This window comes from Thalassophryne amazonica, chromosome 22 (genome assembly GCF_902500255.1).
Source record: "Thalassophryne amazonica chromosome 22, fThaAma1.1, whole genome shotgun sequence".
Taxonomy (NCBI): Eukaryota; Metazoa; Chordata; class Actinopteri; order Batrachoidiformes; family Batrachoididae; genus Thalassophryne; species Thalassophryne amazonica.
In genome coordinates, this window is record NC_047124.1 from 17,984,181 (window position 1) to 18,128,359 (window position 144,179).

A 144,179-nucleotide genomic window follows, 5' to 3' on the forward strand; every position below is an offset into this window, starting at 1 on the left:
GGACGGCGTCTCCACCTCAGTGCCGAGATATCGCCTTAAGTTAAAGGTAACGTTCTCTGCTGTACTTCGTACATTATTATATTGTCTTTCTTGTTGAGCATTGCAGGACAGCTGTTTACAAGAAGCCGTAGCTTCAGATAAGTACTCACCTTCCTGCAGCATTGTGACGTGAGGTGGAGGCGACTTCTCCCCTCCTCTGTGTTACTGGGTGCAGCCGCACCCACACCTGTGTGTCTACTGTTTTCTTGCCAGCAGTACCGGATCCGACGAGCGGAGGCAGTGGCCACCTGGGAATTCGGGACTTGGCGGTTCCAGTACTTCCAGGGTTCGGTGGCAGAGGAAACCCGGGTGGTTCCGGTTCGACTTGGACGGACGTCTCCTACCTTCGAGCCTGCCCACACGACACCAGTGGAATTCGGCTTACCTCCACATTGTCAATTGTTGTATTAGTTGTGTACGTTTCACAACAGTAAAACCTTGTTAGTCACCTTCTCCATTGTCCGTTCATTTGCGCCCCCTGTTGTGGGTCCGTGTTCCTACACTTTCACAACAGGATATCTCGGCCAGCGTCATGGATCCCGAGGGGCGTCAACCGGCTGTTGAACGGCCAATGGAAGAACAGGGCGCGTCGGCGTCTTCGGGAGGGGTAATCGGTGAGTTGCAGCGGATCCTCACCGCTTTCACCACTCGGATCGATTTAATGACCGAGCAGCACGTTCTCCTAAACCGCAGGGTGGAGGCTCTCGCCGCACAAGTGGAAGCGCGCCCTCCGGGCGCCGCTGCGGCTCTCCCTCCCGAGGACCCTGCGCGTGATAGTGACGTTCCACTGGTCGTTCAACGGTCCCTTCCTCCGTCCCCAGAAGCTTACATAAGCCCTCCAGAACCGTACGGAGGCTGTGTGGAGACGTGCGCGGATTTTCTGATGCAGTGTTCGCTCGTCTTCGCACAGCGTCCCGTGATGTACGCGACTGACGCTAGCAAAGTAGCTTATGTAATAAACCTGCTTCGCGGGGAGGCACGCGCTTGGGCTACAGCGCTCTGGGAGAACTCACGGCTCCTTCATACATACGATGGGTTTGTGCGGGAGCTCAGAACAGTGTTCGACCACCCCAATAGAGGAGAGACCGCTTCAACCGCGCTACTGTCAATGAGACAGGGGCGTCGGAGCGCAGCTGCCTATGCAGTCGCCTTCCGCATCGCGGCGGCGAGATCCGGCTGGAGTAGCACTGCCCTCCGCGCCGCCTTTGTAAACGGACTGTCACTGGTCCTAAAAGAGCATCTGGTGGCGAAGGACGAACCGCGGGACTTAGATGGGCTCATCGATCTGGTCATACGACTTGACAACTGGTTAGAAGAACGCCGTCGGGAACGAGGCGAAGGGCGTGGCCAGGCACGCGTCGTCCCTCTCTCTTCCGGTTCCGACCGAGCTCCGCCCTCCCCACGCTCCTCTGTTCCTGCGCTCCGTGCGCCTACGGCTCCCCCTGCTGACGAAGCTATGGACACGAGCAGGGCAACATTTAGGGCACCTGGAGCACAAAGGAGGCAGGCCTATGGAGCTTGTTTTGTTTGTGGCTCGAGTGAGCATCTTGCAAACGACTGCCCCGAGCGGTTAAACTCCAACGACCCGCCCCTAGAGACTGGGCCAGGGGTGGGCCAAAACATTCACGTGGGACACACCCACATTGCCACACGACTCCCAGTCACAATCCTGTATGAGGATTCAACCCTGAAGGCCCCAGCACTGGTGGACACGGGCTCTGAAGGGAATCTGCTAGACAGCAGATGGGCCAGGGAGATAGGGCTCCCTCTGGTGGCTCTTACCTCGCCTGTACAGGTTCGGGCACTAGATGGCTCCCTACTCCCACCGATCACACATAAGACACCTCCAGTAACTCTGGTGGTGTCAGGTAACCACCGGGAGGTGATCGAGTTCTTTGTGACTCAGGCCACCTCCCGTGTGGTTCTGGGTTTTCCCTGGATGCTAAAGCACAATCCCCGGATCGATTGGCCGTCCGGGGTAGTGGTACAGTGGAGCGAGACCTGCCATCGGGAGTGTCTAGGTTCCTCGGTTCCTCCCGGCTCCCACGCTAAGGAGGAGGTCCGAGTCCCGCCCAATCTGAAGGCGGTGCCGGCGGAGTACCATGACCTCGCTGACGTGTTCAGCAAGGATCTGGCTCTCACGCTTCCTCCCCACCGCCCGTATGATTGTGCCATTGATTTGGTTCCAGGCAGTGAGTTCCCGTCCAGTAGGCTGTACAACCTCTCACGGCCGGAACGCAAATCAATGGAGACCTACATCCGGGACTCATTAGCTGCCGGGTTGATCCGGAATTCCACCTCCCCGATGGGTGCTGGTTTCTTTTTTGTGGGTAAAAAAGATGACGGGCTTCGTCCATGCATTGATTACAGGGGGTTGAACGAAATCACGGTTCGCAACCGATACCCGTTGCCCTTGTTGGATTCAGTGTTCACCCCCTTGCATGGAGCCAAAATCTTCACCAAGCTTGATCTTAGGAATGCGTATCATTTGGTTCGGATCCGGAAGGGAGACGAATGGAAGACGGCATTTAACACCCCGTTAGGTCATTTCGAGTACCTGGTCATGCCGTTCGGTCTCACTAATGCTCCCGCGACTTTCCAAGCATTGGTAAACGATGTCTTGCGGGACTTCCTGCACCGGTTCGTCTTCGTGTATCTAGACGATATACTCATCTTTTCCCCGGATCCTGAGACGCATGTCTGTCAGGTCCTACAGCGGTTGTTGGAGAACCGCCTGTTTGTGAAGGGCGAGAAGTGTGAGTTCCACCGCACTTCTTTGTCCTTCTTGGGGTTTATCATCTCCTCTAACTCCGTCGCCCCTGATCCGGCCAAGGTTACGGCGGTGAGAGATTGGCCCCAACCCACATGCCGTAGGAAGCTGCAACAGTTCCTCGGCTTTGCTAATTTCTACAGGAGGTTCATTAAGGGCTACAGTCAGGTAGTTAGCCCCCTGACAGCCCTGACCTCACCAAAAGTCCCCTTCACCTGGTCGGATCGGTGCGAAGCCGCGTTCAAGGAGTTGAAACGGCGCTTTTCGTCTGCACCAGTTCTGGTGCAGCCCGATCCTAGCCGCCAGTTAGTGGTTGAAGTGGATGCCTCGGACTCAGGGATAGGAGCGGTGCTCTCCCAGAGCGGGAAGACCGATAAGGTCCTTCACCCGTGTGCCTATTTTTCTCGCAGGTTGACCCCCGCTGAACGGAACTATGACGTCGGCAATCGGGAACTCCTTGCTGTGAAAGAGGCCCTCGAAGAGTGGAGACATCTGTTGGAGGGAACAGCCGTGCCATTCACGGTTTTCACTGACCATCGGAACCTGGAGTACATCAGGACCGCCAAGCGGCTGAACCCCAGGCAAGCCCGCTGGTCACTGTTCTTTGGCCGTTTTGACTTCCGGATTACCTACCGTCCCGGGACCAAGAATCAAAGATCGGATGCATTGTCCCGGGTACACGAAGACGAAGTCAAAACGGAACCGTCGGATCCCCCGGATCCCATCATCCCGGAGTCTGCTATCGTGGCCGCCCTCACCTGGGACGTGGAGAAGACCGTCTGGGAGGCCCTGACCCGTGACCCGGACCCCGGAACCGGACCAAAGAACAGACTCTACGTCCCACCGGAAGCCAGAGCTGCAGTACTGGACTTCTGTCACGGTTCTAAGCTCTCCTGTCACCCTGGGGTGCAAAGGACCGTGGCAGTCGTTCGGCAGCGCTTCTGGTGGGCGTCCCTGGAGGCCGACGTCCGGGACTACGTCCAGGCCTGTACCACCTGCGCCAGGGGCAAGGCCAACCACCAAAAGACCTCAGGGTTGCTACAGCCGCTGCCCGTCCCACATCGCCCCTGGTCCCACATCGGCCTGGACTTTGTCACGGGCCTCCCGCCGTCCCAGGGAAACACCGTCGTCTTCACGGTAGTGGACCGTTTCTCCAAGGCGGCCCACTTCGTGGCCCTCCCGAAGCTACCAACGGCCCAGGAGACCGCGGACCTCTTGGTCCACCACGTCGTCCGTCTGCATGGGATACCATCAGACATCGTCTCCGATCGCGGTCCCCAGTTCACCTCGCACGTCTGGAGGAGCTTCTGCCGGGAACTGGGGGCCACGGTCAGCCTCTTGTCCGGGTACCACCCCCAGACCAACGGGCAGGCAGAGCGGGCAAATCAGGAACTGGAGCAGACACTACGCTGTGTGACAGCCGCGCACCCGACGGCCTGGAGTACCCACCTGGCCTGGATCGAGTACGCCCACAACAGTCAAGTGTCGTCAGCCACCGGCCTCTCCCCTTTTGAGGTGTGCTTGGGGTATCAGCCCCCCCTGTTTCCGGTGGTTGAGGGAGAGGTCGGCGTGCCCTCGGTCCAGGCCCACCTACGGAAGTGCCGTCGGGTGTGGCGTGCCGCCCGCTCTGCTTTATTGAAGGCCCGGACGAGGGCGAAGAAACATGCAGACCGGCGGCGGGCCCCGGCCCCCAAGTATCGTCCTGGGCAGGAGGTATGGTTGTCCACCAAGGACATTCCTCTGCAGGTGGACTCCCCCAAAACTCCAGGAACGATACATCGGACCTTTCAAAATCCTCAGTCATCAACCCCGCCGCAGTGAGGCTCCAGCTTCCGGCCTCGCTGCGGATCCATCCAGTATTTCATGTTTCCCGGATAAAACCCCATCACACCTCACCCCTCTGCACCCCGGGTCCGGCACCACCTCCTTCCCGGATCATCGACGGGGAACCGGCTTGGACTGTGCGCCGGCTCCTCGACGTCCGTCGGATGGGCCGGGGTTTTCAGTACCTGGTGGACTGGGAGGGGTACGGTCCCGAGGAGCGCTCCTGGGTGAAGAAGGGCTTCATCCTGGACCCGGCCCTCCTGGCCGACTTCTATCGTCGCCATCCGGACAAGCCCGGTCGTGCGCCAGGAGGCGCCCGTTGAGGGGGGGGTCCTGTTGTGTGGGCCGCTGAAGAGGAGGTACTGCTGGCCCACCACCACCAGAGGGCGCCCTGCCTGGAGTGCGGGCTCCAGGCACCAGAGGGCGCTGCCACCTTATGGGAGCAGCCTGGGTGACAGCTGTCACCCATCACTGGACACAGCTGTTCCACTCAGCACGGAGGTATATCAGTAGGACGGCGTCTCCACCTCAGTGCCGAGATATCGCCTTAAGTTAAAGGTAACGTTCTCTGCTGTACTTCGTACATTATTATATTGTCTTTCTTGTTGAGCATTGCAGGACAGCTGTTTACAAGAAGCCGTAGCTTCAGATAAGTACTCACCTTCCTGCAGCATTGTGACGTGAGGTGGAGGCGACTTCTCCCCTCCTCTGTGTTACTGGGTGCAGCCGCACCCACACCTGTGTGTCTACTGTTTTCTTGCCAGCAGTACCGGATCCGACGAGCGGAGGCAGTGGCCACCTGGGAATTCGGGACTTGGCGGTTCCAGTACTTCCAGGGTTCGGTGGCAGAGGAAACCCGGGTGGTTCCGGTTCGACTTGGACGGACGTCTCCTACCTTCGAGCCTGCCCACACGACACCAGTGGAATTCGGCTTACCTCCACATTGTCAACTGTTGTATTAGTTGTGCACGTTTCACAACAGTAAAACCTTGTTAGTCACCTTCTCCATTGTCCGTTCATTTGCGCCCCCTGTTGTGGGTCCGTGTTCCTATACTTTCACAACATCCTGATCACTTATCTGATCATTTATGTTGATTACTCATCTGTTATATTGATCTTGCAAACCTTTGATCCTGATTAATGAACATTAATGCTTACGCACCATTTTCATCCCATTCTTTGATCCTGATGAATAAACTCATCCTGGTCTTTGACCAAAGTGGCCCATCTTTGATTATAAACTTTGAACATGACCGCTGAACTTAGATCCTGATTGTTAATTGCTTTTTGACTGTACTCAAGATCAAGGGAATCAGGATCAAAAAGGTATATCCTGAATTTTGAATCTGAGTGTTGAATTTAAATCCTGACCATTTGCTGCTTAGGATCAAAGGAAGCAGTGTCAGAGAGCCAAGGTCAAAGGTGAGCTCAAGACCAAAGAATAGAAGATCAAAGATCAAAGTCAGGATTCAAAATATATACATTCCTAATATATACCATCTAAATTATATTATTATTATTTTATCCTGGCTAACATGTCATCAAAACCTGTTCACTGTTCTTATGAGAACCTGTTGACAAACAAACAAAAACACAACGACAAACTGCAATGAAAACATAAGCTCTTTGATGGAGGTAATATCATTAAACAAGCAAGGTGACAACATTGGTTTGAAGTTACTATGGAGCTTAGGAACTGTGGAATATTACATTCTGTGTGCAATGCATGCTGTGCAGAATGCACGCGTTTCTAAAAAAAAAAACGAGAGAGAAAAGCCTGAAAACATGCATGATGGCTCGATAAAATATATCAGCAACATGTCGAGACAGAGAACCCGCATGTAGAGACGGAAGTGGAAGAACTCTGGGTTAAAGCACATAAGAGTGCAGCAGCTAAAAAAAAAAATAAACCAAAATTTCTGCTTCATCACTCAAATCTGTGCTACACTGTAATTTAAAGGCACTTAAAAAATCATGTCGTATGGAGATGACAACTAGACATGAAAATATTTCCTTATTTAAACTTTCGGTGTGATGTGTGTGTGTGTGTGTGTGTGTGTGTGTGTGTGTGTGTTATTTCTATGATATCAGGTTGTGTCCATATCAGTACTATACTGACAGAATAATATGGGTCCTTATTGTATGTACAGAAAAAGTTAAATCTGGTGTTCATGCCAAACTACTACGAAACAAACAAGCAGATGCTCACAGCTAATATTACTTTAATATAGAATTTATATTATAAAAGGTCTACTTCAAAAGTTTTCCTTGCTAAATTCTGACACATTGTAGATTTTTTCTTAGCAAAACTGTTTCCACAAATTGTACAGATTGTACCCACAAATGCTGCATATTTTTTACACATATTTACAAGTCAAAGTCACCCTCTGCACAAAATAAAGTTTACAGTCCAACACTTGTTGATGTGTGTGTGTACATGTGTACGTTATTTGGCAATCAGTGGGTCTGAAGTTCATGGATCAGTTCAAGCAGAGCCTCTTTTTCCATTTCTAACGCGGAGATCTGATCATTCCTTTCACTCACCTCCTGTCAAAGAGAACATAAAGGGTTATGCAGACAAAAGTAAAATCTCGGAATGCATGGAGGGAATTTTTTTTTGGGGGGGATTATCAGTGTAATGTTTATTCACAGTATTTTTTGACTGTTACACTTTTTAATCTGACCTTAGTCAGTACTGTGTTGTGCCAACGGAGGTCGCTGTCTGTCACGGCTTCAGGCAGGGAGGGGTCGCTGCTGCTGGTGACATTGGGTTCAGTCATAACGCAGCCCAAAGAACCGTTCACCCTCTGGATCTGAGACCTCAGCAGACAGGACCATGTCTGGAAACCATCAGTGATGAGATCATCAATAAGTACTACAAAAAAAAAACAAAAAACCCCAACATAACTATTTTGGAATTTTAGCCGATGTGCACCTCCATCATGGAGGCTACGTTTGTTTACATTTATTTTTTGTCTGACAGCAGTATATCTCCTAATAACATGGATAGATTTCACTGAAATTTGGCAGAAACGTGGATCAATGGATCCTGTATTTGATCATTGATTCTGATTAATTTGATCCTCATCCTGCCTGACTGATGGAGATTCTTTTGGTCCTCATTATGGGATTAAATAAATCGGTAACCAGGATCAAAGATGAGTAATCGAGTCGGCAATAAAGATTAAAAGTCAAGATCAAACATTATGTTCAGAGATGAGAGATCAAAGATCGGGAACAATGGTGAGTGATCGTGATCCAGTCTCACCAATCAGCATCAAAGACGAGAAAGCAAGAAGAAGTAGAACATGTGGATCCAGATGATAGGACAACAAATGCAAACAAAAGTGAACCATGAGGGTGAAGAACACGATTACGAGCAAAGACACCTGAGGGTGTTTTTATGCTGCTTCAGATTCAGTTGCAGCCAAACGTTACAATAAAATAAGAATGTTCACTTCATTACATTACAATCAGTCATATCATTAAAACCATGAAGTTGACCTTGTCCAGTACCTTGACTGCACGTAACTGGCCCAGGGGTCCAGTTTTGGCTTCAATGTTGTCCTGCAGGGTTCTATTCTGCTCCAGCTGCTGGTGGTACCACAGACGAGCCTTCTCCAGAATCTGCAGACCCGACCACAGAGCGTCCTTCTCCCGCTCCAGATCCTTCAGACGCTTAATCTGAAACAGAAAGAGCTAAACTAGAAAAGTCTCTCTCTCTCTCTTTGTGAATCTTGGGAAAGCCATTGCATTGTTGACAATTCTTAGTTGTGTGCTGTGTATTAGATTTTTTGTTATTGCTAATATGGCCAAAACAGATGGTCACCCATGTGAGTCCAGTCTGCTTGAGATTTCTTCCTAAACGAGGGAGTTTTTCTGTCCCACTTTTGCCAATGTGGTTGCTCAGTGGATGGGTAAAGTTAAACCATATCTTTGTGAAGCGCCTTCAGGCAACTTATATTGTGATTTGGCTCTATATTAATAAAATGAATGGAAAGGGATCATTTATAAGTATAAGCAACAGGTTTGTCATTGAGTCTCACAGCAGCCTGTACTCAAGGTTCTTAAAATGGAGCAATATTTCTACCTGGTTGACATTTGCCATAAATTAAGGTACAATTAAATTTTGCCAAGAGCTCTAATATTATAAAACAAACTAATGCAGGTCACAAAGTGTGTTAAAAAGTTATTAAAGAGTGCAAAGCCAGCAAATTCCCATAAACACTATAGTAGCGTGTCCTTAAATAATAATAATCATGCTTACTCCCTTTCTGATAGGAGTGGGTGCATTTCACAGGTTAAGCAGGAATCCATAAGTGGACATATGTCACAAAAGTGCAAAACACGGTGTTTCATGGCTATATTTGGCTTAGAAGAGGATAATTTATGCAAGATAATACAAAGAGTTGTGGAACTTTGGAAATGTTTAAGATAAATAAATGTAACTAGTAGATTAAAAAAAGAAGATTTTGCGACCTGCAACCCCTTTAACATGACGACAACATGTCTACTATTGCACGACTGTAGGTGTCACGGTTGGATGTTGTACGTCTAAAGTGAACTCTAAGACTCGCTGTAGCCGATAGCAATCACCTGCTCAGGAAAAACAACTTAGAACTGATAAGAATCACGACTTCACACTCACTCCCCACCTTACACACAGATCCCATGACACCTCCTTCCCCCATATCCTCCTCACCCATAGGTAGAAACGCAGAGCATCCAGGCTGTTGAGGCTGGTCCTGAGCGGGATGATAACAACAGTGTAGGAGCCATATCCAGCAGGACAGTAGGCCATGGACAGCAAATAAACTACAGCTCGTCCCCAGTTTGTTCAGACTCACAGAGAGGGAATGAGAGCGGGGGAACGAGGCAACATGGTGCACAGGCACAGACAGAATGGTGCCCCCAGGGCGAGGTTACAAAAAAATTCCACATGTCACTGCCATAACTGGTTAGTCGACAAGGAGAGAATATAAAGGAGAGAGAGTGGAGAGAAAATGGCAGCACAGGAGAAAACAAAGGAGGAAAAAAACAGGAAACAGGAAGTGAGGATACAGGTGAGAAAATAACATGTTGTTTAATGCACCAAACAGGCTGTGATAAGCTCCCAGAAGGTCAAAGCCAGGGTACTTCACACGAACGTTCATGGTTTGACCGCCTGAATGAAATGAGTACGTGTGATCATTGTCTGCACACATTCAGATGAGGACGGGATGCTGTCCTGACACGTTCCCTGGAATGTGACGTGACTTGGAGAGGAGAGATCAATCAATTGGTGCAAGTGCACAGGTGCAAACTGTGTGTGCCAGCAGGCGTTTAAAAAACAAACAAACAAAAAAAAAAACGAGCATGGCCTCCGACATAAACAGCATTTGGTGTTTAATTTGGAAAAAGAGGAGCAGGGTGACACAGGGTGGCGCTCTCAGAGTAGCAACAGAACATCAACAGATGTCATCACAATATGACATTCTAATATAGTTTCTGATTTATATGCACTAAAGACGATCTTCTAGTGACAGAGTTACTGAGGGGAAAATAATGTGGTTTTTGGATTGCATACTGTCACATGACAGCATATACTGATGTTTGTTGACATCACATATACACATCAGCAGACATAGTCTGCTTTTTATAATGACATCATGTACAAGTGGGTGCAAGGCGACCCGTTTGCCAATTCCCACACACTTGAGATCAACCTTGTGGCTCCTCTTTTCTTTTCTTTTGATCATTTGTCACATATGATGTCATCTTGTGACATCATGATGATGTCACATATAGATCAGCATACAGTAGTGTTCAGAATAATAGTAGTCCCTTATGAAACAAAAATATATTGCAGTATATTAGAGAATATCATGCAATACATTTATCAATATATTTCCATATATGAGATTCTGCATTTATATTTTTGAATATATTGCAATATATGCATAGACCATATATGTGTATATATTGGTAAATATAAAAATATATATTGCAATCAAGACCAAAGAGGCCACTATATTTTTACATGTAATAGTCTGACTTTATTTGCATCAATATACGGCAATATATATTGTGCCATATATGGTTATGTGTGTATATACGAGGTCTATTAGAAAAGAAACCGACAGTTTTATTTTTTTTTTAAACTATATGGATTTGAATCACGTGTGATTACATCAGTCAAGCTTGAACCCTCGTGTGCATGCGTAAGTTTTTTCACGCCTGTCGGTGACGTCATTTGCCTGTGAGCACGCCTTGTGGAAGGAGTGGTCCAGCCCCCTCGTCGGATTTTCATTGTCTGAGAAGTTGCTGAGAGACTGGCGCTGTGCTTGATCAAAATTTTTTCAAGAACTGTGAGGCACATCCGACTGGACACCATTCGAGAAATTCAGCTGGTTTTCGGTGTCAATTTTAACGGCTGATGAGAGATTTCGGATTGTTTCTATCGCTGTAAGGACTTCCTGTTGTGAAGGTGTCATGACACGGACCCACAACAGGGGGCGTAAATGAACGGACAATGGATAAGCCAAAAAAGTAACAATTTAATGTTGTGAATCGCACAACGACGTACAGACAATAACAATATGGTGGAACGTCAATTATACACAAGGTGACGTGTGGGCAGGCTCGAAGATAGAAGACACCTGGCGAGAGAAAAGCCGGATCCCACACAGCTTCCACCACCAACGGATCTGAAGAACACCGGAGCCGCCAAGCCCTGCGCCCCAGGTGGCCACTGTCTTCAGCAGTCAGACCCGGTACTGCTGGCAGAGAACAGAAACAGTATTGATGAGTGTGAGTTCGCACACTCTAATCCCACAGTCAGTGTTCAGTGAGGAGGGAGCACCTCCACCTCCAATCACACACTCGTACAGCTCCTGTGAAACCACTTATCTGGTTTGGGGTGTGAGGCGAAGCCGTCGCAGTCCACACCAAACGCCAATACCGCAGATAAGGACACGTCACAGGAAAACGGCTGCAAACGAGATCAGACTATTAGTTATAGTTAAGCTTAGCAGAGAAATTACCTGAATGGTAGCTGATTTCTCGGCGGGGAGGTGGAGTTGCAGTCCGGCCTTTATGGTGGTGGTGATGTGGATGAGTGACAGCTGGTGCTGATGACGAGTGACAGCTGTCACTCCCGGTTGCTATGACGCCCTCTCATGCTTGAAGCCCGCACTTCAAGCAGGGCGCCATCTGGTGGTGGTGGGCCAGCAGTACCTCCTCTTCAGCGGCCCACACAACACTTCCCACGGAGCGGGACGTTGCGCAGCACTCCAAGGCGACGTTGTCATCTTGTTTCAAGCTGAAAACCTCCAAATTTAAGCCTCTGTTGACCCAGGATGTCGTGAGAGAACAGAGAACTTTCAGAAGAGGCCGGAATCAGCAGTTTATCCGGACATTCCACTGTTAAAGGAGATTTTTTTAATGAAAGACGTGCGGACGGATTGGCGCGTTTGCTCGCAGCCGGTGCGGCGCGCCCGCCACAGGAAAAACACCTCCGTGTTGATAACCATTTGTAAAATCCAGGCGGCTTTTGGTGGCTTTCAGTTGAGTGAGTATCTGAGAAATTGTTTAACAGCAGGGCATGTTCAAACTTGTCCTTAAGGCTTCCAACGGATATATATATATATATATATTTTTTTTTTTTCATTCATTCATTCATCTTCTACCGCTTAATCCAGTTATGGGTCACGGGGGGCTGGAGCCTATCCCAGCAGTCATAGGGCGTGAGGCGGGGTACACCCAGGACAGGACGCCAGTCTGTCGCAGTATATATATATATATATATACGCACTCAAAAAATATTGAGGAGAGCGTCAGGAATAACAACGCGAGACAGGCATGGCAGGGATTGAAAGGAATTACCAACTATGAGGGAAATACTGCCACCATCTCTGAGAGCAGTGCCTCTCTGGCGGAGAAGCTGAACTGCTTCTTCTCAAGGTTTGAGGCAACTTCTCTACCCTCACACATAAACATCCCTGCTACAGACCAGAGGGTTCTGAGTGTTCAGGAACATGAAGTGAGGAATGTGTTTAGAGCTGTGAACCCAAGGAAAGCCACAGACCCAGATGGTGTACCTGGGAAGGTCTTGAAAGCCTGTAGCTACGAACTAGCAAAGGTTTTTACAAACATTTTTAACTTGTCCCTTGCCAGTGCCACAGTCCCCTCCTGTCTTAAAACAGCTATAATCATTCCAGTACCCAAAAAACACAACATAAAGAACTTGAATGATTATAGACCTGTTGCTTTCACACCCGTGGTTACCAAATGCCTAGACAGACTGATAGCACAGCATATAAAAGCCAACCTTCCTCCATCATTTGATATCCATCAGTTTGCATATAGACGAAATAGATCCACTGAGGATGCCATAAATACAGCCCTTTACACAGTTTTACAGCACCTGGAACGAAGTCACACGTATGCCCGGATGCTGTTCATTGATTATAGTTCAGCATTCAATACTATCATTCCAGACATTCTTATCAGGAAACTTCTCCATCTTGGCTTCTCTTCACATCTCTGTTCCTGGATCCTGGACTTCCTTACACACCGTCCCCAGTCTGTTAAACTTGGTTCTCATTTTTCCTCTTCACTAACTCTCAGCACGGGCTCCCCTCAAGGCTGTGTGCTAAGCCCTCTGCTGTATTCCTTATATACATTTGACTGCACGTCTGCTTCCACAGCCAACACAATAATTAAGTTTGCAGATGATACAACTGTCATTGGCCTCATCTCAGGGGGGGATGAGACATCATATCGCAAGGAAGTCCAAGGTCTGACAATGTGGTGCTCTGCGAACAACCTCAACTTGAACATAAACAAAACAAAAGAATTGATAATAGACTTCAGGAAGAACAGGATCGATTACTCGCCCCTCTTTATAAAAGGTGACTCAGTGGAAATTGTTCAAAGCTATAAATTTTTGGGTATACACATCACAAACACACTCTCTTGAACAGTGCACACAACTGATTTAATCAAGAAGGCATCGCAACGCCTTCACTTTCTCAGAATCCTAAGGAAACATCATCTCAGCAGAGCAGTAATGAAGTCCTTCTACCACGCTGTCATCGAGAACATGTTGACCTACGGAGTCACAGTCTGGTATGCAGCTTGTACAGCAGCAGAAAGAAGGACTCTACAAAGGATGGTGGAAACAGCACAGAAGATTATTGGCTGTCCTCTTCCCTCCCTGGAAGAAGTCACAGGTACTCGATACCTTTCCAGAGCCAAAAACATTTTAAAAGACTCTTCACATCCTGGACAAAAAATATTCAACCTTATGCCCTCAGGCAGGCGGTACAGAGCCATAAAAACACATACGAATAGACTTTTGAATAGTTTTTACCCTAGAGCCAGACAACATTTAAATAAATTACAATTACACTGACAACATTGGGACAATACAGAGCAGGGACTGTGCAATAATGTATTTTTTTTTTAACCTATTAGTTTTACTATGTTTAATCATGTATTGATATTTAAGGCTGTATTATTTATTGCGACTGTTATTATTGTGTTGTGTGTATGTGGGTGTGTCTGCGATGGGTATGTGTGTGTTGCTATGCCACTGTGATGAGTCTCTGGTAATTTCGTTGTATTACTTGTACAATGACAATAAAGCCTATTACTATTACTATTACTATATATATATATATATATATATATATATATATATATATATATATATCTCGTATGCAAACTTTTTTTTCCAAATTTTATAAAACCGTTGCTGAAAGTTTTAAGTTGCTTTAATTATAATTTTGTATACCAGTATATTGCACTGTGAAAGGTTGTTTCAGTTGAGTGTCTGAACATGTGTTAAGTTTGCAAAAATCTACCTCTACATCCTACACTTTTTTCTAAGAATCTTTATGTATTTCTGACAATTAAAAAAATACTGGTACTCGCTCCAGTTGCTGGAACGAAACTGCACGATAATACTCAGACACCAGCCTATACATATATATATATATATATATATATATATATATATATATATATATATATATATATATATAGTTTGTTATTTGTATACCAGTATGTGTTGCACGGTGAAAGGTTGTATATATATATATATTCATAAAAGTGTTGCTGAACGTTTTAAGTTGCTTTAATTTAAATTTTGAATACCAGTATGTTGCACTGTGGAAGTTTGTTTCAGCTGAGTCTCTGAACATGTTCAAAGTTTGTACTGGTAAAATCTACCTCAACATCCTGAGGATTTGTGCCTCAAAAGAAAATAAAGGTGAATTTGATGGATACCCATGAGTTTGTGTTATCATATACATGTTTGTATTCATACAAGAAGTGCAGGGTGTTCTTCATATTATTTAACATATATTTAAAATGTATTGTACCATATATTAAACATTATAAAAGTTATAATGTTTAATATATAATAATAATATAATATAATTATATAATATTATATAATATAATAATATAATAATATAAATAATATAAATGTACATATATTTCATGTGTTTCCATATAATGTTACATATATTTACAATATATTACACCATATATTGTGTATATATATTAACATATATTTAATGTATGTTTCCATATAATTTTCCACACATGTATAATACATTTACCATATATTGAACATATATGTGACAATATATTTTTACATAAAATACCAATACATTTGCCCATATAAATTGCAATACATGATGGCTGATATTTATAAACATAAAATTACATATATTTTTGGATATATAAACACATATATTATATATTCATGCTAAATATATTGTAATATATGGAAAGTGGCAATCATTTGTATATTTTACAATATATTGCAATATATTTTGTGAATATATAATATGGTGTGTAATATATGTATCCACACATGTATAATACATTTACCATATATTGAACATATATGTGACAATATATTTTTACATAAAATACCAATACATTTGCCCATATAAATTGCAATACATGATGGCTGATATTTATAAACATAAAATTACATATATTTTGGGATATATAAACACATATATTATATATTCATGCTAAATATATTGTAATATATGGAAAGCGGCAATCATTTGTATAATTTACAATATATTGCAATATATTTTGTGAATATATAATATGGTGTGTAATATATGTATCAACAATATATTAATCCATGTATTTACAATATATAATGTATTGGAGGTAATAATGTATTGAAATATATTTCAATATATTAAAAAAATATATTTCAATATATTAAAAAAATATATTGGTAAATATATTTTCTTTTCGTAAGGGGTGCTATGTGACTAAAAAGATTAATCCAGGTTTTGAGTATATTTCTTATTGTTACATGGGAAACAAGGTACCAGTAGATTCAGTAGATTCTCACAAATCCAACAAGACCAAGCATTCATGATATGCACACTCTTAAGGCTATAAATGTGGGCTATTAGTAAAAAAAAAGTAGAAAAGGGGGTGTTCACAATAATAGTAGCATCTGCTGTTGACGCTACAAACTCAAAACTATTATGTTCAAACTGCATTTTTAGCAATCCTGTGAATCACTAAACTAGTATTTAGTTGTATAACCAGTTTTTCATGATTTCTTCACATCTGCGAGGCATTAATTTTGTTGGTGTGGAACCAAGATTTTGCTTGTTTACTAGTGTGCTTGGGGTCATTGTCTTTTTGAAACACCCATTTCAAGGGCATGTCCTCTTCAGCATAAGGCAACATGACCTCTTCAAGTATTTTGACATATCCAAACTGATCCATGATACCTGGTATGTGATATATAGGCCCAACACCATAGTAGGAGAAACATGCCCATATCATGATGCTTGCACCACCATGCTTCACTGTCTTCACTGTGAACTGTGGCTTGAATTCAGAGTTTGGGGGTCATCTCACAAACTGTCTGCAGCTCTTGGACCCAAAAAGAACAATTTTACTCTGATCAGTCCACAAAATATTCCTCCATTTCTCTTTAGGCCAGTTGATGTGTTCTTTGGCAAATTGTAACCTCTTCTGCACGTCTTTTATTTAACAGAGGGACTTTGCGGGGGATTCTTGCAAATAAATTAGCTTCACACAGGCGTCATCTAACTGTCACAGCACTTACAGGTAACTCCAGACTGTCTTTGATCATCCTGGAGCTGATCAATGGGTGAGTGAGCCTTTGCCATTCTGGTTATTCTTTGATCCATTTTGATGGTTGTTTTCCATTTTCTTCCATGAGTCTCTGGTTTTTTGTCCATTTTAAAGCATTGGAGATCATTGTAGATGAACAGCCTATAATTTTTTGCACCTGCGTGTAAGTTTTCCCCTCTCCAATCAACTTTTTAATCAAACTACGGTGTTCTTCTGAACAACGTCTTGAACGTCCCATTTTCCTCAGGCTTTCAAAGAGAAAAGCATGTTCAACAGGTGCTGGCTTCATCCTTAAATAGGGGACACCTGATTCACACCTGTTTGTTCCACAAAATTGACGAACTCACTGACTGAATTCCACACTACTATTATTGTGAACACCCCCTTTTCTACTTTGTTTTACTAATAGCCCAATTTCATAGCCTTAAGAGTGTGCATATCATAAATGCTTGGTCTTGTTGGATTTATGAGAATCTACTGAATCTACTGGTACCTTGTTTCCCATGTAACAATAAGAAATATACTCAAAACCTGGATTCATCTTTTTAGTCACATAGCACTACTATTATTCTGAACACTACTGTATGTATTCTGTTTTCGGAGTCATATGAACTTGAAATTACTCTTCCAGCTCTCTTATTACATCCACCAAGGATGTAATAAAATCACTGGCATTTATTTATTTGTCTGCCTGTCTTTTAGTAGGATTACGTCAAAACTACTGCACGGATTTTGACAAAATTTTCACAACAAGACAGAACTTAGGCCATGGAAGACTCCACTGAATTTTGAAGGTGATCCGGATCTGGATTCTAGATCACAATTTCACTTTATATAGTCTTTGAAGGATTACGTCAAAACTACTTCATAGAGTCTCACCAAATTTGCACCACAGACAGATATTAGGGCATGTAAGACTCCACTAAATTTTGGAGGTGATCCAGATTGGCAGACTTCAGAAATCTCAGATTGCTTGTTTTCAAAGTTATTGCAAAAATGTGATTATCAGATGAGTCAATGACCTTGACCTTTGTAATAATATGCTGAAATGATATCACTAGCAGTATGAATTGAATCAGCCAAGCGGTTCCTGAGATATTCATCTGGGTATACAAACCCCCCCACGCACACACACACACACACACACACACACACACACACACACACACACACACACACACACACACACACACACACACACACACACACACACACACACACACACACACACACACACACACAGATTACAACAGCCTTGAAAACCCCTCTCAGCTTGATGAATAAATGCCACCAACTTGTAAGTCTGCATATTCAAAAGGACATATAATGAGTTTAAACTGATTACGATTTGGTTAATACTAGATAAAAGGAATCAGGATTAAGGAGCGGATCAAAGTACTCACACTTTGTGTTCACAGGCAAGATCCATCCTTTGATGCAGCTGGACACTAAAATTTTAACAACTCTTCTTTCACCCAAAGCCAACCTCCCCATCAAATTTTTATTGGAATCCTTTCATAGTTTTTTTTTTTTGAGACATCAAAGTTTAACTTCAAAGATCCTGACAGGATCCATCCTTTGACCCAGATCCACACCAAAATTCAGCTTCTCCACCATTCTTATTACAATTTATGTCCTTTTGAGATATCCAGACATACATATAGCAAGAAAAACAGAACCTCCTAAAATCCCTAAATTAATCCAAAAATTATTTTATTTTCATTCAACATAAACCCTGGAAGCATTTGCCTGATACCTGTTGGGGAAATTCTGATTGAAAGCACTTTGCAGTACTTCTAAATCTCCAAATAAAGTTGACTTAAACCAGTGCACTAACAAACAAACAAAATAACCTCCACCCACTTTAATAGTTATACCACAGAACATTGATGTCTGTGTGGACCTTCCTTCTTTAGTGGTGAACCTGTTGTTTTCTTTGGTCACCAGCAGAGAGCAATGTGGTATTTCAAAAGTAGACTGCATGATCTTAGTCATACAAAACCCAAGATGGTGCAAAACAACAACTTTATATGATACTTTGAAGTAAAATGTCAGTGTTTGTCAACATCACAATATATTCACATAAAACAAAACTAAACCAAACCATATGTTGTCCAATGGTGCCAGTACTTGTCCCTGGATCCAAAGCAAGTGAAAGTCTATGACATTCCTTGGACAGGACACCAATCCATCTCAAGGTACTAAATGGGTTGTGAATCTTGGTTATGTAATATTTCTTTCTTGGCATCAACTGTGGAAACATTTTATCCTACTTGACACTTGCTGATTCCAACTTTCACAAGTTGTGTGTGCAAACAGCTTCCGGTCAAGTCAAGTCAAGGAGCATGCGCTGGTGTAGACTGTTGTGCCGCATCAGTTGCACCATGGAACCATTCTGGGGCTCAGACGGAAACCACCCAGGCAGACAGCTGGCCCCTGACTCTCAACAGAAACAATCTGTTTGGTGCAAACCAGGTGAAACGTGTCTACCTGGCCTTCTCCACCTTACTGGGTCCTTAACACTGACACACCAGTGTTGCTGAATCATGTACAGAAAAATGTGCCACATGGCCATAATTGCGTGGTGAGGTTCAGGGCTGGTGAGGCACTGATTTCATCACAATCATATTTACAAACATATGAACCCCACAGAGCAGCTTATCCACTGTTTGATTGGCAGCAGTTAACAGGTTATGTTTAAAATCGCATATCAGCATTCTTACACATACAAACTGTAGCACACATGAAATGCCCCGCGCGCAGTATTATTTTACATGCAAAGTGCAGTAATATGTACTTGTATGGGGTGGGTATTTGGTTGAACCTTATGTGTTTGATGTAAACTGGGATATACAATGAAAAAATCGGAGATTGGCATAATATTTATTTAGAGGAGGTGACAAACAGTGACCATAAAAATTTGGTCACGGTCGCCAGCCTTCAAAACAAATGCAACCACTGGTGACCTTGAAACAGAGGTCAAGGTCACCGGCCTTCGAACCCACGTGAAGTACTCCTCCAAGGCATGTACCCACCAAGTATGAAGTTTCTGCAAGCAATAGGTGCCGAGCTACGTTGTGGTGAAGGATTTGACAGTTGTGACCATTGGTGACCTTGAAAAGTAGGTCAAGGTCACTGGCCTTCGAACCCATGCGAGGTACTCCTCCAAGGCATGTACCCACCAAATATCAAGTTTCTGCAAGCAATAGGTGCCGAGCTACGTTGTGGTGAAGGATTTGACAGTTGTGACCATTGGTGACCTTGAAAAGCAGACCAAGGTCACTGGCCTTTGAACCCATTTGAAGTACTCCTCCAAGGCCCACCAAATACCAAGTACTCACCAAATATTAAGTTTCTGCGAGCAATAGGTGCTGAGCTACGTTGCGGCGAAGGATTTGACAGTTGTGACCATTGGTGACCTTGAAAAGCAGACCAAGGTCACTGGCCTTCGAACCCATGTGAAGTACTCCTCCAAGGCATGTACCCACCAAATATAAAGTTTCTGCGAGCAATAGGTGTGAAGCTACGTTGTGGCGAAGGATTTGACAGTTGTGACCACTGGTGACCTTGAAAAGTAAGTCAAGGTCACCGGCCTTTGAACCCATGTTAAGTACTCCTCCAAGGCATGTACCCACCAAATATGAAGTTTTTGTGAGCAATAGGTGCCGAGCTATGTTGCGGCAAACAAAGTGCGGGCGGACAGACGGGCGGGTGGACAGACGAACTGACGGAAAGACGGAAGGACAACCCGGATGCTATATGCCCCACACTTGTGCCGCAAGGCGGGGCATAAAAAGCACATTTAATAAAAAAAAAAAAACATTATTATGGACTTACCTTTACTTATAAATGAAGTCTACGCACCGCTCCTTCTGAACAAAAGCATCAATGACTTTTCTGTAGAAGTTTAACTTCTCTTCCTTCAGTTTTAAAAGTCTCTCTGTCTCAGTGGAGATCACTGCCAGGGAAGACAGTCGTCCTTCATCAGTCCTGTTCCAACTGTATGTTTTCAGCCTTTTCTGGCTTTGAATGAGAGTGGTCAACCGCTCGTGTTAGATGAGACTTCTCTGTAAATTCTTTATGCCACAATATCCCATCTGAATTGATTCAGTTTGGATATGTAATCCTCCATTCTGAAAGTAAAATAAATGGACCGCTGCTCTTAACTTACTAACTGGAAATTGAATCTTGCTGTCATTTATTCTGCAGCTGAGGAGTTGTTGCAAGAAGAATCCCTGGGATCACTAGTGCCCCCTAACATGAGGCAGGAGAACCACGTGCCTCACCTAGTGCCTTTTTGCAGCTGTTTTATGATCACTCAGCACACGAAACACGTTACAGACATATGCACTTGACAAAAAAAAGAAACACTGTACATTATGTACATCAGATAAACATCATTGTTAAATTCATATTCATATTCAACCAAAGTGTTTGACCATTTTAATGGCAACATACAGAGAGACCCCTGACTGCACGTCACTGCTTATAGATCCTCCAAGGAGGCCTAGCAGACACCCGGTCATTGCCTTAAGTCACTGGTTAGTGTCCAAGTCTCACAACCTTACAGTAAGACAGGGAGCACCAAGACCCAACAGTGAAGACTTGGACCTTCAGTCTTGTGGAAAAAATATTAGCATTATTAAACACCTCTGTCCAGTGACCTGTCCAGACACACCTTCCCAGGTGTGTCTTGATCTGAAAATCCGGAGACATAAATGTCACTGCCAAGGTAAGCGAAGTCATTAAAAGCCTTGATGCAAACAAAGTATCTCTTGATTCTACAAAAGATCACAAGATTGCCCACAAAGTCAAACTCAGCAAACTTTTCCTCATCAACAGAGTCACCTAAACTGGGGGTTTCCAACATCCAGTCCAGGCAAGCATTGAACAGTGCACTATAGTAGGTTCATTTATTTATTGAAGGCAAAGTGCTTTGGGGTGCGTCGGACTTACGACACTCGACCGCTGAAAGTTGGACTGGTGTGAACTGGTAACACTGGACATAAAAGAGAAGTACAACTTCCTCATGACTGCTCACATGCTCACAACGATCGAGTCTGTCCCATCTTTAGTAGGTGTGGAGGTCTAGCCCTGGCTGGTCCTTCTGCTTTACACTTCCTTCAACATTTTACCTGTGAAGTTTGTATAACATCTTGAACTTGGCCCGGCACACATAATTAATATGCCAAATAAAAGTTGTTAATTTACTGTTAAACATTACATGCCATCATCATAGCTAATGTTTATTTGTAACACACACACACACACACACACACACACACACACACACACACACACACACACACACACACACACACACACACACACACACACACACACACACACACACACACACACACACACACACACACAACCTCTCATTTCTCCCAAATGCTGACTCTATTTAGTCATTACTATGACTTTGTGGCTGAAAGTGGCCCCTAGTTGCTTCCTGTCTCACTCTCTCAATCAACTTTTGTCTCACACATATTTTCCTCCACTCAGAGTAAAAACAACACAAACATGGGTATATATGAGAGGCTGGAATGCACATACAACAACACACATAGATCTCTGCAAAATCCAGGACTTTCAAGGCTCTGGAGTCGTATCCGGGCTAAACTGAGACATTATTCCAGAATAAACAAGCCGGCTGCTCCCTGATCAACATGTGTCAATGCCAGCATCATTCCAGATCATCACACAGAGGAATTTCTAGATCTATATTCATGGTTTCATCAAGAGGAAAAGGAGAAGGTGTCAGAGGTCATCACTATAGATGATTCTCAGCCAAATCCAAACAGGTGAATTGTTCTCTGGAGATTATACCTAAGATGACCAACAAGCGCTTATCCATCTGCTGTAGAATACTGACCTTGACTTCATGGATAATCCTTTGATATTTGGGGAAATCAACAGATAACCAGGACTGCAGCACTTGCAGGCTGAGTGAGGTATTTGACTGTCTGTGTTGTTTGTGATGGTCCTGGATCAAGATTATCTTTCCATGATTTGATATCACGTCCCTTGGTCCTCAGCCTTTGAGACTGAGAGATGCCTGGTAAGAGTTTATGGAGTCAAGAGGTTGCTGGACAGAGGCGTCTGGTTTTGCCGATATCTTTGCTGGAGAATGAAGGTCCAAGTCTTTCGTGTTCAGGTGCTTTCCAGCTTACTTTATGGTTCTGAGACTTAGATGCTGATTAATGAAATACAGCTGCGACTACATGTCTGGTACTCGGCCTCTTCGAAGGATCCTTGGGTATAGCTGGGATGAATTTGGAAGGCTCGGATGAGAACATGGGCATGATCCAGCATATATGTGCCTCAAGCCATGGTCACATTAGCTTCAAACAACAGCAAGCAACAGAAGCAAAGTGACAATTTGGCATTAATTTCAATCAGAGTGGTCATTTTGCAGTGGCAAGAGACAACGGTCGCTCTGCCGCCAGCTAGGTGAGGCCAAAATAGACCTGAAGTCTATTTTATGCAAATACAGAGCGCCGCGACACAGCGACTGCTACTCAGAGTGAATAGGCAGCGTAACATCAGTAGGTTGTTGCTCGAACAAAATAATCCAAGATGGCGGAAAACACTCAGAAACAGCTGTATAAATCTGTTTCTCATAAATTTTGTAAAGGTTAAGGAGAAATAATGTCTAAATTTAAAAACGATGTTTTTGTAACCAGATATAACACCTCTGAAGTGATGCCGCGCACATGCCCCTTGACCGCCCATCAAGCGACAAAGCCAACTGTGTGTTGCCATGATTTGTAGTTTATGTAACAGTAGCATCAGTGTTGTAGACTCAAGCGGTTGGAGAAGGCTACAGAAGACACATTTCATTCTACTTTTGAGAGGTAGGGACAGACCAGTTGTCTGCCTGAGTGGTTGCCATCCAGGACCAGGGGCGGTTCCATGATGTCATGATGTGACATGGTTCCAGGACTTGTGATTTGACAAGAATGCACTATCTGACGGCCTGACCACAGTTTGTGAAGATTCAGAGCTGTGTGTCTGAGTGTCTCACCAGTAACATCGGGGTCCCTCAGGGAACTGTGCTAGCACCCTTCCTTTTCACCATCTACATGCAGACCTTAACCTCTTAAACACTAGAGTCCCCAAATTTGGGGACTTGCCCTGTTTTGGAACATTTGAACACTCATAACTAACCAATACTGACACCAACATACACTTATTATACATCAAAATGTCAAGTGAAGTCTCCTCTATAAAAGTATCCACTTCAATCACATATCAACTAACCACAGCGGAAACACCAAGCAAATAAAGACATTAATCAGAATTCATTTTTTTGGGAAAAAACCTCATTTACTCCTACCAAGTATTATTTACTTTCAATTTTTTTGCATCCACATCATCCCCTAGGACCTGTCTTTTAGCTGATCCAAACTTTTGCATTTTTGACCTTGTACAAGCTGAGAAATAAATCATAATGTATGAGTATGTGATTTTGGTGAAATAGGCTCTAGGCTTAAGGGGTACTGCACTGAGTTGTGTCATCTACAGAAATTTTCTGATGACACGGCCGTAGTTGGGTCTGTGTAAAATGGTCAGGAGGATGACTATTGGGACCTGGTTGACCAGTTTGTAAAGTTGTGTGGGGAGAATCACTTGTATCGGAATGTGGAAAAGACGAAGAAGATGGTAGTGGATTTCAGGAGTAACAAGTATCTTGCCTTCTCCGGTCTGCATCAGAGGGACTGATGTGGACAGTTCCATCATGTAAGTATCTGGGCATCTACCTGGACAATAAACTGGAGTGATCTACAAACACAGAGGCTGTCTACAAGAAGGGCCTGAACCAGCTTTACTTCCTGAGGAGGCTCAGATCCTTTAATGTATGTAATAGGATGGTCCAGATGTTCTCTCAGTCTGTTGTTGTGAGCATCATCTACTTTGCTGTGGTTCACTGGGGTGCAGGCATCAAAGTAAAAGACACCAAAACACGGAACAAACTGTTCAAAAAGGTGTTGGCTCCTAGCTTGCCACCCCGGAGGAGGAGGTTAAGGATAGACTGCTGGCAAAATTGCTGGCAATTAAGGACAATGCCTCCCTCCCCATTCATAAGACACTGACAATCTTCAGCTTCAGCAACAGACTCATACAACCACGCTGCCTAAGGGACCAGTACAGGAGATTGTTCCTGCCCGGTGCCATCAGACTCTTTAATATATCTGCCTCTCCTAGATGTGTGGTCACTGAACTGGATTCAAAAGCTCATACTATGTATCTGTTGCACTCCACATAACAACACCTCGTACATGCCTTGTAATATCGTTGCCCCTCAATTAATGCACACTCTTCAACTATGACATCGGATCCATTGCAGTTTCTATGTGTTTCTACCTCCGCTTTATATATACCGTATTTTCCGGACTATAAGTCGCACTTTTTTACATGTTTTGGCAGGGGGTGCGACCTATACTCCAGTGCGACTTATAAATGAAAAATATACCGGTAGATTCTCAATTAATTTACCGTAATAAAACAATTTTACGTGACAGAGTCGCTCTAAGATTTAAAATGGCCAGAAATGCAATGCATCATGGGCACTGTAGTATGGCAGCCGTCCTATAGGTCACGCTGGTCGCGATAACCAATCAGAGAACAGAACATTGGACGCGTATTCCTCACTTCACCCAGACAATGATTGTGAAACAGCGTGTGAAGCAGACGAACACGGTGCTTATTCCGGGAGGGCTAACAAAACAGCTTCAACCCTTGGATATCAGTGTGAGCAGAGTTGATGCTCAGAGCTGTGTGGGATCACTGGGTGAGCAACGGCGGAGGATTAGCATCTGCACTTGGAAGGAGCTGGCTTCGACACCACAGGGAGGTCATGAGCTGCGCAGGTAGGTGCTGCATGGTTCGGCTCGCAATGTGGTCCGCAAAATACAAACATATCCGTAGGTAAAATGCAGCTCACGAGAGGGCACTCAAGGCTTGTGTGACTGTTCCTGCGACTTCTGACTACCATAGAAAAATAGAAATTTCAACATTACTGATAACTTAACAAGACAATGGAGAAGGCCAGAAAAAAATGCCACCAAAAAGAAAAGGATACTCTGCAGATTACAAGTTGCGACTGGTGAAATATGCATCCGAAAACGGTAATTGATCAGCAGAGAGAGAGAGTTTGGAGTGAGTGAGAAACTTGTGAGGGACTGGAGGAAAGCAGAGGTTACTCTAACCAGCATGAAAAAAAACAAAAAAAGCTAATCGCGAGCTAAAAGCTAGACGGCCACAGCTAGAGGAACGAGTCCGCACATGGGTGCTCGAACAATGTGCAGATATTATCATCATAATATCATAATATTATCATCTGAACTTTCATGTTAAGTTAACATACCTGTATGTCCATGCGACTTATACTCCAGTGCGACTTATCTATGGTTTATTTTTCTTTATAATGGATAAAGTGGCTGGTGCGACTTATACTCCGGTGCGACTTATAGTCCGGAAAATACTGTACATATATATATATATATATATATATATATATATAGTTTGTTTTATTTTTTGAGGTACCTGGCTGCTATTTCAACTTTCTCTTCGGGGATAAATAAAGTTATCTAGCTAGCTACCTGTCTAGAATAATGCCTCACATTCATCCATCCTCACACATACCAATGTTGGGGTGCTCAACTGCATGTGAGGGATTAAAGACCTACCTTGCTCAAGGGACCTGGATAATTTTTTTTGTTGTTTGTTTGACAGGAAATTGAACCGGGGATCCTCTCGTGATAAGCCTACTTACCACCTTAACCTCTAGATCAAAATGTCAACTTGTCCATTTGAAAATGTAAAACCTAGCCAGCCATATTTCTGAACACATTTTTGCAGTAACGTACTGAAGCTTACAAAGTATCACCTGTTTTCTTCTGAAAAGAAAATGAAAAATAAGAAAATAAAATGTTGACAGGTGATTGTGTGTTGGAACCAGGGGCACCAAAAAGAGGAGAATAAGGAAAAGCATTCTAGGGGCCCATGATTGACAGGGGTCCAGAGAGGCTCCTAATACAATTATAATACCGACAAAATAATATGGGGGGGCAGTAAGATTTCTTTTCACGGGCGCAAAATTCCTGGTGGCGTCCCTGGTTGGACCTCACCAACCAACATGCAGCTTCACTATTTTCTTTGAAGTAACTGTTCAGAACACTGTTGCATAAAAGGTCAAAGAAGAATTTCATGCTGCATACCTTGGAAATTGGGCCCCTTGGCACTGGGACTCCTTCTTGCTCCTCCTGCTCCAGTTCCCTCCTTCCTCCCTCTTGTCAATGAGATGTCGCAAGAAGTGGGCGTGTCTGCTCCGCCCCATCAGGCCTCACTTTGTTTTTGCACAAGTCTTCTGTCTGCCAGAAAAAAAAAAAACATGCAGACACTGATAAGACGAACTGACAGTGCCTGAAACAAACAGTTATGATGATTGAAAAATATGAAACCAGTTTTTAACAGCAGCCAGTTCTCGATTCCCTTCCTGGAGGCAGATCTGCTGAGAAGTCAGCTGTTATCAGGTACCCGAAATATGAGCTCAGTTTCATTCAGACAAAATATTAGAAACAGCATCGTGGAAGCCAATAACAATGCAGCAATAGTCATGATTGCTTTTTTTTTTTTTTTTTTTTTTTTGATTTTTAAACAAGACTACTGTGTCGGTTTGTATTGCAATAAACAGGTGTGTCTACTTTTGTGATCACTGAGTGGGAATTCCACACGCTCACATACTGTCACTCTCACGCACAACCCTGTACTGCAGAGCCGGATGAAAACCAGATGCTTTCCAGATGTAGGTAATGCCAAAAAAAAAAAAAAAAAAAGTCAGCTGAAGGTTTTCACCTGTAGCTCCACAGAGTACAAACAGTGTACAAAGCAGCTGGAGTCAGTAATAATACGAATTATATACACTCACCGGCCACTTTAATAGGTACACCTGTTTATTTGCTTGTAAACACAAATAGCTAATCAGCCAAACACATGACGAAAGGAATCTAGATGTGGTGAAGATGACTTGCTGAAGTTCAAACCGAGCATCAGAATGGGGATGAATAGGGATTTACGTGACTTTACTTTGAATGTGGCATGCTTGTTGGTGCCAAACAGGCTAGTCTGAGTATTTCAGAAACTGCTGATCTACTGGGATTTTCACACACAACCATCTCGAGTTTTTACAGAGAATGGTCCAAAAAAAGACAAGATATCCAGTGAGCGACGGCAGTTGTGTGGACGAAAATGCCTTGTTGATGTCAGAGAAGAAGGGGCGGGCTCCTTGAATTGGCGACTGCATGATGCCATCATGTCAATATGGACCAATCTCTCTGAGGAATGTTTCCAACATCTTGTTGAATCTATGCCACAGAGAATGAAGGCAGGTCTGAAGGCAAAAGGGGTCCAACCCAGTGTCGCAGACCGAACGGTCCCCCCAAAAATTGGTCTGCCCTGCCTCCACTGTGCGTGCGTCATCTCAGACCACAGCAGCACGTCTGAGACAGAGTCTCTTCATCTAAAGCAATCAAATGGATTAATGGGATTAACCATCACATGACAAGGTAAAACCTCTTAAATAATTCTAAAGTCAGTTTTAAGCAGAAATGAGGCGATATTCTGTGACATTTTGAAATGATGCCCAGTGAACGTGTTATTTCTACCTGGTTCTTTTTATGTAAAATTCTGCCCCTTACCAAAAACCAAACCATTGTATTCCTCATTTTGAGTTTATTCATGGTCACATTAGAAACCAGGCCTGGGACCCTCACAAACAGTGTCCATCTTGTGAAAGGCCCCTAAAATGAGTCATACAACACTTTTTATACCTTGTGGGTTGTTGTGTGGGCCGCCAGAAGAGGAGGTACTGCTGGCCCACCACCAGAGGGCGCCCTGCCTGAAGTGCGGGCTTCAGGCATGAGAGGGCGCTGCCGCCACTGACACAGCCGGGGGTGACAGCTGTCACTCATTAGCTCTTGACAGCTGTCACCCATCTACTCTACAGCATCTCACTCCATAAAGACCAGACGTCATCTCCACCTCGTTGCCGAGATATCGTACTTCTATGGAGGTAACTTTCTCTGCCTGTATTAATTGATTCCAAGAGCTATTGTTTTGCAGCTGTCAACCAGAGGACCGGCGTGGGTCACGACTGTTTCGTCCTACGTCCGTCAGATAAGTGGTTAAACAGACGCTGCACGAGTGTGTGTTAGAGGTGGAGGTGGCATTCCCACTGCTGTTGTTACGGGGTGTACACACACCCACACATGACTGTCTTTGTTCTTCGCCAGCAGTACCAGATCCGACAGTCGGGTGATCACCTGGGAATTCGGGACTTGGCGGCTCCAGTATTCACCAGGTTCGGTGGCGGCGGAAATCGTGTGGTTCTGGCTCTTCTCAGGACAGACGTCTTCTATCCTCGAGCCTGCCCACACGTCACCTTTGTGGATTGACTGTTATCAAATTCTGAGATTGTCTGTGTATTCGTTGTGCACCTTCACAACATTTAAATTGTTACTTTTTGGCTCATCTATTGACCGTTCATTTGCGCCCCCTGTTGTGGGTCCGTGTCACTACACTTTCACAACAGTGGGTGTTAACATGGGTGTGGTTTAGTAATGTTACTGGCTCTCACAACAGGGGAGCTCTCCCTGTATCTGAAACTTGGACAGATGATAGAGTAAAACATAACATATTTCTCAGAACTTCCAAACAAATAACACAAATACTTAATGGCTAACATAAAACAAAGAATTAGCACAGATATTATCTAACAAACGCAACGACTAGCAGCCCATGTAAGTGTGTGGCGCGCTGATTGCTTCCTCAGTGTTTTTTACGATGAAATAATAGTGAATTTATGTGGAAATGATTGTTGTACAAAAGCTTCAGATATCTGTTGCTGAGATAGATGATGACTGGAGTGCAGTATTAAGCAGAAACGAGGTGATAATCGGTAAGCTGTGGCTAATGACGCATGCACAGTGAAGGCAGGGCGGACCAATTTTTAGGGGGGGGGGGAGACGTTCAGTCTGCGACATCGGGATTAGCAAGGTGTACCTAATAAAGTGACCAGTGAGTGTAGTCTGGCCTAGCCTACAATATACTCCAGGTGTAATTTACACCCCAGAGTATGTTTGGGCTATGCTAGACTATACCCTTCTATTCCAGATTGCTATGTTTTTCATAATTAAGTCTTTATATCAATGTCCACATAACCTTTTCTCAATTATAATTCATAAAATAAATTTACTGTAACGTAGAATACCGATATCAACAGCAACAGACAGTTTTGACCACACACAATACTACAATGTTTACCACTTTCTGTAAAATTTGAGCTTGATTTCTGCATTGCATCTGTAACTTGGTAACATAATGAATACAAAAATGCAGTTTGTGAACAAGTTTTACATCTTCACCTAGAAATTAAAAAAATGTATGTTGTCATTTGTAAGGATTTTCCATCAGTTTGTAAAATCATGAAAATTTAACACTGTATACTCAATTATTTTGTGTATCCGAGTGTGTAGAGTGGTATAAAATGTCCTAGTAGCCTAGAATATACTAGACTAGGCCACTTTAACATGAAGCATTGTCTTGGCAGGGGGGCAGTTATACTAAAAAACAAAGTGGACGAAATGCAACGAAATGGAGCAAAATGGGGACTGATAATCACAAAATGGGGATAATAATCATTAATTTCATGAAATACATTCCTTAATAGCCCACCCAAGCCCATGTGAGGCCATAAAACTTTATCACACTATAATACTCCTTTAAGGACACAAGAAAGTGCTGCCACCTGACGTAAATAACAGCTATCTCTGGCTAAAGCAGGGTGCCCGCTATGTGAGTAATCACTGTAAAGTTTGTTTTGTCATAACTGAGTGCATGTATAGAAATGCACCATAATTTTAGGCCTCATTTCTCTCCATGTTGTTACATTTCGTCCATTTGTTATTTTAATATGGCTCACCAACACTTTTGCTGAACTTTTGACATTAAAAAACAGGCCTTTTATTTTATTAGAGAGCAGGTTTTGCAGAAACATGGTGAACATGGTGGGTATACTTTTGAAAATATATCATCAGTACATTTTACTTTTTTGTATTACTAGGAACGCAGATCTTCAGTACGAAGTGTAGCAAGAAAACTTTACAACTTTCTAAACTCATGCAAAAAAAAAAAAAAAGGAATTGGGGGGTTTGGCAGAGGCATGCACGACGAGTGCCGTTCTGGGCCAGATGATGGCTTTGGGCATTTGTTTCTCACGGCTCTCACAAGCTCTCTCCCAGTCGCCGCTCTGTGCTGCTCAGCGAGAGCAAAATAAAAAGTCCAACTATGCAGGGACAAAAACAAAGGCTCGCTTTACAACATGTAGCCCCGCCCCAAGCTCCTCCCCCTGTACTCCTTGCCCCACCCACATTTGTACTCTGCAGATTGCAAAAACAAGCTCACTGCAGTCATGTAACAGTACACAATGTTCTTGATTCAAAAAAAAAAAAAAAAAAGAGGGAAAACTGTACATACACACTCAACATGCGCACACATGTCAGCACCCAAAACAAACAGTGACTCAAGTTACATCACAGTTCACACACAAACTCCCGCCTGGTCAACTCCTGACAAAATCCAGCTGCCAGCGAGCCGTTTGTCCCGAAGAAAACCCCAAACTTCTGCAGAACCTCCACAAGAAACTGGATGCACACAAACAACCATACACGATCCGCCTGTGAAACCAGAACACTGCTTCCCCCCCCCCCCCCCCCCCCCCCCCCCGTGGCCTCCACAGCTGGCCAAGTGCTCCCATGGAAACACCTACTTGCCCCCCCCCCCCCCCCCAAAAAAAAACAAAACCTAGAAATCACATGGAAACTTAACAAAAAATATGGAGTAAGTAGATCCCGTATCAGCATACAGCTCAAAATGCAATCAACCTAAGTCGTATCTCTTTACCAAATTTTATTGAATTTATTTTAATCAAAATAATTTTGTTGCACTGCACGCATGCATCTGTCACACTTCATTTCAACTCTGTAAGAAGATTATAAAATTTGGTACAATTAGTGGGGCACAGTCCCAAATCTTGTCATTGTTTTCTCCAAGTCTCAAGTCTGCACCTCCAGCACTGTAGCGCCACCAACAGGTAAAATATGAAGGCATGTTTATGCATGCAACTTTTGAAATGTGTGCCTGATTTTGTGGACAAAATTTTGTTCAATTTGCCATGTGACATCAATTTTCACCGTACTGGATTTTTCGATATACTGGATTTTATGGAAAAGTCTCAATAAATAAATAAATCAGAAGCCACAAATGTCCAGTCTTCAAGAAAACTGGCTCACTTGATATTCAGACCAAGCAACATAACTCTGTTAATATGGCAGTTTGATTTTTCAAACCGTTCATTCATCACAGCCAATTGAATTTGGTGGTGATGCCACTAACTAAGTTAAAGACCATATCTCAGCAATGCTTTGACATATTAAAACCAAACTTGGTATGGAGACTCGGGACCCCATTGCAAGGAAGCACACACACAAAAAAACAAAAAAACAAAAAACAAATTGGTGCCCTTAACCTCTAGGGGGCACATTTGTCCCCTTCACCACGCCTTGGAGCTTCCCCTCACCAATACACACCATTGCTTCAGTTCATATTTCTGTGAAGACCTTTGCTTCAGACAGACTATTATAGCCTACAGATATACATGCAATCTTGTTGTGTACACCTTGTTTTGGGTTATACGTCTATCAATGCATGTTTATATGTAGCCTCTATTCTTTGTTTGGTTGTTGTGTGTGACATCAGTAAACAATGACTGCCATAAACAATCTGTCTGCAGTAGAACTCCTTTTCGGTTTACTGTATTTTGGCCACTGGAAGGATGCGGAAATCCCCGTGCTGCACCTGCACCTCAAGAACTTCCTCCCCTGTTTTTCACCCTCTGTCGCTCTTATGAAGGGGGAAGCTGAATTGAGGCTGCGTTATGGTACAAACTGTACCGCACATGTCACAGTCTCAGAATCTGACAGGCGCTTCATTGTATCAACGCTCTCAGTTTCAGGGTTCTGCTTGGAAGGATGCTGAAACCTTCAAGCATCTGAAGTGCCACTTTCCCAAACCGCATTCGAAGTGAAACGAGGACACTTAGAATCTGTCTTACTGATACAATTAGTTTAAATTTGACAGAAGCAATTTTGTTTTTCAGCTATTTGTGATAGGTTTTTGCTTTTTGTTTCTCCTTGAGACTGTAACTGTCTCCATATTCATCCAAACACACCATGAAGCAAGAACATTAAAGGAAAAAGAAACCACAAACATTTCTGAGGTACATCTGGATTACCATCCACATGTCATCAACTCTTCTGTGGCACATGGACTAATTTGATAAAAACAAATGTAGTCAAAAATCTGTGCACTACTTTTTGAGATATTCTGCCCAGTCTATGTAGTCGCTGGCATACAGAGGTAACAAAAACGGCATCACGGGGTTGAGAACTGGGATTTTGATGCACTTGAACTACGGTACTATGATGTAGTTTCCCTTTAATGAGACGTGTATGCTATGGTATCTCTAATCATGCTAAAATTAATGGGTATTAATCAAGACTGGCTTCAGCAAATCCACTATAAGGACAGATTTGATTGGTCAATCATGGCACCACTGAGTAAATGTCACAAGAATGGTCAAGAAAGGGAGGTAGAACAACAACAAAGGGGATTAATGACATCAACGATCAACAGGAATGGACATTAAAAAAGCACCACGAGAATTATCAATAAATATTCCGTGGCAATCCCTCAGTGGCAAGGAAGATAGTCTCTTAATCGATTCCCAGATGAGATATCTATATCTAGGGTCAATCTAAAGACGCCTGCACATGGGGTTCTTTTAACGTGGGAAAGTTGTTGCATGCTGACAAACCGTGTGTGTTTGTCAGCATGCAACAACTTTCCCTTGACAGATTCATAGCCTGGTCTGATGGCTGGAAATCCCAGAAGATCTTGGTCTGAGGACCTGCTGCAGCCTTCATCATCCCTCACAGCCTTTGGGTTACAAAGCCATCATCACCTCCTTCATCTGATCCACCTTTGAGGACTTCTTGCTTCACCAGAGTGCTGTTAGCCAACTCGTGTACAGGGTTCCTGTTGGGCCTTTGTGGTTACCGTAGGGGCCACTGGGCACACAAGGTCCCCATTGTATTTCACCCCAACAGGCAATCACCTACTTGATCTGTTACCCAGGTGTCATGACGCAGAGGAGGGGTTGGTACTTTAACACCCCAATAAATATTATAGATGAATCAGACACACTTGACTATATTTTTGGGGACTCTGTGGGACTAAATTGGATGTAACTTTTTGAGTCAAAGCTTGCTCTTAATGTTGACACTGAACAGGTTTTTGGGGTTATTTTTAAAAATTCATCAGTTAAATTGGTTTCAAATGACTAATTCCACTTTATCTACAATTTAATTTCCTAACCCTCTGAGCTCTGCATAATAATAAATACACCAGTTGTATCTGCTTAACAGTAATTTATTTTTTGCACAGAATCTGTCATTTCCATGTTGGGCTAAAACGAAGGCAATGCATACCAAATGTGGCCTGTGGGCCACACATTGGGCAGCATGGTTTAAGACAGATGGACAGAGAAGGGTGTCCCTTCTGTGGGGTTGTGTAGCTGTGTGTCCACATTGAGTTTTTCAATGAAAACAAAGGTTTATTTCACTAATTTACTACATTTCTGTGCCTTAACGCTCTCTCACAGATCACACTCACTGTGTACCAAGTTCTGCTATCTCCATTGCATTCTTTTTCTGTGGCTGCTAAACAACCAAAAAAACTCTCTCCCTGACTGACAAACACAGCTACAAATAACCCATCAGCAAGCCAGCATCCACTAACCATCCAGCAGGTGGCAGACAGGTTTATTGGATATGACACAGGCAAAATAAATTCACTTTTTGGATGGATCTGTGGCTCAAAGTTTCTCCAGAGGTAAAAGGGCTGTGCTCATTATATATTCTCTTAATTTGGTGACTTACAAGATGAAAGCATTTATAGTACTCATCATATAAACCTAGAGGGGATGCACTCATTCATTCTAGAGGTGGGCGGATCAATCCTAATATCGATACCAACGCCGGTATTGATATTGAACGATCCTCGTGTAAAAAGATCGATACTCAAGCTTTTTTTCTCTCCTGCATGCACTGACTGCTGCGCACGCAGATTAACCAAAGTCTACTCTCTGTCTGTAAGAGCAGCGCATCCTTTGTATTGTGGTTTGTCAGCCCTCTACCTCAGGAGATTTTGTTTTAAGTTGTGTTGTGATATTTTTTTTAAACAAAAATGTTGAGTGTGATAATAAAGTATTTTGTTGTCACGTACAATGTTTGGCGAAATTCTATCCTAGGTCTTTTGGATCCTTTGGATCTATGAAGCTTAAATATGAAAAAGTATCGGTATCGATATCAGCGATACTGGGCCTGTATTTACTTGGTATCAGATCAATACCGAAATTCCCGGTATCACCCACCTCTAATTCATTCATCAAATCACTCACTGCATTTTAGAGGATATTCACCTAATCTTTTCCAAAACCTATAAATAAGAAGACATTATTTTTTTTTTTATCTCAGTAGGACATAAACTATTTTCATTCCTGCTTTCTCCAACTTGTGAAGCCACGTAGTGTTTTTTTTTTTCCCGCCACACACCCAAAACGTGGATGATAAATCTGCAGGAGCCTCGGGGGAGAGAAACGAGGCGTCGTGTTCCGTCCAAGTCACGTTGCAGGTGCCAAAATAAAACGTGATGCAAGCGCCCCACGAGAATATGTGCCACACCGGAGAGGACGGAGAAATGGCCGCTGGCGCCAAAGATGTTTGACCTACTTCCAGTCAGACCAGAGCCAGAGAAGAAACGGAGCATCTAAATTACACGGTAAGGCCACGAAGATCATTTGCAATTCCATTTTTTTTTTTTTAAATGAACGTAGAGCCTCATGCAAGCGATCGTGCAATACTTTTTAATTTGTCCGCTTTCGTGCATTTTCTCCATTCTGGCTGCAGCTTGTGTTGCGTTGACTTGCAGTCGTATTTTGTGATACTTTCATCACAGTAGTGGCCTGTTTTTGCTGAAAACCACGTGAGTCGTGCAGTGCGACGCCCCCCTCTGTCTGCACACTTCATAACAAACCTTTGCTGCGTCACACAGTTTGTGTCCACGCCACGGAGCTGTCACAAAACGCGTGAGACGTTCACTCCACTTTAGGTTTTTCTGGGCTACACGAACGCAGATGGTGAGGAGATGATTTTTTTTTTTTTTTAAATATATAGGTGTGTTGTTAAATTTAACGTTTATTCGTGTTCGGAAAGCTGAACTTCGGAGGTGATACGCGTTGCGTTAAAGTGCATCTGGAAAACTGTGTTTTTGACAACAACAACAAAATAAATACGTTTTTGCATTTAATGTTGAGTGTGTGTGTGTGTTTAAAGTACACTGTCAGAATGGATTTTTGTTTGACCCACGTTCTTAATGTAACTGCGTCAGAGCTGTTTTTTTTTTTTTTTCGCACGAGCGACTTTCTGAAAACGTGCCCGCGCTGATTTTATTCACCATTACATGGTGATATTTATATTTAATACTTATTGTGGCTGTTTGAATGTGACGGACAGCGGTTTTATGAGGCTAAAACGGTAATTTTCGGGCGTTTTGTTTTTGTCTGTAAGCGGGGACATCGACCGTAGTGGAAACTTGATCCGGTCACCGCGCCCACTTCGTCTTCGACACAAACAACTTTCGCTCACAAAATCCTGCTCATAGCAGGGAAAGAAAAGTTTTTTTTTTTTTTTTTTCTTCCTACCGAGAAATATTTCTCAACATTTCTCAAACGTTAAGGGACATATAGTTTAATAGTCTAAAATAAACCTAATTTTAAGTGCGCACTTAACTGTATTTTCGGTGTTGCGTTGAAGTGCCAACATTACTGTCCACTTTACAGTATAAGTCGTGACATTTCTTGGCCATTTGCCTTGTGAAAGTAAGGAAAAAAAAAAGAAAAGAAAAATCTGCTTAACTATTGTGTAACTCTGGAGCCCCCAGTAACACCTTTTTTTTGTTTTTTTTAACTTACTTTCAGATTAATATATCCGGTAAAATTAAGAACGTACTACTTGCACTGTTTAACTGTGATCTCCGAATCATCACTGATGACGTTTTTATCATCACAAAAAGTTTAAAAGTTGTGAAAATTAAGAAAAATTAGGTTTTGGAGCAGTTGGCTGACACCCCAGCCCAGTTTATTTTTTTGTCTTTCTGATGCCTGTCTTTTCTCTCTGTTTAAGGTTCAGCTCCATCCAGAGATGGGAGTTGTATTCGTGTTGGCGATCCTCCTGTCCTGTGCCCCAATAGCATTTCTTGTATATTCGTCCGTGAATTGTTCTGTAATTTATGTTTGTAGCATGGCCCAAGCAGATGGTCACCCCTTTGAGTCTGGTCTGCTTGAGGCTTCTTCCTCAGAGGGAGTTTTTACTTACCACTGTTGCTCTGGGGGTTGGTAAGGTTAGACCTTACCTGTGTGAAGCGCTTTGAAGCAACTCTGTTGTGATTTGGCGCTATATAAATGAAAATAAATTGAAATTGAACTGCAGTAAACACTATTCATTCTGGTTAAGTCCTCTTGTTTACTTTGCCCCAGGTTTGACATAGATATGCCTCCCTCTCCGGAGGGTGTTCTTGATCTGGCCAGTTTTGTGAAGTCTTTTTATTCACCTGCTGCTGCATGTTTTCCCATCCCCTTCCAGGTTTTTGATGCTCTTGAGCTCACTGTCTATACTTTAGTGTGTGTATGTCCCTCTGCCATCCAAATGGCACCTCGGAATTGAGCCAAACTTGGCGTACACATACTTTGACATACGGGGAGTGATGTAAGCTATTGAGCACTGTAGTAGAAGCAGCAGCTGTCTCCTCTTGGGGCAGCTTTATTCACACCCCAATAGTTTTGTGAAATCCAGGATAGGTGGGCGGTGATAGCGTTGTTGGTGAAGATTAAGTTTTCATTTCAGTCCCGCCCTGGGACGAGTAGGCACCTAGTACCAAATAAATGCCTTAGTCATAGTTTGTGCTATCGAGTTTATTTGGTGTTCTTTTGTGTAACTGTTGCTGGGTTGTTGAGTAAATAAAACCCAGCTCACACCTTGTTCAACAGAGCCAGCAGTTAACCTCTGACCTTCTCTGTTGTGTCTGCTTACTGGTGATTTCTGACAGGGACATGGCAATGGCCTCTCCGTCGACATCCACAGCTGTTCCGGCTACAACGTCTGAGATGATCGCCCACTCTGGAGGGATAGACGCACTCAGGCTGAAGGTGGGGCCTGTGCGTAGGAACCTGTTCGGCCCCGTAGACCACGAGCAGCTGCAGCAGGACTTCCAGAGGCTCTTCCGCATGAACGTGGAGGTGGCCAACAAGCGCTGGAACTTTGACTTCGAGAGGGACAGGCCAGCGCAGGGCTCCACCGTGGAGTGGGAAGAGCTCAGCTGTCAGGATGTGCCGGCGTTCTACCGTAGCTGCACCGTGAGTCCGGCGATACAGACCGGAATTGGGATGGCAAAGCCTCCTAGATGGCTGCTGTCTTCATCAGATGAGGGCTCCCCTTTATCCACCAGCTCATCTTGTTCTGGGGACGATTACCTCGAGGTGTCCACCGGGGGGCGCTACTGGCTTAGACAGCCAAGAAAGCGCGAACAGCCTGCTATCACAGGTTAGCCACACAGCAAACATCCAAATTAAAACTGATTTACATCAGATTTATTGTAATTACAAACAACGTTGTCCCTCCCCCTGGTTTCTCTAGATTTCTTCAAGGTGAAGAAGAGGCGGCGTCTACATTATAAAGAGTCGTCTCGGCAGTAGAGATGTCCAAACAAAGTGGAGGATCATAGTGGTCAAACTTCCTGGACATATCACCTCATAGCTACATGAGTATGTAGCAATTCGTAATTGACTGACAGCTGGTGAACTTGACAACACATACCTTTTATTCTGCAGCACGAGGAAGCTATCATTTTACTAGTTAATCTAGACCTGAGTTTGGAGATATATATGTATATAAAACTTTATACTTTTTTTTTCAGATTTGAGTATACTGTGAAATAATTTCAAATGCACTCTTTCAGGAAGTGACAAGTTCAAGTTCTTATTCTGAACCTGAAGTCTTGGGCCTGACCTCAGTACTCAACCCTTTTTCACAAGAGGTTTTGTTTAGGCGAGTTACTATTCCCGGACTCGCTCCATGCTTCTAATTAAGTCTCACCCCCACGTCGCGACACGCGCGGAGCCAGAGGTCAAAACCTTACTCAGGGTTAAAACTGTCGGCGTGAACACCATTAGCTACAAAAAGTCAATGGCGGAGGGACAAAGGCCATACCTTTGACTGTAATTTAAAAGTCTTACAGCCGTTTGATTACAGATTTAACATGATGCTAGATTTTCAAAAAAAAACAAAACCCTAGAAATCTCTTAAGAAAAAAAAAAAGCAAGAAAATATTTATGGAATCCTGTGCCATTGTCCCCAAATAATACTGATGACTGTACATCATTAGGCCGAGTATGCGCACTCCACCATTGTCACTTTGGAAAATCTAAACATTTTTATAAAGTGTTACACAACCTGGGGGGAAGTAAACTGTAAAATACTCTATTTCCCATTGTTTTAATTGCATATTGGGGTTGTAATGGTTTTTGGCAACAGAATGGAATAAGCCCGTTAAGTTTAACAGTGTAGTAGCTTTTGATCTTTTATCTTTTTTTTTTTTGTTTTCCCTTCTGTGAACGGAATGCAGCTTTGATGTTTTATCACTTTGCTGCAGCTCAGAGGAATCAAGACCAGTTCCGCTTTTTTTTTTTCTTCTCCTCGTTCTATGAAGACGCGAGCGGCGTCACAGTAGTTGTGTGTGTATAAATGTGATAAAGTTTGTTTGATGTGAAAGTGGTGACAGCTGAGGCAGTTGCACCAAAGAGAAACTGCTGTACCTTTTGATTAGAGACCGCTGTCGGCTGAGTGATCACTTTTGGCGACTGGGCGATACAGTCAGAAAACTAAATGTGACCCTTCTTTTCTCTGTATTTTTACACAGAATATTGACTGATCCTATATATCAGGTGGTGGAATTATTCTTATGTATAGTAGAAACAATTTCAGTCACTCAAAATGGGTGTGTCCGTTTCTAACATTTAAAACACCCTAATCTGGATCCATCCATTTTCACTACCTCAGTCTTCCAGTTTCTCTTTCAACAACCAACTGCCTCAGTCTTTGACAAACTTGTATAAATGCAAATTTTTCACCGTTGGGTTATTTAAAAAAATTTTTTTAAATTGTTGTACAACCTCAATTCCAGTGAAGTTGGGACGTCGTGTAAAATGTAAATTAAAAACAGAATGCAATGATTTGCAAATCCTCTTCAACCTATATTCAATTGAATACACCACAAAGACAAAATATTTAATGTTCAGACTGAAACTTTATTGTATAGGTGCAAATATTTGCTAATTTTTAAATGGATGCCTGCAACATGTTTCAGAAAAGTTGGGACGGTGCAACAAAAGACTGGGAAAGTTGATGGATGCTCAAAGAACACCTCATTGGAAACAGGCGAGTGTCATTATTGGGTATAAAAGGAGCATCCCCAAAAGGCTCAGCCATTCACAAGCAAAGATGGGGCGAGGATCACCACTTTGTGAACAATTGCATGAAAAAAAAAATAAAAAATACTCCAACAGTTTAAGAACAATGTTTCTCAACATTCAATTGCAAGGAATTTAGGGATTCCATTATCTACAGTCCATAATATAATCAGAAGATTCAGAATCTGGAGAACTTTCTACAAGTAAGCGGCAAGGCCAAAAACCAACATTGAATGCCCGTGACCTTTGATACCTCAGGCACCACTGCATTAAAAGCCAACATCATTGCGTAAAGGATCTTACCGCATGGGCTCAGGAACACTTCAGAAAACCATTATCATTTAACAGTTTGTCACTACATCTATAAGTGCAAGTTAAAAGTCTACCATGTAAAGCGGAAGCCATACACCAACAACCTCCAGAAATACTGCCGCCTTCTCTCTACCCGAGCTCATTTGAAATAGACAGACGCAAAATGGAAACATGTGCTGTGGTCTGAGTCCACATTTCAAGTTGTTTTTGGAAATCATGGACGTTGTGTCCTCACAAAAAAGGAAAAAGGCCATCCAGATTGTTACCAGTGCAAAGTTCAAAAGCCAGCATCTGTGATGGTATGGGGGGGGGGGGGGGGGGTGTTAGTGCCCATGGCATGGGCAACTTACACATCTGTGATGGCACCATCAATGCTAAAAGGTACATCCAGGTTTTGGAGCAACACATGCTGCCATCCAAGCAACATCTTTTTCAGGGATGTACCTGCTTATTTCAACAAGACAATGCCAAGACACATTCTGCACGTTTTACAACAGCGTGGCTTTGTAATAAGAGTGCAGTTGAAGAGGATTTGCAAATCATTGTATTCAGTTTTATTTACATTTTACATAATGTCCCAACTTCACTGGAATTGGGGTTGTACAACGTTCCACATTTCAGAAACTCAATGTTGATCACAGCCATTTAAGTTCTATTAATGCCATCAGAATTTTTGTGCCTGTTTGTACACCTGTGTGTCTACAATATCTTCCACTGCATATTAACTTATTTTGTTTTACTTGTTTGTATGGCGTTATTCTAAATTCACCCCTCTTTTTTTGGCCATAGCCAACACATTGACAAACTCTTTGCACTATTTATAACATCGCTGACAACTTTTTTTTTCATGCCACAAAATGGGAAGTTACTGAAAAGTAGAATTACAGATTTTAAGTGGGTTAGACAATGTCAAGATGGACCTATTAAGCATCATTGATCAAGCATATTTAGTTTCTTAATTTACCTGCTGCAGCTACATTATTTTATTTTTTTAAGTTTGTCAGCATGAATGTATAACAATCTTTGTATACCTTTTTTGTTTTTTTTTAAACTGTAAATAAATACTGGTCTGTTTATCCTCTGCAACACAGAAAATGTGTATTTGTATTGGGTAAGAATCATATTTTATACTTGTATAGAAAATGTAAGATTCCCCATTTGCTGGCTTGGTGTACTGTTGCCTGTCATTGTGTTGAGTCATATACTATGCGCTCAAAATAACATTGCACTAAATCACACTGACATAAAACACATTTTAATTTGAAATCCATTTTCCTTCATTTAAGCAGCAGGATAAGTTTACAATTTGAGAGAATCTTACCTTTAACACTCAGCTACACAACTTTATCTGTTAGCATAAGGAACCATTATGACTATCTTATGAAATGACAGTGTTAGAGAGAGAGAGAAAAAAAAAAAACACACTCAGATGTGGAAAACAACTTACACATTAAAAAGTAAAAACCCAAAGTGAAAGAGGGAAATTGGAATGAAAGGTCAATACCAAAAGACAGTGAAATGTTCCCATCCTATTATGTAAAGGTGTATTACAGCTAAACTCAAACTATACACACACACACCTGTTAGTTTATAAAAAAAAAAGAAAAAAAAAATGCACCAATGTGCATTGGTTCAGATTTTAACAATGCATGACTGAATAAAGAAAGTTCTTTTTCATCATCTCTGCCAAAGCTAAAAAGCCTTGTTGTAGACTTGATAGTAAAATTTTAGAACAATCTCACCTCAGACTGTTTACATGTTTGTACCACTGACTGCATGTTCCCACACATTTGTGCAAGTGCTCTGTTGTTTTTGAAGAGGAAAAGGTTCTAAAGTTTCACACACAAAAACACAAGTGATTTTAAAAACCTGAACCATCAATTCAATGACAAAATCCTGAATAAACCCAAAACAGATAAACAGTACATCCCAACAAAAAAAAAAAAAACTACACCCCTCCTCTGCACAATTTCAACCTTGAAATCATTACAAGCATGCTAGATGCAACTGTCAGTATTTTAAAACAAAAACAACAATAAATATAAGACATTATACAGTTAGATTTCACATTCTTCAGGCACTACTGAGCTTCAAATATTTCCATAAGACCTTGTAATTAATAAAGAATAACCGGATTCATTCAGCAAACCCAAGTACATTAACAAGTGTTTACAACTAGGACTAAAATACACACTTTACTACATTCCTTGATGGTTGTACAGGAGACAATTTTAGACTTGTCTGACACGTCGCCCATCATGCACTTTGGCCTCGGTACCCCAGTGTGCAAAACCTCAGCGCTGCACAGTCACAATTTAGGCTTTGAGTGAGTGGATAAGACTGTAGCGTTGTGCGCAAAGGCGTGGACCCGCGGGTGTTTCACAGACTCACGCTAGAAAGTCATCGGGTTGAAAGGTGCTCCTTTCTTACTCCAGGTCATTGTGCCTGTATCAGAAACAGCATCCGGTGAATGTTTCTGCGTGTAGAAACTTTCTTACTCCAGGTCATTGTGCCTGTATCAGAAACAGCATCCGGTGAATGTTTCTGCGTGTAGAAACTCACCTAAAGAATATTCAGGAACGAAAACAATACAGCTGACAGACGCTTCGACTTTCATAGCTGGTGACAGCGCAGTCGCCTCTCTCTCCACATGGCACGGACCTCACTGACGATTAAAGGAATGATGAACACAATGCTGCCCCCTGTCTGAAACACACAGACACCACAACAAGTCAATTCACAAACTGGAAATAGTTTATTTAAAAAAAAAAAAATTATATATATATATATATATATATATATATATATATATATATATATATATATATATATATATATGCACTGCAGAACCTGCATATTGACCTTGATCACTCCAAACAAATCCTAAGCCAGCATCCCGATCATGTCCAAAATTCAGTGGAGTCTTCTGTACTCTAATTTAATCTGTGGTGCAAAATTGGTGGGAAGTAATTTTCCCCTAATCCTTCAAAGCCTATATAAAGTGAATTCTTGATCCAGAATCTAGATCACCTCCAAAATATAATTGAGTCTTCCCTGGCCTAATATCCATCTGTGGTGAAAATTTCATCAAAATCCGTGCAGTAGTTTTGACGTAATCCTGCTAAGGTAAATGCTGATGATATTATTACATCCTTGGCAGACGTAAATATTCGTTATGGAATTCCCCCCAGGTAAATATGTTCTCTTCAATAAAATAAGCTGTAATTTGCAACAAGTTTTTTCTTGGATTTCAGTAGAAACTAAATTGTCAATTTTGTGAAATTTGAATGCCTATACGAGGTCTGTCAATAAAGTATAGGTCCTTTTTATTTTTTTCAAAAACTATATGGATTTCATTCATATGTTTTTACGTCAGACATGCTTGAACCCTCGTGCGCATGCGTGAGTTTTTCCACGCCTGTCGGTGACGTCATTCGCCTGTGAGCACTCCTTGTGGGAGGAGTCGTCCAGCCCCTTGTCAGAATTCCTTTGTCTGAGAAGTTGCTGAGAGACTGGCGCTTTGTTTGATCAAAATTTTTTCTAAACCTGTGAGACACATCGAAGTGGACACGGTTCGAAAAATTAAGCTGGTTTTCAGTGAAAATTATAACGGCGATACTGTCGCTTTAAGGACTTCCCACGGTGCGAGACGGCGTGCAGCGCTCCCAGGCGCCGTCGTCAGCCTGTTTCAAGCTGAAAACCTCCACATTTCAGGCTCTGTTGATCCAGGACGTCGTGAGAGAACAGAGAAGTTTCAGAAGAAGTCGGTTTCAGCATTATATCCGGATACTCCACTGTTAAAGGAGATTTTTTTAATGAAAGACGTGCAGACGGATTGCAGCGTCGGCTCGCAGCCGCCGCGACGCTCCGCCACAGGAAAAACACCTCCGTTGGAAGCCTTAAGGACAAGTTGGAACATGTCCAGCTGTTAAACAATTTCTCATATACTCACTCCACTGAAAGCCATCAAAAGCCGCCTGGATTTTACAAATGGTTATCAACACAGAGGTGTTTTTCCTGTGCCACCGCACTGCGCCGGCTGCGTCCCGACGCGCGGACCCGTCCAGTCTCTCAGCAACTTCTCAGACAAAGGAATTCCGACGAAGGGCTGGACGACTCCTCCCACAAGGAGTGCTCACAGGCGGATGACGTCACCGACAGGCGTGGAAAAACTCACGCATGTGCACGAGGGTTCAAGCATGTCTGACGTAAAAACATATGAATGAAATCCATATAGTTTTTGAAAAAAATTAAAAGGACCTATACTTTATTGACAGCCCTCGTACATCTTTAATTTATAACCCTAGTCACATTAAAACATTCTTAGCAATCAAGCCCTCAAATGTTCTACTTAACGTTAATTGTTATTTCTTTTGCAAGAAATCCTTTTTAGAAAAATATATCGTGGAAAGAAATAAAAGTTGCCAAAGAAGATAAAAAAAAAAAAAAAAGTCAAGCTCAAAACAGCAATAAAGGTACTCTGAAAAGTGGATCAATTCAAGATGAAACGACTAAAAAGCTTGAGTGCTAACAATATTCAATTATATGACTAAAGTTGTAAAAAAGTCAATTTGTCCTTATAGGAACACTCCAGGTTCATATTTTCCAATGCCTCGGCCCATGAAAAACATACAACACACACAGTAACACACAGCGCTAGCTGTGTCAGAAAGCACAACATTTATGACCCTGCAGCCACATCAATAAACATCCATAAGAATGAGAGGTCAGAATGAATCATCTTACCATTGCAACAAATAAGTAGAAAACGTACATCCAGCCCAGCCTGCTCTCAATCAACGACACCAGGTACTACATGATAAGACAGATGCACATTAAAGGTCAAAGGTCACTCTGGGTGACTGCATGCATTAATGTACTGCGTATCTTACACGTCCCCAAAGCAAGACTAAAATCCAACAGTCTCGAACTGATGTGTAATTTGTACGTGACTAATTTTGGGGAAAATGTAGATGTGATGTGCAAATATTGAAAAGTAAAATGCACCGACCGCTGTTCACCTTTGTAGTGCAGATACACACATTTATATTTTCAAGATGGCAAAATGACTCCAACTCATGCAACAAGTTGGTTTTTGAGCATAAAATTTACCATTTTGGAAAAATCTGCATGAAAGCTTTCACGGTTTCATTGGATTTTCCAGCAGTGACAAATGTTAAAAGATAATGTTGTTGCTTTGCAAGGTTTTGTGGAAGTCTGTGCTTCAAAGGATTCCAGTATAAGGAAATACAAAATCTACATGCTTGATGCCTCAATGCAAAACATGTATATAGAACCATGTGTATGTACCTTGACAGATACCTCAAAAACATTGATCTCATTTATTTTTTGATGATGGAGGTGGGGGCGCTATTTTCTATACAATATTTAAACAATTCCAATCATCATAATTTATATGTTCTTGTTCGCCAATTTTTTAAAATCAGTATTTTTATTTAATTAATTCTAATTAATTATTTTTCCATGTTTAATTGAGACTACAAATTTTATTATCCGATTTGAAAACACAGTTTTTGAGGACCACATTGGAAATAAGTGTTTATACTTTAATGTGTTATCAACACAGGTATGAATTTCCCCAAATAAATCTATCATACCTGTCCCGCAGCAGCTCCTATACTTCCAGTTCCATCCACTATGCCGGTGACAGTAGCCAGAGCCTCATGACTGCCCCTGATGGCCTCCTGTTTCCCCAGGTCAGCAGATATGGCAGAGCTGATCATATTGGAAGGACCGCCGATAAAGAAGCCCGTAGTAGCCAATAGCACGGCGTTTATCAGCTGGTCATTAGGCGAGCCTGACGGCAGCAGAGGGGAAACAAAAATGACTTAACTCTTACATAATGAGCCATGAGTCTGGTGCATGAACACAAACCTAATCAGCGGTATGCCTGCAAACCCAAACACTTGACTTGTTACTGTCTTGTGAAGTCAGACACTGAATGATCAAATCCCTGCTTTCCCTTTTGAACTGTGCAGTAGTCAAAGCAAACCTGCTGACTGTGCTGAAGAGAACAGACAGCAACAGCAAAAGTTGTAGAAAATATTAGAACAAGTAAGAGTGAATTTCAAAACCCTTTAAAAACACAATAAACGTCTAAATTAATTTGGCTTTTGACAGTTCAGGTTCACTGTGTTCATATTGATGGACAAACTGTTTCTCCTTGTCTAAGTTCTGGTTTTAGATGCTCTTTGACGATGTATCAAATGATAGATCTACACGTCAGTGCTGCAAAATAAAACCAAAATGTTTCTGGCACCCCCTTGTGGTTGGTTCAATACATCATTACTTCAGCATATTATATATATATATATATATATATATATATATATATATATATATATTTTTTTTTTTTCCTTCTTCTTCGACAAAGTATTTAAATGTTGGTGCAGATACCGATCAAGGAACAGAGCTCACCATCGATCATGTTCAAATGAAATTCACTTAAAAAGTTAAATTAACTGAATTATGCAAGGTAACTATAGAAGTAGCTAATTTAGTGATTCATTCTGTGCTCTCTCATCTACACACACACAGAATTTGATTTAAAACATGAAGTAAGAAATGTCAGCAGCAGACTGAACCTGGTTTGAGCTTCATTTTGTTTTTTTGTGAACAGACTCCAGTGTGCACTCACGGCTGTATCCCACCAGGGATCCCATCGCCACTGCCAGACTAACCGCCAGCACTGGTGCTCTTTTCCCCATCCAGTCTGAGATCAGGCCCTGAACGCTTCCGCCTGACAGAGAGACAAGACGACACACGAGAGATGGATAGAAGTTAAGAGGTTGTCAAGAAAACAGAGAAGCAGGCTGGCAAAAAATAAACACCAGCCACTTTCCATATGATCATAAACCATTAATATTTAAATTCTTTTATCTTTTGTGCTTCCCTGAAAGATCAGCTGTTTCTGCAGCCACTTTCCATATGATCATAAACCATTAATGTTTAAATTATTTTATCTTTTGTGCTTCCCTGAAAGATCAGCTGTTTCTGCAACAGCATATTTACAATTGCATACACAGCTCATCTATAAAACTGGTTGTGGAGAGCAAAGTCTGAATTAGTATGTGGTTGGTTGTTTAATTCCTGCATTGAATTATTCTACCATTAAATTGTAACATATTAACAACTCCAAATGCACTGTCCCATGTATGGCAGTGAAAGCCAAGGACTTCGACAGAGACACGGGCGGCAGAAGTGGCTCCTCTGCTGCAGGGTCTCCAATCAATGTAGAGAAATGAACACTTTCCCGATAAACACCCTCAAAACAACAGCCGCTCTGAAGGACCAATAAGGAAACGATTAAGCAAACAGGTTACTGATGATGGTGGATTAAATAATTTAACGATTCTTTACAAGAACTGACTTTCGACAACCAACCCTACTCCCCAGGGAGGTGTTCCAGGCACATCCAATGGGAGGAGACCCCAGGAAAGACCCAGGACTAGGTGGAGAGATTATAGCGCCACATTGGCCTGAGAATGCCATGGGATCCACCAGTCACAGGTGCTTAATGTAGCCCGGAAAAGTAAGCAGTTGAAGATGAGTGAGTTAGCAAACAGTTTGTTCATAGAAATTTTACTTATCCCCCCCCTACCGATAATTCCTCCGACGTCGTACCACACAGACAGGCGGTCCGCCTGGGCCTCCTTCCACTTGTATTTGTTACTTAGGTAGAAAGGAAGCCAGAAGAAGAAGGAATAGTTGACCAGCTTCAGACAAGCATAAGCCAGCGAATACTGTACAACAAACAGAAACAGTGTAGAGAGAGGGAAAAACAAATCAGGACTGTAGAGATATTTGCACAGGTTTCTGGTGCATCACACTCACAGGCAAAACTCCAGGGAGACAGAAGGCTTGGAAGAAGCCGATGGCTTGAGAGGGCTCGTCCTGAGGTCCGTCTTGCTCTGAATCATTCCACTGTGTCTCACACACGTCCTCCTCATCACTCATCAGAGGTTTGTGGCTGTCTGTGTCCGTCTCTGCTGACTTAAGTCCTGATTCCATCTCCACACTTAGACCTGAGACACATGCGCACGGTGACAGTGTGACATTATTGCGGTTTATAGTGCAATAAGGTCACATGGTGGGGGGGGGTACTGCTGCACTGAATTCAGACATCTTCCTAACGAGTGCTTTGCGCTTACCGACTTCTTTCGGGGAGGTGAGCAAGCCGAAGAACACAATGACCCCACCGGCAAACTGCACCCCCGAGGTCATCAGGAAGGCGTACTGCACACACCAAACCATGGCACATTATGTCAGCTTTGACAAGCCGAGAACGTGATGGGACAGGTGCCAATAAAGAGTGTCTCACCTCGTAGCCACACTTAAGTACACTCGAAGCCAGAAAGGCACCCAGAATGTTGCCAACAGAAGCACAAGCGCTCCACAGGCCAAACACGAAGCCTCGTCTGGAAAATGACACGGGCGATGTTATAAATATAAGAACTAACGTTAGTGTTCGTAATAAAAAGTACTGTCACAAGGCTTACTGACTTGCTATTTGTACAGCCAGAAATTACAACCCCTGGCAATAATTATGGAATCACCGGCCTCGGACGATGTTCATTCAGTTGTTTAATTTTGTAGAAAAAAAGCAGATCACAGACATGACACAAAACTAAAGTCATTTCAAATGGCAACTTTCTGGCTTTAAGAAACACTATAAGAAATCAGGAAAAATAATTGTGGCAGTCAGTAACGGTTACTTTTTTAGACCAAGCAGAGGGAAAAAATATGGAATCACTCAATTCTGAGGAATAAATTATGGAATCACCCTGTAAATTTTCATCCCCAAAACTAACACCTGCATCAAATCAGATCTGCTCGTTAGTCTGCATCTAAAAAGGAGTGATCACACCTTGGAGAGCTGTTGCACCAAGTGGACTGACATGAATCATGGCTCTAACACGAGAGATGTCAATTGAAACAAAGGAAAGGATTATCAAACTCTTAAAAGAGGGTAAATCGTCAGACAATGTTGCAAAAGATGTTGGTTGTTCACAGTCAGCTGTGTCTAAACTCTGGACCAAATACAAACAACATGGGAAGGTTGTTAAAGGCAAACATACTGATAGACCAAGGAAGACATCAAAACATCAAGACAGAAAACTTAAAGCAATATGTCTCAAAAATTGAAAATGTACAACAAAACAAATGAGGAACGAATGGGAGGAAACTGGAGTTAACGTCTGTGACCGAACTGTAAGAAACCGCCTAAAGGAAATGGGATTTACATACAGAAAAGCTAAACGAAAGCCATCAACACCTAAACAGAAAAAAATAAGGTTACAATGGGCTTAGGAAAATCAATCGTGGACTGTGGATGACTGGATGAAAGTCATATTCAGTGATGAATCTCGAATCTGCATTGGGCAAGGTAATGATGCTGGAACTTTTGTTTGGTGCCGTTCCAATGAGATTTATAAAGAAGAGAACCTGAAGAGAACATGTAAATTTCCACAGTCATTGATGATATGGGGCTGCATGTCAGGTAAAGGCACTGGGGAGATGACTGTCATTACATCATCAATAAATGCACAAGTTTACGTTGATATTTTGGACACTTTTCTTATCCCATCAATTGAAAGGATGTTTGGGGATGATGAAATCATTTTTCAAAATGATAATGCATCTTGCCATAGAGCAAAAACTGTGAAAACATTCCTTGCAAAAAGACACATAGGGTCAATGTCATGGCTTGCAAATAGTCCGGATCTTAATCCAATTGAAAATCTTTGGTGGAAGTTGAAGAAAATGGTCCATGACAAGGCTCCAACCTGCAAAGCTGATCTGGCAACAGCAATCACAGAAAGTTGGAGCCAGATTGATGAAGAGTACTGTTTGTCACTCATTAAGTCCATGCCTCAGAGACTGCAAGCTGTTATAAAAGCCAGAGGTGGTGCAACAAAATACTAGTGATGTGTTGGAGCGTTCTTTGTTTTTCATGATTCCATATTTTTTTCCCTCAGAATTGAGTGATTCCATATTTTTTTCCCTCTGCTTGGTCTAAAAAAAAGTAACCGTTACTGACTGCCACAATTTTTTTTCTTGATTTCTTATAGTGTTTCTTAAAGCCAGAAAGTTGCCATTTGAAATGACTTTAGTTTTGTGTCATGTCTGTGATCTGCTTTTTTTTCTACAAAATTAAACAACTGAATGAACGTCCTCTGAGGCCGATGATTCCATAATTTTTGCCAGGGGTTATATGTTTACACTCTCTGCTGCTGCTGCAGAAAGTCAAGTGTTTTGGCATGAGGACCAGTGAATGGGTGTCAGGGGTGAAAATGTTCTTGACATATCCTCACATAAAAATAACACTGTTAGCTAAATGCACATTCTGTGTAACCACCTTCCACAGATGCATAACACGTACCCTGACTTGCTGAACCAGTTTCCCATGACAGCGACCACGCAGGGCCAGACGGCGGACTGCAGTAGGCCATTCAGCACCCACAGGCCACAGTACAGGTAGATGTTGTAGAAGTGGAGCCATTCTGTCACAGTACCGAATAAAAACTCCTGCAAACACAGGCAGCTGAAGTTATATTTTATGTCTTCCCTCTGAATATTTCAGGGCTAGCAAAGGCAGCCTTAAACTTAGCTCAACCACAACATCAATGGGGGTGCTTCACACTGGCCTGAGAATGCCATTCGTGGCATCATTAGTGGTCAAATGAAATAAATTTAGGCACCACTGAGATCTGAACTCTAATTTCGCACCAACAATGCTAAATATTAGACCACAGAGCCTTCTGTACAGCCAGTTCCCACGTGATGTATCTATATCGTGTACAATTACTCAGAGTTGGCCAGATGAAGAACACCCTCAAGGACGTAGGTGCATCTGTGTCAAACTTCACAAGGTATAATCAGAGTAAATGCAGAGTGGTTTATCATAGGATGCAAATGTTTGTTCAGCCCCCAAAAAGGGGAAGGTTAGATTACGGTAGTTGGCACAGTTCTACATCAGGAATTGGACACCAACATAAATGCTGCTGAAAGCCACACTATTCAACCCTCTTTTGTGTCAAGCAAACACTAGGGAAAGAAAAAAAAAAAAAAAAAAAAAAAAAAAAAAAGTCAACACAAGGTGTGCACTCACCACTACAGCAGAGCCACAGAGGCCAAAGCAGAGTACGTAACGTAGGTTCACTCTGTCCCCAATGATCCCACTCAAATATAGACCCTGGGTGTGCGGACCAAAAAAGAAAAGAGAAAAGCACAGCAAGGAAAAATTACAATAGTGATGCAGACTCACACAGCTTCAATAACAAAACAAAAACCGCTGATTGGTGTGGCTACGGCACTGACGCAAAAGCTTCTGTGCACTTCACAAACAATACCGGGGTTCAGCATATTGCACAGGGATATTTCAACACAATCCTTTGGATAATGCAGATATGCCAACCTTTCAAACAGTTACAGTCACAGAAATTTAGCAGGAATCACTGACTGACTCCATTAATCCTATTATATATTCATTGGGAAAATGACAATTAATTGAATTCATTTTTAGGCAATTTCTTTCCCATCTATGATAAATTCCACATTTATCATAGATGGTATTTTGACTACAAACTTTATCTGATTTTAAGACACAGCTTGGAACAAAGGTGCACAATGTAACTTTTTAAAAAAAGGAAATTGTATTTATTTCTCACCACAGCATATGAGAAGAGGAAGATGGAGTCCAGAGCGCCAAGGAACAGCGTCGCCTGCTTTTCATCTTCAAACAGATGATTGTCTTCCCATCTCTGTGACAAAAAGAGAAAACATTTCTAACTACAGATCCTTCAGTTAACTGCAACAAAGGACTCTTATTTAAATGTTAGCCAGTGGCAAAGTCTGCTTCAGTCACCTGCTGCTTCTTATAAGCGTGGGATCATCCATTCCAAAGTGAATAGTGTCAACTAATCTGGACTAAACTGAGGCAATACTATTATCATTAATGCAATCATTATGTTACACACACGATGCATCACCCTGTCTTGTGTTTTACTGTCAGTACCTCTGTTGGTGAGAAAGCAGGGAAACTGTCATTCTGGATGGACGGTGTCCACTGGGCTGAGATGCTCACTTTCACATTGCTGAATGTCTTCCTGGATGCATGCAGCAACACATAACTGCCCAGAGAGAATCAACGTTTACTTAGCAAAAGCAAGTAAAAGCAACAAGAATATGATTGACATAGTCAGTGAAGCCGCTTAGGCTGAAGAGGCCAAAGTTCTTAATTCACACTTGTTTAGTCAAAGGAACAAATAGAGTTCCTCTGCAAAAACAAAATCAAAGTCAAAGTCAAAATTTGCTGAAAACTGTGGTTTTTTTATTGTTCTTGTGACCAGGTGAAATCAATCCTAGTGTAAATAATGTTTATTTATTTATCGCTGTTGAGATAAAAGGCAGTTAACAGTATGCTAGTGTTACAAAAATCTAGATTTACTGATTTTTTTTTTGGGGGGGGGGGGGGGGGGGGAGGGGGGGGGGGGGGGGGGGGGGGGGGGGGGGGGGGGGGGGGGGGCAAACCAGACAAATCCATAGGTACATTTTTGGCAGAAACAGACAGGTTCATATAAACCACCAGAAATGAGAAGAATACATTTAAAATGTGTGGGATGATACATCTCCAAGTCACTAGTGGTGAATCAGCAGGATTCACCAGCATTAAGGCACTTTAGTGACCCTCGGGTCACCCTAGTGACCTGGGTGACCTCACTGAACTCAACAACCTCAAGGGAATAAACTGTGATGTTCAAAAACAACACCGCAAAAACTGCAAGCTGTATTCCATCTATTTCATTCAGGTCACTAAATGGTACTACTGTGGATGGCTGAATGGATTTTTAATATATTTTTTTTCAGCTTTGCGAAACTTGGCTGACAGTATTTACTGGAATTTTCTAAGCAGCCTGTTTATGACTGTGGCTATCGATTTTTGCTAAAAACAGGATTTAAACATTGAAAAGTATGCAACACAAATAGCAACATGGCAAGTTTAGGTGGTGAAGATGATTATGTGCTTTTTGCAAATGAACTCTTCTAATTCAATTTTATGTGTTTTAAATGTCTTTTTGGACTCTGTCTGATAGGTTTGGTGCTTAAGATGAATGGAAAAATAGTTTATGAAGCTATTCATGCCAAAGCAAGCTACGAGGGTAGGCTGAAAAGTTCTAAGGCTCACTATAATGCAGTTAGTGCATTACTTCTTCATGGGAAGCCTTAGAACTTTTCAGCCTACCCTCTACATTTTAAAATGTAGAGGATAAACATTCAAGGGTAGTTTTTTATTGGTCCATTTATGATAGCAGCATTTCATCATCAGCACGAAGGGTTAGACATATGGCACTGTGTTATTTTCTATAATAACCATTATTGTTCTTATTGTCTTGGGTCTAAAAAGTCAAAGTGGCTGAATTTAGAAGAAGCAGTGCAACGACTGACTATACCGAATGTGGGCCAAGGCAAGGGGGCTACAAATGATAAATATGACTGGTGTAATACTGTTTGCATTTGGTAGTATTCAAGATTTATCTTTTTGCGCAGCACAAAATGTGAAACATGTTCGCCTTTTGTAAACCACAGCCCACATCAGGCAAGGGTACAGGCATAGCTTAGTGCTTCCATATTTTAGAGATCTAATGATTTTAGCCACCAGATTTTACATGGCAGTATGGGGTCAGTCACGCACACCAGGCCTGCACAATGATTTTCTCTCTTTGAAAACTGTTTTCTGAAATTCTATTGGAAATCAATATACAGAGCACAGGATATCTTAACAGTGCCTGACCTATGTTAAACTTGCACCTTAAACCTTTGACCTATTCTGCAAATGAACTCCTCAACTCCCCATATCTACTTAGCAGCCTCGGACAGGTTTAGTGTCAAAAGGTTATCTAGAAACTCCCAGAGATACATTTAAGATGCTAAACAGCTCAAACCAGTTTGAGAACAACCTTTAAAACAGGATGTGCCCAGTTTACCTAAAGAAGGTGAGGAGGAAGACAGCCAGATGATGATAAGTGTACTGTGACAGGCAGCCACAGCATGAGGGAGGCATCACAGGGAGTGGCTGTGTGGAGGATGAGGAGGCGGAGGTAGTCAAAAATAAGGAAGGTGTTGTTGAGGTTCTTTGGGGGTAACACCCACTGGGCAGGAAAGGAAGCACAGCTACAATGTCCCACTGTATCAAACAGGATTGGCACTTCACAACAGTGACAAGAAGTCTCTGTGTGGAAAAAGAGGAAGCAGATGTTAAAATGTTGATCTGCACTAATATCGATCAATAATGAATTACTACAGAGGCCATATGGAGAAAAAAAAACACCCTATTTTTAAAATCTAGTTTATATGGTTGAGGTTTCATTCTGAAAATCCACAAAACTCCAAATTTTCTATTTCTCTCCATGCAAGAAGTAACTATGACACTATAAAAAACAAAACAAACAAAAACTGGTGATGCAACAGATAAACTATGCATTATTCACAGGCTCTCCAGCCATATAAACATGAAAAAGCAGCCTTGGCGACCCCAAGTGCAAACAAGGGAGCAGCCAAAGGGACTTACTTTACATGCCTCATGAATTCCAAATAGGGCAGCATGATAATAGTAAACCTAAGACACACAGTAATATTGATTGCACAAAGTTTCAGGTGTTAAAAATTCATTAATTCTCATTGTCATCATTATGTGAAAAATGACTTTAAAATGTCTTCAAAAGTGGAAGAAAATAATTATGTGGAAATTATGTGGATTAGTTTGCCAACACGAATTGGAAGTACAAAGGAAAGGTCACATCATTATCCATTCTTTAATTTTTTTTTTTTTTTTTAACTTTCCAGTTCAGTATATTTCATCCTACACTTGGTCTCGTAGTAGACATTTGTGTTTTTCCTTGCGGCGGCTGCTGCCTGGCCTCAGCTATGGCATGTCTGGTTCAAGTGCAAAAATCAGAAACATATTTTAAAACCCACTTCGACTGTCTTCAGAACACATTTGAGCCATCACAGCAGTTTGCCAAAATCGGCTGTTAAAGGCAGCTGAATCTAAAGTTACCAGCAAACCTGGCTGATGAATTCGACAAATAAAAGTCAAACTCTGTGATGTTTTTGGCAGTTGTTCTCTTCCCCCCTCTTTTTCACAAATTAGATCGCAGAACAATCAACCAGTGTTCATCCCAGGATGAACTGCTTCAGATCTCCTTCGCTTGATTAGTTTTGAGTTCGTTGTTCACAGTAAATCCTTATTTTGTATTTATTTTTGTTGAAGAAACGCGCGATTCCAAATGCCTTCAAGAAACAGAGCTAGCTAGTGACACGGCACATCTCAATAATGCATTCTGAACTGTGACAAAAACATCGAGAAAGAAAGCCAAAGAAAATACCAGTGAACGCCCAAACGACCGTTACAATTATGAACACATATAAATAAGCCGAATAAAACCAAAAAACGTCCTTACCTTTCTCTTCAGATGTTACTTAGCTAGCTTGGCTCCGGTGCGGTTATCATCTGTTTATTGATTGCGGTCGCGACGCGTCACCGTTCGCTCGCCGCTCGGTGGGGTACTACCGCCACCACAAGGTCAGGAGGGGAACGACAAGCACAAAGCAACAACTGGCAATAAAACTGTGAAAGAATCTTTTCAGGGTGTCCAGCTGTCCAGCTTTCAGCTGTCACATTGCTCCATGCGGCAACAATCGACCTATCACTGGCTATAACCAGAGGTTTAGACATTTTCAAGCCTGTCCCACCACAATTTATTCAAAGAACTAGAGTAAGTCTCCGATACTGCACCAAAACACCCATAAAATTTACCAAGCACTTCAATTCAGGTAAGATTTTTTTACTCATGAATACAGGTCCTGGTTGTTTGGGACTCGTGACTTGAACTTGGATTTGAGGATCGACTGAATTCAGACTCTGATTTATTTATTCTGTTGTTCTTTTTTGTATTAGACCGTGATAAATTGGCATAAAGTATTGATCATTATAATAATTTTAATTCTGTGCTAATATTTCTAGTAGAACATATCTTAGTAAAGTGTGGTATTGTACTTATAATTTCATAGCGTGCAGTATTCTGTAGATTAATATGCTGCAGTATAATCTAATGCAGTGCAGTAAACTATAATGTAATTTATACAACATTCAGTACTGTAAAACAGTATATCTATGAAAGTAATACAATACGATATGACATGTATGTCTAATATAAGATAGTAATAGCAATATTTAAACTTGCATTAATATTAGTCTTTTTAAATAGTTTGGTGTAATTAGTATTTTTTTTTTTTACACAGTATATCATGTTTTTAGTTACTTATTATAGTATAGTTCATGATCTCACATTTTGTTTAGCCAACACATACGTATTTTAGAGTTTGGAAATTTATAAACAGCATACAATACAAATAAATATAATATTATGGTACAATGTTTCATCGGGTATCTCATGGTCACTTGGTTATTCCCCAACAGCTGCTAGGACAATAAGTGAATGTAGATTTGCATAAAATTATTATTATTATTATTATATTTTATTTTTTATTTTGATTATTTTTTAATTTAATTAATTCATTATTTTTGTTTGGCAGGGGTGGTGGCCAAGTGGTTAGTGCACTTGGTTTCAGTGCGGAAGGTTTCTGGTTCAAACCCCGCCCCTGCCACATTCTCCATGTAATGTGGAATTGCATCAGGAAGGACATCCTGACTAGAACTTGTGCCAATTCAACATGCAGATCCACCTTGGATTTGCTGTGGTGACCCTAAGTACAAGGGAGCAGCTGAAGGGACTTACTTTTTTGTCTTTCACACTTTCTTGTGCACATGATAACTCGAACAAAATGTATCTGATTTATACCAAATTTGAAATGGACATCCCAAATGAGCATATCTAGGTTGGGTTTCACTAAAATGCTCTGAGGACCACCCACTTGACTGAACAGAGTATTGATTATTCCAACATAATTGCTGTCTGTTTTTTGTTTTGTCAGTAGTAGCAGTCTCTCTTTTTTTTAAGATTCCTAGTCTAACCCATCAGTCGCAACAAACATCAATATTTGGGCCACACAAAGCTTTAAAATTTCCCAATATTCTATTCACCCCAATCCCAATGTAGATATATGGTTTGGTCGCCAATACACCTGGCAGTTTTTATTTACAAATGAAGGCTCAGAACACAAAATACATGCTTCAGTGAATATCTCCTAATTTATATACCCCAAAACAGATCAGCCCAACACCACCTGAATGCTTGTCACACGAGTGTGCATTATGCACATGCATTATAGACCTTAGGAATTCTTAGACAGCATACAGAACAAATAATAACATAATATTACAATATTTCATTGAGTACCATGTGGTCATGTGTTGGTTACTGCATTAAAAAAATGTATCACTTCAGGGTTTTTTTCTCTTATGAATGATATTGTACTTTATCTGCAGTTTGTGGCTTTTCCTCAGTATTTTATGAACAGACTAAACACCGCAGGACAAGTATGTGTGGTTGATTGGATACAGCTGCAACAGCAGCTTGAACTCAGAAATGACTGTGACAAGAATTCCAACAAACTTTAGATTTACAGGGAAATTACATAATACACTGATAAATCCCTTCCCAAGGAATTGTCACTGAAAAGCAGCTGCCAAAAATGTAACTTACCCATTCATTCTATGGAGTGTGTGTGTGTGTGTGTGTGTGTGTGTGTGTGTGAGTGAGAGAGAGAGAGAGAGAGAGAGAGAGAAAGAGAGAGAGGCAGAGAAAGGAGTGTCCACTGGTTGAAGAAAGATTCCTATTTAGCTGAACGGTCGATCAGTTCTATCTTTAAAACTGTGCTTTTTAAAAATCTGTTTAATTTCTAACAGCACATTTCAGACCATTTATATTAAACATATCACATACCACAGTAGTTTGGAATATCAATGGATACGGCAACAGCTTCATCCGCAGCGATACGGTACAATTTCACTCATGATCACATGGAAACTGTACAACAGCGAGAGGTAAGAAACAGCTTTATTTCTGACAACTTAATAATCTACAATGAACCATTAACCCCAGGCTTTTGGAAATGAAAGAAACAGACAAACAAGCTCAATTTTAGGTATGTGCAAGTTCAAATAAAGTTACGTTAAATTAAAAGCAGCACTTGCTCCTAATTTCCACCATGCATGTGTTGATAAGGGGTTGGCGACAGGTTGCTGGTACATTAAATAAGCAAATACAAACTTTAAATTTCAATCAGTTTTCCTCATGATATGCCCTTGTAATGCACTGACTTAAAGATGGTAACATCTATTGTTTTTGCGTTATTGCGTACTGTGGAAGGGTTATGCGCATACATTTATCTATTCATTCACTCACTGTTTTACAGGTTACATTCCTATAAGCCCAGGAATAGAAAATTGCACTTGTTGTTTATGGGATTTCTCTGTGGAGTATGAGCTTTCCCCACGTTAAGATCAGATTGATTAATTTTGGTTAAAAAAAAAAATAAAAAAAAATGTATATATATATATATACACAGAAAAGTACTGGAAACACATGAAAGCTCTACATTTTTAGGTTTTATTTTACATTACCATTTCCTGGGCTGAGAAATTACAACTCAGTATCTTAAAGGCCACTGAACTTTGAAATGTTGGCCAGAAGTGTGAGAGTCAAGAGGAAAGTGCTTTCACTGATGCAAATGTCAAAGGTTAGCCTCTTCCGAAGTCCTCCTGAGAGATGGCCTGTCATGTTTTTACTGGAGTCCACTCAGCTGGTCCAGGAATCATGAACATTACTACAAGTCACAGGAGTATCTTGTCGAGTCTTGTAACGTAAAGGCGCATTGATCCTACAGGTGTACAGCAACCATGGCGGGCCTCTAAGAGAATGACAACCAGCCAAGACTGTGTCTACTCCACCATCAGCAGGTTTGTATTCCTCACCACCACTGAACATCTGTCATTTGAGCAGCTGGATGTCGTGTTTAACAAAGTCTACTGGAGCCTGAGAAAGAAGTAACATTGTCTAGTTTGGCCCCTTGAAGACCAGAGAAGGTCTTTCAACTCAGGCTTCCCATTTCCTCTTGTTTATTTATTAAAAACATAAGAGTTTGATGAAACAGGGCCGAGTCCAAATATGTGCTTGTTTAGTGGAACTGATAAGCAGATGAAGCTCCTGCATGGTTTTGTCCTCTAGTTTTAATATCAGGCTGAATTTTTCCCACTGTTGCCAGAAAAAGACTCGAGTGTTCCCAAATTGGCAGGAACAGGGAGCGTACTGGGAGTTCAGTTCAGGAAGCTCTGGAGCCACTGACTAAAGTCAGATGGTTTTTAGCATGTTGTCTGAATTCAGCTGAACAGTAAGGGAGCCCCTCTCCATAGGAAGCAATCATCAGAAGGCAAAGACACCAAAGAGAATGTCAATACAGTGGTCTTCTTCTTCCTCCATTGTCGGCACAGGATTCAACGGTTGAATATTATCATGCTCTTGTGAGCACGGTAGACAAAAGTGAGAGTGAAGTCGGAAAGAACATTTATCTGGTACAGCTGGACTTCTTTGCAGATCTGACTCGGAGGCTGGACAGCCCTGTTTCAAAGGAGTTCAGGCTGGCGACTGCAGTCAGTTTTTGGGGTAGGGCATTTCATAGTCAGATGGCATTTGGGAAGAAGCTGTTCTTGTAGGTCTGAGTCTGGGCATATGGTGCCTGGAACTCACCATGATGGCCTCACCTTGGTATGGGAAAGAGTGATGGAATAAAGTGTAGAATCCAAGTCTATGTCCAGATTCAGTTGATTTGGGAGGAGGACTGAGCTATCATGACACTTTACCAAATGCAAATGTCTTCATGGTAAAGATACAAAGAAAAGTTCTCATATCAAGGTCCAGATCTAGCAGTGTGAATGAGGACTGAGTCATTGTGAAATTTTTCCCATATGTAAAAATCTCTAATCAGCCTGAGACATATCACCAAAAATAATGACAAAAATGGTCCAAAATGTAAATTTAGCTCCCTCCCGGGGGTAACTCAAGTCAAGTCTGGGCGCATACATTAGTACTGTGAACTGCCTTGGGTCCTCGATGGAAAACATCCAGGCAAACAAGTGGTCCATTGCCCACATTTCTAAAATAAACATCTATCTGCCACAGCCAAATGAAGCATGGGTACCCCCTTGGCCTTCTCCAGCCATTGGGATCCTCAATACTCAAGCACATATGTGCTGGATCGTGCATTGAATAATGCGTCACATGGCCAAAATGTCAACGCTGGTACTCCCTCACAATGCATCACCTTGGGCCAACCATACATTGGGCAGGTAGTACAAGACCATAAAGACATGGATCTTCATTCTCCTGTAAAGATATCAGCATTGCCAAACACCCCTGTCCAGAGACCTCATGACTCCACAAGCTCTTCCCTAGGTGTCTCTCAATCTCAAAGGCTGAAGACGCAGAGATGTGAGGCAACCATTCCAGAGGTAAGTAATCACTGAAATATTCTTCAATATGATTGAAGAACCCCAATCCAGTTGATCTTGAAGGAGAGTAAAGCCAGTGTAACACCTTACCCATTCTGCATGTTTTCTTTAAAAATAATTAATCTTGAAGTATGTAAACAGATACATTCCAAATGGTGAAAATGACTATCTCTCACTGGTAATGTAGAAGAATACCGTAAATCTTTCATAGGCCCTGAGGCCCAATTGATGCCAATGCTTATTCCTAGATTCCGCAGCTTGAAACTGATGAGAGTGTACAACTCCACTTGGAAGAGATTTTCCAGTCCAACACATACCATGATAGAGCTGATTTAACTCTGTGATAGAGTTATAGTTCCACAGCAATTGACTCTGAGTAAGGTGAACTTACTTTTTTGAATAGGAAAACCCAAAAATTCATTCAACTCAGAGTCAGCCAACTTCGACTTTTCCCCAAAACACGATTTCTGACACAGGAACCAGGTAGCTTGACTCTTGACCCTAACCCTAACCCTGGAACCAACTCCAAAATGTTTGCTTGTTTCCACACCCTCAGTGAAGTTATTTTACATGCAGTGTGTTGACATTATCTCAGTAAAAATGTCCACTTTTGTGTGTTTAGGTTAAATATAGACGAGAAATCAGCGGCTTCCATTTCACTTCTGTGGAAAACAAGGGAGCCGAGCAGAAAAGACAGGGGGCAACAAAACTTCCATTCACCCGTCTAGACAACCTGAGCAACCAACCTGAAGAATTGCTCAAGATGGTTAGCAGGAGGCCTACCTTTGACCTTCACAGCAATGACAATGCTCTCTTCATGAGTAATAAGGTTGGTAGATCTAATGGAGGCAACATTAAGGAGAAGATTTCTCTGTGGGAGGGGAAGGAGCCCACTCACTCTTCACTTATGACAGCAGAAAGTCAAGAGTCCTTGACAAAAAGTATCAGTAAGACTACAGATGCTCAGAAAGGAAAGAAGCAGTTTAGCAAAGAGAATCCTGCAAACCTTGGCGATTCAAGGCCTTGTTCACCCGCTGAATCTGGAAAACAGCAAAGAAGCACAAACCGAAGTGAGGAGGACTGTAGCAGATCAACCCACAAGGAAATACGAGATTGTGAGAAAGAGAACGTAGGAACAATTGGCGATAATTGGCCATGTTTGCCTCCAGTGCCCATAAAGCAGCAGGTGGCGACAAAGAAACCCAATGACAGGGGACCATTAGAACGAACCAACCAGGAAAAAAGAGCAGTGTTCACGCTCTTTAAAAAGATGGAACTAGCTGTGGGAGACACCTATGCCAAAACATCTCCAGAGCTGGGAAATTACTTCAGCCCATCCAACAAAGACAAACAAGTAGAAGTGAAGAAGAAAGAATCTCAAGCTAATGGTCAAATTGGTTCAATCACGTTCCCCAGGAGTAAAGAATGGAAGCAACAGGAGGAGACTGTCTGCGCAGAACCAAAGGATTCCACCATCAATCCAGTCCCAAAACCACAGCGCACCTTCCAGCATGCAGCTAGCATGCTCACGGGGAAGAGCCAAGGACAGGGCAGAGGAAGCAGGAACCTCCCCCCGCTGCCCTCCATCTCCTCATGTTCTCCACCAAAACCTTGCCCTGGTGTCAACCACAAATTCAGAGATAGACTCCGAGACAACACCAGCAGGTATAGAGGAATCAAACCATAAACACTTGGTTAATGTTCATAGATAAACCAAACTATTACTTGCATGCGGTTAAAACCAATTCTACACTACAGGTATGTCCAGTAGATTTTCTTGTACAATCAGATTATATTCACCTTTAATCTTTATTATTTTTTACAATACATCCTATATATAATTGTATTTTGTGAAGCTTTCATTACTCTCACAGGACATTATTTGAGTTTGAAGACCTTCCAGGATCAGCAGCTCGAACACCTTTCTCTTACACAATGACTCAAGAACATCACTATGAAGACATTCTTGGTAAGACATAAGGGGTTGTGCAAACGATAATTTATTGTTAGGCTTTTTTATGTACTTTGAGTATAGTGTTCTCCCTCTCACATAAGCCAGCATATACTGTATCTAGTAATCATACATATGGCAGGTATAGTACAAAAGGTAGCTCAGATAAAAAGGAGTTGGTCTACCAATATGTAAACATGGGTTTGATACCCTTGGAAAAGACCCTTCATATGTATTGTCTCAGTCCCCCCTGCTGTAAATGTGTACTGGCTTTGGTTGGGGAAGTAATCTGCAATGGACTGAAATTCCATCCAGGAGGAATTGGGCAGTGCAGTCTTGTTTGAGGGCGGGCGCTAAAGGGGTAACATATGACGCATATGATGTAAATTCTCTACTTCCGGGGACAGAAACACAGCACTTTCTCTGAGATTTTGGGCAAACTACATGCAAACAAAGTGAAAATACAAGGAAATACATACATGTAATCTCACTTTCACATACATATATCTTCACATTCGTAGTACATTCTGCCTCTCACATATTTCTATTCTTCTCACAAACATGTAGTCTCATTTTTACATGTATATATTCTTCTCACATTCATATATTCTCCCTCTACATGCTTTGTCTTCTCACATACATATATCTTCACATTCATACTGTATATTCTGCCTCTCACATATTTCTATTCTTCTCAAAACATGTCTCATTTTTACATGTATATATATTCTTCTCACATACATATATCTTCACATTTGTAGTACATTCTGCCTCTCACATATTTCTATTCTTCTCACAAACATGTAGTCTCATTTTTACATGTATATATATTCTTCTCACATTCATATATTCTCTCTCTACATGCTTCGTCTTCTCACATACATGTAGTCTCACTTTCACATACATATATCTTCACATTCGTACTGTACATTCTGCCTCTCACATATTTCTATTCTTCTTACATGTAGTCTCATTTTTACATCTATATATTCTTCTCACATTCATATATTCTCCCTTTACATACATCGTCTTCTCACAAACATGTAGTTTCACTTTCACATACATATATGTTCACAATCGTAGCGTATATTCTGCCTCTCACATATTTTTATTGTTCCTCTCACAGACATGTAGTCTCATTTTTTACATCCATATATTCTTCTCACATTCATATATTCTCCCTCTATGTACTTGTATTCCACTTCTCACATACATACAGTCTCACTTTCACTTATATACATTCTTTTACATACATATATTTTGCATCTCATTTACTTCTATTCTCCTTCTCACATACATATAGTCTCACTTTCACATACAGATATTATCCGTCTTCCTCAGGGCCCATATAGGACTTACTGTGTATATGAGACATGTACATATTCTCCCTCTCACGTACTTATATTCTACTTCTCAAATACATATATTATTCCTACATTCATAAATTCACCCTCTACATACCATCTTCCCACAAATCTGTACATTCACATACATGTATCTTCACATTTCTACTGTATATTCTGCCTCTCATGTATTTCTAATCTTCTTCTCACATACATATAGTCTCAGTTTCACATATATATTGTCATTCTTACATAAATACTGTACATTCACTTACTGATCTATATTTAGTCTCACTTTCACATGCATTTGTCCTCTCTCTTCTCCCACTCACATGCAGTCTTTCACATGCCCTTCAAAAGTATTGGGGCCACTTGGTATTTCACAGATTTTAATTTGTTTATGCCATTTCAAATACAAAAAGTAAACGGGCTTCTCACTATAAACAATTCTAAAATTATCTTCCTTAAACTCAAACTCAAAGCAAATTTCTACAACTTGATATAAAATAATAAAAAAAATATAAAAGCCAAGCTGATGGGTTGCATAAGTAAAGGGCCTCTTTGGTATAATACCTGTAAATAATCAGTTTTATTGCCAGTTTTCTTCAGACAAGTCAGGGACATTTCATACATGAACATTTCCAAGACACTGAATATGTATTGGACGTTATTTACATTAATTATGAAGAAATACAAACAGTATGCACTCTATGGTAAATCTGTGTGGAGTAGACAGTTCTCAAAAACTGACTGACTGTGGAAGAAGGAGAAAAGTGAGGAAAGCCACCAAGACACCCAGACAACCCAGAAGAATTCATAAGCTTCCATGGCTGTGATTATAGAAATTGTGCAGAGGGCATTTTGTATCACCAGTTATACAGCTTCATCTTGGCTTACCTCACTGTGTGTGTGTGTGTATATATATATATATATATATATATATAAAGTGCTATGAAGTAAGACATCTAGATGAATAACTTAGGTGATGGTCTAGTGGTTAAGTGTTGGGCTTGAGACCAAAGGATCCTTTGTTCAAATCCCAGCCTGACTGGGAAATCACTAGGGGCCCTTGGGCAAGGTCCTTAATCCCCTAGTTTCTCCCGGTGTGTAGTGAGTACCTTGTATGGCAGCACCCTCACATCGGGGTGAATGTGAGGCATTATTGTAAAATGCTTTGAGCGTTTGATGCAGATGGAAAAGTGCTGTATAAATGCAGTCCATTTATCTTTTAACTTAGAGCAATTATTACCATGTTACTGTGTATACGTACATAAATTATGGGTCAGAACAGCTATTGAATTTCAGTTTTTTGACAGTTTCAACCAGAAATATGTCAATATTGCTGTTAGAAACATGAGCCCTTGATCATTGTCAACTCATAGATGAATAACTCAGAAAATACTGGCTAAATATGTTGAGAGTCACCACATTTGGTTTTTCTACAGACTCTTCCATGGAGAACCCCTATGAAGACATAGAGTTGGAAAGCCAGTGTTCCCAGCAGTCTTTACCCTCGTCTCCAGGCATTGACATACCCAAGGTTGTAGCAGTCCGCAAACTATTTGACTCAGTTCCAACACTGAGGATTTTGACCGTTTGGTAAAATTATTGTACATTCTGTAGGTGTGGAGATCCGGCTTCTTCAGGCAGAATTCAGATCAAAGCTTTAAGCTGTCTGACCTGCAGAAAAACAGCCAGCAGCCGCGCAGCACCGCAAGCGAAAGCATTTCATCGTCACCTCAGATAAGCCGTCCGTCAACTCCCATTGCTTCCGATCAAGCCTCCAGTCTGCACGGGGATCCTTTATATGGACGCACCTGTCGCAGAATACCAACGGTGTGTTCATGTGTGTGAGGCTTGTACACTTTACCACATATTCCAATGCAATTACTGAATTTTAAAACATGTAATATTTCTGGGCAACAGGTTGTTCTCAGGATCAACAGCATCTTTGAAGCTCGGATTGGGAAGAAACACATACGAAGGATTTATCACTATGCTGGAACAAGCTCAGGAAGAGGTGATGCTCATCAGATGTTTGTTACATTAAAGATAAATGGCATTGTCATGTTTTTGTTTTTTCTATGCCTATAACACAACACAAATGCCGCTAAAGAAATTCAATGTGTTTGCAGTAACGGATGAGAACAGCGACTCGGAGAGTGAAATCGAAGAACGAGCCAAAGGTAGACTTTTGCTTCACTTTGGCTTTTGTTGTCTTTTTTTTGTTAGTTTTTTTTTGCCTAAACTTCATGCTAATCTGTATCTTTCTTCCTCTCTCTAAGCTCATCGTCAGCGTCTTGTGTCAGTCAAGTCTATATTGAGCCAGCCAAGCCAGACTCGGGTTCAGTACAATGATACCAGCATCAAAAGTAGGTCTCTGGAACAGGAGCTCCACCAGCGTCGGCTCTTTGAGTGCTTTCTGGTGGTATCCCTGCAGAAACCCAAAACTGGTGGCCACTATCAGCCGGAGGTTACACAGCAGTTCCCTCCTAAGGTCAGTAGCAGAGAGTTAAGTTTTACCTTCCTGAAAGAGGGTGCTTTTTTTCCCCATGTATTTGTTTATTTACTTATTTATTTGAGTAAATTCGCAATCCGGTTTTCACAAAACTTGATCATGGGTCATGGAATATTCAATTCAGTTTTGCTGCATATCTGGATGAAAGGGCCTGGATCTTGATCCCGACTGTGTTAATCCTGTAATCAGGAATAAAATAAATAAATAAATAAAAATCACCACATTGAAGTTCATCATTTAGGTCAGGATCAACGGTCAGAGATCTAATCAAAGGTCAGTGATCAGATCCACAAGCAGGATCAAAGTCCAGTCTTTGTGATCAAAAATCAGGGTCAGGATCAAACAGGATCGAAGCTCAGAAATCAGCTTCGATGTTCAGGCATCAGGATCAGAAGGTTAACAATCAAGATTAAAGTCATGATGGGGATCAACAATCAGTAATCAGAATAAACGGCAGACATATGCACACTGCCGAGTTTCCTCCTACTTTCCATCTGTTAAGAAGAAGCTGTTAAAATTAAATTTTTTCAGGACAGAACTACAGAGAGGAAAATAAGTATTTGAACATTCTGCGAATTTGCAAGTTCTCCCACTTAGAAATCATGGAGGGGTCTGAAATTTTCATCTTAGGTGCATGTCCACTGTGAGAGACATAATCTAAAAAAAAAAAAAAAAAAAAAATCCGGAAATTACAATGTATGATTTTTTAATCATTTATTTGTATGTTACTGCTGCAAATAAGTATTTGAACACCTATGAAAATCAATGTTAATATTTGGTACAGTAGCCTTTGTTTGCAATTACAGAGGTCAAATGTTTCCTGTAGTTTTTCACCAGGTTTTCACACACAGCAGCAGGGATTTTGGTCTACTCCTTCACACAGATCTTCTCCAAATCTTTCAGGTTTGGAGTTTCAGCTCCCTCCAAAGATTTTCTATTGAGTTCAGGTCTGGAGACTGGCCAGGCCACTCCAGGACCTTGAAATGCTTCTTACGGAGCCCCTCCTTAGTTGCCTTGGCTGTGTGTTTGGGGTCATTGTCACGCTGGAAGACCCAGCCATGACCCATCTTCAATGCTCTTACTGAGGGAAGGAGGTTGTTTGCCAAAATCTCGCAATACATGACCCTGTCCATCCTCCCTTCAATACGGTGCAGTCGTCCTGTCCCCTTTGCAGAAGAGCACCCCCAGAGTATGATGTTTCCACCCCCATGCTTCACCGTTGGGATGGTTTTCTTGGGGTTGTTCTCATCCTCTTATCATGGTAAGTGGAGTTGATTCCAAAAAGCTCTATTCTGGTCTCATCTGACCACATGACCTTTTCCTATGCCTCCTCTGGATCATCCAGATGGTCAATGGTGAACTTCAAACGGGCCTGGACATGTGCTGGCTTGAGCAGGGGGACCTTGCTGCCCTGCAGGATTTTAAACCATGACAGCATCATGTGTTACTAATGTAATCTTTGTGATTGTGGTCCCAGCTCTCTTCAGGTCATTGACCAGGTCCTCCTGTGTAGTTCTGAGCTTTCTCAGAATCATCCTTACCCCACAAAGTGAGATCTTGCATGGAATCCCAGACCGAGGGAGATTGACAGTCATCTTGTGTTTCTTCCACTTTCTAATAAATAATCATAACAGTTGTTGTCTTCTACCAAGCTGCTTGCCTGTTGTCCTGTAGTCCATCCCAGCCTTGTGCAGGTCTACAGTTTTGTCCCTGGTGTCCTTAGACAGCTCTTTGGTCTTGGCTATGGTGGACAGGTTGGAGTGTGATTGATTGAGTGTGTGAACAGGTGTCTTTTATACAGGTAACAAGTTCAAACAGGTGCAATTAATACAGGCAAAGAGTGCAGAATAAGAGGGCTTCTTAAAGAAAACTTAACAGGTCTGTGTGAGCCAGAATTCTTGCTGGTTGGTAGGTGTTCAAATACTTATTTGCAGCAGTAACATACAAATAAATTATTTAAAAAAATCATACATTGTGATTTCCTGATTTCTTTTTTTTTAGATTATGTCTCTCACAGTGGACATGCACCTAAGATGAAAATTTCAGACCCCTCCATGATTTCTAAGTGGGAGAACTTGCAAAATCGCAAGGTGTTCAAATATTTATTTTCCTCGCTGTATTAACTGTTTATGTACAAGAGATAGAATCCTTGACATTCAGGTGAGATCTGGATCACCCTATTCCAGAATGACCACTTTCTTGAAATAATATTGTAATATTGCTTTTGAACATTTTTGTAAATATGCCAAAAACCATTTACTATATCTGTTTAAACATTGACATGAACTGAGCCACAGTAGGGATCCTGGATGCGGCTAATGATCTTCGACTGCACAGCGTTCCTGTATTTTTTGGTATTTAAAGGTTTGACACCAAATACGGTACCTTCAGTAAACAGTCTATTCTATTAAAAGAATGGAATTGATCTCATGCTGTGCAGGATCCTTTATATAAAAATAGAAGGGAAGGTGCTCTAAACCTTATTTTGTTTTTGCAGCTGTACATAGTTCTCTAAAACTGTGAGCACATAATTCACAAAAACATGCAAAGCTATTCCCGTTGATTAAGCATAGACAAGCCTGGAATAATAATAATGGTAATAAAGTTAGAAACCAGAGCACAAAAACGGCACATTTGTCCACTTTGTCTCATTGCTTTGGTTCTGTTGCAGTTGGAGCGGAGCTTTATGTTCATGAGAGAGACGGAGGATCAGATGAGGATCATCCCTCAGTTCTGCTTCCCAGACATTAAAGACTGGCAGCCGGTGGAGAGCTACCCAAGGTGATGTCACACATATTGTTGATGCCTCTATGGGTCTTCTTCCATTGCCACAGTACCAAACAATCTGGCACTTATTTGGTACTAAAAGGCAGAAGTTTGACTTACCTTTGGTTAAGGGTTCTCCAGTGCTTCTGATTCCTCAACACAAAGTCAAATGTCCAACACAACACCCTGATGTGACCTTTACGGACATGATATACTTAAATAGTTAATGTCAATTGACATAATTTATTGCAAACCCAAAATTATGGAAAATTCTGAAAAGAAATATTGTTGCACAGTAGGTTTTCCTAATCAGAAATTAGACCAGGTAGCTCAGTGGTATAAGGAGTTCAGCTACCAATACGCAGACCTGAGTTTAAGTCCCTGTCATGCTACCTGTCTGTGTCCTTGAACAAGACACTTCACCTGCAATGTGGTGGTCCACCATGTTGTAAATGGGTACCCGGAGTACTTCTCTTTTTGAGAAGTAACTTAAGATTGACTGGAGACTCCAATCTGCTTCATGCTACAGTATCCACAGATAAACACCAATGCTCCCCAGGGCCAGTATCAAACTACTTCTTCTTCTGGATCGACAAAATTGATCCATTTGATAAAACCAGCTACCCAGTGACTGATCTTTGGCTTTGTGTGGTAGTTACAGTAGCTGCATGGATGGATGGAGGTGACGTCGAAATTGACCAAAGTTATGAGACAAAACCAAACCCCAATACGATCCAAGTCTTTCATCACATCTGGAATCATGTTGTGGGTGATGCATGTTTTACTTTAGAGGAGCAGAATATTTGTTTTATCATCCGGAGTTGATACAAGTTGGCAAACTGCATCCAGACAAATGTATTTATTAACAGATTAGTTGTTTTAAGAAAGGGAAGAAGTGTCAGATTAGCATCTGTATTTTCTGAAGTACAGTATAAACTATGTTTTTTTTTTTTTTTTACTAGATTGGGAACTCCTGCGACGGGCCTGGACATGTGCCGGCTTGAGCAGGGGGACCTTGCTGCCCTGCAAGATTTTAAACCATGACAGCATCATGTGTTATTAATGTAATCTTTGTGACTGTGGCTCTCCTCAGGTCATTGACCAGGTCCTCCTGTGTAGTTTTGAGCTTTCTCAGAATCATCCTTACCCCACAAAGTGAGATCTTGCATGGAATCCCAGACCGAGGGAGATTGACAGTCATCTTGTGTTTCTTCCACTTTCCAATAAATAATCATAACAGTTGTTGTCTTCTACCATGCTGCTTGCCTGTTGTCCTGTAGTCCATCCCAGCCATGTGCAGGTCTACAGTTTGTCCCTGGTGTCCTTAGACAGCTCTTTGGTCTTGGCTATGGTGGACAGGTTGGAGTGTGATTGATTGAGTGTGTAAACAGGTGTCTTTTATACAGGTAACAAGTTCAAACAGGTGCAATTAATACAGGTAAAGAGTGCAGAATAAGAGGGCTTCTTAAAGAAAAATTAACATGTCTGTGTGAGCCAGAATTCTTGCTGGTTGGTAGGTGTTCAAATACTTATTTGCAGCAGTAACATACAAATAAATTATTAAAAAAATCATACATTGTGATTTCCGGATTTTTTTTTTAGATTATGTCTCTCACAGTGGACATGCACCTAAGATGAAAATTTCAGACCCCTCCATGATTTCCAAGTGAGAGAACTTGCAAAATCGCAGGGTGTTCAAATACTTATTTTCCTCACTGTAGGTATAAGTCTTTACTAGGAGTCAGTGGTGTCAAAAGTACACACATTTGTTACTTAAGTAGAAGTATAGATACTGCAGTTTAAAAACACTCTGGTAAAAGTTGAAGTATCAACTTGACCTCTTTACTCAAGTAAAAGTGAAAAAGTATGTGCTCCAAAACCTACTTAAAGTATAAAAGTATAAAGTAACCTTTAAAAAAAAAAAAAAAAAAAAAAAGGTAGATGCCACTATATGAATTGAAAGCTTAATTTAAAATCTGATTCGTTCTACATGTGGCCCAAGACCCAAAACCCAAAATTACCCCCCAACACCACCTGCACGAAAATGTTTCAATTCTAGAAGCTCTGAAATGCAATCTGGGACTATTCCAGACAATAAACTGGAGTGAGTGCAGCATCCATTTAGTGAAGGAAAAAAAAAAACAAAAAACAACAACAACAACAAAAAAACCCCACAACTTATCCTTATTCAAATTCATTCCAGTAGTATTCTGCTCTTACAAGGATGCAGCAGTTTTCTAGTTTGGCGGATAGTTCTGGAGAAAATCACTGAAGAAATTAACACACTGAAAATATGGTTTGACCGAAACAAACTGTCATTAAATAAGACAGGGATGAAGTGGAGGTGTAAGAGTCACTAGGAGTTCACAGGAAACACTTATTTATGTATGTATTTATTTATGTATGTTCATTGTTAGTTGCTTTTATATTTTCTGTTGTGTTTCTATTGAGGTTCTTTTGGCCTCTTTCTCTAAAATTGTATATAATAATCATTAGATTATTGATATATAAACAAAAATAAATTTAAGAAATATTACAATTTGAAAACAAATGCACCCGAACGTGATGAGAGCTGCAATTGCTTAATGCTGACTTTTAACATTGAAAACGCCATAGACATGCTAACGCGTTAGCGTCGCTCCCGTTTTTAAGTTATAAAATACATCTATCAGCTGTTTCAGAAGACCATAACAGGTCGGTTTAACGTAGAAAAGGTAAATAATACTCACAGAAGTATGCTCTTTAGGATTTTAGCGGGGGAAAATTAAGCGAAAGAAAGAAAGAATAAACGAAGCAATAGGTCGAAGCATTCAATCTGCGAACCACTGCTTCGATTGGTTCACGGTTCAAAGCAAAGCCGTGCTGCAGAAAAGTTGATTACAGGCGCACATGACGTGAAATATATATATATGTAAATATTAAACTGAAGCCAAGAGTAACGAGGCTGTTTGTTTTAAAAATGTAAGGAATAGAAAGTACAGATACTTGTGTGAAAATGTAATGAGTAGAAGTCAGAAGTAGGCAGAAAAATAAGTAAAGGAGTAAAGTACAGATACCTAAAAAGTGTACTTAAGTACAGTAACGAAGTATTTGTACTTCGTTACTTGACACCTCTGCTAGGAGTTCTCCACACCAAACACAAAAACTCCAATATTAAAAGAATAAATACCAATAATAAAAGTACACAAGCTGATAAAACATGAAAAAGCACAGATAATACATAAAAAGGCAACTTCTACTTGGATGCAACTTATACTAGTATAAGTATTGGTATAGTATTGGTATTGTATCACACATAAAAAAGTGATGTCATCCCATCTTTAGTCTAAACAGCTGTGTGCTGCATTCCCATGAATCTGGTAATTTCTTCAGAAAACAAAAAAGAAAATAAAAACTTTACTGCTGCATCACTGTAGTTTATTTTGTGATGACACCTAACCAGGACATTTGTTCAGCAAATATCCAAATGATTGACCAAGAAACAATATGCAAGTTGTACAGATTGGATAATTACCCTTTTTTCTTGCCACCAAAAGAAAAGCTCTTAAGAGGTCTTAATATATATGGAAGAAACCACTGCTCAAAATCAATCTGTTGTGTAGAACTGAGTATGTTGCCAATGTTTTCCCGTAGCGTTGGATGTTTTACTTTGGTTGATTATCGCCAAAAGGTTTACTTCTCGGACTTTATGCTGCTGAAAAGTTGATGCTTGCTGTTGAAATATGACAAAAGTACTCTGTGTATTTGTTATTTACATTATGCATATTTTTTCCCGTGTTTATCATAAAACACCATCACGTTCATCTGGATATCTGTTGCGTCTGTTCCCTCACAGTGAGATGTTCTCCTTTGTTTTGACTGGAGAGGATGGCAGCAGGCGGTTTGGATACTGTCGTCGTTTACTGGTAAATAGAATGAATATATTTAGCGACGTCAGTGGTGCTCCCGAACAGGAAGTGGCTAAATTCCATGATGACGGCTGAATAAATACATGTGCCAAAATAGTCAGAGTGCCTGTGGGAAAATAGTCAATCGCAGAGTCTGAGAGGAAGTGTGCAAGATTGAAGCTAATGTGTATACGTGTGCATTGGTTTGTGTATTTCTTATGTCTGTCTATGTTCTTACGACTTTTGATCTGTATATCAACGCATCTTTAGGCTGTTAAGTCACTTCAGAAGATTTCTACGGGTTTTAGTGCAGCAGATAACAGAAGATTTACAGAGAAATCCTTCGCATGGTGATACAAGCACCAAATTCAACACAAATACTGACATTACTCCTCTGAAAAAAAAAAAAAGAATGACTGGCCACTTGAATTTTCAATAGGCGGCCAGGTAGGGGTCAACTGAAAAATTGTACAGGGGTCAAAATTTAAAATATTTCAATCATATTGAAACCTGTACCACATTATGTGTCTGATCACAAAGATTCCAGAAAGGTATAGTTTGGACTATCTATGACTGAATGTTATGGAGTTATGGGGTAAAAACAGCAAGAATGATGACAAAGGTCAGTGTCAGTTTGTACAGAGGTCAGAAGTTAAAGTTGCTCCAATTATTGTAAAATGTGATGCAAATTACTAAAAAAGAATAGTTTGTACCATGTGTCATGCTTAGTTATCATGTTATGGGGTAACTGTCACATGTCATGAAATCCAATGGACGTCGATATTGTTTGACCTTTACCTCGCAGACCAAGCATTTAACACAGTCAAAACTATTCCATTTATTAATCCTATTAGTTCAACCAATAATTTGCACCACTTTTTTACCAAAATTGGAGCATCTTTAACTTTTGACCCCTGTACAAACTGACATTGACCTTTGTCACCATTCTTGCTGTTTTTACCCCATAACTCCATAACATTCAGTCATAGATAGCCCAAACTATACCTTTCTGGAATTTTTGCAATGAGACACATAATATGGTATAGCTTTTAATATGATTGGAGCATTTTTAAATTTTTAGCCCTGTGTAATTCTTGAATTGACCCCTACCTGGCCGCCTACTGAAAATTCAAGTGGTCAATGGTTTTTCAAAAGAGTAATATATAAGGAGTATTTGTGCCGAATTTGGTGCTTGTATCACAATGCTAAGGACTGTTTCAGCTATCTGCTGCACTATTTGGAGAATGTTAGAATGTTATCACTTCTTATTCCTTATTTCTAGGCTTTGCAAAAATTAGCATCATGATCTCAGACTGTCTTTTTTTTTTTCTTTTCAGCCAATCGGCAAAGGTAAACGTCTCCCAGAGGTCTACTGTATCGTCAGTCACCTCGGCTGCTTTGGCTTGTTCTCAAAGGTAAACCATCCAATGTTTCGGCTAGAAAATATCATTTGTTGCTAAAAGCAGCTAACCAGCAAAGGTAGCTTACATTTTAACATGACTACATTGTAGGTGCTGGACGAGGTGGAGAGGCGGCGGGCTCTGTCTCCAGCCCTTGTGCAGCCGTTTATGAGAGCCATCATGGAGGCCCAGTTTCCAGCTCCGGGCAGAACCATCACCATCAAAACCTTCCTCCCTGGGTGTGGCACCGAGGTGATGGAGCTTTGTCGGCCCTCGGACTCGCGCCTGGAGCACGTGGACTTTGAGTGTCTGTTCTCCTGTCTGAGTCTGCGGCTGCTCCTCAGGGTTTTCGGGGCTCTGCTGCTAGAGCGAAGGGTCATCTTCACCGCCGACAAGCTCAGGTGGGTTCACCCATCCCAACCCGATCTCATGTTCCAGTTTGTGATGGCATTACGAACTGTTATTTAATCTATTAGTTCGCAATACCGTTGCGAAGTGACACCTTTGGGATTATGCTTAAGTTTGGGGGTATGGTTAAAAATGGTGAACTAAACTTAACCACATCAGAAAAATGTGACATATTTCCTGACGGTATCAACCAGAGGTGGGAGTAAGTTACCATCAAGCCATTCTCAAGTCATCAATCTGCAAGTCCCAAGTCAAGTCTCAAGTCAGCTGTCAAACACTTGGTGGTCATTATAATTAGGGACTTGACTTGGGACTTGCTGATTTATGACTTGAGAATGGCTTGATGGTAACTTACTCCCACCTCTGGTATCAACGAGACTGGGCTGTCCATCCACACCTTTTAAAGTCTACTGAACCTAACGAAACCTCAGTTGTTCTCTCTTCTCACAACACTTTTCCTGCTCTTAAAAAGTTTGCAGTAAATAGCTTTTTCTTTGCATAATACTGGATGAAAGCAAAAATAAAGTTACTATAACTGCAGGCAGCACAGAGCAATAAAGTACATTCCCAAGAGACATTTTAAGGGCAGCTCATTGAGTTGGGTTGCTATGGCGTTTGTTTTTTCTTCAGGGACTAAATAAATAAATAACAGTGGGAATCATGCGGAGCAGAGAGAGTAATTGACGATGACTAAAATGAAAAGGCGAGTGGCCTCTGATTTCCTCTCTGGGGAATATTGTTCCTTGTAGGATTTTTCACACAGTCATTCAACTATAGCGCCCCCCTGTCGATAGTACAAGCAAGCCATGCCATGTTTCCTCTTCCTTCTGTCTCGCTTCTCACAGTCATTACTTCTCTCCGCTTCCCCTTTTCATGTTCAAACTCCCTACTATTCAACATGAATCAATAAACGGGTAAATAAATGAGCAAACACACAAGCAGCAATGGCCTTGGTGGCCACCAGACTTAGGTTTTGGAAATGAAAGAGCGTGGCAAGGTCATTTCAAGCGAAATGTAACTTCAACCACACCTGCTCTTAATTTCCATCAGGCATGTGATGGTGATTATTCCCTGCAACAATCCCAGACATGTCCAGCAAGTGGCAGTGTTGAGCAGGTGAAAAACAGCTCTGTGGGATATGATATAAGTAAAATAAAGTGGTTTTTTGGATTGATCTCATGCTTCAAAGTTCACCAAATTCTCTGTAATTTTACCCTCAGGGGTCAAAATCTGAAAGTGTTTCCAGACAGGTAAATACTAATAATACAGTCAATATAAGGTTTTAAATTCTTATTTGAATATTCAGGAACACAATCATAGTGGTGATTTTATGACTTAAATGGTGCCATAAAAAATTAAATAAAAGGGGACTGCAACTTTAATTATCATTAGATTAGGCATCAGTGATGCCAACCTACAGTTAAATTGTTATTTTTGAAATGCTAAACTGTTAAAATTGCCTTGAACTTGCCATTTATCTTTGGATTGTGATTGTCTGTTTGCAGTACTTTGTCCCAGTGTTGCCATGCATTGGTGGCACTACTTTACCCCTTTGTGTGGCAGCACACATACATCCCCGTGCTTCCCTCGACGATGCTCGACATCGTCTGCACCCCAACTCCTTTCATCGTCGGCCTTCTGTCCAGCTCCTTGGGCCAACTCATCGAGCTGCCGCTGGAGGAGGTCAGAAAGGAGAGCTAGGCATTTGATCTTCCTCAAACTGGTAGTGTCAGTTGAATCCAAAAAGTTCACTTTAACAAGGTTCTGACTCTTGCACAGGTTCTGATTGTGGATCTTGGAAACAGTCGATTTCTCAGACAGGTAAGACATTCATTGTGTCTTTGGTGGCACAGTCTGATCTACATCCAAACACACAAACTGTCTGATTATTTGTAGTTGGATGATGAGGACTCCATCCTGCCCCCTAAGCTCCAGTCAGCCCTGGAGAACGTGCTGGAAAGGAGGCGAGATCTCACAAATGAGAGAGGAGGAGATGCACCTGGTGGTGAGGCAGTCCAGGCAGGAGCACATGTTTAATTTGCAACTTTGCTGCTTATTTCTAAGTTCTTTTCTCTTCAGACTCTGGGCATTTTAGCACCATTGTGTCTGAGGCCTTCGTGCGTTTCTTCGTGGAGCTCGTTGGTCACTACCCTCTCTTCATAATCAATGAACAAGAGGACGGCTACTCTTCCTCATCCTCCTCCCCAGTCCCTTGCTCTTTCCAGCATGAGGGCTTTCGCAAAGCCATTCCATCTAAGACTGTACGCCGCTTTCTGGAGGTCTTCATGGAGACCCAGATGTTTGGTTGGTTCATCCAGGAGAGGGAGCTCCACAGGCAGGCTCTGCGAGGTAAAGAGCTGCAACAGCAAGCTGAAGCTCAGCTACTGCAGGTTGATTGAAAGGTTCATGAATCCTTCTTTTTTCCTAGGCTTGTTTGAAATAAGGGTGCACGAGTATCTAGAGTCTATCCACGACAGTGAGCACAGGAGGGTGAACCGGTTTCTCAAGGGTTTGGGTAAGAACATTTTTACGATATTCTCAGATATGACACGATGTTCAGAGGGCTCATTTACACCTTCAACTATCATAATTTCCTATTTTCACTATCTCCAGGAAGCAAAATGAAGTTTCTGTCCAAGAAGTGAACCCACTGCACAGTTCTTGCAACCATCCCCCAAAAGACTTTGAGATACTTAATAGCCACGCCTGTCTTCAACCAGCATGTCAACGAGTGCAATCGATTCCAGATTACACAATGATATAGCCCAAGAGTGGCAGCAGTGGAGGTCAAACTGGTGATATTGTGATTAAGAGATGTGTCAACAGTATTGTGAAATTCAGTGAGCAGGTGAGACAGGCATTGTTGGAGGGGAAGCAACTTTGGACAGCTGGAAAAGTACTGCAGATGTGGTGAGGGAGACAGCTAGGAAGGTACTGGGTGTCACATCTGGACAGTGGAAGGAAGACAAGGAGACTGGGTGGTGGAACAAAGATGTCCAGGAAAGCATAAGGAGAAAGAGTTTCTACCCAGATTGTTTAATAAAATCTTGGAAAGTGAGAGGATGTTGAGGAGTGGAGACGAAATGTGTTGATTCTTATTTTTAAGAACAAGGGTGATGTGCAGAGCTGCAGTAACTACAGAGACATAAAGTTGATCAGCCACAGCATGAAGCTATGGGAAAGAGTAAACAGGTGAAGATCTGTAAGCAGCAATATGGCTTCATGCTGAGAAAGAGCACTGCAGATGCAATGTTTGCTCTGAGAATACTGATGGAGAATTATAGAGAAGACCAGAAGGAGTTACAGTGTGTGTTTGTAGATTTAGAGAAAGCTTATGACAGGGTTCCAAGAGCAGAGTTGTGGTATTGTATGAGGATGTCTGGAGCAGCAGGGAAGTATGTGAGCGTAGTGCAGGACATGTACAAGGGTAGTTTTACAGCGTTGAGATGAGCAGTAGAAGAAGAAGAAATAGATGTGTCAACAGGATTGTCGACACATTCAAATATCGAACATCACCTGATGTTGATATTGTTCCACCAGAGTGTATATATGATGTCAGAAGAGACAATGCAGTTTGAGGTTGTGATTTTCTGAGCAATAGTTTAAGGGGAAAGACACCTGAAATGTGATTGGCATAGTAGATGTCAATGCCACCAGGGGGCGGTAATACATATACATAGCATTCAATTTCCGATTCAGTTGAGTGGGAAAGTGTATCCAAAGTTTTGACTGGTACTGTACATGTACGGGGGTGATTGAGAAGTGTTTGAGCCTAGAGACTGGTTCTCCATCTTTTACATTCTGAGAAACCAAGAAACCAACATTTCTCGAGAATGTGTGAAGTTTTGACCCACTGGGTGCAACGCTGAAAAATGTTGGTTTCATATATACAACCCCTGGCAAAAATTATGGAATCACCGGCCTCGGAGGATGTTCATTCAGTTGTTTAATTTTGTAGAAAAAAAGCAAATCACAGACATGACACAAAACTAAAGTCATTTCAAATGGCAACTTTCTGGCTTTAAGAAACACTATAAGAAATCAAGAAAAAAAGATTGTGGCAGTCAGTAACGGTTACTTTTTTAGACCAAGCAGAGGAAAAAAATATGGAATCACTCAATTCTGAGGAAAAAATTATGGAATCACCCTGTAAATTTTCATCCCCAAAACTAACACCTGCATCATATCAAATCTGCTCGTTAGTCTGCATCTAAAAGGAGTGAACACACCTTGGAGAGCTGTTGCACCAAGTGGACTGACATGAATCATGGCTCCAACACGAGAGATGTCAATTGAAACAAAGGAGAGGATTATCAAACTCTTAAAAGAGAGTAAATCATCACGCAATGTTGCAAAAGATGTTGGTTGTTCACAGTCAGCTGTGTCTAAACTCTGGACCAAATACAAACAACATGGGAAGGTTGTTAAAGGCAAACATACTGGTAGACCAAGGAAGACAAAGCGTCAAGACAGAAAACTTAAAGCAATATGTCTCAAAAATCGAAAAATGTACAACAAAACAAATGAGGAACGAATAGGAGGAAACTGGAGTCAACGTCTGTGACCGAACTGTAAGAAACCGCCTAAAGGAAATGGGGTTTACATACAGAAAAGCTAAACGAAAGGCATCATTAACACCTAAACAGAAAAAACAAGGTTACAATGGGCTAAGGAAAAGCAAATGTGGACTGTGGATGACTGGATGAAAGTCATATTCAGTGATGAATCTCGAATCTGCATTGGGCAAGGTGATGATGCTGGAACTTTTGTTTGGTGCCTTTCCAATGAGATTTATAAAGATGACTGCCTGAAGAGAACATGTAAATTTCCACAGTCATTGATGATATGGGGCTGCATGTCAGGTAAAGGCACTGGGGAGATGGCTGTCATTACATCATCAATAAATGCACAAGTTTATGTTGATATTTTAGACAATTGAAAGGATGTTTGGGGATGATGAAATCATTTTTCAAGATGATAATGCATCTTGCCATAGAGCAAAAACTGCAAAAACATTCCTTGCAAAAAGACACATAGGGTCAATGTCAATGAGCAGATCTGATTTGATGCAGGTGTTAATTTGGGGGATGAAAATTTACAGGGTGATTCCATAATTTTTTCCTCAGAATTGAGTGATTCCATATTTTTTTCCTCTGCTTGGTCTAAAAAAGTAACCGTTACTGACTGCCACAATCTTTTTTTCTTGATTTCTTATAGTGTTTCTTAAAGTCAGAAAGTTGCCATTTGAAATGACTTTAGTTTTGTGTCATGTCTGTGATCTGCTTTTTTTCTACAAAATTAAACAACTGAATGAACATCCTCTGAGGCCGGTGATTCCATAATTTTTGCCAGGGGTTGTATATATATATATATATATATATATATATATATATAGATAGATAGATAGATAGATAGATAGATAGATAGATAATCTGAGTTTGGCTCTGATAGTGACTATTTTAACTGTTTGTCAAGTGAATAAATATTCTGTTTGTGACTGTTTTAACCTTGTCATGTTTTCTTTTCAGTAGCTGTTGATATAATGATTGATATGATGCTAATACTTTGTATGATTTTTCAATGAGACTGAAATTAATTTCTGCAACTGCAGTTTCACAGTTGATTGTTATCCTCCATGCCAGCAAAGCAGCGAAGCAGGGTATTGTAACTGGTCCTGTGTGTGTCTGTGTGTGTGTGTGTGTCTATCTGCCTGTGAACAAGATGACTAAAACACGGCTGCGTGGATTTCACCAAACTTGGTGGGAATATTACTAGATATCTGTAGATGATTAACTTTTGTAGAGGATTGGACAAAAGTCATGATCAACAAAAACAGTGCAAAAAATGTATTCTATATCTCAGTAACCCATAGGGATAGATAGATGATCTAAAGCTTATATTAATCAGCAAAATATTTGTGATTGATTGGTAGCGTGGACTATTGTACATGGATATATCCCAGTGTGTAGAGTGTGCAGGGCTTGCAATGCCCTCTGATGCCTTTCATTATAAGTGTTTTCTCTAAAATCCAAATGCTCAAAATGGATTTCTTGCAGTAGAAACCATAAACAAAATGTGGTTCCTGTGGTTGAGGTGGAGAAGTCAGGAAATGATTCATTCATTTTTTGACATTTTGAGAGAGATACACACTGTGACCCTATTTAGTTTTCTATTCTGTGTTGTTGCTTTATTATGGCCCTCTGACCATAAGGCCACAAGGGAGATATCGAAATGAGTGTCACAATATCTTCTGTTAATGATAACTCGAAAAAGATTGATTGGATTTTCACCACATTTGAACTGGACATCCCAAATGAACGGATCTCTGAATAGGCCGAAGTTTAACATGATTGGGTTTACCTACGAACCTCTAAGGGCTCCCCATTTACTGAACAGTATAGCGTTTCTTGTATTTTATTAACCCCAGAGAGCTGTTGGCTATATGTTTTGTTTTTGCTTGTTTTGTAAACATCAGGAGGCTCTTCTTCCCTATCCCTACCCTAACAATCGGCCATAAAAGACATTCTGAAAGCAGAAGTGCCTATATTCTTTCACCCAAATTCCAGTGTGGTAGCATGGTTTGGTTGCAGTGTAACCAGGTCAAGCAAGGTCAGTAATGCAGCTGATTGTATACAGTAGAAGAACACAAAAGACATGCTTCAGTGAATCTTCTAATGTATTAATCAAAGTTGTCAAACCCACAATAAGCCAGTTAAATACCATCGTAGAAATTGCAAGTGGGGAATGCTCCTTCTTCAGGTTAATAGTTAATTAACTTTTACAGAGTTTAAGGTTGAGTTTGCATTCAATTAACTTTACAAGAACTTTTTTTAATGATACATTGTGAATGGAATGACCAAGATTTAGAACATCCATCCATCCATCCATCTTCTACCGCTTAGTCCAATTAAGGGTCGCGGGGGGCTGGAGCCTATCCCAGCAGTCATAGAGCGCGAGGGGGGGTACACCCAGGACAGGACGTTAGTCTGTCGCAGGGCCACAAATAGACAAACAAACACAGACACACCCACACACACACCTACGGACAATTTTAAAGATTCCAATCCACCTAACCTGCATGTCTTTGGATGTGGGAGGAAACCGGAGCACCCGGAGGAAACCCACGCAAACACGGGGAGAACATGCAAACTCCACACAGAAAGGCCACGGGAATTGAACCCACAACCTTCTCACTGTGAGGCAACAGTGCTAACCACTAAGCCACCGTGCTGCCCAGATTTTGAACAGTACATTGTAAATATAGATGTACGCACCACTGAGAAGACACAAAGACAAGAAACAAAACAAAACAAACAACAACAACAAAAATGCCAAGCCTAGAATTAATTTGAAACCATAATGTGTGATTATTATTTATGGTAAGGTGGACCCACTCAGTTTATTTAGCAATGAGCTCAAAATGCAAGGACCTAACTTTGCTAGCTGTCCCACACAGTCCAGTTTTATTAAATGCTGCCAAAACATATCACCATAATTTACACCCAGTCATGAAACAGGATAGTAGAGTCATTTATTTGACTTCATTGTTTTCTAGCTAGCAACAGACATAGAAAGCCTTCATTTATTGGTAGCTACCTATGATACGGTGGTGTAGCTAATGGAGGTACCGCTAGTTGTTACAGTGCCCTTATTTCTACAAACCAAGCCAACACAGCAAAACATTAAAGTTCCAATCCAATCCAATCCACTTTATTTATACAGCACATTTAAACAACAGAACAGTTTCCAAAGTGCTGCACATAAAAATGATTAAACAACTATACAAAACAATAAACCCACTCAGACACTAATAAATAAATAAACATAAAAACAATAAAACAATAAATAAATATAACACTGGGCCAAAGACAACAGGGACCATACAACTCATGCAGAGCTAAAAGCCAGAGAATAAAAGTGGGTCTTCAGACGAGACTTAAAACACTCCACTGTGGGGGCTGTTCGAAAGTGGAGAGGCAGAGCGTTCCAGAGTCTGGGCCCAGCCACAGAGAAGGCCCTGTTCCCCCTGGTCTTAAGTCTCGTCCTAGGCACCACAAGCTGGAGCTGGCCCTCAGACCTCAGAGCACGCGCTGGGGAGTAAATTTGGAGGAGGTCTACAATATATTGTGGGGCCAGTCCATTTAAAGCTTTAAAAACAAATAATAAAATTTTAAAATCAATTCTAAAATTAACAGGGAGCCAGTGCAAAGACGCAAGAATGGGTGTAATATGTTCATGTTTTTTGCTCCCAGTTAAGAGGTGTGCAGCAGCGTTCTGGACTAACTGCAATCTGTGAAGTGTATTTTGATTAATTCCAAAAAAAAAGTGAATTGCAGTAGTCCAGGTGTGAAGAAATAAAAGCATGCATGACGCGCTCCAAGTCAGAAAAGGATAAAATTAATTTAATTTTGGTTAAAAGACGAAGCTGATAAAAGCTGGATTTAACAACCGCCTTGACCTGCCTATCCAGTTTAAGATCAGAGTCCATAATGACGCCAAGGTTGGTGGCTGTGGGCTTCATGTGTTGACTGAGAGGGCCCAGGTCTAATCGAGCTGTGGAACCAACACTGGGCCCAAACACAATCACCTCGGTTTTGTTCTCATTTAAGCTAAGAAAGTTTTGAGCCAATCAAGCCTTGACGTCTTCCAGGCACACAAGCAAGGGTGTCAGGGGGCTGCTAGAGTTCTTCTTAATAGGCAAGTAAATTTGAGTATCATCTGCATAAAGATGATAAGATATGCCATGTTTTCTAAACACCTGACCTAACGGGAGAAGGTATAGGGTGAAGAGAATAGGCCCAAGAATAGAACCCTGGGGGACTCCACAGTTCAGAGGAACAGAAGACGAGATGGACTCCCCCAGCCTGACAGTAAATGAACGGCCTGTAAGGTAAGAGTGGAACCAGTCCAAGGCTGTCCCCCTGACACCCACACAGTTCTCAAGAAGAGATAAAAGAGTTGCATGGTCAACTGTGTCGAAGGCAGCAGTCAAGTCTAAAAGCACCAAAACGGCAGAATCACCAGAATCAGTGATTAAAAACAGGTCATTAAAAACCTTTAAAAGTGCAGACTCCGTGCCGTGAAATAATTTATAACCTGACTGAAAACTGTCTAAAATGTTGTTTGTTTCTAAAAACTCTTGTAGTTGTACAAGAACAGCTTTTTCCAAAATCTTTGAAATAAAAGGAAGCTTAGATATGGGCCTATAATTAGAGATAACAGAGTTATCAAGACTCGCTTTCTTTAAAAGAGGCTCAACTACAGCCTGCTTACAAAACGCAGGAACTTTTCCTGACATAAGGCTGCTGTTGACCAAAACAACAACATCAGGGCCGATAGTTCCCCAGACCTCTTTAAAGAGTCGTGGGGGGATACAGTCTGAGGGACAAAATGAAGGTTTGAGATTTTTAACAATATTTGATAAATCTGAAAATAACACAGGTTCAAACCGGTCTAACACAGCAGAACAGGTGTGAGCCATGATTGAACTGGCCGAAGTGACAGTCATCCCAGCCCTAATACTGGCGACCTTATCACAAAAGAAATTTAAAAAGCGATTACAAACAACTTGAGTTGCTTCCAAAGTGGTGGATTGATTGAAGTGCTAGATGAATGCATTTTTTAAGGAAAAAAAATTTAACATTTAACCCATCTAGGGTTTTAATGTATCCCATAATCCCTTACGTGCCAGAGAGTCGCTGCAGTCAAAACAACATAGAGAATCCACATGATGACAAATGTAAATGAATATTATACTACAAAATGTATTTTTTTTAATGCTTTTCATCACGTTAATAACAGACTGCTGCATGATACCCTGAAAACTTGCTAAAACAATAATAACGAATAATCCATGTCTGCTACGTTTAATCTGCGTGGAATTTAATAAGCGCAACTGAATTTCATACATATTATATATATTAATCTGGAACAAAGAGGACAAACAGTGTTGTAAAGAACAATAATCCAGACGTTAAAGAGCAAACTTGTTGCTCTTTGTTGTTGTTGCAAACTTGCAAATTGCTACTGCAATATGTGATAAAATGTATTTGATGTGTAGTTTGACAGATTATTTTGCTTTATGTGCCATTGATTATGAGAAGTTAAAGGTAATGAGCTGTACTGCAAGCAACCACTAGGTGGTGATAAAGGTATTTTGGGTTTCGGAGGAGTTCTCAGTCTGGCCATCATTTATTTACGCTCTACGGCTTAACAACACACAAATACATTAAAACTGTCTCGATGTAACAAACGTGAAATCATCCCACAGCTTCCTATGTGGCCTCCAAGGGGGAGAAGCTGCCACGCTGTGAGACAGGAGGCAATTCAGGAAGACGAATAGATGTGGTGAGCAAGGAGCACTGATGACTCCTCAAATGTTTGCTCACTCAGGGACTTATTTATTTTTTATTATTATTCCCCCCACCCCACCCCACCCCACAAGGCTGGAGCATGTTTGTGTCTGCAGATTTGTCACACACCGTTTCTGGCTGAACACCTGGTCCCAGCTCAAGACAGCTGGCTCGTTAGTATGGAGGTCATTTTGGTTTCAGATTTGACCTCTGGAGGCCCACATCCTGCACTGGTGTATTACCACAGTAAAAAAAACAAAACAAAATGCACCACAAAAGTCATGTGTTTTCAGAGTACTCTTATCTAGCACTTAGAAGCAACAATAGCTTGTTGAGACTCTAATCTTCCCCGCAAAGTACCCTTCACAGGTCCCCATTATGCCATTCATCACGCCATTCCGGCTTTAGAGGATTACCTGCAAGTGAGAACCTGCTGCAAGGCTGAGCAGCTCGGCAGTCACGCTTCTTGTTTTATGTAGGAATATAAGCACAGGCCGTCAAAATCAAATACCATTTTCATTCTGATATGTCTTCAGACATTTATTGAGTACAGCAACTAAGCATTGGTAAATTGTAATATTATTGTCTTTCTTGTAGTTACAGATACATAACAGATGGCATAACAGTAGTTATGCCATCCTGGACGCACCTTTCCATAATCAGGGATATGAGTTGACGGGGTCTTGCATTTTTAACTCTCAGGTTCCATATACAGAAGTTATAATTATATATTATGATTATATATTTATAATTTCTGTATAACTGCATATGGCTACTTTGGTCTTGATTATTGAACACCTTTGATCCTAATTACTGATCTTTGATCCTGATGCCTACCCTTTGATTATGAGTATTGAATATTGGTCTTGATTACTGTTCTTTGATCTGATAGCAATATTGATCCTGATCACAGACATTTGATCATGAGCCTGGTCCATTGATCTTCACTTAACTTTAATCCTGATCTTTTTCCTAATCCTGTAGTTGGGCTCTAACCACATATTCATGAATCTGATTACTGAACTTTAATACTGCTCACAGAACTTTCATCTTGATCCTTGATTTTTATTCAATGACATTTGAGCCAGATCTTTGACTTTGGCCATTGGCCAATGATCTTGATCACTGCTAGATTATAATTGCTGAACTTTGATCCAGATCAGTGGCATTTAATCATAAGCATGGTTCTTTGATGCTGATCACTTAGGTTTAATCCTGATCACTAATCTTTTTCACCTAATCCCGTCCTTTGTGCTCTAGTCATATATCTTTGACTGAACTTTAATCCTGATTACAGAACTTTCATCCTGATCTTTGATTTTGATCAATGCCATTTGATCCTCATCTTTGATCATGAGGACTGGCCACCGATCCTGATCACTGTTCGATTATGATAGCTGAATTCTGATCCTGATCACTGGCATTTAATCATGAGCATAGTTCTTTGATCCTGATCAATTAACTTTAATTGCGATTGATGACATTTTTTCTTCATGTTGTCCTTTGATCCTTAACCATTTATCTTTGATTCTGCTTAGTGACCTTTGATCCTGATTTTTTTGATCAATGTAATTTGATCCAGATCTTGATTCCGAACCTTTAGTTGCATTCAATGACCATTGATCTTGAGTAATGTTGTTTGATCACTTAACTTTAATCAGTTATTGGAGAAGGTCTTGCATTCTCCTTACCCTGAGAATTAGAGATGTTCTTCAGCACACATAAAACAGGAATAGATTCTCATGATAAAACTGTCATGGAACACTACATATCTTAATGTTCTTTGTTTTCTGTTTTGTTATAAAAGCTAAAGAAAGTAAGTGATAAATGATGTTGGTTCTATGAGGAAAATGCATAATGTAAAAATTACAGGCAATAGGGTCTGGAGGATGCTTTTCTGTGCAAAGTCCAACATGTATGCACATATACAGTGCACACGAGTATCAGTGAACGTGGATCCATCAGCTTGTTTTTGCGAGGTGCAGGTGCAGCGTCCAGCTGCAACCCTGCCATGCATGCCAGTGATGTGAATCATTTCCCCCCTTTCAGAGGAGGAGGTGTGAGACCATATGCTGAACATAACAGCGGGGGGGGGGGGGGGGGGGTAGGAAGTGGTCGAAGAAAAGGGAGGAGTGGTGAGGCAGTGATCAGGAGGGGAGAAGAAGTAAAGGAGTACTGACGTTTAAAAATATCGGCAGGATTTTCATCTTTCCTGCAGGCAAAAGACTGAAAAAGAAGGATGGGACAATGAGGCTTGTTGGGAGAAAAGTGAAGAGGCAAAGTGGTGGAGGGATGAAAAAAAAAAGAGGAAGGTGTTAGCTGCACATGCAAGATAACTGGAGGCGAGCGAAACCATGAGGGGTTTCGGCTTGACCTTTATTTCACGGCCTCTGTTTGTGCACTCCCTTGGCGGGGGAGAGAGAGAGGCTACAAAACAGAGCCCGAAACAAAGAAGGGGTGGATGTTTTTAGAAGGTAGACAGAGACGCTCAGAGGGGCCACACACATAGATCTGTAAGCCTGAGGCGGCATCACTCAGGCCTGTCTGCATGTGATCTGCCCAAAACTTGACACACCAACCTTAGTCATGCATTTGATGACAAGGTCTGTCTGTCTCTCCCTCCTGCACCTCACATGACCTTTGCGGCATCACACATCCTGTTTTCAATATTTTACCGCGTCACCTTGCATTCTTACTCTGTGTCGAGCTATGTGGTAACTGGAAAGGAGACTCAGGGCTGACACACATGTACAGCAGCCATCACGGATTCTTTCTCCGGATAGCTGCAGGGTGGTCTCGACTGTAGCGCACAATCATCTCTCTGCATGTCGTTTGCGGCTGTGCGGACTTTGTGTTTGTCCCGGATAGTCGAGCGTTATTGTCACCCCGTGCATAATACCGGAAGACCTGGAATGAATGAATGAATGAATTTATTTGGCACGCACAGACTCAAAATAACAAGGAAAACTCATAAAGAAAACAATTTAACAATGTACCCATGTGCCCGAAAGGGTGTAGACAGAAGCAAATCTTATCAACGACCACCCCTTAGAAAGGCACTCATGCCACACATACTTTAGCCAAGGCTGTACAGTCCTGATATCTTTCATTGCATCACTTTGTCCCTATTTCATACAAAAATTGTGACGTCATTAACATCACGTGACTGCATAAGCTTGTCTCGATTGGCACCAAACTTCATCTGTTTATTTTGTGCTAGGGCATATCTGTGGGTGACAGTTATCAAGATCAGTGGGTACATTTTGGAAAAATTCATGGAAATGTCAAAAATGACCACATCCTGCTACGTCAATAATGACATAGAATACACGTCTAAATTCTGATTGACAGCAAAATTTACTGAAATTTTCCTCTTGATAAGATTGATCATTCCACTATGTTCTGTGGGAATTGATGGAAAATTGATTAACTCTGTTCGTTATGTATTCATCCTGCAGAAGGGGGCGGATTTTTAGAGTCCGATTGCCACAGGCAGGAAAGACCTCCTGTGGTGTTCTGTGGTGCACCTCGGTGGTCTCACTCAGTGGCTGAAGGTGCTCTGACAGGACGTCAGTGTGGCATGCAGGGGGTGGGAGGTGTTGTCCCGGATGCTGCGCAGTTTCCTCAACATCCTCCTCTCTGACACCTCCACCACCGACTCCAGCTCAAACTCCAGCACAGAGCCAGCTTTTCTGATGAGCTTGTTGAGTCTGTTCCAATCCTTAATAATATCAAGGATTCTACCAAAATTTATGAAGATCAGCTGAAAACGTTTGGACAAACAGAGCCAAATGTAAAACAAATACCCAGTTTCACAATGTTATTGTAAAATTAAAAAGGTCCAGAATTCTGATTATTTTCCAAATTATATGGGCGCTTTTGCTCGCTAAGAATGATTGGTGAAATATGATTTGTGCCAACCAGCTGAAAAAGTATCGAGGAATCCTGCTAAAACCGGCAATCACACATCCTACAAATCGTACAAAATGGGCACGCGTAAAAGAGGTGCCTGTTTGATTTTTGTGCTTGATCATGCACATATTCTTTTTGGAGCACTCTCTCTCTCTTTCTCTTTCCCGCTCTCTCCCCTTTTCACCTCCCCTCTCAGCATCCTGCTACTTTGCCAACATCAACAAAACGGCTGCCAATCAGAATCTACAGCAATCACGAGCCATTTTCATGCAGATTTCGACCATCTGCTAAAAAAATCCAGATGAAATGTGATGCGGCGACAATTGCACGGGCAATCCCGCACCTCCAGCTTTGCATTAAAGGTAGAAAATGTATAGTTTTGCATGTTCAAGGTCATGCATCTAGAAGGTTTTCTTTCGTTGACTACAGTTATTTTTCTGCAGAGCTGACAACAACTGTGTAATTGCATCTTTTAAGAAAAAACAAGGTTAATTTTGTGCAGGAATGCGGAGCAAACAGAACATGTTGAGAAAAGCGTGCAGTATGCGGACAGGGAAAATTGCTTGACAACTGTACGCATTGTGTGTGAGTAATGTTGCCATGAGGCAGTACGCCCATACAAATAGGCTCTGTCTTTAAACTGTCACTCAAATATTCTGCAGCACTTTCTGTAAGAAATGGTTATCTGTCAGTTGTGGTGTTTACTTCCCTGTAGTTGTGCTGCAAACTGCATCCAGGTCTGTATACTTCCTGCACGTATACGTCGCCCCCACCATGAGAGAATCACACTCCGGTGTATTCCCGCTAAGATGAAACATCTGGTGTTGTCACTGTTTGGGGTTGGGATTTCGAAACAAACATTTCAGAGATAAGATTTGTTGGGAATCGCCACCCAGAATACTTTAAACACAAATGAAATATGGAACGCTGCAAAGCAAAAGATAGAAATCATAAAATGCACTCACTATTAAATACGATTTTGAATGCAAATCTTGTAATTTTGCACCAATCTGTGGTTTTTTTTTTTGTTTTGTTTTGTTTTTTTTGTTAATTTGCAGTAATTCTTTTCTTTCTGCAATGATACTGGAACAGAATTACTCCCACAGAGCTGGTTCATTTTCAGTGACACTAAGCATAAATGACCTCTGTTTCTGATTTCTGATTCAGGTTTCATCTGCATCCTGCCAGGATGCTATCGAGTCTATGAAGATACGCAGTGTAGAGGTTTTTCCTCCAAGTGTTGTGTCATTACTGTAACACTTTGGCTCTTGCAGCTCTCCACTTAAGATGACAGTAATAAAAAACATGCGGCCATAAAAAAAAAAAAAAAAAGTTCTGCTGTATTATGGTCCTCTTCATTTTCCACGTCTTCACAGTGATTTGTGCCCCTGGAGGTTTTCAACCGGCACACATCTGGAAAGTTCTGGCAAAGGTTATAGGGACCCCCCTCCGCTTCCTCTCCTCCCCCCCATCTGTGCCAATTGTATACGGTACTGAATCAGGTACCGTAAGTCAAAGAAAAGATTTTTACAACCACCACTAAAGTATGAGTCAGAAAAAAGCAGTAAATACTGAAAATACATTACAGCCAAATGAAAACCATAAATATACAATATGCACCATACATTCAGTCAGATGCTCGTAAAGCGAGACAGAGGAACAGTTAAAGAGTAAAACAGGATGGGAGAGGTTCAAAGTCAACGGGAACATGTGTTTGTTTTTGAACATAGTGATGCTGCAGAAGTAATACTGCAAAAACAAAATGGACATTATCTATCTATCTATCTATCTATCTATCTATCTATCTATCTATCTATCTATCTATCTATCTATCTATCTATCTATCTATCTATCTATCTATCTATCTATCTATCTAGCTAGCTATCTATCTAGCTAGCTAGCTAGCTAGCTAGCTATCTAGCTATCTAGCTATCTATCTAGCTAGCTATCTATCTATCTATCTAGCTATCTATCTAGCTATCTATCTAGCTATCTAGCTATCTATCTAGCTATCTATCTATCTAGCTAGCTATCTAGCTATCTATCTATCCAGGGCCAGCTCCAGCCAACAGGGGACCTTGGGCAAGATTATGTTTGGGCGCCCCCCCACCTCCCTACTTTGAAGCCCAGAGTTCTGACATAAAACTATATACAATGTACACTATCCTATCACGCACGCACGCAGACATACACACACACACTGAAAGGTTTCCGATGTCCTTTGGATGTAACTGCCGTTATTTTTTGGACTTGGCATCAAATTTGCTGTTATGGATGTTTTACTTCTTTTTATACCATGGTCAGTGAGAATTCCATGTCTAACTGGTGTGCATTATTTTTGCGTATACACACACGTCGTTCGGCGAGTTAAGTCACTTGTTCTGGTCGTCACCACAGCAACGTGTAAATCAGTTGGCGCAGATCAGCTGTGTTTTGATAGGTGAATGACAGAAATGCGATAAAACATGGATTTCCAAGTGAATTTTAATATTTTTGGCCAAAATAAAACATTTGAGGAATGAGAAGAGGAGGAGAGCAAATGAGAAGAACAGAAAAAGCAACGGCGTAAAGATTTAACAACGGATGAACTGAACAAGATTGAAGATGGGAAAGAAGAAGAGAACGGTTGCCAAGGATGAAAATGTCTTGAGACTGGCATAAAATAGTCCCAAATACTTACGCATTTTTATCAAGTTCTGTTAACTTAAATAAATATTTGTGTGTTAGCTCACTGTGTGGGACCATGGTATAAGCAGATTAAACAACGAGAAGCCGTGCATTATACGGTTTGTGCATTATACGCTTCGAGTCGTAGTGTTTTAGACTCCGCGTCGTGCATTCAAACCGTATAATGCACGGTTTCCCGTTGTTTAATCCTTACTTATTGACATGTTTTTTGTTTGTTTGTTTGTATAGCACTTTGAAATCTCTTGCTTAAAAGTACTGTTAAATCTCTTGTCTGAATGTACTTTGAAAATAACTATCATTTTCATCATTATAGCAATTGTTGTCGTGACAATCCCTCGATAGTGAGGATTACCATCTCTTGATCGATTCCTGGACAGGATGGTGCACGTGGAGATGACTGAACAGGCAAATCTTGAGGATTAGGGCAACGCAGTCTCGTTTGAACCCTGCGTGAAGATTTGACTACTTATGGGGACAGTCGCTCCCATTGCACAATATATACACAGCATAACTTCACACGGATAAATGGTGTAGTGTTTTGTTTTCGGTCGCAATCACCAAAGCAGTCGCGAAAACTGAAGTTTTGTCCACTTTCCACCGCATCGTCACTTTTTCTTTGCATTTTCACTTTGTTTGCATGTAATTTGCCCAAAAACTCAGAGAAAGTGCCGTGTTTCCATCCCAGGAAGTAGAGAAATTATGTCATATGCGTCATATTTTACCCCTTTAGCACCCATCCTCAAAGGAGACTGTGCTGCCCAATTGTTGTTGTTGTATTAGCAATTGTTAGCATGGTAAAAGAGCCTTGTATTTATTATTTTGTGTTAGATTGTGTGTTCTTTCTGTTGGTGTTATCCTGATGGTTCAATGGTTAAGCAGTGGGCTTCAGACCAGAGGATCATCGGATCAAACCCTTCTCTGGCCGGAACATCACTAAGGGCCCTTGGGAAAGGTCCTTAATCCCCAGGTTGCTTCTGGTGTGTAATGCACGCCTTGCATGGCTGCACCCTGACATCAGTGTGTGTGAATGGGTGAATGCGAAGCATTATTGTAAGGTGCTTTGAGCTTCTGATATGGATGGAAAAATGCTATATAAATGCTGTTCATTTACCATTTGTGTTCTCGAAAATATTTTATCATATGGGGCCCCCTGTTGGCCCCATCCATCCATCCATCCATCCATCCATCCATCCATCCATCCATCCATCCATCCATCCATCCATCCATCCATCCAGCCAGCCAGCCAGCCAGCCAGCCAGCCAGCCAGCCAGCCATCCATCCATCCATCCATCCATCCATCCATCCATCCATCCATCCATCCATCCATCCATCCATCCATCCATCCATATGCTGGAGTGGCACAAAGAAGAGAGTTAATACAAGAAAACATATCAAGTTGGTACGTACGTATTGTTGGACTCAGAGGATGTTTAACATAATATTCCAGCCATATAACACTAATTTTAATTTTAGATAATATGACCCTCGATTGCCAGAAAGAAATAACTGTTGAATGTTGCACGCGGTATAAGAGATGACTTCTGTGAAGGTGATAATCAGCAACTATCTTGCACTTTATTTCAGAAAAATAGTCAAACTCTTAAACACCTGACAGTAAAGAAGCCTGACTTCAACGTAAATCGTACAATATCCACAAAACAAAGACAACGCACCCGATCTGTCACATTAGATGTCATTTTAAAATGTATGTTTATGCACCTTTTGCACATTTCCTCAGATGTTCTCGGCTGTTTTACCCCAGAACTCCTCAGATAATGATGGCTGGCACCACTTTGGAGCTTGTGACCTACATCTCTGCCAATGCATTCGGCCAATGCATTGCACCGTCCGGCTGACATGAGGCAGCTTGACCCCATTTTGATAAATGTGGGAAAATGGGAAGTAGCTATAATATGCATTATCTTATCTTCGTACCGTCCAAGCTGCTAACTGGGCCGTGTCCTCAGAGTGACAGGCACAGTTGTGTGGGTTGGAGCTGGTTGCAGCCTCGGGCCAGTGAAGTTTTAACAATTTCTGCCCGGATGTTCTAAATTATTCTGTGTACCCAACTGTTCAGAGAGAGAGAGAGAGAGAGAGAGAGGAGGGGCATTTAGAGAATGTTTTAAATGAAAGTAAACAGTAATTACAGTTGGCTCCGAAACTTGCACTTTGCAAGAGCAATAAAAAGCTATTTAAAGGGATCATATTGTGCAATATCGATCATCTACTTTGATAGCTAAATGCAGTTAAGATTTCATTGAAATCACACATTTCTGTCTGTACATGCAGAAACTACCCACAGTTAAAAAAAGAAAATAGATAATAAAAATCCAAAAACATTTTGCAGTTCTGTGACATATGTCACACACATTTCCAACTACGCAGAGGCCCTGGGGAAGACCCAGGACATGTTGGAGGGATTTCCCAGCTGGAATGGAAAAGCATCAGGATGCACCAAAAAAAGTTAGAGGACTTGGCCAGGGATGGGGAAATGTGGGATGAGCTGCTTGCTCTGCAGCCATCAAGACCCGGATCTGGCTAAGCGTCAGAAAATGAATGAGTGAATGAATAATATTAACAACATATATGCCAAAATTTCAAATCAGTTTCCTGTTCAAGCCTAAAGTAATGAACACAAACGACCAAGGGGAAATGTTAACTTTCAAATGCAGCTGTCCAATTTGTTATAAACATAGTCTGAAGACTGAAATAAGTGCAGCTAATATATTCAAGCGAATGACGTTGCTTCTTACTCCTGCAAGGAGTATCAATAATATGTCAAGGCCACACAAGACCATAAATTATGGTATCACACAATCACACATAATTAATTTTCTTGAATTGATGTTAAACTTGTGAGGTGTGGCACACTCTAAGCTCTCTTTCTTGTTCTTGCAATCTTCAGCAATGGTTGCTAGAGATTGCAAGCAGTTGCAAGATTTGTGTAGATCAGTGTCACATACAGAGTGCATGAAATATTTCCAATATTTCTATGTTTCCCTTTGTTTTTAAGGATGCATTCAATTATGATGCATTTCTGGTCACAAACTTTAATATATATTTGGAAAAGGCAAAGGCAGGGGAAATGTGCACAAATTCTTTAAAGGCTGGAGACGTAATCAAAGCCTCTAAATGGGTTCATTTGATATCTGATGGGTTAAATGAGATATCTGTTGTTTTGAGCAGGCGAAACCTTCATCTAGCCAAATCCATCAGTGTTGCCAAAGCTCAATGAAGAAAAAAAAAGAAAAAAGACTGATGAATTTCCCAAAGTGTTTTTCCACCTCTAAAGTATATCTGCTCAATCTGCTGCTAGTTTCAACTTTGGATCTTGTTTTGAACAAGCTGATTGATTGACTTATGGATGCCGGCCAGCGTGTCCTCATTTCAACTGTTTGAATCCGAAAGGCCTCCACTGTAGAGGGAGATAAACCTCGCTCTCTCTCCCAAACCGCTCAAACCGCAGCAGGTGGCCTGTGTTTTGGTCATACACTCGCTGAGGATCATATTTCCTCTCTGTACATATGTTATTAATTAGTGCAGATCTGAAATGTGGCTGTTTTCACTCCGCTTTGCACCATGACAAGTGAAACCCAAAGCTGCAGAAGAAACAAAAACATGAAAAATATCTGCAAAAACAAAACAAAACAAAACAAAAAAAAAACCCTTTATAGTCAACATCTTTTAGAAAATGTAGAAAATAAGAATAAAATCACCTGCTGGTTGGTTTGGCAAAGAAAATTATTTGCAGAAATGGAGTGAGGCTGTAAACACAGGAAGTTCAGGCAACCAACTAGTGTCACACTGCTAATTTAACCCCAGACATTATCTACTGCACACTGACAGACAACAACAAAAAAACTGGTTTGTCTTCTGAACTGACAAGTAATGCAAAAGCACGTGCAGTGCAACAGGTTCCTGCAGAATCAGCCATCAGAAGTTGCATTTAGTCTTAAGACTCTGCATGGAATCTGACTGAATCCTTCAGAGACGGGGGAAAAAACTGTAATTCCAAAAAGTGCTTGTCACGTAGTCTCATTCAGAAATATGTCTGGGCCCTGATCCCATGTAAAACATTTGTACAAACACAGACTGTCCTTTTATTTGTCTTGGCTCTTACGCTCTTGGAGCACTGCCTCCAGAGAGGGTCTCCATCCAGAGTGACATCCTGACCAGGCGGCAAAGGCCATGATATTTCACACAGCGGAGATGCACCAAGAGAAGGAATGTGTATTAATTTAAGAACACCCTGTAACTGCTTAGACGAGAACTAAAGTCTGATTTGATCATTCTCGCACGTGTAGTGTCAACCAGAAACCTGACATGTTGGAAATAAAAGTGGTTGATGTGGTTTGGAGGGGGCACCGATCATGCTCATTTGAGACCCTTTATCCTGTAATGGGAACAAGCAGTGGCGGCTTTGGTGGTCACCAGATCTAGGCTTTAGAAATTAACAAAAATTGACAAGCTAATTTTTCAAGCAACATGTAACCTAAACCACACCTGCTCCTAATTTCCATCATGCATGTGACAATAGGATTATTTCCTGCAACAAACCCAGGTATGTCTAACGTGAGTTCAACTACACCTGCTCCTAGTTTCCATCCATCCATCCATCCATCCATCCATCCATCCATCCATCCATCCATCCATCCATCCATCCATCCATCCATCCATCCATCCATCCATCCATCCATCCATCCATCCATCCATCCATCCATCCATCCATCCACCATCTGACAGATCAACAAGATGGTACAAAGCTGCATTTTTGATTTATGTGGTGCATCAAAGTTCACCAAATTTTAAACCGTTTTTCATCGCTATACACCCTTTTAATTGGACATACAAGATGATTCAGGCATTCATTGTTTTGGGTTACTGGAGCAGGTAGACTAAATCATCTATGTATCTACAGAGCAGGTGTGGATAAGGAGCTAGCCTGCTAATATGTAGACCTGAGTTCAAATTCCCCTCATGCTACCTGCTTTGTGTCCTTGGACAAGACACTAAATTTACATTGTCTCAGCCCACCCAGGTGTAAATGGGTACTGGCCTCAGCTGGTTAAGTAACTTGTGTTGGACTGGCGTCCCGTCCGGGGGAGTTGTAGACTGTTTGATGCTACGGAATCTGGAGATGACCACCAGCATCAATGGGCCTCAGAGCCTATATAGGACTTCTTCTGTTCAGAAGAAGTACTACAGCATTTAGACCCTGAGAGTCATTGCTGCTGGTGCTTATCCCCAGATACTGTAGCGTGAAGCAAATGATAGTCAACGACTCCCTCTGAATGTGACAAGAGTCCACCATAGGTTATATCCCCAGCTGAAGCCAGCACCCCTTTACAGCCGGGGCGACTAGGACAACAAAGGTGGCGTATGTTGTCCAAGCACACAAGCAGATAACTGGAAATCAAACCCAGATTTAAATACAGGTAGCCCAACTTCTATCCTGCTACAGGTTGACCAGTGGGTAGGTAGCTAGGTAAGTACCCATCCATCCATCCATTGCATATTTGAGTGTATATAGGCACTGGAAAGACCTGTGAACATTACGTTCCTGTCCCAACTGGGGGTACTTCTTGTACTACCTGTAGTGTACTATGGTTTGAACATCACTGCACAGATACTGTATATTAAACAACTGAACCATGGCCCTTATTGTTTTAGAACCATTTCAATGATAAATCTGAGCTGGCTTAAAGTTGCACGGACTTAAAAAAACACTCTTACAAATTGTATTACTGCTATTAAATCCAGATGTTGGGGTAAGGGAGCATTTGGGGTAACAGGTAAGGCCTGCAGCTTTTGCAGCTTGTCAGGAACTCTCCAAATCCCTCAGCTCTTGGCGCTGGTCCTGATACAGCTCATTAAATTGTGATTATACTGCTCCCAAGGGTTTGGGCTCTGAACCAGCTCATTATAAAGGCAACAGAAAACAGCTCGCAGAATGAATGGTATAATGCACTGTGCCTCCATTCAGAATCATCTGCAGTGGTAATTTTTCCTTCAAAACAGGGCTTCAACTTGAATTAAAAGTACTTGCAGTGTGTAAGGAAACAGGAAGCCAAACACTTGAAAAACGTATGCTAAAATGTACCACAGCGCGCAACAGGTTATTAACATCATAATTAGTGGCTGGTTGACCTTAAGCACCCTCGAAACTGCTCTACTTCCGCGCTAACGGCGTGCTCTGCCCTGTCACTTGTCGTGAGTGGTTAAAGGACATCTGGAAGGACCTGTAGCACATGCGAAGGGGCTCTGGTCAAATTAACGTCACCCAATCAGAAACAGATTGTTAACGCAGATGCTCAGCAGGAAATGCCTGGGAGGTCTTGTCCGTCAGTCTTCACCTTTCAACGAGTCATTTAATCAGGGCATCAAGGCATTAACAACTCTCCTCATACGAGAAATTCTGTAGATTATTCCATGAAACATTTAACCATTTCACAGCCATAAATCATCATTACAAGTATTTCAAAGCTGCACTGCTGTTTGAGGTCTTTTATGGAAAATTAGAAATGGCGTCAAATCACAACAAAGGTGCCTCAAGGCGCTTCACACAAGTAAGGTCAAACCTTACCAACCCATAGAGCAAGCACACAGGTGACAGTGGTAAGAAAAAAACTCCCTCTGATAATTTTGAGGAAGAAACCTCAAGCAGTCCAGACTCAAGGGGGTGACCTACTGCTTACGTCAATCACTGTGCAGCGTGCACAATTTGAAAATTGTCATGGGTGTCTTGATGGCTTCCCTCCCTACTCTCCTTCTTGCACAGCCACTCAGTTATTCAGGAGTGTCAACTCCAGACAGAGTTACGACACGGTACCATACTGTTTGTATTTCTTAAGACGTATTCATTGACTTGTAAATGTTCATGTATCCATCCCCTAAAGAAAACTAAAGAAAACTGGCTGCAAAAAGTGATGATTTGCATGAACAACAATCCTTAAATTTTGTTTGTACAGATATTTATGGCTTCTGGAATTGGAGTGACTATGTTTTAAAATGGCTGGAATTCCTAAAGAGTTAATGTGATATTTTTGTTAAACCTCTTGAATTATAGCTGAAGGTCTACCACACCCAGCACATCTACTGTGGTGATATACACGGGCAAAAATTCAAAAATTGTGCAACTGTCCAAATACTTATGAATCAGACCACATGTGCATGTATTTTACACCTATACCAATGAAGTCCACATGAGGCCACAATGAATTATTGGAAAATTTTCTATGCATTTTCTTGTGGTGTAACACAAAATTATTTATAATTTTGCAGAGAGACAGAGTCTAAATTTCTGATAAATTTGCATCACATCTGCATATCAAGAGATGGATATTTAGAAAGGCTGACATGCACTTGCATGTTCCGAATCACCTTTGTATGATGAAATATTTCTTCCCTTCTTTTAATCTACACAAAACTGATGCATGATTGTTGGAAGAAAAGTAAATTTATGCACGAGCGTTAAATGTTTTTGAAGAATGAGAAAGCTTTGGCACCGAGAAAAAACAGAACTTTCCCACATCTGGATGCAGATTCTGTGATTTACTATTTTACTTTAGTTTCCGGCACCGTGTTCAGGGTGTACCCCGCCTCACGCCCTATTACTATTGGGATAGGTTCCAACCCCCGTGACCCTTTATTGGCGTAAGCGGGTATAGAAAAAGGATGGCTGGTTGGACTTTAGTTTCCTTTTTAGTTGTAGTTGAGTAGTTTTTAAGAGAGCGTGCAATGACTTGAATGCACATTCCATTTCCTGCCACTAGGAGACACTGTTGGACAGGTGATGAGATTTCAACTGGTTAAAAAATGGGCATGACTGCTGTTCAACTCCTGTTAAACTAATAGCGACTTTAATCTAAGATGGGTTCAGTATATAGGCGACGGTCTGAGGTTCTTGTTATTAAAGCTCCCCCCCCCCCACACACAGAGAGACAGGAAGTGGAGAGAACGAAGTGGGCTTACCATCGGCCAGATTTAAATGATGAGCACTGCGGTTACATACCGTGCGAGCCAGGCCTCTTAAGTAACTGGGACACCAGCGTCTTAAAAATGAAAAAGTTCTTTAAACACAGACACGTGAAGGGTGCTGCAGACCTGACGAGGCACAGGACAGAAGCTTGGCATTGCGATCTACCTTTCTGGATCTATATTACAGAAGTGTTTTAATCTTCATCCTGCAAACAGAACCAAGTCTGTGCACTACGTGTGTTTATTTAAAGTATCTCCAATAATTACTTAACTGTGCTTTAACGCTACGCTCTGCAGAAGAAGAATGCCATGTGTATGTTTAGAGTAAATGCTGGGTAGTTACAGTCAAAACACTATGCAGCAGCGTTAATATGCCACTGACATTAAAATGAACGGCTTCCTGGCGTTAATGTGCTGGAAAGTCATTCAGGGGAGACCTCGACTCTCATTTTCTATTAACATTACACAGAACATTTCCGAATCTGCGATGCTGAGAGCTGTGGTCGGTGTGCCACGGGGAGCGCTTTCAAACAATAGACAGAAGGGTTTTCCGCCACTTTATGATGGAGAACTCGAACCATGGCCACCTGCCATCTACAGCCGTAGAGGCCGCAGTTTAGGGGAAGGAGCCTGGCACGAAATGCAGAAATGTGAGGGCACACACGTGAAGTCACACATGCCACTTTGATCTTCAAAGGAGAGTGATGTGTTTGCTGAAAAGACCTCTGGTCTGTTTTAGCCATTAGACACAAAGCCAAAGTGCCTACAAGGATAAACATCAATGGTCCTGGAAAAAAGAAGACTCACTGCAATTTCTTAAAAAATAGTTATTAAAACAACTTGTCATTCCGTTAACAGAGCACATGCTTCTACCAGTCTCACAAGCCTTTCTCGAAAAGCGTGTAAAGCTCTGACAATAGCATGGTGCAAAATAACAGAGTTGTTGTGCCTTGGAGATTATATCTTTGGTTAGGCCTGTCTTCCTACTGCCTTCAATGAACAAGATTCCTAAAGTACACCTGGTTGAGTTCGGCAGTGTAACGGGTTGACTTGCAGCTCAGCTGATTTCCCCAAAAAGCTCTTGTTTGGTTACATTCTGTGCCAAGTGCTCTAAAGAAAGCGCACCACTCGGAAACAGTCGGGGAAGCCTTTTCTTCTGGAGCAACAACATTCTACTGAAAGATCCTGCCTTAATATCGTCCCATCTTGTTGTGGTTGGAGACAACGAAGATGCTGATAGCTCGAGACACTAAAGAGTTTCCCTCTTGGTGGATTTATCGATATAGCAAAGCATTTCCAGTTGATGTCTCCTATATGTCCTCCAGTTTGTGATGGCATTATGAAAAGTGCTTTAATCTATTATTTCGTGATACCATCACGAAATGTATCACAAAATCTAGAGTGATGCATCGGGGCATGGGGGTTATGGTTAAAAGTCCTGAATTAAACAACCTCATCACAAAAATAATGACACATACTGTGATGGTATCATGAAAAAAAAGCACAAGACTGGGCAGCACATTACTTTGGGCGTGATCCCACATGCAAGTGCCTCATTGCTGAGAAAGCCAATGGCTGGGGAAGGCCAAGGGGACACCCACATTTCACCTGGGTGCAGCAGCTAGATGGTTACTTTGGAGAAGTGGGGATGGACCAGTTGTTTGCCCGGATTGGGGGGGGGGGGGGTTACCATTCATGGCCCAAGGTGGTTCTGTAGTGTGTTGGATGTGTCAACAAACAGCACCATTGCATGCTCCCACATCTGATCTCTTGCAACGGAACAAATAAACATAAACAGACAATCATACGGTACACAGAGACCATGACAAATATTAAACAAAAGTCCTTTAATTTCTGTTGAATTGCAAGGTTCTTAAAAGGACACATCGAACAAAGTGAGGTGGTTTTAATGCAGCTCTGGTGCAAGAACACTCTTTCCGTCACACTTGGGTTTTGGGGGATTTTGCCTGGTTGCAGTATCGTGACTTGTACATTGATCACGGGAGGTCCAGACTTCTGCCATATGCGGAGGCCTGCAGGTGCAGAGAGCTGACAACTCCAAACACTGGGCACATTTTGGTCTGTCACGTTGGCTTTTGCTGATTGAGCTAACTTAAAAAGGCTCGCCGAATTGTCTGTGAAGTTTTTGTGAACATTTAGACAAGCATGCTGTTGAACAGGCATCGAGTACCTCAGCAAAATATCTGACTAAAGCAAAGAAACGGCAACAGGCAAAGGGTTTAGAGTGTACTATAAAGTAGAATGTGCGTTTTTATAGTAGTTTAGCATATTTGTGAAAAACCCATATAATGCAAAAATATAATTTCATATTATATATATAATTGAAGTGATTCCTGTTCCAATTCCAATCACATTTAGTGATTCCTAAATATCACTCAAATGGGGCAAAGTGTTCACATGGCACATTTAGTATGACATCAAACGAAAAGTATGATATTTTGTGCATACTCATGAATTTTCCCATACACGCGCAGGACTTGTTTCATAATTAATGTTCAGAAAAAATAATTTGCATTTTGGCTAAAGTTAGAGTTAGGGAAGGATAACAATAATAAGGTATCATCTACACTGAAATGGGTTTAGGCGTATTCGCAAAAGTTTTATATCGTATTGGCGTTTCGTCTACACAGAACTGTGGTGGTGGTCAAAAACACTACTTTTTCAAAACAGGTCCAGGCCTGGATAAATCTGAAAACGCCAGATTCACATCTTTGTGTGGACAAGCAATACGGAACTTTTCTAAATCATTTATGTCATGACATCACCTCCATATGCTTAGTCACTCGTAATTAATGATATGTTGTTAACAGTATAATTTTACTTTTTTGTCTTGGTGGATCCTCATTGTGACTTTTATTTTCATCACTAGCAGAATTTTGAAGAGATGAAGAATGTCTGTGGTGAACTCGAGGACCGTTGCGACCAGTAAAATAACTGCAGAATGGACTTTCAACTTTTAAAATGTTACTTTTCTTCTTGGTGGTGGTGGGACAAAGCATTAGCATCCGATGGCTCAGGCTGAGAAATGCACCTGGAGCAAACAAACACAGAGGGACTTCTTTTAAAGACACTGAGTTTATACACAAGTAATTTCAACAATAAGGAATTAAAGTATTTCCAGATGTTATGTTCTAAAAAATGGCGGTCTTATGTGGATAACAGTTTGTCGCTGTGATGATCAGGCTGAAAGGACTCAACAGATCAGAGTAAAAGACTTTATATTTACTCAGTGTGCCGCTTTGTAAAGTTCTAGCTTCTGCTGTTACATTGATTAACTGTACAATGGTTATGCGCGTGTTCCATGTTGTCTTCTCGTTTTTTTTGTGGAAATGTTACAGTGCCACATACAGGCCTAGCATATGTACTACAGCTTTTTCAGTGGCGTCATGTGGACAGAGACATTTTCTTGAAATGGTGCCGTGTTTTAAAAAACACTTTTTGAAAATGACAAAGAAAAAGATCATACAGGGAAAGTTCCATTTCTGTGTGTACAAGACCTAAGTATATGGTGACTTTTCACCTCATCACCACACTGCTGATTGACAAATACGTGGGATATATATATATACACACACAAATTTTTGTGCATTACTTTTCCTACATTTTACTACAGTTTTTGTGAGGATACCCTGACCATTGCTATGTTATTTATACATAGTTTTAAGACAACACTGGGTAGCACAAATACATTCACTTTAATTATTATGAGTCACTGTAAGCTAGCTAGCTTGCTAGCTAGCAATGCATAGCTGATGCAAAGCTTGGCTAGCTAGCATGCCTTTAAAATAAAACTGATTTATTTTTGGTTGTTTGTGAGTAAGTAATGTATTCTAATAGTATGCACACCAACGTGACCACAGCTACATTAAAGCTTGAAATCTGAAACTGAGAAGTGAAGCAGAAACTCTTCAAGTCAAGACCTAAATGATTATTAACGGAAAATTATTGGAGCCATGTGATAGAAATTACAAATTAATACAAACTTTCATTCTTTGAAACTGGGCAAACCAATTAAAAACATTAACTCTTTAAGATTTATTTTTTTTAAATGATGGAAAACATGAAAGCTCTCTTCACTGGAATTTTAAAGTCAAATCTGAAACCCCGTCACTGGAGAAAATAGAGGCTGCAGAATGTAATAAACAGTAAAGGTTTGAAACAAGGCTACGCTGAGAAATATTGTCTTTGGAAGGCGGCCAGATTCTTGTGCCAGTGACTGCGTGCCAGAAGCAAAGCTCTTCCAAAGTACAGAGTAGTCTCAAGTGGGCCGGAGTGTTGTTTTGGAGGCTGAAGCAAGAGAGAATCAGCAAATGGATCTCTAAAAGATGAAAACATGCTGTCTAAATGATTTCTTCAAAATATACAGCTCATAAATAAATGGTGATTTGACAGAAAAGGATTTTGTTGAATGAATGTCTGCTAATTCCATTTAGACTAAACTCAGTTATGTTAGCTATGTCTAGTACCCATCTAAAAACCTTAAATATCTTAAAACATTGTTTGCAGTGAAACCTCTGAGAGTTGTATTCATCTTTGACAATTGTGTTTCATGCGAGAAATTCCTTCTTTCCACAAATTCCGAGAAAAGGAAGTCCCATATAGGTCTTAAGACTTATTGTTGCCGTTGCTTACCTCTTGATACCATAGTGTGACATGGATAAGGGTCTTTGACAGTTCCCCTGGACGAATGGCTAATCCATCACAGGTTACATTCCCAGCCAAAGTTGGTACCCATTTATAGCTGGATGGACTGGGACAATGGAGAAGAAGTGTCTTGTCCAAGGGCACAGAGAATGTGTCCAGGACTCAAACCCAGATCTATACTAGTAGCAAAACACCTATCCCGGTGAGATACCCATGCTACAAAATTTACAATGCAGGACCACAGCAGATCGTTCATCTCTATTCACCCCGTCGTCCCTGTCGTCTTCTTCTGTCACACGAACCACATGCATGTCCTCCCTCAAAACTACATTCATAATGCTTGCCTTTGTCTTCCTCTTCTCTTCCTTTGCAGGTCCATCCTCAGCATCCTCCTCCAGTTATGTGCCGAGTTCCTCCCCTGCAATGCCCAAACCATCTCACACACTGTCTCCAAACCATCCTGCATTGTCCCTCAGATATGTTCATTCCTAATACTGTCCATCTTCATCACTCAGAAGCAAAATTCCAGCATCTTCAATTCTGCCATGTATAGTTTTGCCTCCTGACTTTCTGGCAATACCACCGCCTAACATAACACAGTTGGTCTCATGACTGTCTTGTAAAACTTTCCCTTTCAGTCTTGCAGATATACTTCCATGACAAATCTCCATCAACTCCACCCTGCCTGCACTCTCCACTTTGCATCTGTACAACACTCTCCAGTGCTTTGAACAGTTGACTCAAAGTATTTAGACTCATCAACATTCACCACCTCTACTCCTTGCATCTTCATTATTCCAATATTCTCCCTCTCACCCGCACAAATGTACTTAGGCTTGCTCTTACTGGCTTTCATTCCCCTTCTCTCCAGAGAGTACCTCCACCTCTACAAACTTGTCTCAATTACTACTCTCATTTCAAATCACAATATCATCTGCAAACATCCTAGTTCATAGGGACTCCTGTTTGATCTTGTCCGCCAACCTGTCCATCACCATTGCAAATAAAAAAGTCCTGAAAGACAGATCCTTGATATAATCCCACCTCCACCTGCAATGCATCTATCCCTCCAACTGCACATCTCACCACTGTAACACTGTCCTCACATGTCCTGCACCACCCTCACATACTTTTCTGACCCTGCAGATGTCCTCATACAATGTCATAGCTCTTCTCTTGGCACACTATCATAAGGTTTCTCTAAATCCACAAACACACAATTAAACTCCTTCTGGGCTCTCTGTCAGCATGCTCAAAGCAAGCATGGCATGTGTCGTACTCCATATTGCTGATCACAGATCTTCACCTATCTTCTCAACCTAGCTTTTTCAATAAACTATTGAAAGAGGTATAATGATGGGTCTTTTTTGGTATTCTACTGAAAAACCCATGAGTTCTGAATGTTCATATGAAGCATGCGTTAAGCTCCTCCCACTGCTACTGTTACCATATAGTCATTTGCATATTGGGTTGTTTAAATTTATGAGCAGACAAATCAAGCCTACCTGTGCTCTTCGGAAATGCATTTCAAGGAAATGAAATCTTTCTCATTCAGCACAATATTGTAAAAAAGGGCCCCCCCCCAACTTTCTTCTTTTTTTTTTTTTTTGAATATCTGTCCCCAGGCTCCTACCATCTTTCCCATGATCTACAGTCACACTTTCACATCCAAACTATTCACTGTGACATTATTAATCATTTTCATAGTGAGGAACTCTGTGATTGGCTGCACTGCCTGCATTTTACTTTTTTTACATGCATAATATGTTTATACAGCTGCATATCCTTCGGAGGAGCCCTCTTTGGGACAAGTGGCTTTATGCAGATGTTTGGATGCAATCTGATAGCAGAATTGTGCAGAATTTCACTGCTGATGTGGAAGGAGCAGAAGGCTGAACAGAGCAGCACAGGGGAACTGGAAAAGGAGGTGGCAAGAGGGGAAAAGGTTGACGCGTAAGGAGGCGGCAAGTGGATAGAGTACAGTAGAAGCAGTTGCATGGAGGAAAAGAAAAGTAGTAGTGGGGAAAGGGATGGGAGGGTGAATGGTGGGAACTTAGCGTGTGAAACTGTACATTATGGGAAGCAGGAAACAGCAGATCCAGTGTAAAAAAAAGAAAAGTTGCACGATGAAGAATATAACTTCCATTTTCCACTTTATTTCAATATAATGTACCTTCTTATGATGGGGGAAGTTTAGTCACGTCAATTTCACTGAAAACTGAGAAGTTGTGACTTTCAGATTTATGCTATGACATAGTGGAACTGTTATTTTTCATTGGTTGGTTGTACACCACTGATCTGCATGAAACAGCCTTATGTAGTCTTTCTTCAACTTCTGCATACTTGCATCCTAATCACATTAACAGCTCTAAAGCGATGGCACAGTGGGTTCATTTCTGTTTAATTATCAGGAAATAGTACAAAAGTGAGTGCTGGGCACCAAGGCGTTGGATTGATCATGTTCACTAGACATGGACGTGTTGTAGACTGAAGATAATATCAATCAGAATGGTATTCCTTTGAAGCTGAAGTGTGCCAGACACAGCTTTGTGGTACCAAGAAAGTGGGTGCAAGGGAAGGGATTTTTGGCAAGTTAATAGATTAAACCTGACCTGTCAGAGTGCACAGCAGACAAGGACCACCAAAGCTCCCCGAGGTGAAGCAGTAATGTGAGATTTTGTATACTTTCATGAGTGTTTACTCTTATTTTGTTTAATGTTTGTTTTATCCGTTGTGTATTTTATGGCATATGAAAAGCGCACTATTGCACTCTATGTTTGGAGCTCGACTTTAGACCAGATTTTCTGTGGCGACGGAACATATCAACATGCCAGCTCTGCACCTGACTACCATAACTGCAAGTAAACAAGCTATTGCAGACTGTTAAAATGGCAACTGTATCAAGCCCCAAATCTCTGTTCCACTTGTGAAAGTTTTCATCCATCATCAATATCACAACACCATTTGAAAAACAAGACAAGTTTCAAAATATCCTTATTTTGTAAACAAGAACAAATTTATAAATCATAACTACAATATAGGCATGCGTACCAATGAGAAGATCTGCAGTTTTTTGGACACATATACCCAAATGTCCAGCATAAATGCTCAACATGAGGCTCCATACCAGATCTGATGAAATTGGCAATTACAATATTAATCTGTATTTCACGTTCATAAGAGTGCACATGTTTTTGCAGACATCTTCATACCATTCTTCCCAATACAGTGGACATCATTACTTTAAAATTGGACTTTTCCCAAGCATCTCCTAAACAATGTAAAATAGAACACTGAAAAATGATTTCGGTACCATGAGGTACTTTAAACTTTGAAATTTATAAATTTGTACTGATATTTATAAATATTTTGATTTCTGCGGGCAATTAGGGCTAATTTCAGGTCATTTGTGTATAAACAGGCAGAGACTTTTCAATGTTTTAACATAAAAAGTAATAAGAATAAGATCAACTTATTATAACTTTATACTGAAGGAAATTATTTATAATTATAATGTATAATTATTTATAATAATCCGACAACTGTCTACGTGGGACACAATTATATACTGTATATTTTTTTATTATAAACACATTTTCTACAGCTTGTCTGTTGAATTACGTGATCCATTGGTCAACGAAGCTGTGCATGTTGCAAGAGAGATGGAACTCCCACTTGAAATATCCTGTATGACTGTGACCTTGATTTTGACCACATTATCACACTGTGGCATAGACATGACATGCTGAACGTCTGCCGAAGTCCAATGTTTGTCTCAGCTTGCGTTTTGTCCCTCAGCACCTTTTCTTTCACTTTCTGATTTCATTTTCCTCCCAGTATCTCAGCAGCAATAAAAAATGAGCAAGATATTTGCAGGTCGATTAAGGCAAAGATAGTTAAAGCCAATCAGGAACATTTCATTTGACCTTTGTTGAAGCATAAACACTGTGGTCATTTTTACTGTTTGTGGAAATGAGTTAAAAGGAAGTGTGAGTGCTCCTTCTAGAAGAGCACACAGTTTATGGGTCCAAGAAAGAGACACTTAACTTGCATTTGTTCTTTTACAGCTGTTAAAGGAGCAGTATTTTACCATGGTACAGCACAACGTGACCTGCAGGGTGCTGATAAGGATGTCAGTCGATACCACTGAGCAATGAGACAAATTCCAAATCTCAGACTCAAGAGAAACCACGATGCTGTCCAACCGCTAAAATTTGGTTGGCTTCAAACACTTCAGATTAGAGTCCAACATTTAGACAAATATATGACTGATAATCATTTTCTTAAGCATAAAGCTGAGATGTAGACAGTAAGTACACTTTTATTTGCCAATTCTGGGCTCAACTGGCTTCAGCTTATTCCTAGGTTTTGGTAAAACCCATGCATGTGTTCTAACTAAGAAAATTCAGGGCATGACTAGGAGAATGCACTGTTACTACAAATTGCCACATCCACCATACAATGGAACCACAATGGAAGCACCCTGGGTCCTGGATGGACATCTCAAGAGTAGTCATCTACCTGCCTCAGCCAGGTGAAACAAGTGTGTCCCCTTGACCTTTTCCGTTTGTTGGGGTCCTCAACACTGAGCCACCTGGTTGGGATCATGCCCAAAGAACTGTCCCACATGACTGAAATGTTGTAATAATGTTTGTTTGATTAAAAGTCATTCCAGTGATACCCAAGGATCCTCCAAAGAGACCTACTCTCCATGACATCTAGTTGCTGTTTAGCCACTGCTTATTGTCCAAGTCAAGGAAGCACCAGGGCTCTAAAAATTTGGGCCTTTGTTCTTCAGTAAAGGTACTGGCATCATCAAACACCTTGTTCATGGACAACGTGAGTCCGTAAGCTTTTCTCAGGTCCCTCTTTACCTCAAACGCCAAGGACAGTGGGAACTTGAGCTTGAAGTAATGGGTCATCTTAATGGGTTTCATGTGTACCGTAATTCTGTATTTTAGGCTCAACCAAACTATCAAACTACTAAAATACTTCAGTATATTGCTGCTGGAAAAGACAAACAAATCTAAATAATTGTTCCTTATGGTTCTGTGTGTGATCAAAATTTGCTCACACACACACACACACACACACACACACACACACACACACACACACACACACACACACACACACACACACACACACACACACACACACACACACACACACACACACACACACACACACACACACACACACACAGGCACACGTACAGTCACTCCTGGTGTTTATTCTGCAGTTATTGATTAGCGAAGCTGAATGGACAACAAATAGACATTTGACTTCTGCAGTTAACTACATAGTTCTCCAGATGATGCAATACTTTTCACTGTAAAAAAGGCTTAAGAGTTAAAACCAGGTAAAAATTTCTGTGTATTTAGGGAATTTTGTAACTGTGTCCGAATTGTTTTTGAAATGAACTTACTTGTGTTTAAATTAGCAGTATTTTATAGAATGTAGAAATTAATTTCAGTTATTTTGTCATATATTTTCTAAATATTTAACCCCTCGCTGAAAAATGAGTCACATCTCAAGAAGCGCCCACTGCCCTGATTGCTTCCTAGCCTGTGATTGGCCTGTTGAAATTTGTGATGTCACCCCTTACAAGAAAGTGCTATAGGCTTCCATAGGATTCTATAGAGGTCTTATAGGCTTCCATAGAACACTTATAGACATGCGACCTATAGGAGTCTCGGCCTATAGAGACCTATAGCATTCTATAGACATGTTGTGACATGCCCACCTCTTACACAATTTCTCGGATAGTCACACAACTGAAAAGCCACGAAAGCTGTCTGAATCTTCCGAATGGTGGAAGAGGTGGGCATCATTTTTCGGAATCCAGCATGTCCCGTGAGACTTCAACACGAAGGTGCTTTTGCTCTGTCAGCAGCTTCGTGCCGAAGCCAACGGCATGAATTTCACTGCAACTCTTTTCATGGCAAAATCTTCTGTCACAGTGGAATGTGCCAAAAAAGTGCTGATGTCCACCTCTTCCGCAATTTCTCGGATAGTCACACGACGGTCCCGCATCACCACAGCATTCACTTTGGAAATGATCTGGTCATTTCAGCATGTTGATGGCCAACCGGAGCGTGGCTCGCTCTCCACCGTTGTGCGGACGTCTTTAAACCAGTTGTACCGCTCCTTAATCTGTTTGATGTCCATAGGATCGTCACCGAAAGCCGTCTGAATAATCCGAATGGTTTCCACCTGGCTGTCGTCCAGTTTCTGGCAAAATTTGATGCAGTTGCGCTGCTCCAGTTGTTGCGCCATTTTCCTTGCAAAGAAAATCCAACAAGAGACTACACCCATCCTCACACAAAGGCTGCTTACAAGCAAATGACGCAATCGACAGGCATGAAAAAATTCATGCATGCGCACGAAGGTTCAAGGTCGGCTCATGCAAGCACACGTGATTCAAATCCATCAGGTTTTTGAAAAAAATAAAAAGGTCCGATACTTTTCTAACAGACCTCGTATTTAAGTGTGGACCCGGCGCCACGAGGGTGCGTTTGGTGGTGATGCCCCCTCACGTCATCAACCTCGCCCCCTCGGATGTTAGTTATCAAAAAATAAAAAAGAAAGAAAAAGAAATACTGGAAAATATAGCAAAATATTAGTTATTCAATAATATCACGTATTTAACAAATAAACCAAATTAATTAACTAATTAATTTTAAAACAAACGGATATGGCGTGTGTTCGTGTTCAAGCAATTTGATAGGTTGAGGGTTGTGCTTGTCAGTGCGACAGAGGGCAAGCTTGATTTATTCAAGCAGTGTCAAGGGCCTTTCACACTGCAAGCTTCATCGCGATGCTTTAATGCTTCCCGACGCGTCGTAACGCCAGGCCGGTGCGTTTCCAATGCGTCGTGATGTCAGACGCGTCGCTTCGGAAGCGGCAAGGGGGCAGAGATTGCGGCCACGTCACACTCTGGCTGTTTCCACAACCTGAAAAAAGTTCAGCGATCGCTGTCTTGAATTTGCGTCACCTGAACCACAAACAAACCTTTAAAAAACAGCAGTAGAATGATTCTCCCATCACCCTGCTGGAAGAAGCTTTTTTCAGCTACTTTTTGCAGTGACACCGACCGAGGGAGGACTGACGACTTGGTGGGATATCGATCGAACCGCGACAGCGGGCCGACCTGCACGGAGAAGCCGGCCTTCAGGCATCATTCCTGGGCAGACCGAGGCAGGCAGCCGGGGTGATGGAGCAAACCCACTCAGTCCGAAATCTCCCACTTTTTGGATATATGCGAAGTCCCAGTTTGCCCAACGGAGTTTAGTTCTGCAGCTTTATCGAGGTGAGGATAAAATAAAAGTAAAACGTGATGTTTCTGCAGTGCTGTGAAGGTTTAATGATCAGCTAACGTTAGCTTAGCTTTTTAGCACAGTTGATCTGAGTGAACGCTTTAATTTGTAGATGGTTCAGTCTTTCTTATTTTTACCAAATAAAGCTACAGCTTTTTTCAGACACCACAAAAGCTCAGCTTTAGATAACTTATTTTTTCGGGCGTTTTTTTTCCTTTTTTTTTTTTTTCCTGTTTCCCCCCCCTTTTTTATATATATATATATATATATATATATAAACTGTTTAGTGTTTCTTTATATTTAAAGAAATATTTTTATTTGTCCCAGTCAGGAACATTTGCTGTGCAGACAACCAAACTTCCACTGATGAGCTGAACACCACGAAGTCCAGTCGAAAGAAAACATCTCTGCTCTTCAAAATAGGACAAAAGTGTCTTCAGCAACACCACCAGAGTTAAAAGCTGCAGAAGAGACCTTCATCTGGTCCCGAGAATCCAGCAGAACATCACCTGCTTCTAAATAAAAGGCTCTTTGAACAGCAACTATTTTATTATTTTAAAGCTGTTTCATTTTATATTTTAACAATAAATGAACGGATCATTAAAAATGTCCACGAATCAAAGTCAAAAGACATTTGCACAGGTAGAAGCTCTCCACTTTTTGTGCTCAAATTCATATTTTAGAAATGACTCTGTCCTGATAACATTAAAGGCAATTACATATTTTGGCGAAATTACAAGTTGAAATGACTATATATATATATATATATATATATATATAAAAAACATCATGAGGTTTATGTCACAGAAATCCTACTTTACGCTGCAGTCATTGTTAAATTATTTGCTGTTGCATTTATAATAAACATTTGCATTTATTTAGTGTTTGTTTTTTTGGTTGAAATGAGATATAAATAATCTACCAGACTTAAAAAAAAAATGTACACGTTTCCATGTTATTTTGTCTAAAAATAAATGTCCAAGGTTCCTTATGTTAAACAAGAAATGACCTAATCTGAAATAACAGGTGGTTTTAATTTACAGATGAAAGGTTTCTAAAGAACCATTTATTGATTTATTTAGCTATTTTAATTACAAGCGTTCTAAACCTTTTTTAACAGTAATCAGAAATTTTGAGGTAACAAACAACAACAACAAAAAAAACATTTCCAATGATTTTTCTTCAGAAAACTGCTCTATAAATGATCAGTCCTGTCACACGTTTATGTTTTGACGCACCTCCGCGAGGTGCAGAACACCAGCTCTGTGTGGTATGCAGAAGATCACTTGACCGAGGGTCTATAGGTTCAAATACCTACTTTTTTTGTGTGGGGGGGGGGGGGGGGGGGAGCTGTGATAAACTCATCGCCCCCTTAACATTTTTTTTCTGGCGCCGGGTCTGTTTAAGTGGAGTGGAGCGGAGTGGATCTTTAAAAACACCCACTCTGTGTGTTACAGCTTGTGTCTTACCATCCAGCAGGGGGCAGTGCTTTCACGTTTGCCTGCCACGTGGTCACAGAGGAAAAGGAAAATAAAAATTTCAGAGTATCTGAGCAAAGCTGATATTAAATAAAAGTAAGTCCCTTCGGCTGCTCCCTTGTTTGCACTCGGGGTCACCACAGCAAATCCAAGGTGGATCTGCATGTTGATTTGGCACAGGTTTTTACGCCGGATACCCTTCCTGACACAACTTCACATTACATGGAGAAATGTGGCAGGGGTGGGATTTGAACCCAGAACCTTCCGAACTGAAACCAAGCGCATTAACCACTTGGCCACCACCCCTGCCAAAGCCGATATTAAATGTACTTTTAAAACAACAACAACAAAAATCCTCAGCAAGTAACATTAGCCTACTTTTTTATCATTAGCATCTGGTTTAGATTAAATCTTTATGGGAATCTCCAAGAAACTTGGATCAGAATATTTACTACCTACTTTAAAAACAGTGTTACATGCCATAATGCTTAATTTTTTTATTAAAAGGGCAGAATATAATTTCAGAGCTTGTAAATGTTTTTAATGCTGGTGCAGAAAAAAATACAAATAGGATCAAAACACATTTTTACTTTGTTGCCACATGCGGTTAAAATTTAAATCCCAAATCAATTCATCCCATAAAATGTAGACCCGGCTTGCCTTATGTGAAAACGTACAGCTCCCATGGGTGCCATGAAGGAAAATGACGTGGTGAAAGACAATGATAGAACATTGTGTTCTTGCTTCCCTCTCATGTAAAAAAATAAAAATAAAAAGTTGACAGGCCTCTGTGCAGTTCTGGTGTGGTTGGGTTGGTCGTCAGGCGTTGTTAGACGTGTCCTCAGTTTGTAGATGAGGAAATGCACAGATCTGACGAGCGTGACATCTCAATCAGGAGAGCTCTGAATTCCTAATTTACACATAAATATATCTAATAAAGCTACAAAAAAATACATTAGTTGCCCGACTGACACATTTTGACAATATAAAAACATTGTAACTTGTCCAACAAATTTCCATCAAAGCTTTCCTGTAGAGGTGGGCGATACCGGGAATTTTGGTATTGATCCGATACCAAGTAAATACAGGCCCAGTATCGCCAATATCGATACTGATACTTTTTCATATTTAAGCTTCATAGATCCAAAGGATCCAAAAGACCTAGGACAGAATTTCTCCAAACATTGTATGTGACAACAAAATACTTTATTATCACAATCAACATTTTTGTTTAAAAAAATATCACTCAACACAACTTAAAACAAAATCTCCTGAGGTAGAGGGCTGACAAATCACAATACAAGGGTGCGCTGCTCCGTGTTGTGTGACACAGTGCAGTGCTGCTCTTACAGAGAGTAGACTTTGATGAATCTGCGTGCGCAGCAGTCAGTGCGTGCGGGAAAGAAAAAAAAGCTTGAGTATCGATCTTTTTACATGAGGATCATTCAGTAACAATACCAGCGTTGGTATCGATATTATTGATATTAGGATTGATCCGCACACCTCTACTCTCCTGTGAAATTTGTCCAGAACGGACTCACTGGTATCCTATGTTGACAAGCTTTTTCCATCACTCTCTCTCTATTTCCATTTTACTTATTTATTTGGCTATTGTCAGTCACAACTGAAGGTCTACCATATTTCTTCAAAATAGTAGTCTATATAGTGTAGCAGTGTCCTTTGACCCTCAAAGGCACGCTGTGAAACTGAATTTACCGGTGCGTAGAAATGGTATGGTTTGGTAAAGTTGCTCAGTTCATATGCAGATGTATCACGGTTGCAAATTTCAAGTTTCAACTTTTTACAGGAAAATATGAATGCTGAGACTGATGGGAAACTCATGTTGCACCGACATGTAAACTTTCTGGTTAATTGTGTGTAATTATATCCGTTATGTTGCTCTTTTTATTCGACAGTGTTTATTTAAATGAAAGCAAACCAAAAACCTTGACTCTAATTGTGCGGTTGGTTTATTTTATTTTGTATTAATCTGTGCCATGTGCCTCCATGCTTTGGATAATGTTCTTTGTTGCAGCTTATTGCACCACTTCAGGCGCAAAATATGCACCCTTCAACACATTTGGTCACAAATGCACATATATTCCTTTCATTAAAACCAAAAATGGACTCTATCCACCATAAACCCCCAGCGTTTCGTTTCAATAGAGTCATTAAATATGCTGCCACATAGTGCTGCAAAACGTATTACCCCCTCCCCCGATGTCATTTTTGTTTGATTCATACAACTTTTATCCCCCACCCCGACCTGAATCATTCAGATGTTCTTCTTCTTTTCAAGAAGAAGGAGATACATAAAATGAAATCTGTCCTTTGCGTTTAACTCATCCTAATTACAGTTAGACACAATCCAACCACTAGGAGCAGCAGCCACAGTCCGGCACCCGGGGACCAACTCCAGATGTAGAGACACCACCTTGGTCAGGAGTAGAGAAAAGAGAAGACCTTAAATAAGCATGGTTTTTTGATTGTGGGAGGAAACCGGAGTGCTTGGAAACCCACACAGACACGGGGTGAACATGCAAATGGACGGGAATCGACCCCAAGATCTTCTTGCTGTGAGAAACCAGTGCTAACCACTAAGCCACCGTGCCACCACTAGTTGTACTCAAGTTTTTTTGGGTGTTAAAATCCAACCCGTCTTTTGCATTGTGACATCTGGGTAACAAATCAAGTAGGGGATTGGACCTTGTGTGCCCCTCGGTAGCCATGAAGGCCCAATAGGAACCCTGAACATGAGACAGTTAATAGCGATTTGGTGAAAAAAGAAGTCCTCAACAGTGAATCAGGTAGAGGGGAGTGATGGCTTGTAACCCAACAACTGGGTGCGAAGGTTGTAGCAGGTCCTCACACCCTGATCATCTGGGATTTCCCAGCCATTGTCCCAGGCTAAGGATCTGTCAAGGGCTGTGTGTTTGTCCGCATGCAACAACATTCCCACGTTAAGCAAACTCAGGCACGGGCATCTCTAGATAGACCCTGGATGTAGATATCCCATCCAAAAATCAATCAACAGACAATCTTCTTCGCCACCAAGGGATTGCCATGACTCTAGTTTCATCTCGTGGACTGATGACCGTGATTTCTCCTTTAAGGCTTTCTACGTCTTGTAACATTTTCTCAGAATTTTGACAAAATGTAGATTAGCTTGAATGCAGTTCTGGTTTACCAGTGGGGTTTTTTTTGTTTTGTTTTTTTTTAACCTCACCACTCTCCCGTGGTTGCCATTTTTTTTTCTCAGTGTGGTTATTTTTCCCACCCTGATGTACCATCTTCTTCATCTCTTCTGGAATTTATTTTGCCCTTGGCATTACGTGCTAATGGGCAAGACTTTTCATCTAACTTCACGGTGCAGAATCAGTTCTACTTACCTGATGACTTAACTGAGAAAGGCTGGTAATAATTAATCCAGTCATACTTTCTCCTCACACAGGCCCAACTGATGTATAACATTTTTGGTTCCATAAATAAAGCTCTCATTTAAAGAAATTGCTTTCAAATTGTTTGTTTCATGCAAAATGTAGCTGTAATGTTTGAGAATTTAAAATCAGTCTGTATTCCCTTGGCATGCCTACCAAGCATTCAAATTTGTTGTGCCCAAGCATGAAATTAAATGGCGCATATATCAACAAGAAGGCCGCAAGTGTGCAGCCGTGCACACGTCCGCCCACGCCCTCACATCACCTATCTCCTCTTCATCAGGGAGGAGGGGGTTAGACGTGCAGAGAATGAGCTCGGCGCTGCAGAGGGCACGAGTGCACAGATCCAGATTTCTGTCTTTTTTTTTTTTTTTTATCTAACAGCGTGAGGAGCGATGTGGCAAACTTGGATTGCATAAGTGACCCACTGTCTGACTCAGACCGTTACTGTGTGGTAAGGCTGCATGTCTGCTGGAACGAGAGAGAGGAGAAGCGATCGTGCGGTATGACCAGTAAGCGGAGCGTGGAGGAACCCGTTGACCTTGATATTCTCTCCTGCCCCCGCCCTCTCTTCTATGCACCATCCCCCTATTTTTTTCCCTCCACCTCCTCTTGCCATTTCTTTCACCACATGCCTACCACTTTTAATAATAGGCCAGGGCTTGTGAGCGTGCGCACTGAGTCATGGTGTTGGTGTCCCGACATGCGCACGGGGATACGTGTGTATTGATCCAGTGAGTGCAGAATGGGCTGGTCAGGACAAGTTGAATGATGCAATCAGTGTAAAAACTCCTTTACTTCTGTCTCTCTGGAGCTCCTCTGCGTCATTGTCGCCATCATCTTCTTTTTTAGATACAGTGAAATAATTCCCAGCATGCTCAGACACAAAAATATCTATTTAACTACTTCTATAATACTGATATCAGTAAAACATTTGCAAATCTCCTGCCTTAGGGTTCAGATTTGTTGCATGTTTGCGTGTTGGAGGTCAGTTCTTGGCAGTTGTAGTTCCTCATTATTTCGCCTTCAGCGCTGCTTTCACAGCACTGTGCAATTTTCTTCACCAGACAGCAGTTATCAGCTGTCTGGCTTTCTCCTCCCATCTCGTTTTATCATACAACAAAACGTCCCCAGGACGTTTTTTTTTTTTCACCCATTTTTTAAACAGCTCGTTGAAGCATCTCAGTGTGGAATTACATTGGATCCATTGGAAATGCATTTGGAAATGAAAGAAATTTAAGCTGCATGTAATGTCAACCACCTAATTTCCATCATCCATGTGATGATAAGATTCTTCCGCTTTTTTTGTTGATCTAGTGTATCAAACTTAACCAAATTCTAGTCAGTTTATCCTCATTATATGCACTTTTAATTTGGAGGGTTGAAAAATGATAGCATTTGTTGCTTTTGAATTATTGCGCCAACAATGTGGAGAGAAATAGACCCATTAATATATCTGACTCCCTGAATTTTACAAGGTACCTGCCTCGGCTTTGACAAAATGTGAAGCATTAATTAAACACAAAGATCCAATTTTTCATTTCCCTGGCGTTTCAATGGAATCCAGTTGCAAGATACAGGGACAGACGGACTGACTATAATTTTTGATTGTGGGGAGGGGGTTACTTACAAAAATGGTGTCACTCTCACATACATGGATTAGTGTCTATAATCACAGGTAGTGTTCATCCAGCTGCATGAAACAAATATCAATCAATCAATGGATTCCTCAGATGTGGTTTGGCGTGACTATGTTAGGCACTTTCATCTACCTGTGTTCATTTTTGTCTCCTTGAGTCTACAGCAATGACAAATGGATCACAAAGATGATAAACCCATAACTCATATCACCAGGCTGCCAACGACAGATAAGACACGGATGCTTTTCTGACAGCGCTCACACGCCTCCGCTGGAATGAATAACACTCAGGACCTTGTGTGTGGCGTGTTCGAGACGGTCCGCGAAGCTCCAACTGTACTCTTGTAACACGGGACAACATGTAACTGATGGGTGGGGCTGAAGGCTTGTGGCTAACGAGATAATCATAAACATGTTGCTCGCAACATTAGCGATGAGGGAGACGCGGAGCCAAAGAGGAACAGACGCAACTGCCTTCAGATGTCCACGAGGCCTGGCAGCATTTAAACGCTGTAGCTTTGCATCTTGTGTCCCGAGAGATGAGAGGATGCAGAGCCTGGCCGGGGGGTCAAAGGTCAAAAAAAGTGCTCTCTCAAAGCTCAGATCGAATTACAAACGTCTGAAACCTCTGACACATCAGCATATGATCAAAGGCTTTGCTGGCTCATTTGAAAGCCCAAGAAGAGGTTATTTATTTGTCAATGTTAGGCTTTTAAATTTAGAACAAAGAGAATAAGGTTGAGGAGGAGGAAGAGGAGGAGAAGAAGATCGTCAGTGAGGCTGATATTTGGTTGTGACTCATAGAAACACCATGTGTTTGCTTGTTGTTGACAGCAGGCGCTTTGTCTGTTTTACAGTATTTCCATGAACTAGTACAGAAATAAACACAGCGGTGATGTGTTTTCAATATTCATAGTAAAACAACTGTAGTTTATTTAACTCTTCTTGTCCGTTCAAGTTTCAGGAAGAAAAAAAAGGAAGCCGCCTTCATTTTCAGTTTGTTATACCCATGCGTGATGGTTCAACCCTATGTGTCCGTCTGTCTACGTGTCACCAAAATAACGTCAAGAGTTTTGATGCGATTTGTACCAAACCTGGTGGAATGAATGAAGTTCACACAACAACAAAGTGTTTTGATTTTGAGAAAATTTGGTTAAAAAAAATATGACACTTGGTGATGGAGTATTGCTTCATCATTGGCCAAAATTATTATTATTGTTGTTTTTGCTCCGTGTCCCTGTTTGTGTGACAGTTTGATGGTGATGATGACGTACAAGTTCTCAACCAATCAGTGCCCGGTAGTTGGTCAGATTTAGACCAAGGAAGTCAAGTCAGGTCTGGGAGCATGCGCTGACACTGCACTTTGCTGCTTCCATAATGCGATGGCAACCACCCAGATAGACAACTGGTCCATTCCCACATTTCTAAAATAATCTGGGATCCTCAGCACTAAGATACACAGAGAAATGGGGCCAAAATGTTGTAGCCGAGGCTCCTTCACACTGCAAGTGATACTCCTCATCCTCGTCGCTCTTCGTAACCACTCGTGTGACACAAAATCATTCCAGCGGTACCCAAGGATCCTCCCAAGAGATCTAGTACCAAAGACATCCAGCTGTCGCCTCAGGTTACTGGTTAGCATCCAAGTCTCACAACTAAACAGTGACTAACTAACATCGGTTAGTAATACTACCCAGCTGTTACTGTAGTATATACTAGAAGTAAGTGACCAACACAAATCCAACATATTACAGCGCCACTGCGATCTTATCTGTCCTTTGACCCAGATGATACATGAGTGCATACTGTATTTTCCGGAGTATAAGTTGCACCAGACTATAAATTCCACCCTTTTCCCCCCGTATTATCAACTCTTTAATTTGTTTTTTGCTCCATTGCTATGGAGTTTTTTTTATTATTGTCATTTATTCTTTCATTATTAGAGTTTATTTTGTTTAGTGCTTTGATTCCTGGAAAGTCCTGTTTTAAGAGTTATTATAATTATTAATTATTATGATTCATAATGAAAGGGTGATTTTTCGGTATATACGTTGTATATACGTTTCGGTATATAAGTTGTAAGTTGCAGGACTTCCCAAACTAGTAAAAAATGTGATTATACTCTGGCAAAAACAGTACCCACACGTGCTGTGAAAATTTCTATTTTGCAATGGCAGCCTTTTTTAAACAGTTCCAAAATGTATATTTGTACAACACCATGGGTCCTTTGATGCTGCTACTGTTTTCATGTGTATTCTGCTATCTTCTTTGAATTTTCCAGGGAAGTCCTTCTTTGCTTTCCAGACTCTAGCTGCATCATGGGATAGTGTAGTGCAGTGTGTTTCCACACTATGGAGGTAGTAGGTCTTCAGCTACTACTAGATGCCAATTAAATATTCAGATACTCTACGGATTGTGAGGTATTGCTTTTTGCCCATTATATACACTCACCGACTGTCATGACTGGACTTGTGGTGTTTGGGGTTGTGTCTTTGTTGTATTTGCTGTCTTTTTGTTCATGATTGGGTTTTGTGTCAGGGATTTCTCTTGTCTGGTGTTGGGCGTTTCCCTCCTGTCCTCCCTCTTGCTTACCACGCCCCATTCCAGATCCTTTCTCTACACCTGTCTTGCATTTCCTCCTAATCAGTCCCTCTTTATCACCTATTTGCGAGATTGGTGTGCCTTGTGCCTCTTTCAAGCATTTTTTCAGTGTGTCTACTCCTGTTTTTGCCTTCCCTGTTTTTGACCCACCTGCCTGTATTTTGGACCCTGTTTTCTGCCTTCTTCTGCTTGCTTCGGATACTGTTTGTAACAGGTAGGATATTTGTGTACCAAACCCTGTCGAACTCACGTATGAATCCTGCAGTTGTGTCCTAACACCTTGCATCACAGAGTCTGAAACCGACTACTTTATTAGGTACACCTGTTCAACAGCTTGTTAACACAAAAAGTGAATCAGCCAATCACATGGCAGCTACTCAATTCTTTTAGGTACCTGGACACGCTGAAGTTCAAACTGAACATCAGAATGGGGAAGACAGGAGAAATTTAAGTGACTGACTTTGAACGTGACATGGTTGTTGATGTCAGACAGGCTGGGCGGAGTATTTCATAAACTGCTGATCTACTTTGATTTTCATGCACAACCATCTCTAGAGTTTACAGAGAATGGTCTGAAAAAGAGTTGTGTGGACAAAAAAAAAAAATGCCTTGCTGATGTCAAAGTCTCCTCTGACATCAGCAAGGCATTTTGGCAAACTGGTTGAATGGGCGACTGCCTGATGCCATCATGTCAATATGGACCAACATCTCTGAGGAATGTTTCCAACACCTTGTTGAATCTATGCCACGAAGAATTAAGGCAGTTCTGAAGGCAAAAGGGGGGTCCAACCCGGTACTAGCAAGGTGTACCTAATAAAGTGCCCGATGAGTGTACTAGTTTCAAGTAAACATTCCTGTTCCAGAATTTTAACAAATATAAAGTTTCTGGTTTTGTTTTTGCTTTGAACGATATATCTTTTTTAATTTTTTGGATCTTGAACTGGTTCAAAGCCTTATTTGATATATTTTTGTTCTGCTTGATATTTACTGACATTAAGACTGCTGTCTTTCATCTGCCTCCATAATCTGGAGGTAAATATTTCATCTTGCTGTTCCTCCAATTGTCTCTAACTGCCATTTGTCATATACATCATGCCTGACTCGATGCCCTTTGACCTTTACAAAGTGCCACACTGCTGACTGATAGGTGGATGTTTTTTCTATGCTGTAAATAATTCATCAAGCTGGCTGATAACCACACAGGATCAAAAAAAAAAAAAAAAATGCTGACAGTGAACATTCCTCACGTTTCAGTTGAAGGAATGTGAAATTTTTGGAATTTGGTGACATCATCGTCATATCCTCTGGGTGGACTCGCATCTGTGAAGGTTTCCAAGATGAGCGACTGACGTCCAAAAATACAGGACATCAGTCAGCAAAAGGCACTGCAATATACAGTAGTGTTCAGAATAATAGTAGTGCTATGTGACTAAAAAGATTAATCCAGGTTTTGAGTATATTTCTTATTGTTACATGGGAAACAAGGTACTAGTAGATTCAGTAGTTTCTCACAAATCCAACAAGACCAAGCATTCATGATATGCACACTCTTAAGGCTATGAAATTGGGCTATTAGTAAAAAAAAAAAAGTAGAAAAGGGGGTGTTCACAATAATAGTAGTGTGGCATTCAGTCAGTGAGTTTGTCAATTTTGTGGAACAAACAGGTGTGAATCAGGTGTCCCCTATTTAAGGATGAAGCCAGCACCTGTTGAACATGCTTTTCTCTTTGAAAGCCTGAGGAAAATGGGACGTTCAAGACATTGTTCAGAAGAACAGCGTAGTTTGATGAAAAAGTTGATTGGAGAGGGGAAAACTTATATGCAGGTGCAAAAAATTATAGGCTGTTCATCTACAATGATCTCCAATGTTTTAAAATGGACAAAAAACCAGAGACGCGTGGAAGAAAACAGCAAACAACCATCAAAATGGATAGAAGAATAACCACAATGGCAAAGGCTCACCCACTGATCAGCTCCAGGATGATCAAAGACAGTCTGGAGTTACCTGTAAGTGCTGTGACAATTAGAAGACGCCTGTGTGAAGCTAATTTATTTGCAAGAATCCCCCACAAAGTCCCTCTGTTAAATAAAAGACATGTGCAGAAGAGGTTACAATTTGCCAAAGAACACATCAACTGGCCTAAAGAGAAATGGAGGAATATTTTGTGGACTGATGAGACTAAAATTGTTCTTTTGGGGTCCAAGGGCCGCAGACAGTTTGTGAGACGACCCCCAAACTCTGAATTCAAGCCACAGTTCACAGTGAAGACAGTGAAGCATGGTGGTGCAAGCATCATGATATGGGCATGTTTCTCCTACTGTGGTGTTGGGTCTATATATCGCATACCAGGTATCATGGATCAGTTTGGATATGTCAAAATACTTGAAGAGGTCATGTTGCCTTATGCTGAAGAGGACATGCCCTTGAAATGGGTGTTTCAACAAGACAATGACCCCAAGCACACTAGTAAACAAGCAAAATCTTGGTTCCAAACCAACAAAATTAATGCCTCGCAGATGTGAAGAAATCATGACAAACTGTGGTTATACAACTAAATACTAGTTTAGTGATTCACAGGATTGCTAAAAAAGCAGTTTGAACATAATAGTTTTGCGTTTGTAGCGTCAACCTTAAGAGTGTGCATATCATGAATGCTTGGTCTTGTTGGATTTGTGAGAATCTACTGAATCTACTGGTACCTTGTTTCCCATGTAACAATAAGAAATATACTCAAAACCTGAATTAATCTTTTTAGTCACATAGCACTGCTATTATTCTGAACACTACTGTAAGTATCAGTGCTCTGTGGCTTACAAATACAACTGTGAACTTCAGATATTTTCACTAAAGCGGTGAAACAAAATCTCATTTCTAAATCTGGGTGTAATATAAGGCTTCACAGTGCCAGCCAGTCCCACATGTGGCATGATGTGTGCCACGTTTTTCCTGACGCCAATCTCATCAAGCAAAGCGTTTAATCAGCACCTTGGCGGGTTCAGGTAGGAAAGCTTCAGCTCGTTCCTCTAAATAGCAGAAAACACAGCGGGGAAGAGTTAAATCCTTTCCACCTTTGATCTGCTGCGAGAGAATTAAGCAGCGCACATGCTTGTCAGCTTGTACCCACATCAGCTTTTTGAAGTTCTGTTTAACCACTTAGCCTACTTAACCACCAAATAAAACCTCCTATCATTGGTGAAGAACAAAACCAACACTGAGTATTTTAACAAAGTGAAGCGGCTCGCGTGGCCCAATCAGACACGACGGCGAGGACTTGAAGTCAAATCTTCATTATTGGATGAAGCAGAAGAGATTCTGATTAAGGATTCTATCCTGAAGTGACGGAAAAACCTCATTAAATTCAACACAATTTTCTGGCAAATTTGAAAAGACTGTGGTCAGGAAATAATTTTGTTTTAACATTTAAAAATTATGATTTTTTTTGTTGTTGTTGTTATAAATATCAGATATTTCACAGGGTTTTTAATATTTAAAAGTTTTGGGCACAATAAATGTACTTTATCACACTGCATCACGTCCTGTGACTGCTGGGATAGGCTCCAGCCCCCCGCGGCCTGGTCTTGGATAAGCGGTTGAAGATAAGTGTGTGTGTAAGTGTACTGTATGTTATTTAGTGAGGATGCCCTTCCTGATGCAACTCTACATCTTGTTATTTCTACCTGGTTCATTTATATAAAATTCTGCCCCTTACCAAAAACCAAACCATTGTATTCCTCATTTTGAGTTTATTCAAGGTCATGTTAGAAACCAGGCCTGGGACCCTCACAGATAGTGTCCATCTTGTGAAAGGCCCCTAAAATGAGTCATTCAACACTTTTTATACCTTGTGGGTGTTAACATGGGTGTGGTTTAGTCTCACATTTCTAATGTTACTGGCTCTTACCAACAGGGGGAGATCTCCCTGTGTGTGGAACTTGGACACATGATAGAATAAAACTTAACATGTTTCTCAGAACTTCCAAACAAATAACACAAATACTTAATAGCTAACATAAAATAAAGAATTAGCAGAGATATTATCTAACAATCTCATGGAGAAATGTTCAGTGTTTTGAACCGGGAACCTTCTGCACTGAAACCAAACACACGAACCACATGACCACCGCTTACATGTTGCCTAAATATGGAACAATACCTTTTCAACACACCTGCTACCTATAGCAGTTAGCTAGTCTAGCAAGCTAGCAGAAAATGATTTGGGGACACTGTGGCTGCAAATGTCATACGCGGCGCACTATGTTGTGCTGTTTCAAAGGCTACTTGGAATGCGGCATAAACGAAGGACACAAAAGGTGTACCCTTCATGGCCCACACACTCCCATGAGCCACCTGTTTTTTCAAGGCAAAGCTTTTTGAGGTTAAAAAAAGGACTTTTGGGCTCCACATGTACAACTGTATATGTCAAGAAATGTCAAAAATGACAGTATAAATAAGATGACTAAACTACGGGTTGCACCCACTATGCTAGCTTGTTGCTTGCAGCTGTCAAAGACAGCCTGGCGACAGGGCGTATAGGAGCAAGAAAAGTAAACGCAATTGTAAAATGCTCCGTGAGTGAGACAGTCTCTTTTCAGAGCAATTTCTTCAGTCACCACTGTCTCTGAAGGTCAGATCTTTGTAGGACGCAGCCTTAGAAGGATGCAGCCCCTGGACAAACTGCTGGACATTATGGATAATGCCAGTCACCCTCTGCACACCGTCATCAGCAACCAGAGGAGCCTCTTCAGCCACAGACGGCTCCTTCCCAAGTGCAGGACCAACAGATTGGAAACTCCTTTGTCCCTCAGGCCATCAGACTGTACAACTCCTCACTCAGGTGGAGGAGGAGTAACAGGAAGACAGAGGACGGGAAGGAGAGGAACAGTAGCAGCCAGTTAAACCAGTATTGGTCTGGTATTTACATTGTGTATTTATAACACAAACTGTTTTTCTTTTTTACTTTTGATACTCTGTGTGCTTCTTACCCTGTGTACTACAATGCTGATGGAACCTCACTTTCCCTGAAGGAGTCTTCCCAAGGGATCAATAAAGTTCTACCTAATCTAATCGAGACACACAGTTTATGTTCAAAAGTAAATGCTAAATGGGTGCACATTTAAATTAGGAACAGAGTGCAGGTTCACATTTTAAAAAACACTAATTCATCATAATGTGTTTAATGCACAATTTAAGGCATTTGTTAAATTATAGATAACCCTCAATATGCAAGCGCTTGTTTTCAAAAATCACCTACAGTTTTGAAGTGTTTGTTTCATAAAGATAATGTGTTTGCATCATAAAATTATGGTGAAGTAACGCCTTTGGCACTGGCTGGTGCACAGCCAGGCGCTTGGCCTGTGCTCTCCATCTCGACTCCTCACCCCTCAGGAGGGACAGCGGCTGGCAGGCCGCCCTGTGTTTTCGTCTCAGGCACGCCAGGCTTGTCCGCCACTCAGTTCCTCTCCATGCACTCCCGCGCTTCGGCCAATCGCGGTGCGCCTCAGGTCACTACGGAGCCCAGACAGGGTGGTGTCTTTTCTGGAAGAGGAGCTCACGTGAGACCTTGCTTGTTTGTCAAGGGGGGTGAAAGAAAAAGAGGGGTTAGAGAAATGAAGCTGAGAATATTTCAGTTGGCGGGAAAGCAGGAAGGGTGGGGTGGAGGGATTCTGGGAGGGGAAGTACAAGCTGAAGGGCGGGAGGAGGGACGCGATGCACAGCTGTGGCCTCTGCTGTATGTGCCATAGATATTTCCATTCATCAGCAGTTAGTGTTTGGCTTTGGCATGCGCATGATTACTTTACTCAACAAATGGACGTTTGTTGATTACACTGCTTGGCCTTTAAGGAAAATCTGGTTATGCTGTTACACTATTCCTTTTTTCCACCTTAAAACAGCTGATATGTCTTTTTTCATTAGAGAGGAAGAAATAGATCAGTCATGATGTCCACCTTTTGGAAGCCACATAGCAGACATGAAGATGTTCACACTATAAAATTTCCAATTTAAACCACATGTATTGTGGACAGATGACTGTGAAATCATAACTTTCCTTTAAAATTTGAATCAAGAAAATATGTTTATGAGTTTGAACTGCTTTGTTGCACGGTGGCGCTCACTGACTAGCTTGCTTGTTGCCAAATCAAAAGGTTCCCGGGACAAGGCCACCTGTGCCCATTTTCCATGTAATGTGGAGTTTCATCAGAACAACAAATTGACAACAACATCTTTCCATGTGAAATTAAGTTTTCCGCACGACTTCATGCCAAGACTCAAGATTCGACCATTAAAAGCAATTTTTGGAAAAGTAATCTGCTCCAAAAACAAATTGATAACAGTTGTCAGTTTTACGACTAGACCGGATACACAATTTAATTTCATTTCATTGCTAAACAATATATTCTGGTAACATTTGCACATTTGATTAAACTGTTACCCTGTAGTTTTGATAAAGATCACCCATTCACAAAATGTAGCAATGCGGTGCATTGTGGGATCAGCAACTTTTTTGGCTACCAAACAAACACACGTGCATTATCAGGTTTTGTAGTAGGAACTGGCAGGACACAATTGCAAGACTCAGACAAATAGTACTTAGGGTTAAGACAGTTTACTGTGGTCGTAAAGCTGGGTACGGTGTCACAGACCGAACGGTCCCCCCTAAAAATTGGTCCACCCTGCCTCCACTACTCATTGCGTCATTTCGGAGCTCAGCAGCTCGTCTGAGACAGAGTCTCTTCACCCAAAGCGATCAAATGGATCAATGGTGATTTTTAACCATCAGATAACAAGGTAAAACCTCTTAAATCATTCCAAAGTCAGTTTTAAGCAGAAATAATCTGTGAACCGCAGCTGATGATGCATGCGCAGCGAAGGAAGGGCGGGCCGAGTTTTAGGGGAGACTGTGCGGTCAGCGACACGGTACACAAAAAGGTCATTCAAAATAAGCAACCATACCAAGTTCATGAGGCAAAAGGCATAGTCAAATAAACAGGCAGATGGTCAAAAAACAGACAGAGGCAAGCAGGACAAGAAAACACTAGGTACAGGGCTGGAAGCAAAGGAAGGCATATCGATGTGGCAGGGAAAAGGTGAACCAGGTGAGGCTAAAATACACCCAGGTGATGAGCTACAGATAAGAAACAGGTGTGTGAGAAAGAACTAGAACGAGGGCTTGGCCAGACGGAGTGAAACAGCCACCACCAAACACCAAGAGACAGACAAGAGAAACACAGACAGAGAACTCCAAGCAGGAATAAGGACAAGCAAGAAAAAGCACCACATAGAAAAACAGTCCAAACTAGATAATAAAAACAACAAACACAATCCATAAAATACAAACTTTGACACGCATGGCCTGGTAGCGATTGCAAACAATGGCGGAGCATAATATAGATATTGATAATTTGGCTTTTGATGATTTTAAAAGATGGAAAGTTGCTGATATAAACAGCTTTTGCAGCCTTCTAGTAACATCTACACTTGAGGACAAGAGTTTAGCCTATACTTTGGTAGTTATGAATCTACCGATTGTTTTAACTAAAGCTGAAGAGAAGGAAGTAATAAAACAAGATTATAAGACTTTGCTAAAATTTGACTGGACTAAAGGCTGGTTGGATTATCAAGGCAAAGGGTGTATGACAATGGCCTCCATGCATGTATGTGCGTGTGTCCAAATATTTTCGAGCAACAGAAGAACATTCCCATCTGGATCGACTTGCATCACATGACATAGAAGGTAGATCCTACAATTGCAGTCTTTTCATTCCCTCTGGATCCTTCTTCTGTGTTGGAAAATTGTACAGGATGAATGGTGCATCACATGCCAGGGAGTCAGCCGGTAAAAAATGTGAATGGGCCATTGGCCCCTCAGTGCTGAGCACAATGGGCCTTTTGCAGTTTCAGTGGGCTGTTTACCACACGATGGGCTTTTTATTATTAGTATTTTTTGAATGTTTGAGGATATATGACTCATCATCATCATCATCAACAGCATCATCATCCTGATCCATCGTCCTGATTTGACGAAGCCAACAGAACCACATCGTCTGCAAACAGCAGAGACCAACACCCTAAATTTTGTAAAAGACGGAGAATCATGCCCTACTTGTTCTGGATCAGGCCCAAAACTTCTCAAGTGCCCCTTGTACAAACTTTGGTAAAACTACTTAAGATTCTTCATTATTCAGTTGCACTAATGTAAAAACAGAGTTTGACAAATCATTATACAAAACTTGACTTAGCAATTAAAAAGATTATAGCAAGTCACGTTTTTACAGTAATGTTCAGTATGTGAATAGAGAAATGAAGTCATATAGCCGACATCCATCTTAGAAACACAGGCTATGAAATAATATCAGCACAAGTTACTTATTCTGAGATACTGTACCAATAATAAACATACCCATTAACAATAACTTAATGAGTCATGAAAATAAGGAACTTTTGTCTATGGTCCTGAATGAGAACAAGGTGTCCGATGTTTTACGGAATATTTCGAAATACTTCATTGCTGGATTAAATTGCAACAAGAACAGTATCAGTGGATTAAAAAAATGCCTTTGTCAAAACCGTGAAAAGTATGAAAGAGAGAAAAAAAGCAACTGATTTAAGCTTATAAAACTAACTTCTTTTTTTTAACAAGAAATGAGGATGTCCACATTGTCTGGTGAAAAAGTGATGAGAATAATTTTATTTCAAAACCCTTTCTGGAAAAATACCTTCATCCTACCCACTGATCAGAGTTCATTCAGGTCAGTGGTCCTGATCAGTACACACTCGGAAGCAGTCTGAATCACTTGTTGTTTTCCGGAACTGTGGAGTTTTCTGGCTTGGCTCTGCCTCCTCCTCTTCCGCCGCGTGAGCCAAGTAGGAGGACTCTCTGACCAGCTTAGCTGCTACACTCAAGCCCTTAACGTTAACACAGTTTTTTTTTTTATGTGGTTGGATCTGAAGTGCTGAGCTTGTTTGGCAAGGCAGACTGTCATTTTTACTACAACTGCCTCAAAATGAATGCACTTGTCACCTTAAAATAAAGTCACCATGACACAAAATCACACATAAACAAACTTTGGCATTAATCCACGATTCACACCGTGAAAAAATTGCTCTTGTCCAATTCAGGTAACATTAAAGGAGGCCTGTGTTGTCTGACCATATTTTCTACTTGTTCTGGAAAATCGGACAACCACTAATGTCGAGGTGTGATTTAAACGTTAACGGGTCAATGTGGCTTTTGCACGCATTAGAGGTAAGAACAATGCATTACTTCGTATGTTTATTGCCTTATTGAGCTGAATCACTGCATGTACATCACTTGTCCCGATGTGAGCAGCCATGCTTTTTACACATTTTATGCTTCCACCGCTGAAGAGTTACAATAACCATTTCCATAGCCAAAAACAACGCAATGCACACCTGTTATTTTTAAGGGGCATACATGTCCTTAAAGCTTAACTCTCTGGGGCCGTCGTATACGACGGCTGAGTACAAGTTTTACTAAATTATAAATAACTTTTTAATGATATGAGATAGAAACTTGCTTTTTTTTTTTGGCTGAAAAGTTAACTCTGCGGACTTTCGAGCCAGCCATCCACCATGTTTGTACTCCTCATAGAAGCTATGTGATGACGTGCGCAATGTGAGTGTCCAATCGGAATTGGTTCACCGTCACATGGTTTTCCAAAATCCAGTCTTAGGGCAGAGCAGTCTCACATGGTATCCCAAAGATTGCTGTTACTCTTTGTGATGTGAATGCTGTTTGAACAGCCCTCTGGCTGCTGGCTCCATGCGTAAAAGTGCAACATTGCACATATGAATCAAGTGATCACCATAAGAGGGTCGTTCACGTGCTAGACCAAAGAGAGTCACTGCAAGCAATCCAAGAGGGAGTCAACTCCATAGAATTAAAAAGTTTGTGTTGTAAGCCTTTGTGTAATAGCAGACAGAAATTGCTTTGAGATGTGGTATAAAGACAAACAAAAGGCATAGACCATTTTGTATATATTGCTCAAAATGTGCATTTGTGTTTGTTGTTAGAACATTTATTTTGTCAGTTCTTTGTACAAGAACCCAAACTACATTTATAAAGTGTCAAAATAGTTTTTTTTATTATAGTTTGCTGTGTTTTGAATAAATGTGTGTGAAAATTATTTTCCACTTTATTTTTTCCTTTCTTATTTCTGATTGTAAACCTTTATTACACTTATAAAAACACCACAATAGCATATATATTCTGAAAGTACAGGTTGTCCTGAAAAAAAAAGAGACATAGCACTTGATTGTGGGATGCAGGGTGAGCTGTTAACAGCAATAATAAAACATTTATGCCAGGCGAGTGAACTGTCCAAAAAATGCCCTCAGACCCCAGAGGGTTAAAGAGTTTCAAAGCAAACCTTAACATTCCACTTAATTCTACTCTGTTCTTTTCTTTAGTCTCACTGTACTGCCGTGTGTTTGGTAGCCAGTTTGACATGACCTTCGCTCAAGGCAGATTTTCAGGAATGTACCCTAGTGTTGTGCATTTTGATTATTGATAAGTTGAATTTGCCTCGCACAATGCACTGCACACCACAGTAAGCAGAACGCAAAGTAAAACAAAGCATTTTTCCGCACATTTCCATGGTTTAATCGTGCCCCAGAAATGTTGCATCATTGGTTGCACCAATAACAGCATGAAAAGGGAAGTGCTCTCATTTTACTGGATCCTGAGTGAAGCAACTGAGCCAGAATGGAGAGAGAAATGACTCCGGGCAAATGGTGCTACTCCATCTAGCTCTCAACTACAACAGCCCAAATTGGACCTCATTCATTATGTTTGTTCCTCACATTTCTTAAAAGATTTGTTATTCATTCACATTCTACCACTGTTAGTGTAGCGCTAATGAATATTTTAACAATTACAAAATATATTTACTTCAGTAACAGGGCTTTGGATCATACCCCGCGTGAATTATACATATGGATATAAAAATGGTCTTTATAGTTGTGTTATAAGATTAAGCCTAATAAAGCCATTACCGGCCAAAGCAGCAGTAGGTAGATTCGCTGTGGTACTGCAAGGCAAAATCCATCCATTGTCAAAATCACAGTACAGATTTCCCCTACTCCTCCTAGGTCTTTTGGCCAATTTACACCAAACTTGATATGTGGATTATGGTCAACCCTGGACTTGCTCTTCAAGGGTTTGTTTTGCCTACTTGGCACACATATTTGTTCTGGAACTGAATACATTTGCCAAAGTTCAACCATTGGGGCCAGGTTTGTGTCTGCCCATCTGTTTGTTGGCTTGTTCCGCCCAGGTCCTTTTGCTGATTTCTACCAATACTAGGGGAGCTATGACCACTACCTTAGTTACTTCCCCCCCGCCCCGGACTAACCCAAACCAACTTTTTTAGGTTCCTTAGATGGCCCCAAAACACAATCAGGATGTTCCCAAAAATAAAAACTAGATAGCGTCCATAATGGCCGCCAAAATAGGGTTTTTCACTAAAACACCTTTAAACAACATATATAAACAACTTAAATATCACAGAGATTCAATGGGAAGACCATTGCAGGTCACAGCAAACTCATTTGTGCCTAAACTAAATTACATACATGGGTTTAAGTGTTGTGAAAGTGTAGTGACACAACAGGGGGCGTTAATGAACGGACAATGGATGAGCCCAAAAAGTAACAATTTAATGTTGTGAATTGCACAACGAAATATAGACAATCACCGAATTTGTATGCAATCAATATACAAAGGTGACGTGTGGGCAGGCTCGAGGATAGAAGACGTCTGTCCAGAGAAGAGCCGGATCCCACACGGCTTCCACCGCCAGCGGATCTGAAGAACACCGGAGCCGCCAAGTCCCGAGTCCCAGGTGGCCACCGTCTCCAGCTGTCAGACCAGGTACTGCTGGCAGAAACAGAAACAGTTAATGGTGGGTGTGAGAAGACACACCCAGTAATCGTCCCTTGCACAGTTCCTCCGGGAGGGAGAACCTCCACCTCCAGATACAATGTCACCCGTGCAGCTCCTGTTCGTCTCCTTCCACGATGGAGTGAGAGGCGAAGACTGTCGTCCTCTCACTGTCCGCCAATCCAGCCTCCAACAGACCCCGCAGGAACATGGCTGCACACAGACCACTGTTTTCAGACAACGAATAATCACAGCAGAGAAAATTACCTCGAGTGGTAGATGATTTCTCGGCGAGGAGGTGGAGTTGCAGTCCGGCGTTTATAGTGATGGTGATGAGTGACAGCTGGTGCTGATAAGTGACAGCTGTCACTCCCAGTGGCTCCGACGCCCTCTCGTGCTTGGAGCCCGCACTCCAAGCAGGGCGCCATCTGGTGGTGGTGGGCCAGCAGTACCTCCTCTTCAGCGGCCCACACAACAGGACCCCCCCCTCAACGGGCGCCTCCTGGCGCCCGACCAGGCTTGTCCGGGTGCCGCCGGTAGAAGTCGGCCAGGAGGGCCGGGTCCAGGATGAAGCTCCTCTTCACCCAGGAGCGTTCTTCGGGTCCATACCCCTCCCAGTCCACCAAATACTGGAACCCCCGGCCCTTCCGACGGACGTCCAGGAGCCGGCACACAGTCCAAGCCGGCTCCCCGTCAATGATCCGGGCAGGCGGCGGCGCCGGTCCAGGGGCACAGAGGGGAGAGGTGTGGCAGGGTTTGAGTCGTGACACATGAAAAACCGGGTGTATCCGCAGTGAAGCTAAAGCTGCCAGCTTCACTGCGGCAGGACTGAGGACTTTTAGGATGGTGAAGGGTCCTATGAACCTGTCCTTAAGTTTGTTGGATTCCAGCTGCAGGGGGATGTCCTTTGTAGCTAGCCAGACCGCCTGCCCGGGCTGATACGTAGGGGCCGGGGCACGCCGGCGGTCTGCATGGGCCTTAGCCCTCGTCCGGGCTTTGAGCAGGGCAGAGCGGGCAGTACGCCACACCCGACGGCACCTCCTCAGATGGGCCTGGACCGAGGGCACCCCGACCTCTCCCTCCACTAGCAGAAATAATGGGGGCTGGTACCCCAAACATACCTCGAATGGGGAGAGGCCGGTGGCAGAGGACACTTGGCTATTATGAGCATACTTGATCCAGGCCAGATGGTCACTCCAGGCCGTCGGGTGCGCGGAGGTCACGCAGCGGAGGGTCTGCTCCAATTCCTGATTCATCCACTCTGCCTGCCCGTTCGTCTGGGGGTGGTACCCGGACGAGAGACTTACGGTGGCCCCCAGTTCCCTGCAGAAACTCCTCCAGACCTGGGAGGAGAACTGAGGACCACGATCTGAGACAATATCTGATTGAATCGCATGCAGACGCACGACATGGTGGACCAGGAGGTCTGCAGTCTCCTGGGCCGTCGGGAGCTTCGGGAGGGCCACGAAGTCGGCCGCCTTGGAGAACTGGTCCACTATCGTGAGGATGGTAGTCTTGCCCTGGGACGGTGGGAGGCCCATGACGAAGTCCAGGCCGATGTGAGACCAGGGGCGATGAGGCACTGGCAGAGGCTGGAGGAGGCTTTGGGTCTTTTGGTGGTCCGCTTTGCCCCTGGCGCAGGTGGTGCAGGCCTGGACGTACTCCCGGACGTTGGCTTCCAGAGATGCCCACCAGAAGCGCTGCCGGACAACTGCCACAGTTCTTCGCACCCCTGGGTGGCAGGAGAGCTTGGAACCGTGACAGAAGTCCAGGACTGCAGCCCTGGCCTCTGGTGGGACGTACATTTTGCTCTTCGGTCCAGTCCCCGGGTCCGGGTTCCGTGTCAGGGCCTCCCGGACGGTCTTCTCCACGTCCCAGGTGAGGGTGGCCACGACAGTGGACTCGGGGATGATGGTTTCTGTTGGGTCTGACAGCTCGGTCCTGACTTCCTCCTCGTGCACCCGGGACAGGGCGTCAGACCGTTGGTTCTTCGTCCCGGGGTGGTATGTGATCCGAAAGTCAAAACGCCTGAAGAACAGTGACCAGCGGGCTTGCCTGGGGTTCAGACGCTTGGCGGTCCAGATGTACTCCAGGTTCCGATGGTCTGTGAAAACTGTGAATGGTACCGAAGCTCCTTCCAACAGGTGTCTCCACTCCTCCAGAGCCTCCTTCACCGCAAGAAGTTCCCGATTGCCGACGTCATAATTCCTTTCAGCCGGGGTCAACCTGCGGGAAAAATAGGCACATGGGTGGAGAACCTTGTCGGACTCCCCGCTCTGGGATAGCACGGCTCCTATCCCTGAGTCAGAGGCGTCCACTTCAACTATAAACTGGCGATTTGGATCGGGCTGCACCAGAACTGGTGCAGTCGAGAACCGGCGTTTCAACTCCCTAAACGCGGCTTCGCACCGATCCGACCAGGTGAAGGGGACTTTAGTGGAGGTCAGGGCTGTCAGGGGGCTAACCACCTGACTATAGCCCTTGATGAACCTCCGGTAAAAATTAGCAAAACCGAGGAACTGTTGTAGTTTCCTACGGTTTGTTGGTTGGGGCCAATCTCTCACCGCCGCAACCTTGGCCGGATCAGAGGCGACGGAGTTGGAGGAGATAATAAACCCCAGGAAGGACAAAGAAGTACGGTGGAACTCGCACTTCTCGCCCTTCACAAACAGCGTACAACCGCTGCAGGACCTGACGTACATGCTGAACATAAGTCTCAGGATCCGGGGAAAAGATGAGTATATCGTCCAGATATATACTCAACAAAAATATAAACGCAACACTTTTGGTTTTGCTCCCATTTTGTATGAGATGAACTCGAAGATCTAAAACTTTTTCCACATACACAATATCACCATTTCCCTCAAATATTGTTCACAAACCAGTCTAAATCTGTGATAGTGAGCACTTCTCCTTTGCTGAGATAATCCATCCCACCTCACAGGTGTGCCATATCAAGATGCTGATTAGACACCATGATTAGTGCACAGGTGTGCCTTAGACTGCCCACAATAAAAGGCCACTCAGCAAATTTATTACGTAAGCCACCCGGCTGGTGTCTGACTCGTACATGACGGGACGCTGTGAAAAGACGAGCGAGCACTGCATTAAGAAGTCCGCGCACGTCTAGACACAGCCTCCGTACGGCTCCGGAGGGCTTATGTAAGCTTCAGGGGATGGTCGGGGGGGGGGGGGGTCGTTGAACGACCAGCAGAATGTCTGTTTCAGGCCTCCGGTCAGCAGGAGGAGGTGCTGCAGCAGCGCCCTGAGCACGCGCTTCCACCTGGGCAGTGAGAGCCTCCATCCTCCGATTGAGAATAACATTCTGCTCAGTGACTAAGTCCAACCGAGCAATGAAAGCAGTTAAGATTTGCTGCAGCTCACCTAACACGCCTCCTGCTGACGCCTGTTCACCTCGTTCTTCCATTGGCTGTTCAAGCGATGGTTGACGCCCCTCGGGATCCATGAGGCTGGCCGAGAAATCCTGTTGTGAAAGTGTAGTGACACGGACCCACAACAGGGGGTGTTAATGAACGGACAATGGATGAGCAAAAAAGTAATAATTTAATGTTGTGAATTGCACAATGAAATACAGACAATCACAGAATTTGTATGCAATCAATATACAAAGGTGACGTGTGGGCAGGCTCGAGGATAGAAGACGTCTGTCCAGAGAAGAGCCGGATCCCACACGGCTTCCACCGCCAGCGGATCTGAAGAACACCGGAGCCGCCAAGTCCCAAGTCCCAGGTGGCCACCGTCTCCAGCTGTCAGACCAGGTACTGCTGGCAGAAACAGAAACAGTTAATGGTGGGTGTGAGAAGACACACCCAGTAATCGTCCCTTGCTCAGTTCCTCCGGGAGGGAGAACCTCCACCTCCAGATACAATGTCATCCGTGCAGCTCCTGTTGGTCTCCTTCCTGGATGGAGTGAGAGGCGAAGACCGTTGTCCTCTCACTGTCCGCCAATCCAGCCTCCAATAGACCCCGCAGGAACACGGCTGCACACAGACCACTGTTTTCAGACAACGAATAATCACAGCAGAGAAAATTACCTCGAGTGGTAGATGATTTCTCGGCGAGGAGGTGGAGTTGCAGTCCGGCCTTTATAGTGATGGTGATGAGTGACAGCTGGTGCTGATAAGGGACAGCTGTCACTCCCAGTGGCTCCGACGCCCTCTCGTGCTTGGAGCCCGCACTCACCATCTGGTGGTGGTGGGCCAGCAGTACCTCCTCTTCAGCGGCCCACACAACATTAAGATTCAAAATGGCATCCAAAATGGCCACCAATAGACCCTTATCATTGAATTTCTGTGATATTTAAGTTGTTTATATGTTGTTTGAAGGTGTTTTAGTGAAAAACCCTATTTTGGCGGCCATCTTGGACGCCAACTTGGATAACTGTCCTGAGGCCAGTTTTTATTTTTGGGAACATCCTGATTGTGTTTTGGGGTCATCTAAGGAACCTTAAAAAAGTTGGTTTGGTTTAGTCCTGGGGGGGTGCAAAGGTAGTGGTCATAGCTCCCCTAGTACAAACTTGTTACGTCAATGAATGTTGACCCCAAAATTACCCTTAAAGTATTAGTTTTGGCCAAGGTCAAGGAATTTGACTTTGAACCTGATTGGGGCCAAATGTGGCACACACTTTGGTAGCCACAGATCAATCACTGAGGTGAAGGTCAGTGAAGTCAAACATGAGATTGATTTTAAAGATGAAGAAATGTAACAATGTACTGTTTAAAACATACTTTTTTTTACTCAAATGTACACACAATGTATCATTAAGTAGCCTAATATTTGTGTCCCTGCATGTTGAAGTGATTTATGTTGCCTGTTGTTTGGGTCTTTCTCCGTCTGTGAACGCTTCTTCAAAACCACATAAAGAAGGCAGAGCTCACATTGAACTCAACTGTAAGTCCTGATTTAAGAGTCGGCTGGGGAAAAAAAAGTCATTGTAACTTTTAATTTCCTGTACAATGGAAAGAGGGAACAATAATTTAATTTAAAACATAGCTTCCCCCCACACCCCAAGATACTGTGCCAAAAAACTATCAACAGTGCAATCAAGCAAGCAGAAAACATATTTTCATTGAGAAATAAAGCTTGCCAAGTTCCACATTGCTGTTATAAATCACCCTCAATGTGCACCTCCTTTGTGGATAATATCCCAAATGTCTTCCCAGTGGCTCCCCCTGCCCTCTCTGCTAAGAGTCTTGGTTGGCCTCCAGTTATCGTACTTCCCACTGGCTCCCGTCGCATTTCCATCATGATCACTTCAGTATTTGAATCTGTTGTGCGACTCATGACCCAAGAGATTTAATTGTGGCTCATAATAATCACAAAATCTGGGACGCCATGGCAACAAATCTCCTAATTCTTGTGAAAACAAAAGAAGGAAATTCTCTCTCTTTTGACAATAAATTGTCTGTAATTTTGTGTTGAAATTTGTGCTGTACGCTGGCTTTGCTTCAATCATGTTGGATGTTTCCTGAGGACCAACGTAGACCGGATTCATGTCGGTGGGAATCCAGATTTTTCAGCCATGAGTCACTGCGATGTCAGATAAAATTTGGATCAATATTGTATTGTACACATCCGGACATCCCGCATATAAAAATGAGTTAATATACAGTTTAATTGTACTTCCTATCACCATGGCATCCTTTCTTCCTTTTTTTTCCTTCATTTGTTGCTTTATTTATTAATTTTATGCTTTTCCCGCTACTTCGTCCTTCCTACCTTTTTGCTTTCTATTTTTCTTGACTAGTTCGTTTCTTCCATTTTTCAGTTCCCCTTCTTTCTTTGTATTCATTCATTTCCCCATGTTTCTGCTTCATTCTTTTTCTTCTTGCACTCTTCCTTTTTCCTTCTTTCTTCCTGCTCGCTGTCTTGCCCTTCTTTCACTATACCTCATTTTTCTTTTTCCAACTTCCTTCCTTTTTCTTCTTACTTCATCCTATATTTGTTCCTATTTCCTTACCATCTTTCTTCATCCTTTCATTCTGTTTCTCCCTTTCTACTTCCATCCCTTCTTTCTTCCCCCTTTCTTTGTTTGTACCTCATTTTTCTTTCTTTCTGCTTCCTTCCCTTCTTTCCCCTTATCCTTTCTTTATCCTATATTTGTTCCTACTTCCTTACCATTGTTCTTCATTCTTTCATTCTGTTTCTTCCTTTCTACTTCCATCCCTTCTTTCTTCCTATTTCCTACCTTCCCTGTCTTTTTTCATTTCTTTCTTCCAACTTCTTTCCTTTCTTTTGTTCTCTCTCTTCCTTTCTATTTCCTTCTCTTCTTTCTTTTTACATCATCCTTTATTGGCTTTTTCCCTTCTTTCATCCTACTCCCTTCCTCCCCCTTCTATTTATGTACCTCATTTTTCTTTCTTTCTACTTCCCTTCTTTTCCCCTTCACCCTTTCTTTGTTTCATTCATCTTACTTTTCTCCCTCTTTCTTCTTACCTTATCCTTTCTTTGCTTCTTCCCTCTCATCCTACTCTTTCTTCCCCTTCTTTCTTACCTCTTTTTTGTACCTCACTTCGCCCTTTCTTTTTCATTCTTTGCTTCTTCCATCCTACTCTCTTTCTTCCCCTTCTTTCTTACCTCTTTTTTGTACCTCACTTCCCCCTTTCTTTTTCATTCTTTGCTTCTTCCATCCTGCTCCATTCCTTCCCCTTCTTTCTTCATGCCTCATACTTTCTTTTTCGTAACTTCATCCTCTTTCTTTCTTTTTCTTTGCTTCTTCCATCATTTCTTTCATCCTACTCCTTTCCTTCTTTGTTTCTGTCATCCTACTTTCTTCTTACTTCATGCTTTCTTTCTTTCCTTCTACTTCCCCCATCTTCATCTACAGTGAGGAAAATAAGTATTTGAACACCCTGTGATTTTGCAAGTTCTCCCACTTAGAAATCATGGAGGGGTCTGAAATTTTCATCTTAGGTGCATGTCCACTGTGAGAGACATAATCTAAAAAAAATCCGGAAATTACAATGTATGATTTTTTTAAATAATTTATTTGTATGTTACTGCTGCAAATAAGTATTTGAACGCCTGTGAAAATCAATGTTAATATTTGGTACATTAGCCTTTGTTTGCAATTACAGAGGTCAAACATTTCCTGTAGTTTTTCACCAGGTTTGCACACACTGCAGCAGGGATTTTGGTCCACTCCTCAGATCTTCTCTAGATCTTTCAGGTTTGGAGTTTCTGCTCCCTCCAAAGATTTTCTATTGAGTTCAGGTCTGGAGACTGGCCAGGCCACTCCAGGACCTTGAAATGCTTCTTACAGAGCCCCTCCTTAGTTGCCCTGGCTGTGTGTTTGGGGTCATTGTCATGCTGGAAGACCCAGCCATGACCCATCTTCAATGCTCTTACTGAAGGAAGGAGGTTGTTTGCCAAAATCTCACAATACATGACCCCATCCATCCTCCCTTCAATACGGTGCAGTCGTCCTGTCCAATTTGCAGAAGAGCACCCCCAGAGTATGATGTTTCCACCGCCATGCTTCACTGTTGGGATGGTTTTCTTGGGGTTGTTCTCATCTTCTAAACATGGTAAGTGGAGTTGATTCCAAAAAGCTCTATTCTCGTCTCATCTGACCACATGACCTTCTCCTATGCCTCCTCTGGATCATCCAGATGGTCACTGGTGAACTTCAAACTGGCCTGGACATGTGCTGGCTTGAGCAGGGGGACCTTGCTGCCCTGCAGGATTTTAAACCATGACAGCATCATGCGTTACTAATGTAATCTTTGTGACTGTGGTCCCAGCTCTCTTCAGGTCATTGACCAGGTCCTCCTGTGTAGTTCTGAGCTTTCTCAGAATCATCCTTAACCCACAAAGTGAGATCTTGCATGGAATCCCAGACCGAGGGAGATTGACAGTCATCTTGTTTCCTCCACTTTCTAATAAATAATCATAACAGTTGTTGTCTTCTACCATGCTGCTTGCCTGTTGTCCTGTAGTCCATCCCAGCCTTGTGCAGGTCTACAGTTTTGTCCCTGGTGTCCTTAGACAGCTCTTTGATCTTGGCTATGGTGGACAGGTTGGAGTGTGATTGATTGAGTGTGTGAACAGGTGTCTTTTATACAGGTAACAAGTTCAAACAGGTGCAATTAATACAGGTAAAGAGTGCAGAATAAGAGGGCTTCTTAAAGGAAAATTAACAGGTCTGTGTGAGCCAGAATTCTTGCTGGTTGGTAGGTGTTCAAATACTTATTTGCAGCAGTAACATACAAGTAAATTATTAAAAAAAATCATACATTGTGATTTCCGGATTTTTTTTTTTTTTAGATTATGTCTCTCACAGTGGACATGCACCTAAGATGAAAATTTCAGACCCCTCCATGATTTCTAAGTGGGAGAACTTGCAAAACCGCAGGGTGTTCAAATACTTATTTTCCTCACTGTATGTCCTTCTCCTGTCGTCATTTTCTTTTTTCCCCTCTTTCAAGCACCTTACAATTTACAATACTTAACAAGAATGAATTGATAATCAAAAACAAAATTAGTAACAATTTGAATAATAAAATAGCATAATATGCATCTCGGCTATTAGTTTTATACATACAACATAGTTATTTTGCAGTACAGTTTGATTTGGAACAAAATAGCCCCACCCATTTGTACACTTTGGTACACACCCATTACACCATCCAGGTAACATTTACAGTAATACACAGTAATACACTAACATGAATGACTCAGTATTAAACCTTAAATCCACACTGCTGTAAGTTAGTTTTGTTTTTACAGTTATTAGTTACTAATGATCTGTTACATTCATATTAGTCAGCAACAAAAGGCTTAAACTGATGACAGGGGCATCAGCAAATTTTCCATTTTCAATAAACTTGAGTAGAACAAAAAATGGCAGAAAACGTGGACATTGCTCATCAAAATAGCAGCTTTATACACTCACTGCTCCTTCATTTAGTACACCTGTTCAAACATATATTAAAGCAAGTATACAGTATATCAGCCATTCATATGGCAGGATCTCAACACATTTATGGGTTAGGGACATGGTCAAGAGGATCTGCTGAAGTAGAAAACAAGCATCAGAAGTGGGTTATAATGGTGACTTAAGTAACTCCAAATGTATTACTGTATTACAGAAACTGTTAATCTACTGCGAGTTTTACACACAACATTGCTTCAGTCTCTTGTGAAGGGTCTGACAAAAGAAAGATACAACATGCAGCTGATAGAAAGTCTTTCTAGTTGCACCCAAATATCCTCTGAAGAAACCTTGTACAAACTACATCCAGGTAACTCATTAACGTCCAAGTACTACAACAAAAAAGTAACACGGGAAGCACCCGTGTTACCCTAAAGACTTGGACCATCATTCTTCTGCAAAGATACTGGCATCGCCAAACACCTCTGTGCAGCGGCGTCATAATTCCATAACCTCTTCACTGGCATCACTCAATCTTAAAGGACAAGGACTGGGACACTTTCACTGCATACAGATAAACCTCTTCTTTTGCTTTTAGATCTCACTGCCTTGTTTGATACGGTCGACCACACAATTCTCATTTCTCGTCTCGAGCACTGTGTTAGTATTAGGGACGCTCCCTTGTAGTGGTTCCGATCATACTTGTCCGAGAGGTACTTTTCAGTGAGGATTGGTGATTTCACTTCGTCTACTGCTCCCCTCTCTTGCGGAGTTCCCCAAGGTTCTATTCTTGGGCCCATCCTTTTCTCTTTATACATGCTCCCTCTTGGTTTAGTTTTTAAAAAACATGGCCTCTCCTACCATTTTTATGTGGATGACTCCCAAATTTATGTGCCCCTTAAAAATCACAAAAGCTCCCTGATGCCCTTATTAGAGTGTCTGAAGGACATCAAGGCATGGATGGCTTCTAATTTTTTAAATTTAAATGAAGATAAAACCGAGGTCATGGTGTTTGGACCCAGTCGAGCCTGTGGTGTCTCCTCTATAGATCTGGGTTCCCTGCACCCATATGTAAAACCCATTGTCACAAACCTTGGTGTTAAAATGGACAGTGATTTTAAACTTGATAAACAGATACATTCAGTGGTTAAAACCAGTTTTTTATCATCTGAGGCTTTTATCTAAAATCAAATCTGTTGTAGCTTTTAATGATTTTGAGCGTTTCATTCATGCTTTTATCTCGACCCGTTTGGACTACTGTAATGCACTGTATACTGGCATTAGCCAGTCCTCCCTTGCCCGCTTACAGTTAGTCCAAACTGCGGCTGCTCGTCTTTTAACAGGGACTCGTAAGCATGATCACATCACCCCCATTCTCGCCTCTCTCCACTGGCTTCCTGCCCCTTTTAGAATAAATTTTAAGATATTGTTTGTTTTTAAGTCACTGAATGGCCTGGCCCTCAGTATATTGCTGATCTTATACATGTCTATGGCCCCATGAGAGCATTGAGAGCCATTGATCAGCTCCGTCTTGTGGTGCCAAAAAGCAGGAAAAAGACCAGGGGGGACTTTTTCAGTGGTGGCTCCCAAGTTATGGAATGAGCTGCCCACTCATATTAAAATGGCCCCCACCCTGGATACTTTTAAATCTCGTTTAAAAACTTATTTTTATTCCATGGCTTTTAATACTGCAGGAGAGTTGTGTGGTCTTCTGTCTGTTTTTATTGTGTTTTTATCTTTTTAGTGTTTTATCTGATATCTTCCTTTTGTTTT

The 144,179-nt window shown here is 41.6% G+C and overlaps 4 protein-coding genes and 4 long non-coding RNA genes across 10 annotated transcripts; 5 read left to right on the top strand and 3 right to left on the bottom strand.

The window, feature by feature from the left end:
- Positions 1-6,838: 6,838 nt before the first annotated feature.
- Positions 6,839-9,611, bottom strand: sapcd1 (suppressor APC domain containing 1). The gene is made up of 4 exons (XM_034163771.1): positions 9,336-9,611; positions 8,150-8,317; positions 7,318-7,473; positions 6,839-7,180 (listed from the first exon to the last, which is right to left on the bottom strand). Exons 1-4 carry the CDS (start codon positions 9,432-9,434, stop codon positions 7,091-7,093), a joined length of 513 nt encoding a protein of 170 aa, XP_034019662.1. The 5' UTR covers positions 9,435-9,611; the 3' UTR covers positions 6,839-7,090.
- Positions 9,612-12,355: 2,744 nt separating this feature from the next.
- LOC117504337 lies at positions 12,356-40,930 on the top strand. The gene is made up of 2 exons (XR_004558771.1): positions 12,356-12,399; positions 40,786-40,930. It is a non-coding gene; the product is annotated as an uncharacterized LOC117504337 (long non-coding RNA).
- On the top strand, positions 35,968-39,284 carry cdkn1d (cyclin-dependent kinase inhibitor 1D). The gene is made up of 3 exons (XM_034163770.1): positions 35,968-36,083; positions 38,051-38,544; positions 38,638-39,284. Exons 2-3 carry the CDS (start codon positions 38,055-38,057, stop codon positions 38,694-38,696), a joined length of 549 nt encoding a protein of 182 aa, XP_034019661.1. The 5' UTR covers positions 35,968-36,083; positions 38,051-38,054; the 3' UTR covers positions 38,697-39,284.
- On the top strand, positions 36,223-40,110 carry LOC117504335. The gene is made up of 2 exons (XR_004558769.1): positions 36,223-36,271; positions 39,731-40,110. It is a non-coding gene; the product is annotated as an uncharacterized LOC117504335 (long non-coding RNA).
- LOC117504336 lies at positions 38,909-39,401 on the bottom strand. Its single transcript, XR_004558770.1, has 2 exons — positions 39,023-39,401; positions 38,909-38,990 (listed from the first exon to the last, which is right to left on the bottom strand). It is a non-coding gene; the product is annotated as an uncharacterized LOC117504336 (long non-coding RNA).
- A 2,196-nt stretch (positions 40,931-43,126) lies between the features above and the next one.
- LOC117504334 lies at positions 43,127-43,367 on the top strand. The gene is made up of 2 exons (XR_004558768.1): positions 43,127-43,216; positions 43,285-43,367. It is a non-coding gene; the product is annotated as an uncharacterized LOC117504334 (long non-coding RNA).
- Positions 43,272-56,340, bottom strand: slc37a3 (solute carrier family 37 member 3). 2 transcript variants are annotated; one of them, XR_004558767.1, is made up of 15 exons: positions 56,264-56,340; positions 54,788-55,032; positions 52,819-52,933; positions 52,472-52,564; positions 51,913-51,996; positions 51,184-51,329; positions 49,123-49,219; positions 48,953-49,037; positions 48,636-48,826; positions 48,403-48,544; positions 47,440-47,541; positions 46,400-46,599; positions 45,528-45,593; positions 43,344-43,487; positions 43,272-43,294 (listed from the first exon to the last, which is right to left on the bottom strand). XR_004558767.1 is itself a non-coding variant. In XM_034163769.1 (14 exons), the coding sequence occupies exons 2-14, from the start codon at positions 54,862-54,864 to the stop codon at positions 43,395-43,397; spliced, it is 1,491 nt and encodes a 496-aa protein (XP_034019660.1). In that variant the 5' UTR covers positions 54,865-55,032; positions 56,264-56,340; the 3' UTR covers positions 43,276-43,394. The 2 variants fall into 2 exon arrangements, 1 of the variants encoding a protein (XP_034019660.1); XM_034163769.1 differs by having other exon boundaries at positions 43,276-43,487.
- A 96-nt stretch (positions 56,341-56,436) lies between these two features.
- On the top strand, positions 56,437-78,324 carry LOC117504329 (DENN domain-containing protein 2A-like). 2 transcript variants are annotated; one of them, XM_034163767.1, is made up of 19 exons: positions 56,437-56,636; positions 59,652-59,724; positions 61,895-62,937; positions 63,147-63,241; positions 66,012-66,106; positions 66,190-66,402; positions 66,493-66,586; positions 66,702-66,752; positions 66,852-67,063; positions 69,756-69,865; positions 73,686-73,755; positions 75,075-75,152; positions 75,249-75,538; positions 77,051-77,228; positions 77,325-77,366; positions 77,442-77,552; positions 77,624-77,894; positions 77,974-78,060; positions 78,159-78,324. In XM_034163767.1, the coding sequence occupies exons 3-19, from the start codon at positions 62,036-62,038 to the stop codon at positions 78,188-78,190; spliced, it is 2,931 nt and encodes a 976-aa protein (XP_034019658.1). In that variant the 5' UTR covers positions 56,437-56,636; positions 59,652-59,724; positions 61,895-62,035; the 3' UTR covers positions 78,191-78,324. The 2 variants fall into 2 exon arrangements, with proteins under 2 accessions (XP_034019658.1, XP_034019659.1); XM_034163768.1 differs by lacking the exon at positions 56,437-56,636 and adding an exon at positions 58,608-58,809 and having other exon boundaries at positions 77,442-77,550; positions 77,625-77,894.
- Positions 78,325-144,179: the final 65,855 nt, after the last annotated feature.

What these genes read in the sequence shown, in the direction of transcription:
- LOC117504329 (XM_034163767.1), top strand. Translation starts at nt 62,036, where the DNA reads ATGGTTAGCAGGAGGCCTACCTTTGACCTTCACAGCAATGACAATGCT. An exon ending in TGGAACAAGCTCAGGAAGAG is followed by an intron (nt 66,587 to 66,701) that starts GTGATGCTCATC and finishes ATGTGTTTGCAG; the next exon opens with TAACGGATGAGAACAGCGAC. An exon ending in GAGGAGATGCACCTGGTGGT is followed by an intron (nt 77,553 to 77,623) that starts GAGGCAGTCCAG and finishes CTTTTCTCTTCA; the next exon opens with GACTCTGGGCATTTTAGCAC.
- sapcd1 (XM_034163771.1), bottom strand. Translation starts at nt 9,434, where the DNA reads ATGGCCTACTGTCCTGCTGGATATGGCTCCTACACTGTTGTTATCATC. An exon ending in GCCAGTTACGTGCAGTCAAG is followed by an intron (nt 7,474 to 8,149) that starts GTACTGGACAAG and finishes GATGGTTTCCAG; the next exon opens with ACATGGTCCTGTCTGCTGAG. An exon ending in ACAACACAGTACTGACTAAG is followed by an intron (nt 7,181 to 7,317) that starts GTCAGATTAAAA and finishes TCTCTTTGACAG; the next exon opens with GAGGTGAGTGAAAGGAATGA.
- slc37a3 (XM_034163769.1), bottom strand. Translation starts at nt 54,864, where the DNA reads ATGCCTCCCTCATGCTGTGGCTGCCTGTCACAGTACACTTATCATCAT. An exon ending in TTCCTCCTCACCTTCTTTAG is followed by an intron (nt 52,934 to 54,787) that starts GTAAACTGGGCA and finishes CTCTCTGGGCAG; the next exon opens with TTATGTGTTGCTGCATGCAT. An exon ending in TCTACTTATTTGTTGCAATG is followed by an intron (nt 43,488 to 45,527) that starts GTAAGATGATTC and finishes TGTGTGTTTCAG; the next exon opens with ACAGGGGGCAGCATTGTGTT.
- cdkn1d (XM_034163770.1), top strand. Translation starts at nt 38,055, where the DNA reads ATGGCAATGGCCTCTCCGTCGACATCCACAGCTGTTCCGGCTACAACG. An exon ending in CGAACAGCCTGCTATCACAG is followed by an intron (nt 38,545 to 38,637) that starts GTTAGCCACACA and finishes TGGTTTCTCTAG; the next exon opens with ATTTCTTCAAGGTGAAGAAG.